We start from the raw sequence: 138,428 nt of genomic DNA on the forward strand, positions 1-138,428 counted from the left end.
TCCCTCCTGCCTTTGCTTCCTCATCCGTCACCCTCCGGTGGCATGGTAATAAGGAATGCATTAGAGACTGGGATACGTTCACAAGCTAACAAGATGTAGGAGGAGGCTGGTGCAGGCATTTCAGCCAGCAGGGAAAGAATAGCCTTGAGAACAGCTTGGGGCTGTGTGCTTCCAGACCAACAAGGGCATGTGCTACATTATTCACCCATCTTCGATATTCCATTTCCATCACCACCACAAAGAAGTGATCGATTAAAAATTAATACCCCAGATCTCAGGTAACAGTATTATTTCCTAATCAGTTTCTTGCCAGCCACTGCAAGGCAGTAAATCTGATGTGACATGGTCAGAAGAGGAAAACTATTGAATTTCACCCATTTTTTTTTTAATGTCTATTCAAAATTCACCCCCGTGCTTGCAGAAGTTTCCAGGTGTATGCAACCTTGCCCTCCCTTTTAAAGCAATGTAAGGAGCAGCAGTGAAAAACGGCTAATTGTAATACTTGCCTTGATGAAGCCTTTTGCAGTCTGTGGTGACACCCTCATTAAAGACCCCTCTTTCCTCTAGGGTGCTTAAGCCTGTTCATCACATCACCATCTATCCATTATGTGACAATTACTTTTGTGTTAACTCCTGGCAGCCTTACAAGGCTAAAAGTGAAGTGAGAAAGGTCTCATACCTCAAGTTCCTAATAAGACCTCCATTCTACCACTCTTAAATTTTAAAAATTCTTGCCCTGAACATTCATAACCTGTAACATAGAATTTCATCCCTTTATTTCTCCTCCCTAAGGTCCCATCCTTCACAGAGCAAAAGGATGCTTGGAGTTGATACATTCTTGCCCCAAATCCCAGAGTTAACAACTAGAGCAGGATGTTTATCTCCTAACCCTGTACCTCCTCAAATGCAGCCTCTGCAGTGCTCAGACTGAGTTACTTACCTGCAGTGGCCCCAGTGACTCAATGCTCAGCATCAATAGGCCATTTGCTAGCTGGAAGCAGACTGTTAAAAGACTCTGTTCATTTCTAGGCAGAGAGGGGATTTAATAACTGAAGGAGGAAACAGCAGCAGTCAAAAGAAAAAAGTTATTGACTTGTCTATTGTGAACTGAAAAGTCTAATAATAACCAATAAAGTCCCTCTACTTCCGAGCCTAAAAATCTCTGCTTTCCAGATTAACTCATAGCCACACAGGCTCCTTGCCTTCATCTCTTTAATGTTTAACACAAAATATTAAAGCAGAAAACAATGCCCTTGGCTCTTTTTCAGGAAGCACTATGAAGTAAAGTATATCATAATCTGCCTCTATCTTTTCTCCAAGGGGAACTTTGCTCTCCTTCCCTCATAAAACTTCCTGGTAAACTGGTACTGTTTATTCTCTCCTGCTCTCTGTTGGATCGCCTTTGCCATTTGCTTCCATTTAATTCTTTTTTTGCCATAGCCTTTTTGCTCTGAGGTTCAATCCCCAAACCCCCAACAACCAACAAAATAGCTGCAGAGTTTTGGACTGGGCACACTGTGCAGTCTCTTTCTGAAGAAAAGTGCTAAAGACCTTCATTCACCTTCGTTCTGGACAGAGAGTGAGAAGGGAGAGGAGAAACCGTACACAGGGAGAAATCTGACTCTTGCACAAGTGTGTGCACCCATGTGATGAAGTCCTTCATCCAACAGCATGGACTCCTCCAGCTGTTGCTGATCTCTGACAGTATGTGAGAGCCATAGAAGAAACTGGTTGGTTTACACGCAAAAGTGGCAAAGCTGAAAGCAGAGACAACCAAGGGCAGAGAGAGCATCCAGCCTCCCAAGCGACAGTCAGGCTGCAGCACAGCAGCAAGCAGAGCCCAGACCCCCTGTCTCTCAGCCCTCTGTCTAAACCACAAGGCTATTAAGCTAATAGGCATTAGTGTATGATTTTTCCCACAGGAGCATTTATTTCCTTGTGTGGTTAACAGCTCTGTCTTGTATTTCTCACTGCCATTGCTGTGTTGGCATTCTGCAAACCTCCTTATTTGCTGTTCCTTGCCCTTCTCTCTTGGGTTTCTGTCTGCACTGGGATTGAGGTAGACTGAAGTGTATTTCATCTTGCCTGCTCTAGTAATAATGTTTGCTGTGAAAGAAAGGGTTTGATCAGGAAGGAGGAGGGGGAGGATATAGAAGCAGAAAAGTTGTGAAAGAAACATGAAGGAAAAGCAACTCAGAGAGAAAAGATTGAAAATGTTTATTTGACATCTGATGCTTCAGAAAAATTCTTGGCCATGTCTACTAAATAGAAGCCTTTGTGCTCCCTTTCTAGCAGCAGCAGGAGCAGCACGGCAGCAGAGACTCGTGCTGCAGACAGTCAGCAGAACTTCTTATCCTCCAAAAAGCAACTGCTGTCCCTAGTCTGAGGGATAAAATGTCATTGCCTGGATTTTGTGGCTTTTGCAAATCCTAGAAAACTATGGTTTTTACACCTTGCTAGTTCGCCTGTTCTTTGAGCTTTACCTTTATTTAGGCAATACTTGCCTTTCTCTAGTTAAAAAAACAAAACAAACAAAAACAATCTTTTACCTTTTCTTGTTCAAGTCAAAGAGTATCCAAAGCCTTGGCAAAATAACCCTGCTGTTTTATGCTTAGGAGAAGTGAAAGAACAGAAAGTAAATCTCACTGATGAAGCCATTTCCCCTTGGGCAACACCAAGTTTGACTCTGTATAGCCATAGCATTGCAGAAAACAGATCTGGAAACAAGAGGAGATAGTCGTCCACCACCACAACCTGCTCTGCTTAAGCGTTGCTGATATTCTGCTTATGGCTCACGGTTATTACTTTACTGCATAAAGAGCAGATCCAAAGCACAGCAAGGGAAAAGGAGCTGACAAGAGAAGCATCTGGCTGCAGGCATGATTCAAAAGCTAACTAACTGCCCTAGGTATTGCCAAAGGTCAGGGGCAGCCCTGATGCTGCCTAGAACACATAGAAATGCTTTTCTTCCCAAATCAACAACGCTTCAAGGTATTTCAGGCCAAAAATCTGCTCCTGCACCAGGATGGGATGTCACCTCTGAGGCTGGAATAATCCTAAATGATGCATTACAGAGAGGAAGCACACAGCTGTATGTGTGTAGTCAATTATACACTGTGCCAAGCAGCAGAGTGCCTGGGGCATGACACCTTCCTACCAGGGCTCCTGAAACTCTGCACCACAAAACTGACAGCAAGCCACTGTAAATGGAAAGCTGTTCGGATTTATGATTTTAAAGATATGTAAATGTATTTCTATATCTCTTTATATAGCCTGAGGGCTGCCTTATTTCCGTCTGAGAGCCCATGGACAAATATACCTGTGTCCCATGTTCTTAAAAGCACAAACCACACAGAAAGCACAGAGCATCCGCACAGCAGATCTGCTCTTCAAGGGCAAGACAACTGCACAGCACAGGTACCTTGAGTCAGGCTACACTGGAAAGCCAAGAAAAATAAGGGAAAGTCTTAAAAATCAGCTGGACAATGATTTTTGGGGGATAAAGCACATATACCTAGCAAATAATGTGATATCCCATTGCCTTCATCTTTCTTGATACAACTGTATCTAATTGGATAGGTAGGTGGATTATATTAAATAAATAGATAATAAATTACACAGAAAAATAAATGAAACCTATTTATTAGGGCAGATTTTGCATCCATGTATCAGCTGCTTGAAATTTTTCAAACACATGAAATGCCTTCGATTGTCCCCGGGAGACAGGTCAGTGCTGAGAGCACAAATGAAATCGCAAGCAGTACACCACAAGGCTGTGTCTTTACAAGATACATGCGCCACTTCTACCTCCCAACGAGATGAAGCTACTCGAGACAAAGTGCTGTCCTTCAAAGGCTACACTTGCCTTTGGGACTAGTCAGTGCTAACAATCAATGGCATTTTACATTGCTCCTTTCTGATGTTTCCTACAGAGGTTATACTTTTTGTTTCCCTACCAGTTGTAGCAGAAATGTGTGTTTGGCATATGTAGTCACTTGAAACACAGAAAATAGAAATAACCTTCTCTTCCTACAGGGCAGTGATTTAATATTACCAGATGTGAGCCCAAACTCAGTCTTGCCATAAAGCCACTCGAATTCCAACACAGTCTGACGGCAGAGAGATGTTACCAAACAGGGACTTTTTCAGCGTGCCCTTAATTAAACCAGCATGGTGGCACACAGATTTCTGCAGTTTACGTCTGTATTTTTTTCATATGAAATCGCTGATGTTCACTCGGGGAATAAAACTCCCCTCGTGTCAGCAAGATACCAACCGAGTGAACGGTCCAAACCACAAGGCAGCACTGCCACCCTGAGCTGTTCCTGCGGATGTGCAGACCAGGAAAGCAGAGCTAGAGGTTTAGCTGCATAAGGCATCAGAATCTTTGTGTTGCCTGCCTGTTTAGGCAGCAGCTAACTTCTGGGTTCAGCAAATTTCTTTCCTCTCTGCATTGCCTTAGGGTTACACCACAGAAGCCACAGATGGTGTGGGAGCCTGGGAGTGACACTGCAGTCCCTGTGTACTTGCAGCAGCATGAGTACATTCAATGCTCCCAGCTTAGCCACTCACATTTTGTACACTCCCAGCCATTTGAGTTTGCAAACTGGGTTGTTCTGAACAGGGATGATGCCCCACTATGTATATTGCACTCAGTCATCCCAACACTACACATCCTGCACCATGTGGCTGATCTTCTGCCCTCTGACAGTACTTGTGTCTGGTTGATCAATCTGTGTAGGGACTTACATGAGATTTCAGCTCAGTATCAGCAAATGTTGGTCTTAGGTGGCTGAACTGCAGTGTAAACTGGAGTATTAGGAGTCACCTTTCTCCAAGGTCACCTTTCTCCCACAGAGCTAAAGGGAGAACAGTTCTATATTGGTTTAGATCTGGATAGACCTGACATGCCTAATCTGTGCTTCGGTCATGTGCCCACAAAGGTAATATGACTGCTCTCCTGCTCTGTGTGAGTGCATGTATTTTAAGAGAGTGTGAAGATATCATCTGAACATGGGAAACTTCAATCCTCCTTTAGGCTCATAGGTAAACTCAAACCATTTCTGTCCATGTATGGTGCAATTCAGCTCCCCACACCTAACACAGCCCACCTTGCTGGTCCTGCCTATACCTGAGCTAGCTGGCTCAGTTTCTCTTCAGTCAACAGGGACAACTTTGGTCTATGTTAGGCATCTACCACAAGATAAAATGTATTGTGCTTTTCCTCTCCCCTCCTGGGCTTGGACTGGTAGCTTAGCTGTAGATACTTTTATAATAAGTTATCAAAGTGAAATAGGTGTAATCCAATTCCTAAAGCCCAAATAAGATGTCAACCAGACATTGCACCCATATCTGTACTGTATAGACAAAAGCCTGTCATGTGTCAGTTGTTAACAGCAGTCCATCAATCCAGATTACCTGGTTGTTCTGTAATGAAGAGGAAATTTGACAGAGGCGTTGCTGAACCTCCCAACCTTCCTCAAGCGGAGAAATTCTGCTATTCCAAAAAAAAGAAACTATACAAAGTGTTCAAAGAAAAGAGACTTTGCTTGACACCATGACAGAAAGGTCCTTACCCATACCTGGACGTTTATCTATAAACTGCAGCTGTGTCTCAGCCTTGACTCCTCCTCTCCCACCCCTCAGGGTGTCATTTCTCTTCTGCCAAGACCAGTCTTCATGCATCCTTCCCTGCTAACAACCTGTCTCTTGCTTCTTCCCCATGGCTGAGAAACCACACTCCTTCAAGGGGACCTGACCACCTCACAGGCACTGTTTTGCTTCCTCACAGGGGCTAAGCCATTTCAAACAAAGAAATATACCCTTGCGCAAGCACGTCAGTAACACATACAAGTTCCCTCAAAGCTTCGTGAAGACACCCTGTCTGCGATGCCCTGTGAAACACTCAGAACGCTGGCTCTTTAACATTAGGCTGAATTCAGTACCAAAAAAGAATGATATTTTTTATAAGTCACAGTTCAGTACTATAAATCTGTCCTTTTATAAGTGCCTAGTGTGATCAGCTCTTTCGCTACCTTTCAGCATGGCTATAACCAGCCCTGTGGCTTTCACTTCACCATGGGGTGTTGAAAATGGACTACTTTGGTCCAGCAGCCCAGGCACTTTTACACCAGCAAAATTTGTTTTGTCATAGAATCCATTAAGGGGAAACAGTGCTGCGCTGCAAAACAACTCTTTTGTACCCCCATAAACTCATATAAATCTACCAGCCTCATTGCCAAGAGCGACTGCAAACAGGCTGAGGGAGTTCGGCGGAAAGCCAGGACTATTAAGCGCCACCAACTGGACCTTAAAACACAGGGCGCTGCCAGCTCTTTTAAACTGTGCTAATAACTGCAACACACTCCCCAGCTCCTCATCCACCTCCTTTTCTTTGGAAAAGGTGCCTTGTCTTCTATTTTTTTATTTTATTTTTTTTTTTTTTGCTGAAAAACCTGCCCAGCTGTCATTTTCCTGTGCCCTTCTCCATCTGACGGCCAGACCTCACTCCTGGGCGCAATGCAGCCTCAGACAACAAAACTTCTATTCTCTAAGGAGCAGGCAACACAATTCCCTTCCCCATTGTAAGCAAGCAGAAAAGAAATTACAAAGCTGGCAGCTGTAGGGCTTCATCCTAATTACAGAGCTCTCTTCCCAGCTGAGATAAGGCCTGTTAGCTTTCCTCCATCCCATACCATGGACCAGTGACACCAGCAAGACAATTTCCAGCGACAGCATGAGGCTGGATGTGGGGAGTTTGTCTCTTGCTGGGGCTCCACATCCTCCCTCCTGCTCCAGTCTTTTCCCTCCCAAATGCAGACCTAGGCTGAGACACGGCAGAGCAGAGATGTACATGAGATGTTTCTGCCAAAGGAAGGCAAGCGCAATACGGCTGCTGCTGCAAGAACATAGCAAAAGCCCTGAATGCCATAGCCGCAAGTCCTACAACAGCTGTAAAGGAACTGTTTGCAAGTAAGGATTCACCCCTGTCAAAGCCCAGCTCCCAAGCCAGTCATAACCCTGGCTGTAGCAAGAGAGCAATATCTGAATGTCATAAGGAAGAATTAAGTCTGAAAGAAACCAGAAGAGAAGGGCATCACTTGTTCTATATCTGACAGCTGAAGATGGCCTCCTGCCCTATAACTCATATCTGAAGAAGCAAAGTGATATGGTGCTGTCTCTGGTAACACTGATAGACTTTTATCCCTTCTGCAATGGCATTTACAAGAGGCATGTTTCTTGCAGCTTGTCCCAGAAGGAAGATGAACCCCCAGGTGACACACGTCAGCCTAGCATGGTACTGGGCTCTTTGTGACAGATTTCCTGCTGAGAAAACATTAACAATATTATTTCTGGAGATGTGAAGAAGCCCATCTTGTCCAACAGGAATCCCCTGGCTACTGCCCAACACCAGTCAGCAGAGAGAGAATAACTGTCATCCTCAGCCCACAACAGGCACCCACAGCAGAAGATGCCAGCATAGGAAATACCATGTTCACACTGATGTGAAATCCCTGAATGCACTGGTGAGAGATGCCACACATTACCAGTGTTTCTTCTTAAAAACAGGACTTTCCAGAAGCATCTCAGCAGCTCTGTCACCAAATGCCCACAATTTCAGTCACATTCAGGTACAGACTCTTCTTGGGCATTTTCAGTCCCCATGGGCTTTCATCTGAATCTTCCAACACCTAAACACCTTTGAAAACCCAGCCCAAACAATGCACTGTACCTTTCCACTAGGATGTCTGAGTCATTTCATAATTGGCACAAAACCCCAGCAGCCTCTGTGCAATTATCCAGCTGACAGCTGCTTCCACTACAGCAGTGCTAACATTTATGTGACTGAGTGTCAAAGTGGGACAGCTTTTATACATCAGCACAGGAATATTTGACCAGAAGATGACTAAGCAGCCTATCAAAGCTGATGCATGTAACAACACAGATGACAGAAGATGGTTTCCAAGAACAACACAATGTATTCATTCAGCCTTTTTTCTCCTGATTCTCTGCTATTTCTTCTTTTCTTTACTAAAGCAACTGCTTAGTGACTATGTCACACCTGAAACCAGGCAAAGCAGAGGTGCTTTAGGACTGCCATCGTTGTGAGACACCCCATGGCTGTCAGCAGCAGTGGTGGGTCAGAAAGGCTTGCCCCGGCTATATGTCCTACAGAAAAATAGAATCATAGAATAGTTAGGGTTGGAAAGGACCTTAAGATCACATAGGTCCAATTGCCCTGCCATGGGCAGGGACACCTCACATTAAACCATATAACCCGAGGCTCTGTCCAACACAGCCTTGGACACTGCCAGGGATGGAGCACTCACAAGCTCCCTGGGCAACCCATTCCAGTGTCTCACCACCCTAACAGGAAAGAATTTCCTCCTTATATCCAATCCAAACTTCCCCTGTTTAAGTTTGAACCCGTTACCCCTTGTCCTGTCACTACAGTCCCTGACAAAGAGTCCCTCCCCCAGCATCCTTATAGGCCCCCTTCAGATACTGGAAGGCTGCTATGAGGTCTCCACGCAGCCTTCTCTTCTCCAGGCTGAATGGCCCGAACTTTCTCAGCCCATCTTCATACAGAAGGTGCTCCAATCCCCTGATCATCCTCGTGGCCCTCCTCTGGACTTGCTCCAACTGCCCTTGTCCTTCTGTCCCAGGTTCAGCAGTAGCAGTCATTTTTCTCCTTCTTAGTAAGTGGTGCAGTGCTGTGTTTTTGACTTTCAGCCTGGGAACAGCGCTGATAACACCGATGTTTTTAGTTGCTGCTTAGAAATGTTTACTCTGACCAAAGAGTTTCTGAGTCTCATGCTCTGCCAGGGAGGAGGGGAAGCCAGGAGGAAGCAGAAACAGGACACCTGACCCAAACTGACAAAAGAGGTATTCCATACCACAGCACGTCATGCCCACTATGTAAGCTGCAGGCAGTTACCCAGTAGGGTTAGATCACTGTTCAGGTTGGGCTGGGTATGGGTGGGTGGGTGGTAAGCGGTTGTATTTCTCTTCCCTTGTTATTCCCCATATCATTATTATCATTGGTGGTAGCAGTAGTGGTTTGTTTTATACCTCAGCTACTGGACTGTTCTTGTCTCAACCCATGGGAGTTACATTCTTTCGATTCTCCTCCCCATCCCTCTAGGAGCTTGGGGAGGAAGTGGAGGGGGGAGTGAGTGAGCGTCTGTGTGGTTCTGAGTTACCAGCCAGGCTTAAACCACAACACCTGATGTTGAGGACACCAGAACTGCACACAGTGCTCCAGGTGAGGTCTCACAAGAGCAGAGTAGAGGGGCAGGATCACCTCCTTCGACCTGCTGGTCACGCTCCTTTTGATGCAGCCCAGGATACAGTTGGCTTTCTGGGCTGCAAGCGCACACTGCCGGCTCATGTTCATTTTCTCATCGACCAGCACCCCCAAGTCCTTCTCTGCAGGGCCGCTCTGAATCTTTGCTCTCTTTGCTACTGTTGTGCCAATGTGCCCCTTTGCCTTTAGCCATGGAGAGCATAATTTTGTTTTCTGCAGCTCAAGATTTTTTCTGCTCAGCGAGATGGTTGGCACAAGCCCTGACCATACATCCAAGTTTTAAAAACTAGGCTGAGTCCAATCCTTCCTCCAAGGCCAGCAATGGCTTGTTGAAGCATCCGTGTCCCTGGTCATACAGACTGTTTGCATGTAAAACAGACAGTACTATGCACAAACCTAGGGATGGCAAAAGCAGGAATGACTTTAGTGCTGTACGTGCACATTGTGTATTACACACACAAGCGCAGGAAGCGTTGCAGTTGCTACAGGCTCCACATACAGAATGATGCAGCAGTGATAGCTAATACCTTAGGAGGCTGTGTCTTCTCCAGGCTCAATCCCTTCAGTTGCAGCATCATGTTTATACATCCACACATTAATAAAAAGTGGACGTTGGAAGAACCATTCCTCTCCTTGTGCAAGTGATTTGACAGAGCCTAAATGTGGCCTTGCAAGAGTTAATCAGCACCAGAACAGCAGACAGTTCAAGTGGGAATGAAGAAAAGTCATTACAGATTTAACCAACTGTGTAAAACCCCCAAAGCTTAGAATTAAAAGCTTTTAAAAAGCCTTGGCGGGACTCACTGAGTCATCAAAATTTAAAGGCAGAATTATTCCAAAGGAGATGTTAACCAGACCTTTAACTCAATGATGGAGAAGGAAGTGGGGCAAGGGAGGATTTTAAAAAGAAAAAAGTCCCTTCAAAGCCACTGATATACTTGGGCTGGCCAAGCTACCGATGGCAGCACTTCTGAGTGGCTGTAAATCCCACATTTAATCTGCAGTGTGCAGTATGAGGCAAATACACAGCTGGAAATTGTAGGGAATTTGCTGCAAAAGGTGCTTGGTCACTCACACAGTCCCGTTCCCAGCAGCTCACCTCTCAAGGGCTTGTATCTACCATGCCTGAGGGTGGTCCTGTGAGGTCTTTAATCCAAAGACCAATGGCAGCAGCAGACATTCAAAGTCTGTCTGGGATTCGTGTTTCCTATGTTGTGTCCACAGCTGCATCCAGAAATCACAGCAACCAGCAGGAGTCATTCTGACAGCAACTCTGAATACTGGCTTTCATCAGTTCCTGACCCCTTTCCTCCCCCTGCCCCTTCGTACTCTTCAGCTTAACAAATGTAAAGACTAGTGCATTTTAGGGCTGGAGACATCCTCCTTGAGATTCAGAAACACAGTTTAGTGAGAAACAGAGATACAGACACCCCCATTTTTATCACATGAAAAGACTCCATAAGAAAGTGGTTTGGGCATCCTGATTCATACTGAAAAACTGGGGTCTAGTCCTTTGTTTTTCTAGCTGTTTTAATATGATCACATATAATTGAGCAGAAAATTGCACTTTCTTTCACCTTAGGTTTCTTAATGCACACTAAGCCCTACAGGTTTCCCTTCTGGTGATGGAGGTGAAAACGGTGCAAGCCTGGGGCTCTTCTCCTGGGGTCTGCTCCTTTTATAAGCCAAACAAAGCTGGTCAGCACTCCTTCCAGCTGCATCACCTTATGGCAAAAAATGTTGATTTAACAGAATCATAAAGTTTTGTAGAGCTTCACTAACTTTGCTGAGAATATTTGTAATAAAAATGTTATGGTCTAGTGTTTCGGGTTTGATAGTACAGTTTTCACTCCACAATAGCATCATGTAATTAAAAGCAGGAAACAGATGTTTATAATAAAGAGGAAAAGTTAAAACAGGAAAATACAGAAAATAGAAGCTCTGTGTTTGGCAGAATAATAGTTTGCATCAGCTCATTGAGACTGAATTTTAACTTTTCATCTCAATTTGCTTTTAAAGCAAGTTTTGAAGTCTCAGGCTAGCCGCACAGGCAGCAAATCAAACTTTTGTGTCAACTTCAATCCACATTTATCCCTGTATTACATTCATCATCCAAAATTTATTTGATCATGACAATAATGACAGAGGAAAACACTATTTTTTACTTTTGCCCAGACCTCCAGAATTAACAGGCAATTCCTGTGGATTGAGAAATCTACAATGCCTGCAAAGGTACTTGGAAAATACACACAGAGGTCTCCAAGTCTGCTGCTATGGCCTCTTCATACAGTTCAAGTTCTCTGGATTGCAAGTAACACAGCTGTAGATCCCATGAAAAGCACACATAAGATAATATTGTTTATAAAGAGTTTAAGCATCAAAATTAATCACTATCAAGTAACAGACCACAGGAAGGGCCCTGAAGAGAGGAAGTCCACAGTACAGTGCAGTTTCAGGCAGAGATCACCTTTCCGGCTGTCTCACACACACACGAGGAAACCATTTGTTTATACATTATTATTATTTATGATAAATGGAGTGTGCTGTAAACCCAAGGCCGGAAGAAGCTGTGCAGCTGGAATAAGATGCTCCTCAGATGGCTGCTCTGGGGCGACTGAAATGTTTTTGCACAGCTAATTGCCTCATAAATTGGTTTTATTCTCCTGGCTGAGGCTAATGTCTTCTTTTAAAGTTAATAAAAAGAACTCAATTTGCTGATTGTTCTGGACTGGTACTAGCAAAAAGAGTTGCTCAGGGACTCTGGAGGGGCCCAGACAATTCCTCAAAGCCTTTGCAGCTTGGATGCTAAGTGGTGACAGGCAAGGTGTTCCCTGCCTGGTATTTAATCTACTTTCCAGTGATGCTGTCACATTAGGTGTCTTGGGTAACACCATAAATGTCTGAGGGAGAGAGATTACAATTGACAGCCTCCTGTAGCAGACCCCAGGGCTTGGGGATTGAGAGAACACAGTACACATTTATGCCAAAAGAACATGTTATCAGCAGGCATGATATAAGCTACAATGTCACAATGGCACTCAAAACCCAGCCAGCCTAGCACAGCTTGGTGCATAGTATCATGGCCTCCTCGTACCCACCCATTTCATGGGTGGTTACCATCAGTTAACTAGCACATCAGTTGGAAGTGCATCCCTCTGGTGAGCAAAGCCTGGGCAACTCTGCAAAGGTTTGCAAATGGGACCCACAGAGTTACATATAAAACTGATGCTCTTTGACAAAACCCATGCACAGGCAGGTATTATGTTCTGTCTCACCAGCCCCAGCTCTCTCACATGTCTAGAGCCTGGGAGCAAGTGGAAGAGCATTAGCATGCACTTTCCTTTTCTGGTCAGGTACGATACGAGCTTTTCCCAGCTGCTGATCCTTACCACAGTCTTTTCACTCCAGAGTGAAGAGTGAGCCTCTTAACACAAACTCCTTGACTCTCTAGAAAGAAAATCAACCCTTTACCCAACACATACCTGAATGAAAATCCCAGTGGGATAACATGATCTGGATTTAAAAATCTCTGAACCTCCTTTTGATTTGTTTTCAGCACTTCTTCTTTTCCTGGTGAAAAAACGTGTCTTCTCTGAAGGGAAAAAAGTGCCAAAACCCTCTGTCACATTGGTGCTCTAGTCAATAGCATGAACTATTCAGGGTTCAGGGTGAGGTCGTCTTCTGAGGGGACAACAGGTCAATCACCAGCATTGCTGTGTGTTCACAAAGATGTCACTCAAATGCCAGTGGGGATAGTAAGGAACAGTGGATAACTGTTATCTTAACTGGTTAAGATTAACAGCAGGTTAGATTGGTTCAGTGATAGGACTGAAGAGCATTTTACAGGCATCCATCAGGCTCCCAGCACTGCAAACTCTCAGCATCTTTTACCCAGGGATGCCATACAGAGTCATTTGCATGACACTAAATTTGCCAGTGATCTGTTAGCAGCCATCCATGGGGCCAGAAAAAAAGGGGGCAAAGGCAAGAGCAGCAAACCCAGCATGTCCTCTTGCTGGAGCAGTGACTGCATGCTTCACACAATCATTGCAGCACCCTTGCACTAACTACAGCCACCATGCATAAGGGAGCTCTTATCTGAGACAACTGCGAAAGTGTCAAACCTACAGCTTCTTACATAGACGCGAATTTCTCTAGGCACAAGCAGGGACTGACGCAAGGAAGAAAACCCTGGCAGATAGCCAGAGACTGCTTAAAACTTGAGGCCTTTGGCCCCTCCTTGGCATTGAAAGAATCAAGTCCTCTCCTAATGCTGAGCACAGGGAATTCAGCTTTGATGCTGAGCTTAATTAAATAGAAATATGAAGTAAGAAAGAAAGGCTAATTAGATAGAAACGCAGAGTTACAGGATGTGAATACTGATTAACCTAATAATAGACAATAATGCTGTTAAGGGGAGTTAAATGGTTTGTTTAATGGATGGAATGATCTATAGTGCATAATATATAAAGTACTTAACATATACTTTATAATATATAAAGTACTTAACAGTAAACATTTAATTACCAACTTCAGCCACATTTTTCTTCACTGTGCAGAAGAAAAGTGTTTCATAAAAGAGTTACTGGATAGGAGTAATTTACGCTCCCCTCAAAAACATCTGTATTGCGTGGGAAAGAGCAACAACGCCTCACAAACATAGCAGAAGGCCTGAGACACAGTGAGCAAAATGCTGGGAGCTGCCAGATAGGAAAGGGAAAAGCAAAGTAAAATACCTGTCCTCCTGATGTAGTACATCACTACCTCTGCGGGGCAAGATGTACAACCTTCCCTGACATGCCTGCCCATGGGAAAGAGGGCTTGGGAGGCAGATGAGCATGATTCTTCACAAGACAACTCCAGGAATAGCTTGTTCACCTCCATCACCACCTCAGCATTTGTCACAGAGGAGCAAACCCAACCTCTGCTGCGGGTAATGGGGAAAGCTGAAAGAAAACTGAATGCATCTGCGGCTAACGTGATGCTTTATGTGATCAGCAAGGGCAAAGCTACAGCCCAGCCACTAAAAAAGCCTGCCTGCTCCCAGCACAGATGTCCTTAGTATGAATTTTCCTCAGATTTCCTTAGAGGGACCAGAAGCCTGGCATATGAAGGTGTTCATCACACATTCAGGATGTTTTGTACTGCGATGAGGTACTCACAGATTTCACGAGTGCCTCCATGTGGCTGGATTGCTGCTGTGGTTAGGCGTGCATCACCTTCAGCAGCAAATACGGCACATTCTGCAAAATCAATAGTCAGGTCTCTCCTGGAAGCCTCTAATAGAGACGTACAGTGACAATCCTGGACATTAGAGAGGGGAAGTCACTCCAGGAGGCTCTCACAGGTCTCTGAATTGGAAAAATTACAGTCTGCAGCACAGGGGTTTCCAAGCACACTGGACTTCTGCCATAACAGCAAACATCGTGGCAGTCACAGATTGTGCCCTTGATGGGAACACATCCCCTTTAGGGTACAGGACAGGAGGCTTGCACTGCTCCTCTTATTGGCGCAGCAGCAGCTCCGGTCCCATCACATTCACTTCACACCTTGAACTGTGTTGGGCTGACCAAACAACGTGAATGTGTGCAATTTAATTGTAATACCTTGCACTCCAGCTTTCTCCTGCCATATGTAAATGCAAAGCAGCTGGGATGGAGGCAATGACCTGCACTCAGTGGATCTCAGCCCCTGGGAGGGTCACCTATGGAGAAGATCATTTCATCCCACTTAGATTTTAAAAAACAGCCCTGTTTGCAGATCCTCATTACTGCATGGCTCTGCCACCACCCCCTCCGTGCCAGCTGTAGCATAGGTGGTACCTGTATTTCTATATATTCATTCATGAGAAAATGCTGAGACAAGCAGAATACATGTGAAGAAGACATGTGAAGAGACAGCCTCAGTAAAAGGGAGTGCTCCCAAATACAGGCAAAACATGGGACAATGCCACTGCTAGGAAAAGAAAAGCTAATATTAGAGTGGGCCCCTGCCAGAGAGTTGGGTACCTGGCTCCGATAACAAGGAAGTCCCCTCACAGATCTATGCCCCTCAACATTAGAAACAACGATCTCACCAAACGCCTGCAACAGCTTGCAAATTCTGCCCATCGCTCCCAGCAGAGGGCTGCGCCTTACCCGGTGAGAAGTGATGCCTACTGCATTAGTTACACCGCAGGGCCAAAGAGAGCGGGCTGGCCATTAACTGTCCATGATGAGCTAATTAATCACAGGCACTTGCTGAACTCCTGCTCTCACACTGTTATTAATGGCTCTGTGAATTGGGCCATGCAGCAGATGGGCAGAAGAGGCTCCTCCACCTGCTGAAGCAGGAATCCAGCTCTGCAAAGAGCACTGGCTACCCAGCCAGCAAATAGGAGAAACTGCCAAGAGCTGCCCAAAACTCCCATCCGCTCCTCCTCAGGGTTGCAGAGTGACTCCCAGCTCCACACTAGGGCTCAAACTCCCTGCCACAGGGTCTTCCCAGGCAATGCGGGCTTCCACTGATGGTCAGCCGTCGGACTAACTTCTCCCTTCATGTGGGGATGCCATGGAGCAACTGCCACCAGCCAGTGCCAGGCTCCTGCAGCGTGTAACACCCTCCCCGCTCCCATGCACTCCAGTCTCACCTAGTGCAGCATGTGCTTCCTTCATCTGCAGAGGCTTCCTTCTCCAGCTGTGCTCCCAGAGCAAAGCCCAGCTATCCCTGCAGTGTGATGAGGGCTCTCAAGGCCAGGCCAAAGGGCCACTGAGCCTGCTCCAAACACACTGCCAGCACTCACATGGCCACGGCCTGCACATGGCCAATGTACCCAAGTGCTTCTTGTTTGGAGCAAGAGAACATCACTAGGAATGAATTATGCAGCTGAGCACAGGCAGCTGACAGTGAATTATACACACTGCTGTCCCTCAGTTGCCTCCTCCCCTCCTGTTTTCTTTATATTTCTGGGTGATGGGAATGAAGCTGCACAAGGGAGGGCAAACAGAAGGCGTGCACAGAACCTCTGCGGCTCAGGGTTTGCTCCTGCCCTGCAAGCTCCAAGCCCAGCAGAGCTGGCCTGGCTCAGCCTCACAGGAACCATTATTGTCAAGCTAAGGCAGAGCCCAAGTCAGCTACTGCAGTTTCAGGGGCACACCCTGCCTCTTACCCTCTCTTATCCATGAGAGTTGATTCAGGTCCATCCCAGTGCCACAGAGGTGAGAGGCTAAAAGATACCAAACCCTCTGGGTCACCTGGAACAAAGGAAGCATGCAAGCACAGTCTGGCCAGCACCTCATGCTGGCTCCAAGGCTCGCACGCCTGCATGCTAAAGTGGAGAACTCTGGCAATCTATTCATCAAAGCACTAACTGGCACCAATTTGCATCTGACCACATTCCAACCTTTGGCCAGCGCTTGACTATTTAAACACCATGTGCAGCTACACTGAGCCTGTTTGGAATGTGGCATCCAAGGGAGTGGACCCAAAATATCCAGCTATGAACTGTGAATCCTTCTAATCCTGTCCCTTGTGGGTCCCAACATCACTCTGGTTGAAGGGCAGAAAAGGGCATTTTCATCACCTTTTGATAGGTGAAGAAAATGTCTCATAAAGACCAGACTTCAAAGCCAGCCTGGAAACTAAGAGCTCACCCAGGCATGCCAACAGGCCAAAGGGAGCTGGGAGATGTTTGGCCAGATGGGGTAGGATGCCCACGCAGTGTCATACTCCCATCAACAAATTTGCCTTAGAGGATGAAGATCACAGCACTTTGGGGTTAACAGCTATTAAAAAGCAAAGGTCTCACATCCTTCCATACATTGCATTTGTTTGGTGTTAAGTCCTCACAACAGACTAGAACGGAGACAGCTGCTAGTTTATTCTGCTGTTGTATTTGTTTAGGGAAGGACCAGCATCACCCTCTCCACTCCATGTGCTTGTAAGAACTCCCAGTCTTAATGGTGCCTGGACAAACCAAGCCTCTTTGAAGCTACTCACCTCTTCGAGGAGAAACAAGTCCTGAATTGTTCCAGCTTAATATAAAGGCAGGAAAAAAATGGGAGGGAGAGAGAAAACAACTGACGCAGGACTTAAGATGACACAAATTATATTTCTGAACATCACCAAGAAACAAAATGGGACAAATCCATCTACTACTTGTTACTGGAACTGGGCGTCACAGCTCTGAATACAGTGGGAACTGTTCAGCTTCATTTAAACAAAACAAAATTAAAATAATTAAAAAAACACTCAAACCCCAAATGTTTTCAGGTCATTGTGGTTAAACTCAAGAGACTGATTTAACACAAGGAAAAGAGACTGCCAATACATTGCCAAAGTCGCTGCCATTTGATTCAGTTAAAGAGAAGCAATAAGCCCAGGACTGCATGTGGCAAGTTTTAAGTAGGCACCATCTACATGAAATGCAGACTAGGGTCAGGATTAGCAGAGTACACTGTAAAACCAGGTGAAGGAATTATGGACACAAGATACACCAAGGTACAAGTTCATACAGACCAGTCTTTGCAGCTGTAGCTTCTCCATTCAGTTTCATAAACAAACTTTCTGAAATAACTAATTCCCATGTGCCAGCTACAGACCCCAAGCTCCACAAGCACTGGGCACCACACAGGACACCTTTCAGTCAGGAGTTTGCTACTCAGAAACGTCTAAAACAGAGCATGCAAGCAGAGAGGTGTCTGCACCAGTGCTGGTGTGATTGTACTTGTGTGACAAGGAACAGCTTCCCTTTGGCAGCCTAGAGAAGAAAAGCTGTTGCTTGTTTTCCCTATATTAGCATTATCAAGCTGCACTGTGCAGGATTTACCAATGGACATGTTTGTGCATCTTCTAGCTTTGCACTTTAGGCTGCTTGGAAGTACCCTATGCCTCCTTCATCCCAAAAGAGCATAGGAAAGGCTGGGAAGGAGGAGGTTCTGGAGAGTGGGTCCAGATGCTGAAAGTCACTGAGGCTACTGAAATCAGAGGCTACTATGTTAGAAACACACAGTCTTTGTGGAAGATAAGTAGCTCTTCTTTGGAACGGCTAAGAGAGGCACCTCTGTATCCTCCAGCAAATGACATTCACTGTTTTGGGGTATGGACTGCACATCATCCAAACATCTACAATAGTAGCAGAAAGCATTCAATCTGGCACAGAGCAGGACAGAGGAAACTAAGCTTGGTATCATCTGCAGGAGAGACAGTTGTTATTTCATTGACCATGCACACCTTGACTGCTCACATTTTGTTCTCAGCATTAAAGGTGCTGGAGCTCCGTGGAACCAACAACTGAGGCAGTCAGGCCATCAACCCAAAATTACAAGGATAATGTATCAGCCCTCCATCCTCCCTCAGTATCTCCATAGCCTTGGCCCTTTTCCCTTCAAAGGGCTGCTGCAGAATTTAACTGATCTGTCATCCCAGTTCCAGGTAGAATATGGAGCCTTCACACCAGGTCATTAAAGAGAGACCCCTTTGACTTGGGGGTGTTTGCCTTGGCCGTGGTCTTTGGATAGCGGGACGGGACAGCTTTCTGCAACTCTGAACAAAGCTTCAAGGACTAGCTCTGAGCATCTGGAATGAAGCCAGCACAATCCCTTTTACTGCATCACCACAGCCAAAAAACACAAAGATGGTAAAAGCAGACAGCTGAGGAATGCTCATGGAAAGTAGCACAGAGCATGTAGGAGTCTCACCTGGAACACAACACATTCATCTTTACCCTGGGACCCTTCTCTAATGCTAATAAAGATATATTACTGACATTGCTAAGATAGAGAAAGGGGAAAAAAAGCAGTGCCTTTTTTCTTTCTTATCAGTTGGGTAAACAATAATCGCACTGCGCAATGAGATTCGGCTCAAATTGGAGTAGCATCATAAACCTATAGTCATAAATCTGTGACCAAACAGAGACTGATAAAGCAAGAATATCTTTCTAAACCAGGCTACAAAACCAGTCAATGGCACAGGGTAAGAGATGCTTTTATTGTTCACCCAGTAAAACAATAAAATGGAAGATTATTAGATGGGGAACCAGCAGCTTTGCTGGGCCAAATACCAGTAAACCCAGAAATGTGTCCAGTGTACCTGGCAGTAGAGACAAACTGGGCAACAGGCTTCTTTGGGTTCTCTTCAATGGGTAATGTATTTACCAAAAATGCCATTTAGAGTTAAATGAAATCAGTCATCAGATTAAATAAAAGGAGGCAAAAGCACTATTAACATGAAAACGTTTTCTTTCAGCATTTTCAGAAAAGAGGGTTTCACATTTTTGCTTCAAAGCAACTTGTTATAGCCTAAGTCATAATGGTTTTTTAGAAGTGAAAAAGCAACCCTACAAATGAATGCTTCGGTTTGGTTAAAAACTTTTTTTAATGATTTGGTTTTTCCCTTTTTTATTCCACTGAGGAAAAAAAAAAAAAGGTCCTAGGTCACCCTTACAACTTTTTTCCCCAGATTTTTCAGTTCAGCCTGCAAACTGAAAAATCACTGTGGGCACAGCCTACTTGGGAGTTTACTGTCCCTCTTTGTATTTGAATCAGTCCTAAACCAAAGAAAATGGGAAGTTCATTTCACCAGGTAATACCAACTACAATAAAGCTGTTTAAGCACACAAAAATGCTGACAATAGGAGGAGTTGTGGCTGTTTGCAATGGGCTGAACATGACCCAGGAGACAGACAAGAGTTCTCCTGGTTCCAAAAATCATTGCCATCTACAAGCTTCCGGCTATATCACCCTGCTCTCATATAAGGCAATTTATAAACCGTGGGTCCCATCCTGCATTTTCAGAGTCTGACTGAGACATGCTGACACCACTTATTTGCAAGCAATTCAAGATCCAGGGAACCCATCCTACCTGTTCTGCAAAGGGTTCTGGCAGTTGGGATTTTTGGGCTGGGGGGACACAAATGGAGAGACACGCAGCATCCTCCCCACTAGCAATAGTTGAGCATCACTCACGTGACCTGAAAACAACATCCCTTTTTTTGCAGAGTGTTACGATGTCTGCAGGGACAATACAGTACTGGATAGTTGCTTTGCAAGCTCAATAAAATGAAAAGGCCTTACAAGGATCCTTGTTGGGACAGTCATCTGGTTCAAACACAGAAGACAATAAAATCAGGGAAAAAAGCCCACAATAAATTAGGTATCAGCACAGCTTTCTAGATGGTCTACAACAACTACTTGCAAGACAAAAAAAAAAAAATAAAAAAAAGAAAATCACAGCTCTAGTACTTAGAATCTTGTCTTTGTTTTTTAAAAAACAATAATCCACAGGCTTTGCATAAAAATAAACATTTTAAACTGACAGCACTATGTTAATTGGATCAACCCGCTTTTTAATATATATATTTCTATGTATATTTAAATGTATATTTTTTTCTATGAATAGTTTTTAAAGGATTAATGGGAGTCAAATGCATAAAAATAGATATTCTGGGGGAAAAAAAAAAGAGTAATAATAAAGACAACCCCAGTGAAAAAGAAAAAAAAAACCAAACAAGGCAGTATTCTAACACAACAACTCAGCCTACTACTATAACTTGTGGAGTCCAGTCCTTCTGTACTGTGAGCAGCTACTCCTAAATACTATTGGGTTTTGTAACAGTGATGTAAAAACATACATTCCTGCATGTTTGGGGTTTTTTTTTAATTAAAAAAAAAAAGTTGGGGGATTGGGTATATAGGACAGATCTTGATGCCTGTTACATTGCTGTAAATGACTAACACACACAGATCATCTCCCCAAGCTGAAAGCAGGAGGAACTCCAGCAATTCTTCCATTTATAAGAATATATTTTCTAATCAAAATCTAATCTTTCCCTCTGAACTAAATTTATAAAAAAAAAAATAAAATTAAATCACAAACCCAAAACAAAGCCCTCCATTTCTACTCTACAATGTTTGTCTGTTGTCTTACAAACAGTCAAAACAGGTTGGAAAAGTGGGATTTTCAGTAGTGTGTGTCAGCATTCCGCGCATCAGTTCCTAACAGTTAGGAAGATTATTTCAGAGAGTGATTCTGTCCCTTTACAGCAGGAAGTATCCTCACTGTTAAAAATCCATTCAAGGCAAAAAGATCAGGGGGGAGTGGGGCACATAAGAAATGGTAATAGCCTGACCTGTTTGCCATCTGTGTCAGTATTCAAGTAAAGTTTAAAGTACCTTTGTGGACTTTAGAGTCTTGGAGGGTCAGACCAGCTTATTTTAACAAGTGTAATACACAGTCTGAAACAGCCTTGTCATCTGTTTGCTTAAACTAAAAGAACTCAAAAACAAATAGAAGCAAAGGAAAAGTACAGGAAAGGTCTCAGCATCAGGATTAGACTGCAGAGTGTCTTCTTGACACTGCCACTTTGATATTCTTGCCTCCCTTTTTAATGCATTAAAATATTACGAAGTCATGCAGCCACTTTAAATGAGTACTTCAAGAGTCCAGTTTTCATAGAGGTTAATTTGATCACCAGCACAGCACTGGAGAAAGCTGATCTAACAATATTTTGCTTACAGAATTCTTCAAAGGAAAATAAGAAATACAATTCCACAAATAACAATGCCAATTTAAAACACAGAAAGCATATTGTTTTTTCCTCAGTGTTTTTTCTCAGACATTCTTTCATGAAAAAAAAATTATTTAAGAACAAGTCTTCCCTTATCTCTTTCTTTAAAAGCAATTTTACTAACCAGATTTTAGAGCTTTCATCTACATGAATCTAAGCTTTTCTGAAACTGCCTGCAGGGTCTGGGGGGCAGAGAATCCCTTCTCCTACATTTCAGAGCCATCTAAATGGCATCTGCTTGTTTTGTCTTGTATCTTCTCTTGACCTTGCCCATTCCTCTTAGCATTTCACAGGCCAATACTACTGTGAGAATTCAGGTGTCTGCATTTGAAAGACCTTTGGACTGAGCACAGCTTCACACATTTCATCTTCTCCATGCCCTTTCCATGTAGTTTCTTCTGTCTTTACATATACAAAATCATAGTTTGTGTAATATTGTTTTTAAAGGAAGAAAATAAAATACACACACACACACATACATTGTATTGGTGAACACTATACACTGAATATTTTTTTAACAGCATAACAGAAAGTTTGGCCTACTGTAGGTTGAATACGTAGGAAAGGCTGAATTTTTACGGTTGCCATGCAAGCCACCTTCAAGACAAAACAGATGGATCAAACCAAGAGCAAACGCGGCTTCTACTCTCAAGCCATCAGACAAATACTGCCTTTCCAGGGATCAGACTGACATCTCACCAATTCAGTCAATGTAGTATTCAGAAAACCACTGAGTTGCTTCTGCATCAGTCCTCTGAATCCAAATGCTGTTAAAACCAAAGGGGGAAGAGGGTATTTGACTTGCCCTATTATTATTAATATGTATATATTTTGGTAACACTTTGAATTTCAATTTACTTCTGAAACCTTGACCTTTGAGAAGAACACACCCTTTAAGCTGACTTTTTCCCAGGCTTCTGTTCCTTTAGAATTCTCTCTTCATTTCACTGTTCTTTTTTTCAATTATCTACCAGAAAACTTGCTTTCTTCCAGCAGAAATGCATCTGGTGGGCTTCGGCTTTCACTGCACCCGCTCTGTGAAATTTTCTGGGAAAACCCCTCGGCACTGGTCAAGTTCTTTGCGCTGGATCCAGTCAGACTCCTTCACACCCATCAGCCATCCTTCGTCCTGGAGGGGAAGACAGAGATCAGATGCTGAGGGATAGATGTGAGCAGGGATTTTTCTTACAAAGTGCAGGCCAATGAGGTGTCAAGGCATTACGAAAGCCATGCTAATATTTGGCTTGGAGACAATTCAGGAAGAGAATGGGGGAAAAGCAAAAAATGTTTTCATTCCTTTTAAACAGGGAAAAAAGCTACATCCCACCAGAGTTGGTACCAAAGCTCCTATCTGACTGAGACTGCCTAGAAACAGTGAAATTGTAAACAATTAGCAATGCCATAATTTACACTCACGGAAGAAGGAGAGATTCTGTCAAAGAAAGACACTACAGCTACAGGATGCAAATCACCTATCTTACCTTTCACAATCTACACATGAGGAGTGTGGCATCCTCCATACTCATAAAAGAGATGGGCACCTCCACAGTGCAACCCACCCCATTCACCTTGAGCACAGGTCTTCGGAAAGGCTGAATCACTCCCTGGAGGTGCTCATTCCCTGCTCTAGTAAGGGCTCCTGGACGGTTAGCATTTCTGAGAGGCGGTACAGGCAAAATGAGTCTTGTTTGCTATGCTGAAATTCTGGTCTGTGAGAATGAGAAGCAAAACCCATCTTCCCAAAACCCAGCGGTCTGTTGGACCTGATGCAAGGCAAAACTCCCAAACTTCCAAAACAAACCAAACATCTGTAAATAGGGCTGAAGAATTTTCAGTGAGGCACATGAAGTCCTGCTTGGTAGAACCTGCTCAGGCGAGAACCAGCCTTCCCACCCTCTGCCTGCAGGGGGTCTAGCATTGAGATTTCTATTCCATTGAAAGCACGTGAGGGAGACAAGATACTCAAGGTGAGAAGGCTGCACTGCTTGCAGCTCATGTGTGCAACCACCCTATTCTCTGCATGCCTTGGAGCTGCCACCATGAAAGTTTCCCTTCAGCACGCAAATATACCAACTGGTGAGTGATTTGCAGTGGGGTAGCCTACGGGTTAAGACTGCAGCATGAGGTAAGAGAGCTGCATGGGGGACCACTGCCTTCAAACTCAGCCAGCTGCTGTGCATCCACTCCCCTAGGCAAAGTATGCACCACGTTTATTTAAAGGTATGTTATTACATTCAACTACATAACTTGCCAGGACAGAAAAGCTCAGACAACCAGACAGTCTAAGCAGTGGGGAAATGGGGCATGTATGCATGTGGCTAACACAGTTTTTTTGATACTTCCACTCTCCTGTAACAATTAAAGAGTTACCTGGGCATTCACTCATGGCCAAGCAACACCTCTCTTAAAACATGTTTTTAAAAACATACCTGCAAGTGCAGTAGCAATGCAGCCCTCACCAGCAGTGATCCATGGGGCACATATTTCCTTCCACTGCCATTTTACAGATTTTGCCCTCTTGTTCTGTTTTCTGCACATTTCATGTGGCAGCAGCTCAGACCAGCCATGGTATCTAAGTTCCCTGCTCCTTGCAGGCTGTATTGGATGTCTGCAGGCTCAGTTAGCCCTTGTGGCTACCTCAGATTTTCATGGCATTCAGGGGATGCCATGGGAATGGCCTGAGATGGGAGCGCATCTGCAGCAGCAAGCTGCAGGGGCTGCAGAATGACTGACATGCCGTAAATCAGGAAGACAAACAACTAAGCGGAACGCACTGGGCCCAAGTGTCTGGAAGGCAGCTTCCAGTTCACAGCACAGGGAGCACAAAAGCTCATCCATTTGCACAAAGCATCTGTGCCATACAGCATGCATCATTCCTACTGCATCCTGCTAGAAGGGTCTCTTCAGCTGTAGGAATTAGACACAAAGACACAGACTGATCCTTTCAATTTTGAAACATGTCACATGAAGTGCCAACTTAGAAGCAGTGCTGCCCTCAACTTATCTTCAGTCAAGAGAGATGAATCCAGGCCTGGCTGATGTACCTACAAACTGACACCTAAGCTGCAAGACTGGGACATGGCTCACAATCTATTATCCTAAGCTTCCCCCACTCACGTGCACAGTTCATGCACATGTTAACAGCTATCATTTTCTGGCTGGGTATGGTTAAGGTTAGGGAAATGAGCTGTAGGACAGGATACACTGTAGGAAGGTTAGAGGGCTTCCGTGCAGCTACAGCATCATGTTAGCAACACTCAGAGCTCACCCTCTGCAGCTTGGAGAGTCTCGAGTTCATGGCTGTTGCACCCACATCCAGCTAGAGTGCAAACATAGGGCATTGAAAACCTCTGCTCCACAAATGCCATCTCCTACCACAGAAACTAGGGGAGTTGCCATTCATTTCCAATCCAGAAAGCTCTCTGAGAAAGGAATGCTCACAAATGCTTGGGCTGGGCAGACCTACTCAGTGAAGAGTTTTGTCTCCAGAAGAAATCACTGTCTCTCCCCCATAAAACCCTTCCCCCAGAGCACTTAGCTCTGTGGGAACTGCTGGCACATTATAGCTCCCATTTCACAAGCAGCAGCAAGATCTGCCTTCATAATTCAAAGCCAGTAGCTGAACCACAAAGAGGATCTCCTGTGACCAGTACACTACATCACTTTCCCTCTACACCTTGTAGAATCTAGATGTTGTCGGGGCTTGGCCAAACCCAAAGAGCTGGTGACTACTGAATCAATTTGGAGCATTCACTTCCTTTTCTGAACAAAAAGCTAGAGACATGAGCGTGAATTTTACAAAATCACCACCTCCCTTAGCCAAAGTGGTAAAACTGCTGCAGACTTTATCAGCTGGAAGCCCTCAAACACAGCAAGTGAGAAGGATTTACTCAAAGCATCTAGAAACAGCTTAAAGAAAAACATCACCATTTAAATTCAGGCCAGAGATGGACCATGAGACTGTACTCTGGCGCTAAGCAACCTGCTCCAGCGCTTGATTCTGCTGCCACCTCCTGACCAAATACTCTGTTTCTGAAACAGCCGTTGTTATGCTGAAGTTATGAGGCACCATCCTCAGCAAGCTGCTTTCTCAGAGCCCCAGCATTTCTCAAAAGGGGAGAAAATATCATCATAAGCTGTGGGTCACTCCTGCCAATACCACAGTCTGCACTGCAGTAGTCACAGGGAATGCATCAAGTTTAGGAGCAGTGAGGAGGCAAAACATGAGCTCTGTTGGGCTCCCTGATCAAGAAAGCCATTCTATTGGCTCTAATGCCTGACAAGGACAGGAAGCCATGGCTATTTTACATGCTTTATGCAGGATAATGTCTCAACTTTCCAATAACAAGCAGAGTTCTCCCTTCCGTAGCAGGAAGCCAGTCTCAAGCTCAAGGACAACCGGCCCTCACGCCAGCTCCCAGCCACAAACTGATGGCTCTGCATCCAGCCAGACGACTGTTAGTGGAGTAAGAAGCAGCTTTGGAAATCCCCCTGGCTCCTCCCGGCCCAGGCTCACAGCCTGTCTTCCCCACTCACCTGTTCCTCAGGGTTCTCAAAAGGAATCACAAGCACCACATCCCCCGCCTTCAGCTGCAGCTCATCACTGTCAGTGGCTGTGTAATCATGCATGGCCTGGACCTATGAGGAGAGGAGAGAAAAGCCTGGGTGAGGGCCAGCCTTCTCTCACCCAGCTCTGTAATGGGTGACAGGCTTTCCACTTCATTGTATAATTCAGGTTGGAAGGCACGTTTGGAGGCTAACAACATGCTGCTCAAGGCAGGTCAAGCCTGGATCACAAATGCCACAGCTATGGGAATAACCACTTCCTTAACCTGATGGCTACATGCTCGTTCATACAGCCTGGCATGCAGCTCACCTTCGCCACAAGGGCACCCTGGTGTGTCTCATCAACATGCTATGCATCAGCACTTCCCCATCCTTCCTTAGGAGGGATGAATTCCCACGGTAATGGCCTAAAAACCTCACAGGGAAGAAAACCTGCATTCACTTGAATGGTGCCCTCTTTTGTTTTTAACAGCTGCGCTGCAAGAGTATTATTATAGCCTCTCATGTGTCAGAGCAAGCAGAGAGAGGAAAAATAGGGAACAGTATCAGTCTGGATCTTCACCACCAGAGATAGAAATAACTGTGGCAGAGAGAAGGAGGGAGTTTGTTACACAGTACAGCCAGATGTTTAGACACCAGTGCTCTTACTACAGTCCTTTGAAGCACCTGGAACTGCACAAAGCTGGGTTGCTGGAGAGGAAGGTTATCTCTCCTTCAGCTTCCTTCCTCCCTTTTAACGTGGCACGGTCCATGGCCATGTTGAGTGAAAGTACTTGATTCATTACAGGGAAAAAAAAAAAAAATCACTAGGAACTCTGTGCCGCACCACCACGTACTCACCTTGAATAGAAAACCTGGGGGCATGTCAGCTCTTTCAGATGAAGCTCCTTCCACAGTGCCATTGATGGTAGCAGGGAAAGTTTCCACAACGACAGCAGGCAGAGAGCTCTGGCAGGCAGCAACAGCCAAGGAAGGGGAAAAAAAGCCATTGAGAAAAGAGAATCCATCCAAACCTGCAGCACCAAGTCCACCCTGGCAGATCCACACCCCAAATCCACCCATGGCTTCAGGGGGGGTTCCCAGCACATCAGTCAGTGACAAAACACTCCAAAGGATGGCAGAGGCAGCAGTGAGAAAACAGGAGAGAGGAGCATGTTTTCCTTCGCCTAAGGCAGCAGAAGGGCAGAGCGGATGTAAAAGTTTTTTTCTGGGACTATAATCCCCAGCAATCCCCATTTGCTGCAGTCACAACACCATTCTTGTAAAGTCCTCATGAAATAGACAACTCAAACATGACAGCCAGTAGGAACCAAGTGGCCATGAGATGGGACCTACTAAAGTAGCCTAAAAAAGTGGAAGTGTCAGGAAAAAAAAAAAAAAGGAGCCCTGGATATTCAGGAAACATGGGCAGAGCCCAGAGGATGGAGTAGGTAAAGTCAGTGGCAAGCAAAGAGGATTCCACAAGACAGTGCATGCATAGGACAGCTTGGGCTGTGGGCTGGCTTCACAACATGGGTGAAGGGACAGTTCTTTTTATGCATCTTCCAGCATAGCATTTCACAGATAAAATGCAAAGGCGAAGTCTGGGTTCTGAACAACAGCATTGGAACTGCTGGGCTGGGAGGGATGTGTTTTTCCAAGCAGCCACACGTCTCTTCGCGGCTCAGCCTCATGAATCTGCTATATGACAAAGGGATGTGATGGAGAAAAGGAATTGCTGTCCCTTGAGATGCTTACCGATCCCGAATCAGCTTCGGTTTTAGATGGTTCAGCTCCAGCTGCTGTTTCTGATCCAGCTGCTTCAGCTCCGGCATGGGCTGCTTCTGCAGGCTGCAATACAAAAGTCATCCACGTGGAAAGTTACGCTCATTACAACTACGAGTGTGTACAGAAAAGTGTAGCTCAGGCTGTCCAAGTGCTCTATGCTGTTGACTGCTGCCATCTGCTGACAAATAGGTGAGAAACCTCAGGGTCTTGCTAGGCATCTGACTCCCTATTGCTCGGCCACCCAGTGAAATCGCAGTAAAGCCCGCATTCCCTCACTTCAGCCATGCAGCAGGCAGTACTCCAGAAGAAATCAAGGAAACACGAAAAATCCTGTGCCCATTTTTCTTCTCACCATCTAAATTGCAGACCTACCTTACACAGTAACAGTATCTATTATTATATATACACTGCCCATTTGTATGCGAATACAAGTCCACTTGCATGCCAAGGGACAAGGCTTTCTCAATAGCCCACTTCAAGGATCAACAATCAAGGAACATTTAAACCTTTGCATACTCTTAGAAACAAAAGAACACAGAAATTTCCACATATGGAAATTAGTCTGGACCCAGCATGGACATTAGCACTGAATCAAACTGAAATGAAAACTGTTTTTCCCAATTTTATTTTAGATAGACCCAAACAGTCATGAGTTTAGATTCTGTTGTGAATATGCTATTACTAAGAATTTGCTGTGAATATTCCACATGGCATGTGTATGCATTTGTGTTGGCGGAGAGAGGTGCATTTTTCTAATGCAAAAAAAGCTGCCACCACCAGGAAGAAATATCCAGTATCACCTACAAATCACAGACTGGCACAGACCATTCTAGGACGCCCAGGGACAGAAGATTCTGTATACAAAAATCCAACCAAACACCTCTGATACACTACCAGTGGTTCAAGTCTTTATTTTCCTTGACTGAAGTCAGGCTAACTCCGTTTTAACACAAAACTATTCATTTGCCCCTTCCAGGAACTGCAGCAACACAGAAAATAACTTGGATCTAGTAGCATCAGTGCTGCAGATCAGCCCCTTGGGAGACTGGCCAAGAAGCACCTGGGAAGACTCCCAACAAGAATCTCAGGGATCTAATATGCAGCCCATCATGGCCAGTCTATATCCATTTGCTCTCTACACCTGATAGCACACATGCCTCTTCGCAAAATCTAACCAGATACCCACTTCATACTTGCATAATAGATCACTATAGAGAGATTTACCATTTTTAATACGTGTGAATAAACCAGCTTTAGCATGCCTTCATGCTTCATACATTTGGTAAACACATGTTGATCTGGTTTCAGCTGGGATAAGAGTTAATTTTCGTCCTAGTATCTGGTATAGCACTGTGTTTTGGATTTAGGAAGAGAGTAATGTTGATGACACACTGGTGTTGCTAAGCAGTGTTTGTACAGAGTCAAGGCCTTTTCTGCCTCTCACACCACCCCACCAGTGAGCAGGCTGGGGGTGCACAAGAAACTGGGAGGCAACACAGCCGGGACAGCTGACCCCAAATGACCCAAGGGATATTCCATACCATTATATTCCATGTAACATATAAACTTTGGGGAAAGCTGGCTGGCAGTCCTACTCAGGAAAAGGCTGGACATCAGTCAGTTGGTGGTAAGCAATAGTTTTTCATTTGCATCACTTGTTTCTCTTGGGTTTCATTGCTCTTTACGTTATTTTACTTTTCATTACAATTTTAAAATTATTATTCTCGTTATTATTTTAATCATTAAACTGTTCTTATCTCAACCCAGGAATTTTCTTACTTTTACCCTTCTGGGTCTCTCCCCCATCCCACCAGGGCAGGGTAAAGGGGTGAGAGGACAGCTATGTGGTGCTTAGTGGCTGGGGTTAAACCACAACACACATACCCTTGAATACAACCACGTGAAAATCTAAGCATTGTCCAGATCTCTTAATGTTGCAATTCTCATAGTTCTGACCCTACAAAAGCCCAGTGAAAAGCAACAACCATGGTAACCCTTAACTCTGTATCTATCTGGCTACTAGCCATGCACTGGCTCAATGCTCTAAGTATTCTTCTAATAACAGCAGTAATACAGACAAAATAAATTATTGATTTAACATAAGCCATTCTTTTACCTTTAGCTGTTCCAGTGGTGCCATTTAACACATGCTTCCTTCTCCTATCACACCCTTCCTTATGTCTCCCCATTGCCATGTCCACAGGCCTATATTGCCAGAGAATATTATGAACAGCAGAGCTATTCCCATCCTGCAGGGGATTCCCACAGCAGCTTTGGTACTGCTAAGGCAAATGTATGCATATGAAATGCTATAAAGGCTTCTCCTGTTTAATTGCATTCATTCCTAAACTGCTTTTTATTTGGACTCCAGGAGAACTGGAACTGGGACAGATGCCAGCCCAACTCTATCTGGCCCAACATGGCTTTTATGTGGACAAGTAAAAACGAGATCAATGTGAGCTTCCTTTTTAAAATCAGCTAATTTGCAAGAATGATATTCAACAACCAGAGGAACTGAACCTAAATTAAAACCCTGGATTGCAATAAAGGGTGTTTTCATGTCAGCTACTTATTTTTCTATTTTGTGTACCTGTGGGCATCTCAAGGCCTACAAAAGCATTCAGAGTCTTGGAAAGATGCTACAGGGACAAGAGGAAGAATAGCTCACTGATGTTGCCAGGTTTGAAAGCTTTGCTTATTCCAACAGCAGCATCGTACACATCAAATGCAACTTTTCCTTAGCAGAACTAAGCAAGTTCTGCTGCATCCAAGATTCTATGCAGTTATTAACCTCACAGCATATGGGACTATGTAACCATGCAACAAGCCTCCTCTCATCAACAGCTAAGAACAGCATTACAGCAAAACCACTTCAGTAGACTTGAAGAGCAAGAGGATTCACCGGCTATAAGGAGCTCTGCTCTTTAGCCAGGTATAGTATGACAAGGTGATAACTGGCACAATGGGAATATGTTGTCGGGTAACATTCCCTAGTTGATTAAATTGTTCTTTGAGTGAAATCAGTTTCCAGGGTGGAAAAAAAATAATAAGCCAGAACACTTTTGATGCCCAAACTGTAAGCACAGCTTAACCAGCTGCAGTCATACCTCACCCCTGCCCATCCACTTGAAAGGCATAAGATGCTTCCTTTCAAAAACATAGACTTCTTTTCATTCTTACTAAGACAGACTGACGATGCACATACAGGGGAATGACAGATGTTAAACACTGATGGCTGATAAAACAGACAAAGGAAACCTCTTTCTTGACATGACCCAAACTCATATGAAGGAGAGCACACTGGCCACAGAGAATCTTCAGGTCAGGCTCTCAGCTAGGGTTAACTCATCTTTTCCCAGGTACAGACTCTAGGTGATGATCTGGCCCTTAAGAATGAAAAGGTTGGCAGGACTTGCTGATTGGCAAGATTCCCCAGCATAAGCCAAGGACAATTGCCTACATCTACACCATGGTGTTGCCAGCTCAAGTAGCAGGTCTGAATACCCAAGAGTTGTCTGTCCACACAGCTGGCTGTTTGGCCAGAAGGGCTCAGAAGTTGTGCTTGAAATATCTCCCAATGGGCTAATCTACAGCAATCTGAGACCTTCCCAGGCCTGATATATCTAGAGGGTATAAATGAGAGTTTGGCTGTGGTACAGATGCAAAGCATATGTAGGGTCTCTCTTGTCAGCAAGCTCCAAAGCTGAGGTTGAGGCAGATGCCAGGTAAGTCTTGGGCCTGTACTTAACTTTCAGTGTAGACACAGGCTGAGCTGATTCACATCAGCCTTTACGGCAATGACGGTCAATAAGTAGCGAACACCACAGATAATTCAAAATGTGTATGTATACCCAATGGTACAGGCAGTAAGGATGAGGGGCAGCTGAGGCATTTATGCATTGCACGAGACCAACAGGTAACACTGGGGAGTGGAGGGTGAAGATGATTCCACAGTGGGATTAAGTTTGAGAACATCATAGCATCATGCTAAAGGAAAGATGAGTGAGTTAGCAGGGAAAAGCAATGGATTTGTGTGCTGGTGGAAACTTAAGTTTCAGAGTGTCAGACCTGACTTGCGAATATGTGGCTGCCCTTGAGGCTTCATGGAAAGTGCAAAAGTGGTTTCAGCAGCACATAGAGCAACTTCAGTTTGGGGTGTGCAGAAAGGAAAAGCAGCAAGGGAAAGGAGACAGGTATGATGTCTGGCACACAGCACATGCACAGTAAATGATGAGATGAAAGCCATATGAAGTTCTTACCTCCCATAAATCCCAAGGTAAAGACTAAGCATGTCAAAGAGCAACAAAAATAAAACATGTTTATATGTGATTATTTCAGTGAATACAAACATTACAGATGCTGATCAGACTGAAGCAGACATACACATTCAACAGCACTCATCCCTGCATGTTTTAGAAATATTATTTTAGTACCTGAATTTATACACCCTTCTGCACTGCGTATTCAAATGTAAGTACCAACGCATTTGAGTAAGGGTGGTTTTCTCCCTCTGGTATCAAGTGAGACAAGTCAAGCCACATTCAGTTATCAGTGGCAGACCACATAGCTAGAAGAGAAACAAACCCAAGCATCTCGTGAGTTTGTGGTCTATCAGGGTTAAATATGCTCCCGTATATCCACACCCAATAGCATCAGTGTGATTTCAGAACAATTTCAACTAGTGTCTTTGGACAGTAGTGAAATATCTTAACCCCTTTTGCCACAGTGCCCACCCTATAGAAAACTGATGTGCTTTCAAGACAAGGTGGCTTTTGCTAGGTTTTCTGCTGTAGTTAGCACTAGAAAGTATTGATTTAAGACTTTCTTTTAATGACTTCTGAAGCTAAAAATACATACATTAAAACTCCAAATATGTTATTGCAGAGCAGTTTTGAAAAACCTACTCAGTGTCTAATATTTGTTTCTTCCTGGAAGAGTAAGAAATAATTCTATTATAAGTTAAATTTATACTGACTTCCTGCATCAGTTTACCCAGTTATCAAAAAAAAAAAACAAACAAAAACAAAAATAAAACAAAAACCAAACAACCCAATAAATATTTTAAAAGAAAAAGGAAGCTTATCCTGGCATGCAGCTGGTTCTGTCAGACAAGGAGGCACAAAAATCTGCCCACTTAAAGTTCCAGAAAGTGGTAGTTTGCCATACTGGTATATATCAAACTAAGATACTAACTTGCAGATGCACTATTTTAATTTAGAAGAATCAAATGCTTAATGTTTGATCTCTCTAATAAGAGAGGTCTTATTGCTACAAAAATCTGTGTCATACAGGCCTATCTGACATGATGATACTGCAGAAATACTGTAAACATCCCAATTATGTTTATTACAAATTTTAATGGCAACCACAGGCAAAAAATTACCATTGAATACATATGAAATGGAAAGTCTCAGTGAGGACAACAGCCAAATTCAGGATGCACTTCAAAGCCTCCAGCTGTTTAGACATAAAATGTAGCACAGTCCACCTGCCTCTGAGAGTGGATAGGACGAGGTAGAGGCAAGACCAGAATTAGGCATCTTCCTTTTTGATACTGCACTGCACAGCACTATGGTCAGGGAAGAAGCTGATATGTTATATCCAGAAAAAGAAAGGCTTCACATCATTTGAATATCCATCTACAGCTTTATTCACCTTAAGTAACTGCAGATTATCAGAGTGTCCATTTATTAAAAATCCCTTTGAGAGCAATTCATAGCAGGAGCACAGAACAGAGGCTGAATTCCCATCCACAGAGTAACAGTTTAAATCCATACAGCATACAGAGGATGCTAATTCAGGGAGGGACATACATTGGTTTCAAAATGTTGTCAATCAATAGATCATCAGAGCAAAGGACAAGCATCCCACAAACACCTAGTGCTAGACTTTGGCCAGGATAATAGCCACTTGATTCTCTCTGGACTTACACATCCAGCACAGAAGACCAAGGTACCCATGTGCAAGGCACAGGTCTGGGCACGCAGCCCAGCCACCCACAGCTCAGGTCCACATTATTGTTCACAGAAGTGCAGGTCATGCCACACTTGGCAACAAGTCAGTTATGAAGAGATAATGAATGGTGATATGAACCAACCTGGGAGGCAGGTGTGGGGGTCTTCCCCACAGTGGCATCTGGTTTAATGGGATCAAAATCCAGATCCAACAGGCTGGCTCCCTCCTGGAAGGGCCCAGGGGCATCAAACTTGGCAGCAGTGAGGAAGAAAAGCAGTATGAGCATTAGACATGCACACACACAGAATAGAGGGAGGGTATGTGATATCCAGGAGCTAAGGCTGCAAGCGCAGAAGACATGGTGGCACTGCAAACACCTGATGTGACTCCTGTCTGCTTGGTGCCTATAATCACAGGCAGTTCACATGGGTGCTACTGGAAACCAAGCTTGAGTCTTTTCCACATGACTCATTCACCTTCTACTTGGCCAAATGAGCTGACATGGTATAAGCACCCGACCTGCTGTCATCAAAAGGATCATTGCCACTGATGACTCAGAATGACTTCTCTTCTATTTTATATCTATTCCCTATAGCTCATTCAGCTGCCTTTGTACTGAAGGCCCAGGACAGACTCCCTCAGCCACATACAGAACAGCTGCCATCCATACAACTTATCTCAGGAACATGGATCCAGGCAGAAAACCACTCAAACTGCTGGAAAGCCAGTCTGAGGCCCCAGAGCTAACTCTCGAAGCTCCTAACTCCCTCCTGCCTTCCAAAACAGAGATACAGAATATGGCAACTCATTCAAGCTAAGGTATTTGAACCACTCCCCAATCCAAAAATGTTTTCAATGGTTCCCATTTCTGGACATCCCAGAAACATGCACACAAGTTTTCTAGCAAAGCATAATTTGAGAAGCTTTGCTCATCTCTTCAAAGTCAGCAGAAAAACTGTGACTAACACTCTAGCTAAAGACAGCACATTCACTGATTACCATTAATAAAGCAGTCACTAGAAAAGACAAGTCACTAGTATTCAAAAATAAACTATCACTTTTGGGAGTTAGATTTAACCTAACCACTACAAGACACTCTTTTCTACCCAGTGTCAAAGGAAGCTACTCTGTCCAGGAAGTCCAGGAAGATTTGCCCCTGTTTCCACTGACCTCCCAGCTCACTGGCCGTACTGCTTCAGCTACCTTTCCAACATCACACAGAGTGTGGCAGGTTGCTCTCCAGTTATATCACAGTCCTACAATGGAAATTAACTACTAGAAAGTAGCAAGAGACACCATTTAAGAGAAATTCCTCTGAATACAAACCATGCCACCATAATTTTCACCTCCTCTGGTTTCTTACTCCAATTCTCTTCTGTATTTTCCCCTCCCTTACGAACACCTCTTTTTGAGGTCCATAGGAATGAGGACAGGGAACCAATCTCTCCCATCTTACAATAATAAACCCTGACCATATGCAAAACCAACTGGCATTCTAGTCCACTCCTCCAGCACATCCAGGCCACCCATCAGAGAGGCTCCAACACCAATCTTCAGTTTTGTTTAGTAGTGAGATGTCAAGGGCTCCAATTATGGAACATTTCTACCTGCCAATCAAGACTTACATACAAGGGCTAGCACACTTTACCCAGACCTCCAGAACTCACTGGAGCTAAAACATCCAATAGGCATGGCCCTGGGCCACATACTTAACACTAGTGCCTGTTGGGTGCTTCAGTGAATATTGTTCTGGCAACCAGAGTCTTCCCTCAGACCCCCATCTGACTGAAAGTCGTAGCAGTTAGCATCCGCGGTCAGAGCACTGACCAGGTGCAGAACAGTATGTCTGAGAAAAGGCTGGCATTCACATGGAAATACATGATACAAAACATGGGGCAGACAGAGCTGTCTGTTATGATACAGGATATAAGGAAACACAGAAAAGATAGAGTTGCTCAACTGCCTGTGGTCCCCAACTTCCAACACTGCTGTCAAATCATCTTTCTGCTCTGCAAGCTTTATTTATCGCAATGCAAAATCTGACAGAGTTCCTTCCCTCCCCCTCTACCTCTGCTCCTCAGCAGCTGGGTGGAAGGTGACAAGCCAGAGGCAACGGAGCAGCATGATGCAAGGAAGAGTTACAGAATGAGTCACAGATGAGCATCTATAGAAACATTACTTGGGTTTTAACAAGCATTTAGGAAAAAAAAATATATATATATATACACATGTGCTTATATATATTAAAAAAAAAAAAGAAAGAAAGAAAGAAAAATAGTAGATGCAGGTATTTCATGATACAGCCAGAAATCTGGTCAGGCTCCTATATATGTAAGGACTTCCATTTTCCTAGATCCAACATAGAATTCCCTAACTGGGCATCGTCTCTTGCAGTGATGAAAACCAGAAGGAAAATAAAGAGGAAAATATATAATTTGAAAATGGTTTTCCTTTTTGTGGGCTTCAAAAGGTGCCACAAGAGAAGAATATTCTGATGGGAACCACTGGGTGGGGAAGAGTGACAGACTGTATCAGCAGTCCTAAATTCACAGTGGGCACAGTCCTGCTCATCTAAACTGGAGGTACCTATCCTCTGCAATGAATTTCATGCAATTCATGTTGGCCTTCCCTATGCAGGTGAAGGCTTTAAACCACAAAACCCATGTATGAAGGCATAGAGAGCACAAAACTGCCTTCTCTCAGAACTAGCAGATGCCAGGGTCAGCACTTGGGGATTTAAAAGAGCAGAAAACACATGCTTCATCCACACACAGGATCAGTGGGTCTGGACAAAGCATAATGTGGGATATGAGAAGAGCCACACTCCATGTCATTGCTACTGAACAAATGCAGCTGTTACTTTCTAGCATCTTCACCAGTTTCATTTCTCTTGTTTCTTCAATGAACAAAAGCTCTCAAAGGACAACGTGTTAGCCAAAGCTGCCCTACAGCCACCCTCCCCTCTAAGTTAGCCTCCCTTTCTCTTTGAGGTCCAATGTTGATAATGCCTTCCTCCTTCACCTGACCAGGTTTCGTGGCTTGACACCTCCAAAGAGAAGAAAGATTGAAAGGAAAAGTTCAGAGGCAGAGAAATATAAGGCAGGGCATAGCAGCTAACCTGCGAAGGGGTTGTCACACTTATCTCAGGGACAAAATTGTCATCAAACAGACTGATGATGTTCTCCTGCTTGATCTCCTTGGAGGGGGTGACTTTTGGAGGCGGAGGCACCGGAGGCCCTTTCCTCAACTGCATGCAAGTGAGCACACGGCCACAGCACAGATGGCGACACCCAAAAAAACGAGAGACAGGAACCAGGTTAGCCACAAAAACTGAAGGTGGGGGAAATCACAACCACAGGCACAGAGCAGGGTCCAATCAACTCCATCTGAAGAGAGAGGGAGGGAGGGAGGGTGAAGGGCTTAACTGAAACAAAACAAAAAAAAACAAACAACCACACGCCTCCAGAGAAGGTTTGGCATCATTAGTTACACTTCAGCTGTGGGCTGAAGTTTCCCTCTGCAGAGGAGAAGCGTAACACAATTAATATGCATTGGCAGTACATGCATACATAATTAAAGCATGTGCAACCTTCAAAAGAACCACTGGGAAGGGAGCAAATCAATTATTGAGAACACAATTCAATAGACCAGGCCATCACTGCCTCCCTTTACCATACTTACCATACCTAAGGGAATGAGAGATCAGACTCAATTTGTCCTGTTTTCTGTAGGTGACCATGAGGACAGACTCTGATCTGCCCAGTACTGGTTCTCTGGTGCACTTGTTACCAGCGTACCTTAAGGTCCGAAGGAGCTCTTGATAGCTTCTTAGCACTTCTTAGCTTTAGGCAATAACAATTCAGACTCCTGAGAAGCCATAACTGCTGGAGGCTCAACTCTGCTCTCAGTTTCACCAATGAGCATTGACACTAATGAAGTCAGGTTTCCCAAATGGAGATCCCAGAGAAACCATAACAAAGTCTGACCCTGCAACTCTAACACATCCTAATACCCACTCAGACTCAGCCTGACACTGCATTCTGCATCCATAGCCCTATGGGAGGCCACAGTAGACCCTCCCTACACGAACCCATCCCTATCCTTTTCACATTTTCTTGTGCGCAAGCCTTCAGTGATCATTTCTAGAGCAAATCAAACTTTGAGAGGCTGCTGCTGTGTTGGAACAAATCAGACATACAAGTTTCCAGCACCACAGCAATGCTCAGCAACAACAGTGCTTTCCGTTTACAGTGATACTTCACAGTTACTTGATCTTCCCATCATACCCAGGATCCCAAGGCAGCAAGACTCTGCCAGTAAGCACTCAGTATATCAGTGTGTGGCCCAGATCTGAAACACGAGAATCCCCAACTCCTAGTCCCATGTTTGCATTCTTCCAGAATAAAACTGAGTTCTACAAGACATTTATTCAGATTGCTGAGGATATGCCTAGTTTTCTACTGGGTTCATCTACTTTACAGAGCATGAGTATGCAAACACACATTTTCCACTAAATAGATGGCATGGGGAAATAATGAAAGTAGTGTTTTCACTTCCAACTTCTCACTGTTTGCAGAAGGTGGCGTGTCCATATTCCCCAAGAACAACCACTGCCTGAAAATCCCCTGCTTGACAGTTGCAAGGGACCAGAAATCTCAAGGAAAAGCTATTCTCAGAACAGAGCCACCATCTGCAGAAATGGGAAGCTCCTGTTACAAACTCTACAAAAAGGTCCTGACACTTCTGCTATTTATTTCTAAAAAATAGTCAGTCTCCTTCCTTCCAATGCACTAGCATCTTGAAGACCACCACTTCCACAGCATCCAGCATTACCTCCAACAGCAGTCTAAAACCATATTTCAAAGACAACAGGACTGCATATTGATGTTGGGTTGCACCTGGAAATTCATCAAGCACAAACAACTTTGCCACCTTGAAGAAAAGAAACCCTCTAAATTTTTTCTGCTGACTTGGATCCCAAAAAGCTTCACCTTTGTAAATTCAACTTAGTTGCACTGGTTTCAAAGTGTCATTGCAGCATTTCAGTGGTGTAACTGAGAGCAGAACTCTGACCTTTCAAATTTCGCAGACCCCTGAAGTCTGTGTCATCATCAAATTACTCAGCGTAGAGACCTGATAGCAGTCGCTTCTTCCAAAAGACAGAAATAAGCTGGCTTTGAGAATTAAAGAACAGTAAGAGTGGATATGGTTTTGGCATAGGGAACGATTTGATTTCTCTTGTTTTGCTGTCTTTCTCTCCACAGCTTTTGCATTAGTATTTCAGACTGTGGAGGCCAGAGAACTGTACTTGCTTGTTGCTTTTTGCTCCATCCTCCCTCAGAGGATGAGGCCCCTAGTTTCTCTAGGAGGACCCTTGAACAAATCACTTACCCATTGACCAAAAGTAATAACACCTGTGAAGATTTTGAGTATTAGACTGAAGATTTCAGTCAGATCCGTTGAGAGAGTGGACACTTGTGCTTTCCAACTGGCTGGCAAGCTGACACACACTTTGTTTCTAGACTTTATCCGTACATGTACCAAGCTTAGGTCTTGGTATGAAACCCTTGTCCTTGTCTTCCCTCCCTCTAGAGCCAGCTCCATCTCTTAGCACCTAGTACGAATACGGAGTGGAGTTCTTGCTCTTCACCGTAGTGAGGCTTGGAAGAATGAATTAAATACAGGTTGGGAAACAGCTGCCAGGCGGTGGCAGCATAAACTGCAAATACCGTTTCAGACTTGCCTCTAGCCCATCTAAGGTTCCAGCCAGAGCTACACCGGAATATCCTGCTTGCTCGACATAGGGTGCCTCCAGCCCCATTCCTGTGGGCAGGAAGGCAGCAAGTGAATGAGCAGGTACTTGTAGGCTGGCAAAAACAAGGCCTATGTGTACTATTTATAGCAAAGGGAAGAAGCCAAACTCAGCAAGACAAGTCCACAGGCAGGGCAAGTGAAGCCTGCAGTGAACAGCTCAATTAAACTGTAGATTTCTTATTCCAAATTTCAGTCAAGTTATGCCAATCTCTGAAAAAAACAGGAAGGCAATTCTGGATGCAATATCCTCTCTCTCACACACATACCCTACTCCAAGGTCCTAGCCAGGGTGGTGGCAAAGCTGCTCAAGGCGGTGCAATGCTGAGCAGCACAGAGACCCTGGATGCCAGACATCCACATATTTCACAGGGCTGGAAAAGACCTTTTTGCCAATGTAGAAACATCCCCTTTTTGTCCCTAGATAATCCTGAAAATCAAAAATGCAGTGGAGAGAAAAATGTCATGAGGGGCTATCCAAAAACAGGAGACAGCCTGCACCCCAGGCCTGGATTTGGAATCAACTGCTACATATGACAACAGCAAGGAAGTTCTGGATTGCACCTGTCTCTTTTCAGAAGCAATGGGTTTTCTCTCACCAGCTTGGCCAGAATCCTCTCAGCTTTAATTCTTCCTGGAAGACTATTCCCTTGTGTCCCACTTACTGAAACGCAAGGATTGGCACCAGACATAAATTTGGCATAGTCACTACTTTTCCCTGCTGAGCTTTTTCCCCACTTAGCAATGGAGGAATACAGAGGAGTGGAAAGAGGAAGCAAATGTTTTTTATACGCTGAGCAGCAGGAACTACATCTGCTATTTTAAACACACCGCTGGGTATCTCCCATGTAAGGAGAGGACTAACAAAGGCCACATGGAAGGTATCGCTCCATATAATGGACAGCTTTCTTCCTGGTACCCACCTAATCTGTAGCATAATATAATTCCTTTATTTTTAGCATAATACTTTATCTTGGGATTAAAATAAAACACCATGTAAAGTACAGATGTTCTCCTTATCAATATTAATTCTTCTTCTTTGAACATTCCTCAGTAATGGAAGTTCTTCAGAAGAAACTGGACTATTGAATTCCACGGGTCAATTAAAATGTAAAGAACAAACTTCCTTGCCTAGCTACAACTCTGTCCTCCTTGGATCTTCTTGACCATTCTGCCAGACAGCAAAATGTGTTACTAGCCTTTCCCCTGTAGAGGTATTCAAAGACAGATTAGTTCTTCCCTATATGAATTAGAGATGGCCAATAAGCAACTTGTAATCTCAGGAACCTCTCAGGAACCAGTGAAGGAGAACAACAGTCAATCATATTCTCTGTGCTCAGTAGCAGGAAGAGGTCCAAAAAGGCAACTGATGGATGTCTTTGACTCACGGAGCTTGTGCCAACAGCGGTCATACTGCAGAGACACGGTCAATGTCATGGAGACACTACCTGAGATGGTGACTTGGGGATGCTTGCCCCAGGTGCTTCCAAAGTGGACGGTTCCAGATCATGGTTGACAGTCTTGGTCTCAGGGCTGGTGATGGGAGATCCATCTGGTGGAGGCGAGGGGCTTTTATTTGCTTTCGCTGGGGTGCTGTCACTGAAGGAATTGAAGGGAGAAAGGGAGATAGAGGGGGTGGGGAGAGAGAGAGAGAGAGAGAGATGTCTGAGCCAAGCCTAGGAGGAGTTGTGCACAGATCAGTGGCCTCCATTATCTCTTTGCTTCACTGCCCAGACATGTGATGAAGACATTTGAAGCCTCTATAAGCATCTTTGCTGAGTCACTTGCAGTCCAATGAACTGCAGCAGCATTACCAGCAGCAGCAGGCTACTCCCTAAATTCCTACTGCATGGGTATACTTTGCCTCAGACACAGAAAACCAAACAAAAGAAAAACTAACCAAGCATCTTTAATTCTGCTAGATTCTAATGTAAGTGCCTGACATTAAGTAGTAGTCTTTCAATACTGGGGAAGCAGATGGTGGAAGGAATTCTGTGCAGCTCATTTAGTTTTAAATTCTACAGATAAGATTTTTTTTCGGCATGGTGGTATACCCACAGGTGACACCTGTGTGGGTTATGATTAATAGATTTGCAACACCTGAACTAAGGCTGTAATCATAGAATATCATAATCTTCTACATGATACAAACTAGCCAAGCTGGAAGAGGGGCAGAGTAGCCAGAAGTTTCACAGATCACTCCAGACAGCAAAGAAACATCTATTAATAAAGATTTCCCTATTACGGAAAGTCTCCCCAGCCTTGTTTTCAGTTATGAACCCCCTCTGCCCTTGTCTTTCCAGCTGGTCCTTATTCCAGGACTTGACTGTGTGTTTCTGACACACAGTCAAGAAGGATTTTTCAGGGAATTAAGATGCAAGGAGCATATGCCACAGCGCTTGTTGGTTCATAATTTGGCCAGATTTGGAGAGAGTTTTCAAAGGAATGGGAAGAGGCACACACCTTTCCCTAAGGGCTTGCCCTGGCCAAGTGTCAAGTCTTCATAGTATAGAATCATGAGAGATTTATAAAAAGCTGGTTACTAGAGAATTTCAACAGAGACAAAGGTAAAGCCATTTCTCAGCCTAATTCTCAGGAGCAGCTGAATCATCGTGGCTGAAATTCAGCTCCCCAGAAAGCAACTACTCAATTTATATCAAGTCATACAGAAGCACAGAGACTGGTAGGGGATATTTAGCAGAGATGGTTACAGTTTGGCAAAACTATACACAGCTGAAAACAGAATATAACAGAATATTGCAACAGGGCTGCGCAACCTCATCTACAGTGGGTGATATTGTTTGCTTCCACTTTTAAAACTGCAGTTCTTGTGAAGTTAAAGGCCTTGGGAGAAGGCTGAAAGGAACAGATCCTTTCCTACAACTTGAGATATTAAATGCTGGCATAGAGCCATGACTAGAGACAGCAATGCAGGGCTGACTCTGCGGCAACATCAAGTTGATTATTACTTTGCTCTGTCCCAAGCAAGCCCAGAGCTCAAGAGGTACACCCGCTCACATTTTGGTGCCCAAGGTGGGGTCACTGGCTAACATGCATCATAGCCTCATTGCTTAACACTCACGACTAGGGGAACAACAAGAGGAGGAAGGGACAGCAAGGCGTTTCAACAAACCTACCCTTCCAAGCAAGCATCCGAAGCAGGGGGAGTTCAGCATTCCAGCTTTCAAGCTTCCCATCCCATTCCCTCTTCATTCACTTCATCCTCATCTATTTCCCACCTCCCACTTTCTCCCCATATCCACACCCCACACACACAATTCTCCCCAAAAGCGCCTGTTCTCAGGTCCACATGCAGGTCAGATGTTCCTGGCAACACTGATGCCAGCAGCACACCAACATGATGCAACAAACCCAAACACATTCTGTGCCAGCAGCTCTCAGAGGCACACACGCCAAGGGAAAAAGAGGGAAAAGAAGAGGAAAAGGGGTTAAAGAATATGTACGCCAACCCCTGCAGCTTTTCAGTTCTACTGGATATGCCTACAGTGTCCTTCCTCGGAAGACCCTAGAAATAACTTCAAAACAGTGGGTTTTGTGAAGGATTCTGCGAAATTGGCAAGGCCGCGCTGCAGAGTAAAATAAGTAACAGTTGGAAGGTGAAGGTAAGGAAGTCCTGCTCTAAATGGGAGTCACCAGGGAGCAGCAGGAAATGTCCTCTGATGCTAGAGTTGGGGAAAGAAAAGTACGTGTTACCTTTCCTACAGTTGAAAGCACTTTGGGAAAGATGGAGGACACAGTGAACTATTGCCAGACTGCCAAAACTCCTCAAATGCCCAGACTACACTGGGAATATTGGGACTATTGGCTATCGGCTGGCCTACCGACACAAGGTTAGGATTTTTCTTCAAGGGGCCTGAAGAGCCCACTTCTCCAAAGAGAAAGGAGTTCAGGATTCTTCTCTAAAGACCATGAAGCAGCTTTTTTAGTGCCTCATATCTGATGCCTGGCAGTGACTTAATTTGGAGATATACCGGTAAAAGGCTCCCATATGAGAGTCCGGTTTCTTCCCATCACCCTACAAGGGCTGAGAGAGCCTCCCACTAAATCTGTCATTAGGTCACCACTATTTACAGCTTATTTGATGTGTTGGCTGATCCTCCTAGGAAAATGCCAGTGCTAATTTTGGCTGAGCCTTTCCAACCCCACTCCCCAAGTGGCACCTTCATTCCTGCACTTGTTATTTTGCACGCGTTTAGTCAGGGCAACCAGCGTCAAGAGAGCTTGTCACCAGGATCCTCTGTCCTCCACAGATCCCCAGGGAGCACACACTGCCCACTCAAATTCCTGGCTCAAAACTGACTGCTTGCTACAGGAAACACAGGAAAAAGAAAAAGAGTGTAGGGGAATGTCCCCACTGACCAAACCTGAGTATCACAGTAAAAGCAAGTCAGAGCAGAAAGGTCATTACTCTCTCTTTTTCCTTCCCATGAGCAGTTGGGAAGTGATGCCAAATCTAGGAATATCAGGCAGGGAAGGGAAGAGGGTGTCAACTTTCTTCTCCAAATAGAGAGCTGGGAGCAGGGTCAAATGCAGTTGATGTAGCTGAATGGGAAGCCAAAATCCTTCAGCCCCTATAAAGCTGTTGAGCTCCCAGACTTCTCATGGGGCTGCCTCATCTGTTCTGGAAGAGCAGAGTAACATCTGCAGATGGGGTTCCCATGCACTTGTAACAATCCTACATTAGAGTATGAAAACCCACTTTCCAATATAGTAATAACAGACCAGTCATCTCCTGCCAAGTTATCAAGTTAAAAAGTAAAAAAAGTTGGCATCTCAGCTAAGTCTTAAACACGGCTTTTCAGCCAAAATTAATTTTTTTAGCACCAAAGGAGGCTGGAAAATTATTTAAAAAAGAGGGAGTGGGATAAAGGAGGAAAAGGCACCTACATGCCCAAAGAGTGCCACAAATGCACATTCTTGGTACAGACCAAAGAGTGACTGAGTCCCATACCCTTCTTCGCTGCACCAGTGGTTGCACATTCCTCTGTGACCCCAGCAGCTGCTCTAAAAGCAGAAACCTCAAGCACAGCCCCAGTCAGGCACCTTAACTGCTGGGCCATCTGAACTTCATGAGGGCAGAACAGGAGGACATTGTGTCTAGAACTCATCAAGATGAGATTTACTAGCTATCCCTCTGTTGTAGCATCTGTCCGTTCATAGTGACTGGAAATACTAGACCTCCTGCCTGATGCAGGTATAACACTGGTCCAACCAAAAACCAGAGACAGACAGACAGAGAAGTACTCCTGTAAATCATCATTTTCCTGCAGTAGAAAACCTCAGAAAAGTAACACAAGACATTCCTTTATTCATTTGAGGATATTAAAATCAAGATTTGCCCACCAGCTTTCCCTGTGAAATTGCAATTCTCCACCTTCCAACCCCCTGCTTTACAAAGGATGCACAGCAGAGACAAAGAGGACTGTATGACTTGCCCTAGTCAGTGTGAAGCCAGGATCAGAAAACCAAAGATTTCAATCCACCAGCACTTGCTTTTATTGCTGGCACAACATCATCTTGAGAATCATAATCTTTTTTCTTCTTATAGGGAACCCATGGAGAAAATACCCACACAAAGACTAAGAGAAATAATTAGGGGGCATTTCCATGCCATAATGTGGCAATTCCCACTTTGCTCCAGAGCATGCTCTTGGCCTATAGTAACTCTAGGCACCATAGCAATCCAGTTATTCAACGCCACCACTGCCTTGAAAGGAAAGACTCTGACATTAGTCTTTATGTAAGACAATGGGCCTCCTTTCTCTTCAGCCCTGAACAAATTTTTCAACGGATGAAGCAAAACATCAAGTATCCTCAAGAACAGAGCAAGTAAGGACCAAAGCCAGAAGTGTCCTTCTCCCATCTCAACATCCTTCCAACTGCAACAGGTAGATAAGACTGGACTTCTGAAAGACCTGCTTTTGTTGTCCTCCCTGGCCAGACATGGAATGAGATTGCAGCATTTCAGATCTGTTCAAAAGGGCAAGCCCCACTAGGTAAAACTAGAAGTTGTTAATCGCCAAAATTGCCCATATTTCCCATGGAAAACCCAGCACCACACTTTTAGTCACACAAGAACAACTGAACAGACAATGCCTGAGCTTTCAAACTGCCTTCTTAGACAGGAAAAGAAGCAAGGATTCAAACCAGGCACACAAGCAGTTAATGGGATTATCCAGACACAGACTGATCTCACAGGACCCAGCAGGCCATGAACATATCATATCATGCAAAAGACCCCTCTCCCATCACAGGGTTAACACGTGCCAGGCTGTTAAGAGTCCAGCAACAGCCTTTCCAGTTTTAGGAACTAAATTAAACACATATCGAAATGCTGCTCTCCATACCAGTACCTGCTCATCTTTTTCCTCAGCCTGGCGAACAGTTTAGTTTTCTTTCTGTTGAGGATGGCACGCAAATCATTTCCGTTACAGGGTGGCACAGTCAAACCAGGGAGGAAAAGTTAAGCTTTCAAGCACACATTCACTTGGTGACACAGATCTCACTGCAATCAAGATGATGAGATCACCATTCTCTCTCTATCACACACACACAGGGACACACACAGAAACATGTACACACTTCCTTTGGTTCATGGAAAGCTATGGCCTGGTTTGGAGAGGGTAGGAGAGGGCTTTTTGTGCCTTTCAAAGATCTACATATATGTGAGCAAACTAGTGCTTTCCCTGCTCTTTGGAATATGGGGCCGGGGTGCACATGGAGAAGAAAAACGGAAGTGTATAGACACCGGTAGAGAATTGTAAATGTCTTTTTTTCACAGGTAATCACAGCTCTACACTCTATCCTGTAAATGTTACACAAGAAACAAGCTCCCCAGATTCTCCTTTACTTACCAATCTGCGTACAGTCTTACATGTGGAACCTAATTAGTAGCTTTCCTATGTCTTTTTTTCAGTCTGTCCAATCATACTAGGATAATACTAGAGATCTCCTAGGTCTTCCAGGCATCTGCACCCGAATGTTTAAACTCCTTCAGAAACAAATCCCAAACATATGTCTGAGGTTTCCACTAATTCATCAGCTGCTCTGTGCTACTGTGCTACACAGCCAGCATAAGATTCATCAGCTACAGTAATGTCTCTGTAGGGCTTCACATGAATGCCATAATGATGTGCATGGATAACTGCCTCTCTTCTCACACCTCCTCATTCATTTCCTGCTATTGTATCAATCTCCAATCCTCTTCCCAGTAGAAAAGGGTTAGGGAAGCATCTGCTCTTACTGCAGACCACAATAAGCAATCGGATCAGTGAAGGCTACTTCCTCCTGCACACTCTTGCTCCAGCCCTGCACTACAGTGAGAGGCCAGACATGCAGGAGAGACAGAAATGCCTCTTAGAATTTCCTGGTCACTGCAAAACATATTTACTATGCTGGCAAACCTACATCCTCCTGTAACAACCTGCTGCACTGTGCTCATGAGGAAGACAGTTGCTCTGGGGCAGGTCTGGCATCTCAGCCAAGATGCAGGGGTGAGTGATGAAGGAGCAGCACTCAGATTGCTGCCCACACAGGGATCTCTGTGTGTGCACTCATTTTCTGTTTTTAGGGCCCTGTGGTCTTATAGACAGACAAAGAGCACAGAACTGCAGCTATCTATTACAGCCTCAGATGAACTAGCAGTTTATGGGGGCAGGAATCATTATGACAGGCAATTTATTCATTGGAAACATTATCAGGCCAGAAACTTCATTCAACAACAATGAAAATTCCTATACCCTACAATCACTTCCAGGAGGAAGAGAAGAAAGAGCTGGACAAAACAATAGCTACAGCCTTCCTCTGTCCTGTTACCTCATCCTCTTCCAACAGACCCTGGAGGATGCTGCTGTCAGAGACAATGTACATGGCAGCAAGAGGATGGGCATCACTGCCTCCCCACAAGCCTTCAGTCTTGTTGGTTTGTGACTATCAGAGACCACAAGCTAACTTGGGAAGAAGATATTATTTTCATAAGAAGCATTTCTACTAGGATCTTGGAAATTTGGCATTAGCAATCCAAAATCCAGGAGCCAAAGTCAACTCAAACATCCTCTTCCTTTAGAGCTGGCAAACACCATATACACTGCTGGAATAAGACATGTAAGCCATCTATGCATGAATGCAATAGGAGGTTCAACTGGGAGGAGAGAAAAGGGACAACAGAGGTCTCAACAACTGATCTAGCCCTTCCAAATCAATGCACTCATACCACAGCCTGCCCTTACTTCATGCTGACTTCACCTTCTCCCTCTGTCAATACACCAGTTGAGGACTTGGGCTGTGCTCCTGCTCACCCGGCATGTGGGATTAGCAGCAGCTGGAAGCCAGAGCCCAGCACTGTTTCATCACTCATGCATCCTGGATAGAAGCCAGACAGCCTCATCCAGAGCCTGACCTCTCCCTCCGCTCTCAGTGCTAGAGAATGTGCAGACTTGCACTTAACCATACAAGAATGAACCCAGCTGAGGAAAGAAAACTTGAGGTCTAGAGCACACTCACTCCTTGCATACCTGCAGATTGGAAGTGCTCTGAGATCAACAGGACTCATGTTAGTGAGGCTGCAACTAATTCCACAACACACACAGAGGAAATGCACCTCAGCTGGGTACACAAGGGGCTTGGCATTAACGTAGTTCCAGGTTTGGAGGTCCAAAGAGGAGGCTAGGGAAACAAATGGGCCCTTGGTGCTCAAGCTCACAAGCTGCAGGTACATGGTAGAAGCTTTTGAGGGACAGGTGCTGTGCGCAACTGGACCCAGAAGGAAGGACAGCTCAGTATTACATGTCAGTGCATGGAATTCAACTTTAGAAAAGCAGAGCTGAGTGTCATTTGTCTAAATATCAGCACCTAGTGAAAGTTTAGGCCTCCAGATGCTATTCTAGAAAAGCAAGAGGTATCGAATTGTCACTCAGTCGCAAGTACAATCTTGGACATGCTCTAGGGAGTCTTAAGAGGGCACTGGCTGGCTATATGCAGGTAGTCAAATCATTCCACAGCTGACAACATGGAGGCTTCAATACCCATGGTAGCGAATTCCCTGTCCCTCCACCCTTGCTGAAGGAAAGATACTAATCCCACAGTTACTGACCTGGGCTGTGCTTTAACAGGGAAGGCATTGCCCGAGTACTGCTTGTCTAGACCCAACAGGACATCATGGAGGTTTTGGTTCAACTGAAAATACAAAAACAGAAGAAAAAAAAAGCAATGAGAAAAGAGCCCAAGTGCCAGAAGAGAGTCCAGGCAGGACTGCACAGGCTGACCAAACTCAAGCTTCTGCCTGTACATGTGCACATACTCAGCTATCCCAAGAGAGGACAGCCCTACATCTGTTTTCACTGCTCCCAATGTGGTTCAAAACACTAGAGCACTCAAACTGTTGAGGAGCTGCTGGCAACTCGTGCAAATGCTTCATCTCCTTTACACATCACTCTCTTTGCTTCTGCATCATCTTCTCCCACTGGTGTGCTGCCAGATACCATTGCAGAACCAGGCAGAGTGTTTAACCTATGGGTCTGTGTAGTAGAACTGAAGCTTCACTCTGGAGTTGTGGCCAAAGCTGTTTCTCAGATTTGCATGTCAAAGCTTGGGATATGGTAATTTCAACTTTGGAGCCAAAGGCAGCTGGATTTCCAGGCAACAAAAAGCCTTGACTTCACAGGCTGCCTGGGCCATTTAAGTTTGGCCAGGACCTGGGTATCTTTGCAGAAATGCAATAATAGGAGTTAAACTCTCTGGCACCAAAGACTGCAACATTCCCTCCAGACACTCCTATTCTGAAACAGACAATTCATAAACAAGATGACATGCCAGATTTATCACTGGTAGGAGGGATCCAATGCAATCAATGTTGGATACATCATGCCAGCAACACCAGCAGTTAATTGGATGCTATAGCAGTAATAAGAAACAGATGCCTCTTATGGAACAAAGCAAAAGCCCTGCTCTCATACAAAACTCGTCAGGAAAGAAAAATCCAAGACATGATACAAGAAGAGAATTCCTGTCTAACAAGCACCTTTCACATGTTTTGCTGAATACAAGTCAACAGCAACAATTATAACAATCCTCCCTTTTCTGAATCAGTTCATCCCTAAGTGGGGAAGAGCAGGCTATTTACTAGAAAGGTCTCCATGAAATGTCAGCAGGGCTCAAAATTAACACACTACACCAAGGCAGAGGGCCCCTGACTGCTGGAAATTGAGGGACTATAACGTTCCTTGTTGCTTAGCAGCTGTCTTGTTGTCAGGATGACACTGGGGAGGGGAGGGAATATAAGAGTTTTCCAGCTGGGCTCTCAGCCACTAATTAAGATCAGTGCAACGTTTACAGGGGGTGTGCAATTCTTAGGAGCAGTGTACAGACCTAAGGAATTCAAGACTTCTCTAGCTTTCAATTGAAGGAGCAAGAACATATTTGTAAATGAAAGTGGCAATGGGGAGCCTTCCCACAGACTGTTTCTGAGGTCTCTGATGGGTTCTGGCACACAGCACCAGGATCCAGACTGCCACTACCAGGCAGAGGACTGCTTAGTGCTGTGATTCCCAACTCATGGTCAACTGGTAGTCCACGCAAGGGTCATGCTAAACACTCAAATGTCTTCTTTTTGGTCACAGGGAAGGAAGGAAGCCAAAGCACAAAGGTACTGCTGGAAAGTGCCTTCTTGAGGGATCAGGGTGAGGCACGTCTCAATCTGCACTCAGTCTTCAGCTGACTTGCAGTTTGGCAGATTTACTGCTGTTGTCATCCCCACAGCTAGATGAGGATTCATAGCAACTTGCTGCCAGGCAGCAGAGGAGGTAGCAAATAGATACCAGGCTGAGAATGCCCAGGTTATATGTTACAAATCCATAACGTAGATGAACTAAAATAAGGGAGCAAGGGATAGGCCAGAAAATGGCTTCTCTTCCCTCTGTGGATCTGCAAATGAGCCTTCTAAAGTGACACAAAATCTCCACTGCTACATGGCCCTGTGATCTCTTCCCTGTGCTCCATCCTTTTACATTAGTATGTCAGACAGCCTTTCTTCCAAGTGGCTCAGAAAAAAAGTAAGGGTTAATATTTTCCTCTGACATAGGGCAAAATATTCTGTTTTCTCCAGCTTTTTTTTTTTTTTTTCCAGGTATGTTTGGGATTTTTGGTGGGGGGGGGGGGGGGGGTGTTGGTTTTGGTTGGTTGGTTGGTTGGTGGGTTTTTTTGGTTGGGTTTTTTGGGGGTTTTTTTGATTGTGGATTTTATTTTTTTTTTCTGTTGTTTTGTTTGTTTCTTTTGGGGGGGTTGTTTTGGGGTTTTAAATAATAGCAAAGAGAGGGTGTATTTGTAGGAGAATCTGTTAGTTGCCTTACCTTGCTCATTTCCTTATGGAAGTTCTCTTCTAGGCCTGCTATACTCTGGAATGTGTTGACATAGAAACCAACACGGCTGCCAAATGAAAAATGAGACAGAAAACTTAATGGACACAATGCTCTCCCCAAAACTTTCAATTCTCCCTCTTCTGTTGCCTCTCACCCATCACTCCCATTCAAACTCAACTCTGTCAAGTCTGGTACATGCTGGAATAGAAGGGCAGCAGAGAAGCATGAAGGGGATGATGGAGCAAAGGCCAGATATGGGGCAAACATGTCCAGGGTAAGAAAGAGGCCAGCTGGGACAGAAATTTGATTTGTGCTGGCTGGTGGGGGTAGAAGCAAGGGGGGAGTGGGAAGAGAGAGGCAGTGGTAAGGTGAGGTAAAGGAAAAGGATGCAGACTGTGACTCAGATGGAGTGTGGGGAGAGCTGGGGGAATTGGCAGGAGGACAGATAATAATTCACTCCAAAGTCCCTCAGCACCAGAGGAAGAAAAAAGCATTAACTGTTTGCTTCAGGGGCAGAAGAGTAAGAAAGCACAGGATAGGCACAGAGAGCAACACAAAAGCAGAAGGATCAGCTGCATAGCAGGAGACTGAACAATCTGTGGCACCTTAAAATCTCAGCAGCTGCCTGCCACCCTGCTTCTTCTAGCCATCCTGCCAGCTGCCAACAGTGCCGTACCAGCACACAGCTGGAGAAGCAACAGCACGAGGGAGATGCTCTCTAAGGCCAGAGGCATCACTGTTCTGCACATGGAATAGGTGCCTGTATCCCTCCCAGGTTCATGTGTCCCTCCCAGCTCCTTCCTCAGCCAGGCCTGCACACTGCTTTGAGCAAAGAGTCCTGACCCAGGCTGGGAGGAAAGGGGAGTAAAGGCAGACACCTGCACTTTGCTTTCCTGTCCTGCTGCCACCCTCTCTCTTCCCATTCCCCACAGAGCAGCAATGCTAACCCAGGTGTTATCACTCCATTTAAAAATAAGAAACCCAGACAGTCCTAGGAGGATTTTGCCTGCTTTCTAATGTGCCCTTCCTATCAGCTTCTGCTGCCCTCCACTTCATCCTCCAAGCTGAATGTTGGTCTGTTTCCTTTTCCTCCCTTTTCATCACCATAATCACTGGTATGGCAAATCTCTAGTCCCTCGAGTCTTTCCGTTCTCTCAGATCACTTTCCTCTGCCCAGGCTATGTTTTGTTAAATAGAGCACAACAGGACATTTATAACCACTAGTTCCTCACTGGGTCATGTGTCACATAGCCAGCAGCACATATAGCAGCAACAGAAGGTAGCCACGCCAGGATCCTTCCCTCACCTTTGTTCACCCAACTGCCCAAATCCAAAAGTGGCATCCAATGCAGAACAACCTGCCCTATCATCCTCCCTCTTGTGTTAAACCTGCTGCTTCACTGGGTGCTCATGAGCTTGCATGGTGAGACACCGTGACAAAAGCATCACCTCTTGGCTCTCTCCAAACCCAGTTACAGTATAGACCCCCCTGACATCTCATCTTCCCTAAATCAGTCAGCTGACATACATACCCAACTCAGCTGCAGATGCACCTTCCAACCAGCCAGTTTCACCACCAAAATCTTAGTGACCCAGCCTGCTCTGCCTGTTGTCCACAGCAGAAGCTGAGCCACTGCCCAGGAAAGTTGGACAGAGTTGGTGGGGCAAAGGTATGAATCAGACAAAACATAGAAACAGCTTCGCTTTGTGGTAAAGTTAAGATTTTCATGAGGATCATGAGGCACAGAAAGCCCAGAGTGAATCTGGCTGCAGGAAATCCTAGGACAGACTCTCCAAGATGATCAAGAAAACAAGAGCAGACACCCAGCCCAAGCTAAGGAGGACAGTAACACAAGAGCTTGGATATTCGCTACCTTCCTACCAGCCCATAGGAAAACCTTCAGGACTCACCTATTCCATAGTGAAGGCAGCTCCTCCTGCAGATCAACGTTCATCTCTTCAAATACCTTCTGAGCCTTTACTAACTCTTCTTCAGCCTTGATAACGAGAAGGGAGATTGTTAGCTCCAAGGCAAACAAGTAGCCGGCAGGGCTGGGACAACTGTGACTCTCTTTGACTTCTTCAGGAGACCAGGCAAAATTCTGGCATGGGGTAATCCCCATCCTAAATTAATCTCCCAGGAGCCAGGGTTGCATCACAGATTATTTGATGCCCCTTCAGCTTGCATGTGTTAACTCTCAGGCTTTTTCCTCAACAGATTTCCCTGTTTGGACACTCAGAAAGTAATTCAAACATCCACTAATGTGTTTTAAGCTTTATAAATTTCCCTGGCTTCAAAAACTGAATGGAGCTGGTCAGGCATTCCAGACGGCAGATTGGTTACAGATGAAGATAATAGTGGCCCTTGCCCCTTGCCAGGTCTCTGAAAAGAGTTGAAATCCATCCCAAATGATGTTGAAGAAGGATCCCCCCTCAAGGGGATGCCCTTTGTTCAGGAAAGGTCATGCCAAAGCTCTATCTCTTCTGAGGAAGGGAGGAGGTTTGCATCCTTGGCTGATACAGCTCTCTCACAAAGCTGATTGGAGAAGCAAGAAAGGATATGCAAAGCATGAGTTGTGCCAGCAGGAGGCCAGCCTGGTGTGCTTGAGCAGTAGGTCTTGGTTTCAGTGGTCCTGCACAAGAGCCACCCCAGGCTGGCTGTTGGTCACCAGCGCCAAAGGAAATATGCCTTATACAGGACCTCTTTCCCCCATTTGACAGTTTAAATTGCAGCTGTTCATTTCACCTAAACAGCGAGAGACTCCAACAATGATGACAGAATTCTGTTGGGTTTCAGTCACAAACAAGGATAATCCGGGTTTCTGTTGCTGGCAGCAGAAAACAGCAACGAGCACGTTCCCCTTCCCATATTTGTCCTAGGTGACCTCTTCCTCTTTTCGGTGCCCTGACTTACAACTTAAAGCTTGCTAATTAAAATGTTTATATTCTGTGATTTGCAACAAGACTGGATTCTTCCATAACCCTATGCAGCATGGAAAATACCTACATGAACAACATGCTGACACATCTTTACATGAAAGTCAGCACAAGGGCCTACTTACATGTGTGACAACAGCAGGAGTGCCACGGGGCGCTGCAAAGAGCCCACAAGCCACTGGGGAACTGCACCTCTCTACAAACCTGCAGTCTGATTCCCACCCCTTCTATGAAATAAAGTCTTACCTTCTTTGTGCCAGCTTAATTAAAGAAATCCAGCTCCTTAGTGACAGGTATATGCAAAGATAGGATTGATAGGAGAAAGGACTTAAAACCATTTTGCAGTTCAGAGTCCTGTTCCTCCATGTTGCATATGATCCTTACACTCCCCATTTATCTCATGGTTTATGAGCAAGTTGCAGAAGCTCCTACTCTCCAGCTAGCTCCACTTTTCAGAGGGTTGCTCACTGCTGACAAAGGCAAGGCTAAGACTTTGTATTCAAGATCGGAAGAGAATGTTTCCCCCAGAAAGAGACACAACTGAGAAGTATTCAAGTTAAGCTGACCTTGGGAGGAACAGGAAGGGGGAGAAAGGGCCATAATGCTTCTACCCAGAAAAACCCTGTATTTTGCTGCTACATTCACTGAAAAACCCAGCATTTCAAGAGAGTTTGCACAAAACAAAACCCCCTTTTAAACTGAGATACCATTTATACTGGATCAGAGACAATGATCACAAAGGCTCGATTCTGTCTTAAAATCCCTCTACAAATGAATGTTTCTAATGTAACTATTTAAAGGGAGAAAAAAACATGACAGTCCATTCTTTGGCTTTATCTTACTCTAATTTCCAACATAGCAGGGAAATGAGGCACCGTTAACTACTGTTAGTTTTTCAGGTATTAATAACAGTCTTTCCCTCTCTCATTTACCTGTTCAGAAGGTCAAAGAACCTAGAAAGGAACATGTGAATATTGTGACAACCCAAGGCAACAGCGAAATCAGCAACAAGCAACGTTCACTCTAGAGTAGTAGTAGGAATTAGGTTTCACCTAGTGCTCCCATTCCTAGGTAAAGCACTGAAATAATTCTTCACTTCTTTGTCAGCCCAGGGATCTTCTCATCAGTGGAATTTATTTTGCTTGGAAGTACGGGTCCTGATACTGGATAAACCTGACTGCTTCCAGCTGGAGCTGGAAGACAGACATCAATTTGGTCATGAGCCCTGCTAGAGGAAAAGCCAGTTCATGGGGAAAGATGAAGGTTTCAGGGCAGAGCCCATTGCTACCATAATATGTGCTCTTCCCATTTGAGGGGTCATCCTGAGGGAGAACTGAGGCAGAAGGACGTAATGCCCAGGTCCATGAAATGTGATCTCAGAAAATTCCTCCTCTCCTCTCCCTGCCTGAAAGGGAGAAAGTTTCATCAGGAGCTGGACAACATAAACGCTTTCCTGACCTTCCATCTAGCCAAGGCTGAGTGCCAAGTGCAACCAGTCCAGCTGTGATAGGGCAGGGTGCAATTATTCCACATTGTGTTTCCTACCATTGTGCATCCCAACGCTCATGAGTGTCTGGCAAGCTCCAGCCTGGTGCTTTCAGGCAATCTAGTGAACATTTCTTTTCACATACTATGCTGTGAACTGTAGTAAGTATGCACAGTTCAGCAAAAAGTTTAGTATCTATGAGGCAGGGGTAAGGAGAAGAGGCAGGTGCTCCACCCCAGGGCCAAGCCCCCACCAGTCCCTGCCAAATGTGCCTTTCAGAAAGTTGTCACGGCCCAGGACTCAACTTGCTGACTTCTTCCTACAGAGATACTGTTCTATTATCACTGCAGCACCAAAGATGTTGGTTTTTAGTCTGCATTCAGCATTTCAGGGAAGCTTAGCAAAAAGGCAAGAATTTGATGTTCTAAGCCATTTTCCCCTTTGTTTCAAAAAGCACAGTCACTAAAATTTGTAATCCAGAGCATGCAATAGCAAACTGCCCCAGGAGACTTTACAGAAAACTTCCACTGTACTGTTTTCGTTAGTATCTCCTAAAGGCCTAAAATGCCAGTGGTTTGCATGCTGGAGGGAGGGACTTGGCTTTATAGTAGAAATAACAGGTCTCATTGACCCCATTTTTGCTTGGAGGTTGTAAAATTTTCAGGCGAGACAGCAACACAGCTGCTAGTAAGAAGGACTGGTTCTTTTAGGCTTAACATTCTGAAGCTCCTGGATAAATGCAGTGTCATCAGCTCTCCAGCTTAATGAGATTTAGGGTTGTCATTAACACCTGCAGTCTTGAAGTCATGCAAATATAAAACCTGAAGTCTTTTTTTTTTCCCGCCAGCTTACGTTTGTGGAGAAAAGCTGGAAAACCTACAGGTTCAGGAATCAAACTAATCTTCCTTAGTGAGATTTGGTTGGTTGGGTTTTTTTTTGTTACCAACCAAAATAAAAATAATCACAAAAAAATGCAGTGAGAAAAAAGACCCATACAATTAAAAACAAATAATTAAGGATGGCAATAGTACTATTTAGCTCAAGAATGAAGGAGGAAAAGCTTAAACGAGGACTTAAACTTGATTTGAAAATATCTGGGGTGACTGAAGATATTAAAGCCATGCAGCAGGAGGTTAACACCCCTGCAACACAGCAGGTCAAAAGATTATATACCCCCTTGCTCTAGGGCAAAGTCAGCCAGTACAGTGAAATTATCAAATGACTCTGTAGCCTGTCAAAGATCAGAGCATAATGGACGAGGGAGCACTCGTGGGTACTGTTTCTCCAAGCAATCTGTGAGCACTGGTTTTCCTCCCAGTCACCCCAACCAGTCTGAGAAGAGGAAAAATGCACCCATGAGCTGATTTATTTATCTGAGGCTTGAGAAACTTCCCATGCCTGCTTCCTAGTTCTCCAGAAATATCACCAGGCAAACAGAGCTGTCAAGAACAACAGCCACACAGGTTGCTCCCAGCACTCCAGCTGAGGCACAGGAAAACCCCGAGGCAGCCTGCCAAATGTCATCCTCCCTTCAATCAAGAATGAATACATACTTCCTCCCTTTGCTATGCGTCTTAAACAGGACTGTTAACAGGTGTTCTTTCCCCAGGCTTTATTGATGTGGTAATCTAGTCTTTTCCCTGATTATAAACTGACTGTGAAAAGTCCAGGTGCTTTGTAAGGTGAGAGTGATTTAGTGTTTCTAAACCACAAATCATTCACTGACTAGGAATGTGAAAATTCAGGAGCATTTGAATAAGAACAGATGAGCACACCAGGAACTTGTGAGCAGGTAACTGGCACTCTCCCAGTCTGGGTAATGATTTACTTTCCCTTGCCCATTGAAAGCATTTCTTTCTGACTGTTGTATGTCAGCTCCTTCTTATCCCTTAAAGAGTTCCAAGGTAAATACCAAGGGAGATTTCATCAGGAAGCTTCTCCTGTGCTAGCAGGACTGAAATTCTTAGCCCCTGTAGTCTCTCTGGGCTGCCCTCATGTCCCTCAAGATGCTAGAATCTAAACATTCAGCCAAGTTCTGCATTTCTCCTATGCAGGTTGAAATTATTCTGCATGTGTGGAAATGGCTCTTTTAGACTATGAAAGCCAGGATTGTGCACATTTTAGAAACTTTGATTTTACCACAGGATAAAGTTGCAATACAGTCAGAAAACTATGCAGCAGCCATAGAAATTGCTTTAAAGCAATGGATTGTTGTTGTTGTTTTTTTCTGGGTTTACTCAACAGCACAAATGCAGAAGCCAATCTCAGGATTAACACACCTGATTAGATATCAATAGAGCAGGCACAAATTTACTTATGTGGTCAGCAACTTCCACGTGACCACTGTGGCTCAGGAGTATCAAGGACACACTCAGACAGGACTAGAGTGAACGTTGCCTAGAGATTAGTTGCATGGTATATTCTAGAGCCCAAAATAGCACATGCAGGGTTACAGCCAGGTAGATCAGCAGTCACCTGATTTCGGAGCAGATTAGTTTGCGCAACGAGGTGAGCTTGTAGCTTCCCTTGGCACCACTGAGGGGCAGCTTTCTCAAGCAGCGAAACAGGCTGGGGAAGGGAGCATGTTTGAATGAAAAGAAAAAATAAACAGAGAACAAGAGAGAGACAAACATGTATCTTTTAGGCTGAAAAAAATTAAAGTCACAACAAAGAGTGTATTTAGAGGCTGGGTCAAATCAGTATCACCAAGGCAAGAACAAAAACAAACATCCCAGGACCGATTGGTTACGAATCCTTTGAAGCATGCCAAGTTTAGCAGTAATTAATGCTCCAGTGTGGGCTGGGATATGGAAGACCAGCCAGACAGCTGCAAAGAGCAACAGATACAGTTGTTAGTGTCCTAGCACACAGACAACCCTACTCCAAGTCATGGCTGTGAAGTGGGAGCTCCTTGAAGAGAGGTCAGGATTAATTAACCATTGTAATTATTTGCATGCAACAGCTGAAAGTCCACAGTGCTTTATTTTAATGGCAGGTTGTGAGTTTAGCAAAAAGTGGCAGGAGTCCTGGGTGGGAAAAGAACATCCATATATCAGAGAAAAAAAAAAAAAAAAAGAGACCATATAGCTCCAAAAGGTATTAGCATTACTGTTTCTGTTACTATACTATGAAACATTAATCAGGTCAGTTCCCGCTTGTATGCTGTGTCATAAACATGATTTCTTTTTCCCAGAAACCTTTCATCATATACCAAAGTGCCTTACACTGGAACAACTCTACTTCAAAGGTCACAAAAGCAAAATCACAGTCACGGAACGGAGAGATAAGCTTCCCCACAAGTGTGAGATCTCAGGCTGGGCTGTGAAACCTGGGAAGAACATACATACGTAACTTTCAGACACTCACTGCTCCTATCTTTACAGGATCAGGACAGTGCAATGTATCACATAGTATTCCATACATGAGCTTATGGCTTGAAGCACAGAGGTGGAAAGATCTGATTCAGTGCACATTTTGGCTAACAAGAAGACTCCGATCAAGTACTGAGGCTGAATCAGGAACAGAGGACCAACTCTTAAATATCAACATTTCAAACTGCAGTTCTTCATACTTTACCAAAAGAGCAACAAACAATCCCTTGTTAATAACATCTTATGTGAGCATCTGGGGCAATGCGAGCAAATGCAGCAATTACGAAGTTGGCCAGCCTCTTGCATTGCAGATCACCAGGTACCAACCTGAGTAGCTTAATTCCTACAAAAAACATTTCCACTGCAGTAAAGATCCCACAGGCACAGACCAATAACAATACCACACCCTGGGGGAATTCTGCTCTTATCCCCAGACACAGTGAAGTGCTTTGAACAGAAGGCACAACCAGCTGGGCCTCATGCCTTGCATACAGAACCAAGACTTGCTTTGCCACATAAATGATACAATGACAACTGAGCCATCAATCTCTTTCCCCTTTGTCTGTCAAGGTTTATCACAGAGCATGCAGTGAGTGAGTGGATGACTGATAACTTGCAGCTTAAAAATAAAAGTACTGTGGCCATTAGATGTATGTTTTTTGCTCAAGGGAGAGATCCACCTTTACTTCTTATGCAAGAGAAGCACAAGTGTCTCTCACATAGCACATATTTCCTCCTACCAGAAATAACTCTAAGCAAAAAGTTGGCACTTTTTCTCAGCCTATTCAGAAGATACAGATCCAGGCTCGCTCTTTCTTGCACTGGTTCTAGCCTGAACAGTATTGATAAGCCATGGCCCTCATCCAAGAGAATTAAAGATGTCTCTCCAGCCTTGGACTGTTCTGCTGTGTCAAGACCTGTCCTGTGGAACAGAGCACAGTGGGCTCAGATCCATGCAGGATATATGAATAATCCACAGCTGATTTTCTGGTCAGGTATTTGAACCACGCATCTCCTCTAGAACAAAGTTAACACTATTTATTCAGCAACATTTAAAATAAAAATATAGATTTTCTTTTTAATGAACTTATTTTAATTAAAAATAAAATATTTCACTTGCATGTTGGGCACGCTCTGTGATTAACCCTGGATCAAGCTCTTCAGACATGAAAGAAATCACACCCTGACAAGAGAAATCTCTTGTTTTTCTGCTTTTAGACATATTTGTTATCCAGAAATTGTGACCATTGGACAAAAGAGCAAGCCATCAAGTGTGCATAGGGTGCATTTCCACCTATGAACTTGTAACTCGCACTGTCCCAGTATATTAGAGGACTTCACAAACACAACCAACCTCAAGCAACCAAACACTCTCACCACTGCTCTTAGATGAGGAGACAGATCCCCAGGAAGCAGACAAACCAGAAAATTTCTCAGGGACATTGCAAGGTTTTGCTTCCTCCAGAGGCACACAGGCTTTTCTGACAGAAGTTACTGGTCCTGCAACATCTGACCAAGCATGCCTAGGCCTTGGCCACCGAGAGATGCAGACTGATGATGGTGGGTCTGAACCAGTACAACAGAGACCATCCTGACTTCTGGTAGAACTAAACACATGAGAAGGAAATACCTAGCAAAATGTCACCAATTCATGACACTTCAGTGATCTTAGAAGTCCTTTTGAACCTAAATGATTCTATAAAAACAGTCAAGAGGTACAGGTGCACTTAAAACCTGGTCAGTAGGCAAATTCAGACCTCCCAAGGGGAAAGGACGGCTCCACATCCTTCTGCTTGCTTTACCTTTGCAATTTTGGTTTCATCCTTCTTCTTTGCAGTTTGCAGGGCTTCAAAGTGGTGTCTAGCACTGTCATAATCCACCAGCTTCCGCCCTCGCTTCGCTATACGAGACTAAAAAGGATAGAGAAAAGAATTGTGACAATCTTCCCCAGCAGCGAAAAACACAAAGCTTCTCAGGAAAATATCTTTTCCCTTCATCCAACTTCCAGAGAACCCCATGCTCTTACCCATGCAAGGATACTTGCTGGATACTCCACACAGGCTGCACAGAGAGGTGGCCCTGGGGGCCACTGTGGCAGCCACTATCCTAGAGGGAGCTCCTCAGGAGGAGAGCAGACCCAGCCACTGAAAGCAATAGGATCCAACCAACAGCAGGCCACTTTTCTGAGTGCAAGTAATGTTTTCAGGACTGTAGCTCCACTGCTTCCTAAGCCTCCCCATGTGCCTGCATCCTGCGGGCACCTGCTTCATCATTTTCAGGGCCTCATGAGGACTGCAGACAGACTCTAACTAACCAACTCACAGCCCTGGTTCAAATGGGCGCTCAAAAGGTTAAGTTCAACAAAAGAAGAAATTTCTTCTGCCAGCATAGCAAAGGCACTCATCGATGTGCTTAGTATACACCCAGGACAGCATTTTGGATCCTGCAACAGGAGGTCCAGACGTAAGTGACCGCAGCCATGGGCAGTGGTCCACTGTAACTTAGCTGTTAAGCAAGAGAAGTGCAAGGGGAAATCTGTAGCGCTGTGTCACTAATAGGCAAGACACAATGAAACCTTAACAAACACAAGGTAGGAGCCGACTGTGTACCAGGCTCGTGCTCACGAATGGAGTTCTGACAAGTCCACGGGTGAGAATCCAAAATAGACAGTTAGGCCTGTGGCCAGATCCTTCATTAGCCTTCATCTGAGATGCCTCTGGCTCTCTTCCCCAGCAGTTTCATCTTGGCGAGGCTCAGGCCCACTGGGCTGCCCTGTTTTAAGATCTACCCATTCCCCTTAGACCCTTGCCACCCCGACTTCCTACAAACACCCCTGACTATCTGAGTTGGAGCACAGGTCTTCCCAGCCTGACCCTAGCACATCCCAGCTCGAAGAGCCCTGTCCAGCATCAGCGATCAGCAGTCTAGAGACAGGCTGGAGAACTGGAGTGACATCAAATGGCAAGGAGCCAGGAGGGGTTTTAATTAACCACAGCACCCAGAGAAATTGAAAGTGCAAGATGAAGAATCAGCATTGGGATTTACTTGCAAAAGCAAAATCCTTTCTCCCTCCACTGCACTTGGCAGGGAGATGCGGTTTCTCTCCCTAGGCTTCTGCAGATAAGCTGCAAAACCACACTCAGAGCTGATCTCTGCCAGACCAGCTGGGACCAGTTTGCACGTCTCCCACACATGCTCCTCTGCACTTACAGCAAGCGCTGGTGCAGCTCTGTGTGAGTCACAGCAGATCTGCAGGATCTCAGCCACACGCACACCCAAACTGACTTCAAAGCGTTCAGCTCACTCTGAGAGAGGAATCACAAAGAAGCTGAGCCACTCCGCAATCAAGGTCCCTAGAAGACACCTCTCAGACATCATGCTGCCAGTCTGGCACTGAGACAGGATGTCAGAGAGGGACAGTCTCTGAGATGGCAGTTGGTGCATTTTACACTCACGTTAGATAAAACACATGGTCAGATCTGGGATTCAGGAGCTGGAATTTTTCCCTTAGATCAGACTGGTAGAGACAGATGGAGTTTTGCCCACCTCTGACACAGCAAACCTCCAGTTTCAGGTTTTCCTGCCACCCCACCAGGGAGTTGATTGAATGTCAGCCATCTCTCAAATAAGGTCACTCCTGCCCTTTTTTGCAGCCCCTAATCTTCTACGCCTCACCCTCGTATTCCTACTAGAGTACGTGGAAATGCTGCATGCAAGTCCTCCTGGAGTAACTGACCACACTGCCTGTGATGGCACGAATGGGACAGCCCGGTCCAGGAAGGCTGCAGGGTAGTTTCCATGTATGACTCAAGGATAGCTGCAGCCACCTACCACCATCTGATGGTAAAACCTGAACAACAGAGTTTGCTGCTTTGCAACAAATTCATCTTAACTGGAGCTTCCTTTAAATAAACAAACCAACCAACCACCCACCCACCCACCAGAAAGCACTTCTCCGCCCTCCCTTATATCTAAACCTACTGAAACAGGGTACCAGTTTCATTGCAAGAGAGAAAATAGCCAGTCCACAGCTATTCAGAACTTGGATTATGGTTTATCTTCTCTGGGCTTGCTACAGAGACCTGTATTCTTACTGTGTACTCTGCAACCTCAACCAAAAACTTACTCAAAAATATTACAGATGATGCAAGAGTCCTGCTCTAAGAAATTACAGATACTGACTTGCAAAGAAAGGATAAAATACTCTTTGCATTCCCATTTTTCAATAAAGATACTCTTTGTTGACCCCTCCTCACCCAACATTTAAAAATTATTTCCTTTAACTTATAGAAATTCCTTATTAAAGGAATGCTATGTTTTCACATTCCTGCTGTGAATCCCATTGCAATTATAAAAAAATTCAAAGTAATGTTTCCAGACACTCAAGTGAAGAAGAATTCAGACTATGTTTGAATTTAACAAAAAATACACACATGATCTAACTCATCACAGATTTGAATTATTCAGCCATTAACAAAAAACAGGCATTCGCAGAACTAAATCAAAATCATCTTTTCTCCATAAATCCTCTTTCAGTATCACAGAATTACAGGAAAAGCAGGAAATTTGCTTCTGTGGAAAAAAACAAACAAGTAAACAAACTACAAACTATTACCACAACAACAGAAAAACTCTTCAAATATTCTGTTAATCACATAAGAATGGGGTTTCCAACCTCAGGAACTCTAATTCCTCACATGAAGCCAAACTACACTTTTATACGACTGTGGCAACTTTCAACAACAGCACTTAAAAAGAGTTTCTACCAATTGAAGAAAATCTAAGCCACCTCTTGGTTTGAGTACTTCTGACTGCTCTGGGGTAAGGAGGATGATGGATCCAGCTGAATTAGCAATAAAAACATACTGACCTTTTTTAAGTCCTACCACTGAAAGTCCATTTTAAACAAATAGGCAACTGTCGTGAAATACACCTATATCTTATTGTAGGAACCGAGAGAAAGTCAAATTCTCAATTATTTTAGGAAGTGAAGGAGAAGTGAGTAGTGTTCTCTTTAAAACATGACTTAAAACTGTGCATAAAACTGCTTTAACTTCCCATTTTCTAGAGCATTATCTGAAGACTAAGAACATTAGTCATAATACGTTAGTGGCCCATTCAGAAGTCAGAAAGGATCCACAGGAGCTCAGTATTTAACACCTCAAGTTCTGGTGGAATTTGAGTTGTCCCAGCCTTGCACTCCTTTTAAAATATCACCATAAAGCCTCAGTGGGACCCAAGCAGAAATCATAAAGATATAGAATCATAGAATCATAGAATAGTTAGGGTTGGAAAGGACCTCAAGATCATCTAGTTCCAACCCCCCTGCCATGGACAGGGACATCTCACACTAAACCATCCCACACAAGGCTTCATCCAACCTGGCCTTGAACACCGCCAGGGATGGAGCACTCACAACCTCCCTGGGCAACCGATTCCAGTGTCTCACCACCCTAACAGGAAAGAATTTCCTCCTTATATCCAATTTAAACTTCCCCTGTTTAAGTTTTAACCCATTACCCCTTGTCCTGTCACTACAGTCCCTGACGAAGAGTTCCTCCCCAGCATCCCCATAGGCCCCCTTCAGATACTGGAAGGCTGTTATGAGGTCTCCACGCAGCCTTCTCTTCTCCAGGCTCAACAGCCCCAACTTCCTCAGCCTATCTTCATATGGGAGGTGCTCCACTGCCCTGATCATCCTCGTGGCCCTCCTCTAGACTTGTTCCAGCAATTCCATGTCCTTTTTATGTTGAGGACACCAGAACTGCACACAATACTCCAGGTGAGGTCTCACGGTTGGCTTTCTGGGCTGCGAGCGCACACTGAAGCCGGCTCATGTTCATTTTCTCATCGACCAGCACCCCCAAGTCCTTCTCCGCAGGGCCGCTCTGAATCTCATCTTTGCCCAACCTTTAGCTGTGCCTGGGATTGCTCTGACCCAGCTGTACGACCTTGCACTTGTCGTGGTTGAACTTCATAAGGTTGGCATCAGCCCACCTCACAAGCGTGTCAAGGTCCCTCTGGATGGCATCCCTTCCCTCCAGCGTATCAACCGGACCACACAGCTTGGTGTCATCGGCAAACTTGCGGAGGGCACACTCAATCCCACTGTCCATGTCAGCGATGAAGATGTTAAACAAGACTGGCCCCAACACCCATCCCTAAGGGACACCACTCGTTACTGGTCTCCAGCCGGACATCGAGCCATTGACCACAACTCTTTGTGTGCGGCCATCCAGCCAGTTCTTTATCCACCGAGTGGTCCATCCATCAAATTGATGTCTCTCCAATTTAGAGAGGATGTCGTGTGGGACAGTGTCAAACGCTTTGCACAAGTCCAGGTAGATGACATCAACTGCTTTACTCTTATCCACCAATTCTGTAGCCCCATCATAGAAGGCCACCAAATTGGTCAGGCAGGATTTCCCCTTAGTGAAGCCATGCTGGCTGTCACCAAGCACCTTGTTGTTTTTCATGTGCCTTAGCATGACTTCCAGGAGAATCCACTCCAAGATTTTGCCAGGCACAGAGGTGAGACTGACTGGTCTGTAATTCCCCGGGTCTTCCATTTTCCCCTTCTTGAAAATGGGGGTTATATTTCCCTTTTTCCAGTTGTCGGGAAGTTCACCTGACTGCCATGATTTTTCAAATACGATGGCCAGTGGCTTAGCAACTTCATTCGCCAGCTCCTTCAGGACCCGCGGATGGATTCCATCAGGTCCCACGGACTTGTGCGCGTTCAGATTTTTAAGATGGTCTCGAACCAGATCCTCTCCTACAGTGGGCCCAAGGTCTTCATTCTCACAGGCCCTGCAACTACTTTCTAAGACCTGGGTGGTGCAGTCAGAGCCTTTGCCAGTGAAGACCGAGGCAAAGAAGTCATTCAGAACCTCAGCCTTCTCCAAATCCTGTGTAGCCAGTTCTCCCAAAAGCTTCCTCAGGGGGCCTATTTTGTCCCTAGTCTGTTTTTTGTTTGCTACATACCTGTAGAATCCCTTCCTATTATCCTTAACATCCCTGGCTAAGTTAAATTCTAACTGGGCCTTAGCCTTCCTAACCTGGTCCCTAGCTTCCCAGACAACATCCTTGTATTTTTTCCAGGCCGCCTGTCCTTGCTTCCACCTTTTATAAGCCTCTTTTTTCCTTTGAATTTTCCTCAGCAGCTCCTTATCCATCCAAGGAGGTCTCCTGGCCCTCCTGCTGCACTTCCTTCTAGTTGGGATGCAGCACTCCTGAGCTTGTAGCAGGTGATCCTTGAATATCAACCAACAGTCTTGGGCCCCCCTGCCCTCCGGGGCTATATCCCATGGAACCTTACTAAGCAGGCTCCTGAAGAGGCCAAAGTCTGCTCTTTTGAAGTCCAGGGCAGTGAGCTTGCTACACGCTCTTCTCACTGTCCTGGGGATCTCAAATTCGACCATCTCGTGATCGCTGCACCCAAGGCTGCCCTGGAGTACCACATTCTCAACAAGCCCTTCCCTGTTGGTGAGCCCAAGGTCAAGCATGGCACCTCTCCTTGTCGGCTCCTCTATTACTTGCAGAAGGAAGTTGTCTTCCACACAATCGAGGAACCTCCTGGATTGCTTGTGCTGTGCAGTGCCATCGTTCCAACAGATGTCAGGGTGGTTGAAATCCCCCATGAGAACAAGGGCCATGAGAACATATTCAGCATGGAAAAAAGTGACACTCTGAGGTGACCCCATGCACAGCTGACAAGGCTGGTAAAATGTGATATGGACTTGAAGCAGTGCAGAAGTCCGAGTTTACAGCAAGCCTAAAAAGTGCATGAGCCTCTGCACTGCTAATTGAGGAACATGGCATCACACTAGAGGGAGCGATCAGCTTTACAGTCGTGAGCGGGTGGAAAGCAACAGCAAGCCTCTTTGCCCTTTCCCACTTCAGACTTCCAGGGGCAGAAGAGGCCGAAAAAATGAAGCATGAACAAGGAGTCCCAGAAGGCCGGAACACTGCTGTTCAGGGCTCATTTTACAAGCCTGTGACCTGCCCCGCTTTGATACAGCACAGGCCTCCTGAAGCAACAAATATTGACGAACGTTTTAAGAGACATGTGGTGGGGAAAGGGTTGTTTTCACTGGGATGTAGCCAAGCTGATACTTTCCATATGGTGATATCATTACTAGTGTTTCCATATGGTGAAGACATTTCCTGCATAACCTTCTCAAAATGAATGGAGAGAAGATAACTGTGGGTGAAGGGAAGCTCATAGGACATCACTCAAACCCAGGTCAAAAAGATGTCTATCCAGCATTCCCCCCTCCCTGTAAAAAGCTAGTTATATGCACAGCAAGACTTCAGGGAACACACAGAAATCTGCCTTCCACACCAGCCTCTACTTATAAAGCACACTTGTCACTAATTGCTTACTCCATGCTTTGTGCTTACAAGGAAACTAAAAAAAGACAAAGCATCAAAAAGAGAGACTGAGCTTTTGAGTTATTGCTGACACTGCCTTCCAGCACTCTGATACAATAGGGAATTTTACGAATCCTCCTGTTCGGCACTTTCGTTTTCTTTTCAGCATCCTTCCCCTGGATTCTTCGCACTCATTTTATGCCCAAAATGAAAACATAACATATTCATTCACATGACCCAGTGCCATGGAGATCTTGGCTGCTCTAAAAGGAGAGCTTGCAGCAGCACAGCACAAACATCCACCTAAAGAAGATGGGGACGCAAGAAATTCTAATGAGGTTTCACCTGCTGTGACTCTCTAGATCAAAACATTTAAAGATAAACTTACTTTAATATCAGGAAATTGGCCAAGGTACGTATCCATAGTCAGGAGCGCCTGATCCACCAGCTTCTGATGGAAATCTGTCCAGAGGAGATCATTGTTCTGAAAAACAAAAGTAGTAAAATAGTTATTAAGAAAACAACATTTCTATTTTAATTCTTGAGTGCTACAGTCAACAATTTCAGTCCCCCAGAGCTCTTAAGAAATAGCCATTTAAAAAACCAAGGACCAGAGAAGTTGGTTGAAAACAGAGGTCATGCCAGAAATGTAAAAACAGAGAAAAAAGCCTGATGATGCTAATTCAGGTGACCTCTCCTAAGGACACAGCATCCTCCATGAACCTTCCTTTTGAAGACCTGTCTTTTCACCCTAGTGCTAGCTCAAGCCCATACAATGGAAGGCACCATTTTGCTTTTCAATACAACAGAGTTTTTTGGAGGATAATGAACAATTAACAGAGAGCTAATCTAGCAGTCTTCAACCCTCACACCACTTCCTCCACAGCCCAATGGAGGTCACGTTCAAGGCTTGCACCCTAAACTGTGCAGCTTTATCCTTCATTTTATCTCAGGCACAGTAACTTCCCATCAACACCTCGTAGTAGCTGGAAATTTCCCCCCCTTCCGTTTTTTCACTGGAACAAAGGTTTGTGGCTAAACCATTTAGGAAAAATCCCCATCTTATAAGGGATTTTGTTGTTGTTGTTTGGTTGGGATCTTTTGGTAGGGTGGGTTGTTTGTTGGGTTTTTGTTTTGGTTTGGTTTTTTGGTGTGAGGGTTGGGTTTTTTTGTCATAATAACACTTTTCTCCTGCCTGTCTTTACCTGAAAGAGAGAAAAACAACCAGTGTGTGCATGGGATGGAGGGGATGTGAGGGATGCAGACCCTCAGAGCAGCTCCATTCTCAGGACTCATGCTCCCTTTGACGTCTCTGACTCAAATTCTCTGAAGGGACAGTCTCTCATGAGGCAACGCAGTGGCTCCGGAAGAAACAAGGCCAACAGAGAATGTGAAGCCAAACCAGCTGAATTACAACTCTATTATTTATTGTAACAGCACTTCCTAATGGAAAGTTTCCCTGTTAATGCAAGAATTGACCTGGAAACATTCAGGTTTCGTTTGATTTATCTGCTTTGAAGTCAGTATTTCCTGAGCAAGATGCAGATGTTATTTCAGGTGATATTTTCTGCAGGGTAAAGCAGGGGAAGGAGAGAATCTTTCTCCTGCTCTCCTCACTATTCCTTCCCCACTGCTCCAATGCCATAGACAGCTGCAGATGAACCCAGTCCTGCAGCCTCATGGCAGATGGATCCACAGAGTTGAACTGCCACAGCTGCTGCTCAGCAGAACAGCTGAGCAAGAGCAGGGGGTGCCTGCCTCCTGATGCACCCACCACACACACATGCCAAAGGGGATCCAAGCTGTCACATGACAGCCTGTCCCCTAAGCACCACAGAAAATACCTGGGCAAGTTGGACAGGCATCACCTCACCAGGGGATGAGAACAGCAAGGTGGGGTGACATGAGGCTCAGCCAAACAAGGTGGCAACTAAAATATGGCAGCTGGTGGTACTGCTGTGAGAGGGAAATTGTTGCAGCTACACAATGGCTGTTCTGACCAGGCTTTGGCCATAGATTTAGCTTTCCCCTTCTCCTGCACAGAGCATAAACAATACATCCAGTTGACCCTACTGACTCTCTCTTGGCATCCTGTATCCCTGTCCATCCACTCTAAGGGGAACAAATTGCTAATGGGTGTGAGCATACAGCTCTGCGTAGCATTCAAGCATCTGGGAACAGGGTCTTACACAGACAAAAATATAGGCCACATCCCTTCAGCTTTCCCTTCTTCCCAATGCTGAGCTTATCTTTCCAGTTCTTTTCAAAGTCGAATGCCTGAAAAAATGTGGTGCACAGGCACATCTTCCATAACTCATCTCCACTGACAGACCAAGCCTGGTAATTCCACATCCTGGACACAGTCTTACCTCTGCTATTTTATTCGTGTCATCTCTCCCAGGCCAATCTGGTTCATAAACTTCCTGCAGACACTCTGTCAGCTTCTTGGAGGCCTCATGCATAGCTAGAGAAGAAGAGGGAACTGCTTCAGAAACAAGGAAATAATGTGCTCCACAGTGTGTTTAACCATCACCCTGAGGAACTGGGACACAAGAGATTATAACAAATGTTAAGCTCTTCCTTACAGAGTGTCTGACCCTTGACAACACAGAGATGGAAGGTAACGAGAGAGAGAAAGGAACCAAGGATGCAGTCACATCAAATCCTTTGTGTTCATCCTCCCCTAGCAGAAGAGATATCACAGTCTATCTGGTAAGACAGCACCACATGTTTGGCATCAAAGCACAACCCCATTCCACCCATTCCATCCCAGGAGGCCCTTAAGGATTCTGAAAGATCACCCACCCTGACAAGGCTGACCTTTCCTACAACTTACACCCGAGGAAACACCAGGAAGGGGACAGCTGCAGAAACCTCACTGCATAGATAAGCACTAGAGCAGAAACAATCCTCTGCTACACAGACCTTACCTTTCACGGAAGCCAAGTAAGTTCGGAGGTCCTTCTGCAGCCTCGTGCCTTCAGACTGTGAATATAAGGAGAAGACCATCAGTTATTCTCTCAGATAAAGACAGTGTAAGAAGGAGTCAAGCATTAATAAATTAATTGCAGATGGGCCACATATGAGCCCTAAGACCACATGAACACAAATGTTAACAGGGAGACCCACACAGCCATCTGACTTGGTAAGCCTATAGTAAGTGACCTGCAGGCCTGTTTGACCAACAATAAAGCTGTGATTTGCAATTCCCAGCAGAGCCACCTTCAGTGTTTTGATTTCAAACACGCAACTTGAGACAGTCCTAAGGGCAACACTTAGTTTATAAGCAAAGGGCCAGTGGGTCTATGCAACAAATGTAACTGAAGGGAGTCTGCAGGATATAGAAGATACAATTGATTTATTTTGTACTGGTTTGGGAGCAGTTTAGCTCACCACTGTTTCCTGCCAGACTGCAATCCAAAATCCCAGTGCAAAGTGGGTACAAGGGACCTGTGACCTGCCCAAACATCCCATCTAAACTGTCCTGTACAACAAGGCTTGCAAATACAGAGTTAATAATCTTTTTCTTTAGTTTCGCTGTGGAGGTGGCCTCCCGGCAGCAGATCCCACTCACTAGTAAACAAAGGATTAAAACCAGAAGCTGGGCTGAGTTTTGCCACCTTCAGACGACAGCCAAATACAGTACAAGAGCCCAGATTAGTAAAGGTCATGGAGATCTTACTTAGCAAAGTTGGTTCAGGCATGCACGTGTATATGCCCTCCCCGTATGATTCCTCTCCTGCACTAGGATAAGCATTCTCAGGCTCAACTCCCCTCTACCTTGCCATATGTCATTGACAGTGGTGCAAAGGAGGCAGGGAAATACTCCCAAATCCAGACAGTGACATCATACAAACAGAAATGAAAGGAAGAGAAAAGCAAGGCTTCAGAAGTTGACCAACACTACCACAGAGCATATCAAAGCAACATAAGGAGCAAATATTGAGGACAACTTCTGGAGTATGCAAGAAGTACAGAAAAAAAATTTGAGGGACAAAGACCGCTTATAAAAAGGTTTCTCTAACCCTGCGGGATCTTACTATATCCTCACTATCCCCCAAATTAGCTGTAAAAACAAGAATGCAGAAAAACGACAACTATACCTTACACCTTCCTCACAGCCTTCTGTCATTCCTCCTCCTCTTTCCCGGTTTGTGTCCCACTGGGAAGGGGGAAGGGGGCAGTATAATGAATTTTGACAGCTAAAGATAACTCCAGAGACAGAGAGCTCACAGGATGCCTCTGACAGCTGCCTCAGAGTTAACTAGCTTCAAAAGCAGATGTTTCCTATCAGCCCTCCCCAACACTCAGGCACCTCTTGCCTCAACTGAGCTCATGTTGTTATCCCTTGTGCTGTCAGTGCAGCTGTGCTCTCTAAGCAGAGGCTAAATCTGACCAGCTGTTGAAGTGGCAGTGCTACCATAGCTTTGTGGAAAAATCCATCTGCTTTCAATGCTATGGTTCAATTTGTTTTCCTTGCCTCGAAAGCTCTGGATGAGTTCACATTTGTTCTTTTCCTATTGCCCTGAACAAAGCAAACAAGGGACGGGAAAGAGCTGGCCATTTTTGTAAAAGAAAACCAAACTTCTAGTCTGGAGGCGCATTGGGAATTGATCCAGAAAGAGTACAAGAGGAAAGGAATAATGGCCACATCTGCTGTGAAAAACCTAGGAGTTCTTAAAACACAGAGGAAACAAAAAAAAAAGGGAAATAGGGAAATATAACCCCCATTTTCAAAGGGAAAATGGAAGACCCTGAGAACTACAGACCAGTCAGTCTCACCTCCATGCCTGGCAAAATCTTGGAGCAGGTTCTCCTGGATAGCATGCTAAGGCACATGAAAAACAACGAGGTGCTTGGGGACAGCCAGCATGGCTTCACTAAGGGGAAATCCTGCTTGACCAATTTGGTGGCCTTCTATGATGGGGCTACAGAATTGATGGATAAGGGTAAAGCAGTTGATGTCATCTACCTGGACTTGTGCAAAGCGTTTGACACTGTCCCACACGACATCCTTCTCTCTAAATTGGAGAGATATCACTTTGATGGATGGACCACTCGGTGGATAAAGAACTGGCTGGATGGCCAAAAGCAAAGAGTTGTGGTCAATGGCTCGATGTCCGGCTGGAGACCGGTAACGAGTGGTGTCCCTCAGGGATGGGTGTTGGGACCAGTCTTGTTCAACATCTTCGTTGCTGACATGGACAGTGGGATTGAGTGCGCCCTCAGCAAGTTTGCCGATGACACCAAGCTGTGTGGTCCGGTTGATACGCTGGAGGGAAGGGATGCCATCCAGAGGGACCTTGACACACTTGTGAGGTGGGCTGATGCCAACCTCATGAAGTTCAACCATGACAAATGCAAGGTCGTACAGCTGGGTCAGAGCAATCCCAGGCACAGCTAAAGGTTGGGCAGAGAAGAGATTCAGAGCAGCCCTGTGGAGAAGGACTTGGGGGTGCTGGTCAATGAGAAAATGAACATGAGCCGGCAGTGTGTGCTCGCAGCCCAGAAAACCAACCGTATCCTGGGCTGCACCAAAAGGAGTGTGACCAGCAGGTCCAAGGACGTGATCCTGCCCCTCTACTCTGCTCTCGTGAGACTTCACTTGGAGTATTGTGTGCAGTTCTGGTGTCCTCAACAGAAAAAGGACATGGGACTGTTGGAACAAGTCCAAAGGAGGACCACGAGGATGATCAGGGGACTGGAGCACCTCCCGTATGAAGACAGGCTGAGGAAGTTGGGGCTGTTGAGCCTGGAGAAGAGAAGGCTGCGTGGAGACCTCATAACAGCCTTCCAGTATCTGAAGGGGGCCTATGGGGATGCTGGGGAGGGACTCTTTGTCAGGGACTGTAGTGACAGGACAAGGGGTAACGGGTTAAAACTTAAACAGGGGAAGTTTAGATTGGATATAAGGAGGAAATTCTTTCCTGTTAGGGTGGTGAGGCACCAGAAGGCACCAGAGGTTGCCGGGGGGAGTTGTGAATGCTCCATCCCTGGAAGTGCTCAAGGCCAGGTTGGACAAAGCCTTGTGTGGGATGGTTTAGTGTGAGGTGTCCCTGTCCATGGCAGGGGGGTTGAAACTAGATGATCTTAAGGTCCTTTCCAACCCTAACTATTCTATGATTCTAAATGGCTTAAGTTGAATGTGGACACCTGGGCAGATGAGACTTTCCTAACAGTTCAGTCAGAAACCAGCAGGGAAGAGACACTGGAGTAATCAAAGAGCACACACACAAGGGACCATCAGGGAGGTTGAGCTTACAAGCAGCAGTTCAATCAAGCTGTAGTATGTGTTTGCTTGTGCCCAACGCAGGAAGTAAGAAAATCTTAGAGGAAAGCAGTGCTGTGTGCCTAGAATTGATCCATGGTAGAAACCACAGACTGGAACTGGCAAGAAATGTCAGAACACAACAGAAAATGGCAACTGCTTTCTCTCTGTGCATGCAGCACCTGCTTTCTTCAAGCAGACTCTAGCAAGCTGTCAAGGACAGCCACAGTTCTGCATAACCACCTCTCACAGTGCAGTTAGATTCAGTCAATGTATAGTAGGACAGCTTTCAACACCCTTGGGTACACATTTAAGTGATGCTTCCTAAACTCAAAGGTAAAAAGTAGAAAGTTGAATTGGAATCTGCATAATTAAACCACTTCCTAGTTATTGAAGAGTTTAAGAGTGTGAAGAAGGAAGTTACAGAGGTATGGTTAAGTGTAAAGATCTAATAGCACAGAAACTTTTAAACTGCAAGAACATAAAGAAGAAATCGTGTATGTGTGTGTTTGTATCAAAGTAACAAAACTCCATAAAAAGAAAGTAAAAACAGGACAAAAAAGTAAGATCAGTGACGATTCTGAACCCCAGATTAATTTCTCATTCCTGCACTAATAAACTGACTTAAAACTTTCACACAGGAACAATCATATTGTGTCTTGATGTAAAAATGACCACAATAAGTTAATTAAACACACAAGTGTCATCTTGTTTGAGCAGATATTGCTATGCTTGCAATCACAGTGTAATTCAACCCTGTGAGCCTATAACACAACCAGGTATAATATGAAGGTCAATATGTACACGAAGATGCATATTTAAAAATAGAAGTGCCATGCTTGGGAGGCTGGAAGAGCTCTCTCTAAAGACCTAATGAACCAGCTATTACTTATAGCTCTATGAAAGAAAAATACAAAAGTGGTTTGGTATCTTTTTGTGCTTTCTTGTTTTGTTGGAGGGTTGTTTTTTAAAATACCTTTCAGGTAGCCCTATCTAAGTATGTGATTCTTCTGTAGAGCTGTTTTTTGATAGTAGATGGGTTTCCTAAAACCCATTTTCCTCCCAGTCTTCAAAAGAAATTCTTTCATCCTAATATTAGACTGCAACCCCTTCTTTACACAACCTCCCTGGTTTTGTAGTCCTTTGTAGAAGGATTTTTATCATCAGGAGGGATGTTTTACACCTGAGAGGGGCAGAAACAGGTAAGTCTCCAGTCAGCACAATGTCAAAGTTATTAAGACACAAAGTGTGAACAACTGGTGAGAAGTTCCCATCCTGGAGTACCAGGCAAACTATTAAACCTGTTTTGCTATATAGGGCTGCAATGGAAACTGCTAGGGGTAAGGGTTCTTGTCTACAAAGAAAGTCACTCTGAGTTACTGACTGTAACTCTCCATGGCCAAACCTACACTGCAAGAGCAAAGATTAAGTTCACATTACTTGCCCTGCAGGCTAAGACTGTGCTGAACACTGTGGGGTAGAGGCAGAGATGGGTCCAGCCCATGCCAGCAGCAGCTTGCATCTCATGCATCTCATGTGAAACACTGTAAACTAAGCCAGAACTTCCACACATAAGCATGACAGCTCATGAACGGTATCAGAACCCAGCTGCTCTGTCAGGCTGAAACTCAACACAGTGCCAGGTGTAAGGGCTGCCACCACCCTCCCACTCCCTGTCTCTCCAGTGAGTATTTCAAATGCAGGGGAAGAGAAGCCCAAGCCTAGCACACCTCATGCAAGGGGCTGTGTTGCAGCTGTGCAGCAGGCCTCTTGCTCCCAGGTCTACAAGGACAACTTCCAGGAAAAGTTTTTGCGCAGATGCCTGAACACAAGTGACACTGGGAAAGGGAAGGAGGGGGGAAGCCTTCACATGAACTTTTTGGGAGGTTAATTGTGAAAGAGAATCAATCCGTCATGAGGGAGTAATATGGGGCCCAGTTGTGCTGTTTGTCAAGCCTTCAAGAGACATGGGTGAGCCCTATAGCCCTGCAGAAGCATGGTTATGTCCAGCTCATTTGCCACACAAGAAATTCATCTGTCTGAGCTAAAAACCTCCTACCATTCAGGGCCATCAGAGTGGTGCTCTTACATGAACCTGAATGGATAGAGGTGGGAAGCGCAATGCTCTCCCTTACGTCAACTCAAACACCAGGGAGGAGAACCACACGGTGTCTTGTTTGAAAACAAATAAGTGATTTTTAGACCTACTCTCCATTCATTGACAGCCCACACATGGGAACATGTATTGAAGTGGTCCCAGCATAGCCATTAGTCAGAGAAGCCTCTAATCAGACACTGAACAAGGCCACTGCCTGGTCACACCACAGCCAGTTCCACAGGAGAGCTGCTCTGTCTGAAGGCTGCAGCAACAGATCAGCTTTCCTCCAGGCTTACATTTCCCACAGGAGCAGACTATACGAGGAAAGGCCATAGAAATTTCACACAAAGCTGTACTACACACACACAAAAACAAGTGTATATATATGGGCGTACAGCTGATATTTTTGTGTGTGTGTGTGTGTCCAGTCTGCTTGGCATCATAACAAATCCTCACCCCTGGATATCCTAATGATCCAGCTAACTCACATTTATGATTTGCCCTGTAGAACAGGTATTGTTCACATTAATATTAGGAACAGGGAAACTGAGGGCCAAAGCAAAACCAACAGACCCCAAGCAGCAAATGCAGAGCAGCCTCCAGCTCCTTTGATAAATTATATGGAGAATTTAATTCATGACCTGCCCCTGCAAGATGGGAGAAGAAATTAAGCTGCAAGGGTAGTGCTTCTTTCACAGGCTTCTTGGTGCACCACTAGAACTCACGGCTTTGGAAACTGAAAAGCTATCCCAGACAGCCAGATCAAGAAGTTTGGATTTTTAGCTTTTCAGTGTCTTTCCCTTAAAAAAGTCATTTCCCTATTGTCAACACTTAAAAATTATATGGAAAAGTCACACCTGGTAATGTCATGTCATCAGAAACGAGCCAAACTGTATTCCTCTGTGTACAAGACAGTATCACTGGTGGACGTGCTATAGAGATGTTGCATGAACTTCTGGAGGAACAGCTATTATTGCTGCCAAGAGAACGAGCACTAGTCTCCAGGAATCTGCAGTCAGCTCTGGTTAGACGTAAGTCAGACTGAAAGATTTTCATTATATTCAGCTGTGGCAAATCCCTTCTCAGCTGGTTTTGTGACACATAACCACATCTGCTGAGTCTTAACAGACATGGTGCAGCTGCTGCTAACAGCTCAGAAAGAGGTCCTAAATATGCGAAGGGGCATAAAGGAGCTAAAAGATTTCTTCAGCACCAACAGGGTTTTGGTGTGGCACACATTTCCTGCCATAAAACAGAAGCAACACTTCCCCTAACACCAAGCACAAAGGTGCAAATCCCTTGAGGTAACTGATGTTCCCCCCTCCTCTGGGGGGCTGAAAGCTCCAGATTAAAAATAAATAAATAATTAAAAAAAACAACAAAAGACACACAGTTCAAGATACAAACCTACTGCTGTTTCTGTAGGAGGGTGGGGGGAAATTGCTACACTGTTAAAGTATTTTTGTATGCTAAATACAGGGTCGAAGCAGACATGCCAAGAATAATGACTCAGGCCTGACAGTGATTGTGCAAGGATGGTGGGGAAGTCAGATTTAGATCTTAGCCACGGAAGGATGTCCCTTTTCACCATTTACTTACTTTGCCTCTTTTGCCCTCCATTGCACCTAGGAAACCAAAACTGCCTTGTTCCATTTTAATTTTTATGTCTAATCTCTTTCCCATCCTATCTATCCTTCAGAGACGCAATGTTGCTCTTATATCTCACTTCCAGCCCAGCGGGAAAAATTACATTACAAAGCATCTGCTGACTGAAGGAAGTGTTCCAGTTGAGCTATTTCTTTTCCTAAACTTGAGTCTAGAGCAAGTATTCAGCATACAGTCTCACTGACTCCATGACAGGAACACTGGAAGACACAGTGTAACTCCTCATAAGTGAACAACTATGAGCTGTGGGTCACTTCAGCAGGCCTAAGGCATCATTTAATTTAATGGCCTTTAATTGCATATTGCAGCAGATGACTGGAAGCTAATACTGAAGCCCAGGGTGTAATTACATATAGCTAATTATCTTACCAGCTGTTTATTGAAGTTCTGCACGCACTGTTCAAACTGTTCATCTTTTGTTTCATCTGCTTTCCCAAGCTTCTGAAGGACCTGCAGAAGAGAGGAGAAAGGAGACTTCAAACACAGATCTAGCAAAGCAGAGATAAACAAAACCCTTTGCAAGCTTCTGCTCACCAGGCTGGAAGAAGTTAAGAAGTATCCCTTATTCCACACTCAGAATTTCTGAAATATTTCTCCACACAGTCATAGCTGGGAAAAGGACATACAGGCGAATCAGGATGGACTCAGATCTCTTCTTCTTTGCTGTACCAAAGAGCATGACTGATGTTTGTCCTTCACTGGTCTAATGCTTTTTGCAGAGAAGGCAATAGCAACCCAAGTTGTTCATCTCCTGGACCAGCAAGAAACAAACCACATCACAACGCCTTTTGTTGTGAAGCTACACTTATCCTGATTTAACACTAGTTTCTGGTCCAGATAGGGTGGGGTTTTTTACTCCCAGAACAGCTGAACTGTCCTCAAAACCAGAAAGCCAGGCAGAGACCTCCTTAGATAAAGAAGGTGGCTGGAGCAGTGCAAGCCCAACCTTCTTTTCACCTTTTCTCACTATGCTCATGGTTGGCAGGAGCTGGCTGTTGAGAGCAACAAAGGACCTTACACCATGAATATACATGACAGAGTCTAAGCGTCATGCTTGAGAGTGTCAGCAGCCAGTCCTGTTTCTCTCACCACCTCCCTGCACAGCACAGCTCCCCACAGACTGCAAAAAAGTCCTTATCAGACTACTTCCCTTATCACCCTCCTCTCTTAATGACCTCTTCATGCAGTTAAGTGGATTGCTCCCAGGCTTTGAACAAAGACGCATTTCATTTTCTGGGAAGCAAAATTAAATGTGTCCCATCACCAGAAGGCTGGGCAAACTGCAGCTGTGGAGGGGGGCTGCAGTTATTTGTCAAGTCCCAAGCAAATCCAGCAGCAGGAAGACAAGGATGTAAACTATAGCTGGTTATGCTCGATTACAACATCTTTGTTATTCAAAAATAAAACCTGACCACACCAAAGAAATAATTGGAACTATTATATGTATTGGAACTAAGCCAATCATTTAGTCCAACTGCCAATGCATCTACTGGTCCACTTTCACCTTTTTACACTGCCAAGGCGGAGGACATTTGTATTATGTCTGTTTGGCTAATCTTGGTTCCCTTCTCCACTACTAAGCACAGATATTCCCAGCTCATGCATGACCACAATAACTGACTCTAGTGCTAGGCACTATAAATCAGTACAGTCATTCAGCACCCAACTCACAAGTCCCCTTATTTAGGCTGGGATTTAATGTCGAGGAGGAAACAACCGTTTTTCATTCTCCTTCTGGTCAACAGCCTCTCTTCACCTACAGGAATCACTAAGGTATTCAAAATGTTAGTAAAAGGAGGGAAAAGGACACATGCAGATGCAGACTGCACTCTGCCACCAAGGGCTGTACCAAAAACCTCCAGAGTTAGAAGCACAAATTCCTACAGCTGAAGTGACAGCAACAAATACTGCAGCTACAGGCACCTAACTTGGTTGTCTACACAGCCGGGCATAGACAGCATGAATATTCCCTTCTTCCTCTCAAACCCTTGGCACATAAGAGCTTGTTGGAGAGCAGAAGAAGCAACACTGTTTGGACACGTAGAGTCCTGTACACCAGCCACTGGTACCTCATTTGCTCCTCTGCTTCAGTGAAGGAGAATGCATGCCACAGCAACAGTGCTGCTAAGGTTACACATGGCATGCCAGCAGGAGAGAAGCATTCAGTATGGCCTCATCTTTCTCATCTGATGGTGAACCTCTTTCAGAAAGGACACTGCTAAAAGGCCCTGTGTTCAGCTGTACTCCCGTAACCTACCAGATCTATTGAGCATGGGTTTCCCACCTGCTGGGTGACTTCCTAGATGTCCAAAGAGCCATCACTGATAACAGTAAAGTATGCAAGCTGCAAATTCCAAAGAAGAGATATGTTCCCAGTGTGCAGATCAACAGAATTATTAGGGATATAAAGGAGCTTTTTATGGGGCAAGGCATCTGTCTGTCTAGCCAAGAGACTGATGCTTTCAGGCCTGGAGGGGAGGGAAGGAGACCGGTTAACTGTGAGTAATCTGGAGTATGTCGCTGAGGACAAAGGTTTAGAACAGCCCCAGTGCTTCCTGGTATAAAACACTGAGCAGCACCCATAAACTATTCATTGTGGCAGCTACATGCCTGCTTTCCACATGTCCAAGAAGCTATCTGCAGTTCCACTGCTCCTTGGAGGGGTACGCACACTGAGTTTGGGGTCACCCAGCCAGCTGGGAAGATCTTGTTCCACTATGCCAAGGTGCTACAACACAGCAGAGAGACATCAGCCCTAGGCTGCAGCAGGGCAGGGGTCATCTCATACCGCTCTCCCTCAAAACCAGATCTGCCCCATACAAACAGCCCGGGGTCAAACCCTAAGCCATTTGAGCAGCATAAAACAATGGCTCCACAAGACTGGCCCTCAAGCCTGCCCTCAGCTCTCCCATCAAAGACCCACCAGGCAAACTGTACTAACAAATCCCTCTGGACCCCCCTAAATCAGCCACGGTTGGAGCAGATGGCCCTGGGTGTGCTGCTGACTGTGGACATGTCTGTGCTCACTGCTAATAACTGGTGAGCTCACAGGACAACTCCCCTCCCCAGGCTGGTAAGTGCCGTCATAGGTCAGGCTATTCCGAGTGAGCCAAGGCTGCTCCCTCCCTCCCCCTGTGACAGCCTTTAATCCTCCAACTCACTGCAAAGCCAGATCAAGTTCAGATGGAAACTTCAGGCTCTTTGATAGCTATTAATGGAGCAGATTTACCAGGGTAGGAGTCAGGAACCAGCCACAGCTCCCAAATCTCAGGGCGGATCAGAGATGGTGTGACCTGTCAGCTGCTGTCTGGATGCAAACCACACCAGGCAGCAGACATGGATCTGGCATTTAAAAGATTAAGAAGCAACCATGGCTAGGCTCCTTGGTCTGCCCTTGACCTGAGAAGTCCTGGCCCTGCATAAGGATAGCAACCATTTCAAGATGGTGCAAGCTAGGATGAAGGAGAGAATACTTTGCATGATTCCCACAAAACATCCTGTGGGGATGCACTGCTGTGGGTTCCAGTCTTGGTTCACTACAGATTCACTATGACAGGATGGGGTTATCACACCAACCAATGTTTTTGGCTTCAGTCACTGGACACCATTTTCCAGTGTTGCTCAGAAACCAGATCACTCCCAACAGTCAGCTGGATCTGCAGGTGTTCCTTATTTCTCATAAACTAGAGCCACAGGCAACTGATCAGCTACTGCAGCATCTCCAAACAGACCCAAATTCCACCCATGGAGCCTCAGTTTTCCCTGCATTTGAATAAAAGCAAGAAGAAATAAAGAGTTTCAGGTTTGACTGAAGTTTTAAAAGCACTTTAAAGATCCTAGGAGGCAAGATGCTATTAACAAGTAAATTATCACATTCTTTCTCATATCACCTGTGTATCTGTAATCTGCTCTGGCAGGCAGAACTATCTGCAGTAAACTTTTAACTACCGTACCTGGAGAATTGAGATAACAGAAGTGACAAAGAAATCTGGAAATCTTCTGTATGAAGATCTGGCAATCTGCTAGCAACAGTCAGAGAAGTAAAGACATGCAATAGCCTTTAAAACCAGCAACTTTTCCTAGTAGCATGGAAAGTTTGCTTATCAAAATTGAAGCTGCATTTTTTTCTCAAAGACAAGACCATAACATTCACAGGATGACTGAGCATTACTTAAATACCACGGCTTCATAGGACTCAAAAGGGAGCATCTTATCTGGATGCAGTTTGTCTGCATCTGGAAGCATTTTATCTGGCTCTTTTTCCAGGTGTACAGGACGAAGCATTCCTGAAGGGCAAACCCCTCTACTGCTTAACATAGGGCCTCTGGTGCTCTGCTTTAAACACTAGGAATGAAGGAAACCAAGATCTGGGTATCAGCCTTGTGACCACCAAACCCTCTGGTGCAGAGCAGCAGTCACCATGAACGACACTTACTAGCTATGCAGCAGCAGCTAGCACCAAGAAGCATTATCAGACTAAGTAGAATGCAGTTCTGCTTTGCTTTAAAAAGCAACTGTAACAGATTCACATTTATACTTTCTAACAGAGAAATATACACCAGCTGTTTAATGCATCCACAGTTCTTATGCAGCACTTTCCCTCATGCTCTTTGAAAATGTCAGTGCCACAACAGAAGCCATGAAAACCCAAATATTCTCTCTCAGCACACCCCATGTGTGACCCATTACGTGAACCATTATGTGAACCAATAACCTAATAAAACATTGTTTTTCATGGCATATGGGTCACCCATGCCAAAGACCAGTTTAGAGAATGCAAGTGATGAGTAGAAAGGCAAAAATAAATGTAGTTTTAGGATCCCAAACAGAACAAAGTCTGCATCTGAAATACCTGAATTCAGGGTGGTCCAGCCCCAATGAAGAAGCAGGCATTAAGCCCACAGCCAAAGAGCCTGCAGCCCTACAGGTCCACACTCCCCACTCTATCAGAGAAGGGGTTGCAGTTACATCTTTACCAGTATGGGCTCAATGGTTCTAAATCATTCCATCCCCTGACATCTCCACCCCTCATAAATGACACCTCTGACTTCTGCTGTATCTGCCAACTCCAGTGCATAATCTCCAACTACCAACTGGGCACAGAGCCAGTAAGTGCTGTGACTAATTTTGAACTGCAACAAATTGGCATGTGCCAATGGGTCAATTAGCAACAGAACAAATAAACCTTTAATCTCAGGCGGCTGCCTGTTCTTCCATGAAAGACATTGTACTTGGAAGAGGGGGAGAAGAAAACAGTGTCCAAGTCAGACAGAAAGCACAAAGCCACATAACTTAAGGTACAAACAAAGGGAGTTTCATAAGCTTTTTTCAGCCCTGTTACCTCTCCAACCAAATTAAATGTGATTTGCTCAGTGAAGTAGATTTGTGCTCATGAAATAATTTGGGTCTTGCACTCAGAATCAGGGAGAAAAGCAAGAGCAGCAGTGGGAGTCCTGCACCCTTTCCACCCTCCCTGGGACGAGGGCACGTCCTCCTGCCCTTCGTGCCTGCCTCTAGGCTGGCTTTGGGTACAGCCTGGCTTTCCTTGTGCAAGCCTCGCACAATTAAGTCTTTCTTTGAAACAATTGGACAAAGAAGGACGGGGGTGGAGAAGAAACTCCAAACATATTAACACTTCATTTTAAATTGAGAAAGTTATTCCCATGGCTGAGCAATCAGGAAGACCCTCAGATCACTGGAAGATGGGAAAGGGCAATGCCACTCTTGGCGCAGACAGAGGCATTCTTGTTCGCTTCTTACTTGCTAACAAGGTTCAATAGTCCTGCAAAGACAGGATGTTGCCTCTGTCACTGGGCTGAGTTGGGAAATCAGGGTTCAATGCAGCATCTTGTTAGGGACTTCCTGAATGACCTGGAAAAGATATATCCCATGTCCCATCCACCCAGCTGTAAAGAGGAGAGTTTGTTTGGCATGTCACAGAGTGACCAGATTTATCCCTGGCATCTCCAGCTGGCAAATGGGAAAGAGAAGTACAGAGAGATGAGATAACCAGTTTGAGCACTCAGCTGAAGACACACTGAGATTGATTTTTATGGATGTCCCTCTAATTAAAATATGTAAGAATTTGCAAGCTTAGCCATATTCTAAAACCCAACCTAACTAGGGGAAAAACAAACAAACAAAAAAAAAAAACAACTAAAATACAATTTTCTGGTCACATTGTGATGTTGGAAGTCTCAGAACATTCCCCCAAAATATACTAAGAGTGCAGAATTTAAATCATTAGAATAGATCACATAGAGATCTTTGCTAATGAAAGACTTCAAGACAAGCATCTCAGCTGTGATTTAAGCCTTACTGATCCCACCCCACATAGGGGATGAGCCTTGTAAGGCCCTTCCAAAGCTAGTCTTTCTGGATCCTGAAGATGACAGCAACAGAATGCCACTTTTTCTCCAAACAAAGAGCCTCTGCAAAAGGACCTCACTTCTTCCTCAATATCACAGTGGGAAGTGCAACACACATCTAAGCATGACTAGATAATAATGGCATGTATAGCCTGTTGTCAAAGACATGCAGGTAACTGCTGCCTTCCCTAAACAGCACTATATTGCAACATTTCTGTAAGAGCAAGAGTCATGCTGCATTGCCTTGAAGGCTCAACTCAAATATCTGCCTCTGACAGATACCAAAGAGCAGTCTCACTGTGACCTGTACCTTCAAGACACACCTCTCAACTTTAATGTGACTCAGTGTGGTCACACTGGGTTGCCTTACAAGGCTCGTCCTTCTCCTTCACTGTAGTCAAGTGAAGGGGGGAAAGAACCTCCAGTTTCCCATTCTGAATTATTTCCTGGAGAAACTTACTTCCCCATAAGGGGGCTCAAAGAGCTCATGGCAACAAACATTTCACCAGGCTGAAGTCAGCATCTTAAGAATATATCCTTTTCATATCATGCCTGGTGTAAGACAAAATGCAGAAATAAGCACAGCCAGCGGAGGACTTCTTTGAAATCTGAAGGCTTCGAATGATGGTCATCTTATCTTTAAGGCCAAGTCATAAGTAATGAGTAATATCCCAAAGAAAGTGGTACACAGAAGACCTGTCCCACTTTTGCAGCTGCATGTTGCACCATGCTCATCTAAGAATGCCTGCTTTATTTCAGCATTTTACGTTCAATACACTGCTGAAAACTCCCCTTTTTCTATGAAGCATTTTCCTATACCTCAGTTGCCATCCTCATTCCAAACTCGGAGGTCTTCCCTGAAGCAACTACAGAGTACAAGCCTGCAGTGATGGACCTATGGGGGACAAGCTTATTCCTAACCACACCATGTGCTTCACCCAAAACTTCAAACAAATCAAAGTAACTGTGCCCAGTTTCTCCCCATAGGGCAAGGCAGATAGTATCCACCATAAATGCAAAGACTCAGCTAGCTGCTGCACTGAAACATCTCAAAAACAAAAACACGTAGAAACATGTTAACCAAGGGAGGATATCACTTTTGCATTTGCATTGTTCTGCAAAGGTATTGCTTCATGGTACTCACTCTGAAGACTAGTTGAAGTGATTATGAAATCTTTTGCTCTCAAGATGCTTCCATTTGTGCTTGGGTCCCTCTGGGGAGTTACAGGCTATCAAGCAAGGGAGTCACATCACTCATATTACTCGTTATCAAACATTTCCTCATTATACATAGTACATCATTAGCAAGTGTCCTAAGACAATACGGAAACACAATCAGAAGAACTGGGCCTAACTCTTAGACTTGGTCAGCCAGCAAAGGGAAAGAAAAGGCTCTGGGTACTTTAGCTTTCCACATTGGTTGGTCTCTTGTGTCCACTCCACAGCCTAAAGATAAGGAACAGCGTTGTGACATGACACAGGGGCAGCAGAATTGCAAAGAGTGCCCACGGTCCAGAGAATCACCTTCCTCCCACACTGCCTACATAAGCCTGTCAAATCTCAGGCTGTTCCTGCACCTGGAGCTCAAGAAGCTGGCTCCCATGCTGTTGTTGAAGAACTGCTGTCTTGTTTTGCAGAATCACTATGCCCATGGGTAAGCCCTTTGCCTAGGATAAAAAGCCCTCTCGCACATGGGGCCAGAATCCCAGTTAATCTTTGCACTAGAAAAAAGGCCAGGATGATTTTCATTACCCTGGTTACATCTTCCTCTATTTCTATTGCTCTCAGTATCTGCAGTAATACCTGCTGACCCCACTCCGTATCTCAGCAAGACCAACATCTGCCAACCAGCACAAACAGCTTTTTTGTTTCTGGAGCAGAATCCACAGCATGTTCCCCTCAGACCATTCCTACCCTAGTGACAGTACTCAGTTCTTTCTGGGGGGTGGCACTAAGAGCTTTGCTTTCAATTTCCATCCTTAGGTGGATCACTTTTCTAAATTGGGCTTTGACATTTTCCTGCCTTAATGTCACTCACTCTGGGACACCTTCATTACCAAGATCTGTTCACACTGTCTTTAACTATAGTATATTGTCAACAAGTAAACTAAAGGAAGAAAGTAAGGAAAGAGGTGGAGCAGCACAACAGAAGAGGCTAGAAGCTCCATACCTTAGAAAATACAATGTATTAGAAAATACAATACAGAGATCTGTAGTAACTCAACTCATGCACATACTATCAAAAGAGTTCAGGCTGTACCAGCTGCATTGAAGTCTTGTCAGCATTTATTAACATGGATGAACCCATGAAAGGTTATGCAAACTGTTATGGAAGGCAAAGTCATAATATTCCAGCACATTATAAAAAATAATACCAACAACATCCAAAGTGTTTCTATTTGTTTCTATTTGATACATATATTCTATATGTATCCAGCCAGCCTTCTGAACTTATCCTGCCAGGTTTCAAAGACAAATCCACCAAAAGAAGGCAGAACCAAGCAAATACTCATCATATAGAGAAAAAGCAATCATATCTTGAAAACAGTGAATTAAAAACCCACTGAGAACACTGCAATCTCCCATCTCCAAGTGTCTTCATTTTTTATTTCCTCCTCTTTTTACATGTAACTTTGGACTACTTCTTACAGGAAGCATGGGAGCCCACCCGCCTAAAGGTCTATGCACTAGGAAACAACTGTCCAAGGCTCGTGCATTTAAAAATGAAAACAAGACATGGCTGCAACTCGCATTTTAGCAAAACAAACTACGGGGTTTGTCAGAAATGAGGGTGGTTCTGAAACAGCTGTGTGCTGACTGATTTTCATGATCCTCTTCTCTCCTAGGTGTAGGCTAGAATACTCCATTGCCTCTTCAATCTATCACACTGCCTGGAGTCCTCCGGGAGCAACAAGCTAATAGGGTCCATCTCAACTTTCTCCAACACCTTCATCCTTACAGCAGGAGTATCTCTCAGGCTACTACAAGTGAGTTCTATTCATCCTCCCATTTCTGACCATACAGGTACCTCATATCCAATGCTACTTTAGCAAGCATTAGACAAGTAGGCAGGACACCAAGGTTAAACCTATCACCTACCCATCCTGCCTCCAGTGGCCAACTACTCCCCACAACACCCCTGCGGCTTCCTGCTACAACTCTATGAACAGTTCTGCATTATACATTAGAAGCATTTAATTTGTGAAAATATGCACAATGCAGCAACTTCTGAAATTTGCCCTTATTCCAATAAATATGGGTTAAAGAAACGGTGTAGTGTTCAGTATATTAGGAGTAATTTTTTTTTTCTTTAATGCAGAAAGGTCATTTACTGATCTAGTCCTCTTCAGTACTTTCTCCAAATTCCCAGCATATAATCAGGAACTAATAGACAAGTTTATTCTATACCTCTTGTATAGGATTCACAGCCTTGTGGCATCCAGATAGTTTAATGAGTGCAGTACAGATACCCAGGCAATACAGAGATGCTTTTAAAAATATTCATAGTCCTTTATTTCAAAGGCTCACTGCTACTTCCCACATAACTGGGCTACAATACCTAAACCTCAGCAAGTCTGATGGGTTGATTCTTGGCTTTCCACAAAACAGCAGTGAGACTTGCTCTGCAAATCAGAGCTCTGCAACCAAAAGGCACAGGAAGTACTATGCAACTAATCTGTGCTAATTTCAGCCTCATATACACTCATTAAGGAAAGGGATAAAGATGACATTCAAGCGTACACAAAGGCCAGGGGCTCAGATTTGTTGTGGCACCAGCTTTGGCAGAAAGCCTATAAATAACAAGGTCTTTGAAGAAACAGGCAAGCTCTATATGGATTTCCTTGCTTCTACTTCAAATAGCAGTTTCAGTGAAAAAAATTGTTCATAGAACTTTTGATTAGATCTGAGCCAGGTTTCAAGAGAAAAAAAAAAAAATCAAAAAAATCAAGCTAACTGAAAAACAATACAAAACCAAAACCCCAAAACTGGATCTTCCAAATATCCATGGGATATATTTAAAATCAACACCACAAGCAATTGTTCCACTTAACCTCGCAAGCTGAACTAAGTGACTTGAATTTAAACTGCATGGAATTAACTCTTTTAAGTGCGCATACTGGGTCTCAGGAATTGAACCTCACCGGAGACAGGGGGACTTTCTCCCTCACTTTCAGATAGTTCTGCAGCAAACTGATCATCTGGTCTCTGCACAGAAATATCTGCTAAGAAAACACAAGAGGCCTGCCTCCTTGTTTGCTTTCCAAACAGTCTGTGTTCAGAATTACACAAAGTAATAAAGAAAAAAGAAAGAAAAGAGTCACAAATAGAACTGCTCCATGACAGTAGTCCAGTATTCTTTATTTTTTCATTAGTCTTAGGAAAAGTCAAAAATATGATTTCAAGTACTGCTGCAACTGGCAGTGTGGAAGCCTTCTTTAATGAGAGACCCTACAGTAACACCCTCTCAGTGGTCAACAGAGAAAAGACAACTTTGAACAAGTCAGCAGGTTTTTTAAGCCGTATGACCAGTCCCCAAATTTTTTTCAGAGTTTAAGAACAGGTTGCCAAACATAAGCCCTCTCCTTCCAACAACAACTATTGTGAATACGTCTACATGAGGTAGGTTTGCTCTATTAGCTACCAGCAAGATGGAGAGTAAACCTGGAGATCTTCAGAGGCAAGATACTATGGGAAGACTAAGCCACGACCACCTGGTTGGCCTGGCAGGAAATGCTCCACCAGATCCAGAATGCTCCACTCTCTTCTCCCAAAAGCACAAATCAAAGGTGGCATGTACAACGACACCAGACATACCTGTATCAGGTACACTACTAATGACACACTGCTTGATATCACCATATGAGGAGAACGGGGCTCTTCCGCACTTCACCATCCTGCCTATATAGGAGGCACAAATTTACTGGCCATGTGAAAGCGGGTGCTATACCCATGTTATCACTCACATACAGACTTCTCAAGTGTCTTTTTCTTTTCTTATGTGGCAGAAGACGTAGAGGCCAGCCAAGAGACCCCAGCTCAGAGGACATTACCACAGGGCAGAAAGGGTGCTGTGCATGCTTGCACCAGCAACAGGGATTGCGTATCAGAGTTTGGCATATGAAGCCAGAGAATGGAAAAGGCACCTCAGGGTGCTTTTCTTTATTTCAAAAAGGCAGGGGGGGGAAAGAAGAGAGAGGGCTCCTTCATCTGCTAAAGCAATGGGATTGCTTGCTAAAGCCTTAAACAGGATACAGGGTGCAGCAATTCAAAGAAAATAGTTTTTTATGCTTATCCTGTCCTCTCAAACTTTCACATCAAGATCTTCCAGCCAAGCAAAGCATCAAGTGCTGCTAATTAGCAACTCGGTCACTTCTGTCCTTCATGCAGTTTTGAGTCCTCAGATAACCAGATCAGATTCAAGCTCAGCAGCTTTTATTTTTGACAGCAGTCTTAGAGCTCAATTACAGCTTTGGACAAGATGGCCCTCTGCTCAGCTCCAGGCTGGAAGGGTGTTGACAGATGCTGAATATATTATAAACAAGTGGACATGAACTATCACTCCCAAAGGAGAAGGAAAAGGCACACTGCGAAGACTTTGTTACTACAGATTAATTGGAGGGGGATCTGTTAAAAGATCTTTAGGCTGCTGTCATTCCTGCTATGCACCATATATTCATGAGCATTAAAAAAAGGTCCATGAAACAATACAGGGGTGATCATTTAAAACTGCTGCGAAAGATTTCAAAGAGAGCATTAGGGAGGTACAAACCTACTGTGAAATAGCCCAAACATCTATTTCATTTAATGGGGGGGGGGGGGGTGGGGCAGAGGAGGAATAAAAGTTTCCCATTCCATTTTACACCAAGAAAGGCAGTACCAATCTACCATCAATATCTTTATAGATGTCACACGGAACACGTAGGGATTTTGGTACTGTCCCATACACAGCTAGTGAAATTAGATTCATCTGACTAGCTGAGTTCTGCATGTTTCATTCACAGGAGTGCTGATGGACCAACTCCACCCTCTCACTCACATCTGCACAACATACACCAGAAAACCCCAAATCCCAGCAATGAGATTGCTGGTTACAGCACCAGCACAGCTGCAAGCTGAGTCCACTTTGCATCATCACTCATTGTATGCAACCTGAAGCCAAGAGGCCTTTCTTGTTCTGGATGTGTTTGATTACAGTGGGAGCCCAACCCTGGGTTTTACCCTTCAGAATTGCTGCAGTACTAATGCAGTATCGCACTAACGAGAATGAAACTGGACCACGTGTCCAGCTTAGCAAAGGGCAGAAGGGTTGCAAGCCACATGGAACTGAAAATCCCCAAGTCTCCTGCAGACAAAAGATGCAGCTCACTAGACAAATATCAAATGACATTGTAAAATACTGCTAGCACTGCTTATGTAATCATAGTTTTGCAAAATTTAAAGAGTAGGGAAAGAGGAAAATGGAAACAGAGAGGAAAAGGAATCATAAAAGAAAACCCTTTCTGACAAATCTTTTCCCACCCATCACAGGTAGCCAATTGTTCACTCAGAAGTGAGGTGAACAGGCAGATGAAAAGACATGTAGACTGCTGACATGACAGAGCAGTTCTGAAGAGGTTGATGCAATAAAGTCCCTCTGCCCTGACAGTACCTTTGCACATTCATTTAGGTAAAAAAGGAGTCAATTATTGAATGGCTGAAACCATGTTTCTAACCACTAGTGTTCTGACATGGGTTCATCTGATTTACACACGCCGTTTCTCTGGACAGTACTTTGGCAGAAAGATCTGATGGCAGGTAACTCTTAGCACTATTGTAAGTCACATGTGAAGCCTCCAAAAACATGTGGCCAGTAAGCTGTTCATGATGTTCACAAAGGGTTGAGTTCCACCAGCTTTCATAGTCCATTTCTCATCGTAATGCCAGGGGTTTTTCTATTTGGGTTATATGACCTACCACCAGATCATGCCTTGGAGAAGACAGTATCAGTACAAAGTCATGTCCCTGAAAGAATGAAGGCTCACCAAAGGTCTGCAATGGGAGACAAAACCATTCCGCTTTAGGTCATTAACCTGAAATAGGCTTCTAAGATATAGTGACCAAAAGCTGTTCCCACTCAACCATCATTTAATGGCATAAAGTTATGCGTAAGTTCAGGACAACTCTAGCTAAGTCATCACTGGACTTCGGTCTGCTCTCTCACTCACATTGAGGATCAAATGGGGCAGGCTTCCCTGACAGTGCTCATCCTTCAAGAAGCACATTGCCAGCTCTATTCTCCTTGGCTCATTCGCAGTGGGAGGGAGGAGGTTCTTTCTCTTGCAAGGGAGTCCATTAACAGGAGAAGCTTTTGAAAGAGAAACATAGATACATGGCAAGAAATCTTAGCAGTCAGCTGAGATCACATGCTATTTCCAGATGGCTTATGGACATACACCCATAACACATGTCATTAGCTGTGCACAGGTGGGGCTAAGGCTACCAGTCAATTCCACAAACAGCTTGCCCTCCCCTCAAAAAATACACCCTTTCAAACAGACAGCCCCATAGTTATTAATATTTAACAGGTATTTCAAGAGAACAAACCAAAAATGCCAAACTAGCTAATAACCCTTCAACACTCAGGTGTCTTGAACGAGGATTCATAGCAACTAGTCCATGAAAATCCATGCAGGTTTAATCCTTCCTCTTTCACATTCTGCCATGGTTTGAAATTCCCATTCTATTTTTATTTTCAGAAGCCTTTGCCTGCTTTTTTCTCTTATTAAGCACACACATACAGACAAACACAAAATCATCATCTAAACTTAGGCTGGAGAAGTTAGCTCTGCTGTAAATGTCACCTGGTTTAAGCCATAGCTTGGAGGAGTGTGGCTGACTGTTACTGTCAGTCAAAAGTAAGGCAGAGACATATTGCTGTATCAAACACCATTGTCAGCTGTCTCCTCTAAAACAAACACAAAGTCTATTCTCAGAACCTGTGAGCCTTTGCTGTGGCCATTAATAACCAGGGGAACTGTCAGCAACCTGCAGCTCTCCCAGGGCCCTGCTCCGCATACCACCACTTTATGTTACAACCTCACTAGGAAGGGCTTGAAATTGTAAGTGAACTTGCATCACTTGTGGAAAACAAAAAATGTTTTATCTATGAATTGATGCCTCTGGTCTGCAGAACTGCGTACACAAATGGACCAAGCTGAGCCTCTGCTCAGCTCGCCTGCATCTTGCTCAGGTGTGTGCCACAAGGAGCCAGCATTTATTTTTCACACCATCCTGTTCCCCCAGTCATATACAAGTATGGAGTGAGAGGAAGGCAGCCTTGCACCTGCAGTCTTTCTTCTCCCAAAAGGGCTCTTTAAGAACATAAGATTCTTTGTGAAACAAGTGGATTCCCTTGCCCATCACATTACTAATCATCTTTCTGTTTATCCAGTATATGAAGCTCTTCCACTAAAAAGCATCTGCATGCCTACAGACATCATAGTTATTCTTTCAATCCTTCCCTGTCATCATAAGACTGATACAAATATCAGCCACAATTATAAAGGTTTCAAAAAAATCCACGTGCTCAAGTGATGAGGCCACCCAGCTACTCTTTCCTGGCCTCCCTCTTGCTCTGTGAAGTTCTGTTTACTATCCTCACATGCTTTTATTATACATCTTGTACAGAGAAGTACTTCTACACTTATGAGCAGTCCCATCTCCTGCAAAAAGTGAAACACACAGCTCTCACCCTTCCTGCACAGCTGACTTTACCCTTAGCACATTTTCAGAAGTGGTTCAAGGGGCCTCTTTGAAATTTAGGTATCAGAGTCTGGCTTTCTCTGTTCCCTCCTGCAGAAGTGGAAATCAAAGTCCTTTTTAAACCTCTTGAGCTGTTACAATACAGAACCATAAACTTATCTTGGCCAGATAATAAACAAGAGGGGAGAGATGTAAAATTACAAGGAGGATAAGTTACCTTGAGAGAAATTATTAACTCCAGTCACATTTTCATTTACAAGCCAAGATCTCCACTTTTAAAATACAGCCCCCTTTCCCATCCCATTAAGCTACTTGATAAACTAACCCACATGGTATTTACACAGGTTAATGTTTCTTTTAAAAAGTGGGATTAGCTTCACTTCAATGTAAGGAAAATTCCAGAACATTTTTAAGATAACATATAAACTGATCCTTGCAGGGTAGCTCTGATTTTATTCCTTTGACTGTGCCACTTGTGTTGTTTACAGGAAGCTTGAAATGAACACGAAATAAAGGTATTCTAGTCTGAACCTTAGCCCACTCCTACAAGGGGAGCAAATTCTGCTGTCCCTACCTACTTGTGGCATGAAGGGCAGCCGTAATCACAGAAGCAGCTAAGAGAAAGGGGAGTGTCTGTATTGCAACATACACTCTTTATGTGGCATAGATTTTATTTATTAGGGAGATTCAGTTCCTTATTAGTATTGTGAACACTGAGTCCTCATGTTGGAGCAATCCTTAGCAACTTGCAACCTGCAAGTACACAACTGAAAGCAGTCCAGGAGTCAGAAAGAAACTTGCCCTCCAGAAGGAAGTCTGGTGTAACTAGTAGCTTCAGCTGCAAAGGAAGTTCAGGACCACCTATGGGTTCACCACAGAACTAAGAAGAAAGATTTGCTCTCTCTTCCACCAAAAACTTCAACAACAAAATCCTTTTTGCGGGCTCTCTGGGGGAATTTTCAGCATTTTGTTAAAAACAAACAAAAATCCCAAACAAACAAAAAACCCAACAAACCACCCTGTCAATGTTTAGCTTTGATTAAAGTTGAGAGGTACTACAGAAAATACTTGTCACTGAAGACCTGATTTTGTCAATGTTTTCAGCCACATTCTGTCATGACAATGAAAATGCCTTCATACCAACCCAGTTACAGAAGGTTAAAGACCACCTGACTTACTCTGCAAGTCATTTGGTGCTAATCTTGTTATATAGGCTAACAATAAAATCAGATGTCTGCCCAGAGCCCACAGGCCTTGCTGACCTGTGATTAAAGCATGCTTATTCTAAAGCTAGCAGTACTCATAGGAAAAGGGAGGCCAGAACTGCACCTACTTGCTTTTATTTCCTCTTGCCCAAGAGCTTGTTTGCAAAGGGTTATCAGGAGGCAGCCAAAAGCAAGTCTGTGTAAAATTCAAGCTAAGTCTCTGGATCACACCAAGACTCCATCACATCACTGCTTTTTAGCAGAGGTAAGGCCCATTTGCTGTTGCCCACCCTTGATTTTATCACCATCTGCACAGCTGTGTTAAGTCCCCTCCGTTAGTCAACACAGGCTTTGAGCGCACCACCAGCAAGATATCTTTATCTTCAGTAACTAAATCTGTCTTTGACACCAATATCACTATACCTGATCTGGCCCACCAGCTGCTACAAAGCTGTCTCACTGCAGATGAACTGACTCGTCACACTACCTGAAAGCTGGTGTATGAGCATGCTTCCTGCCAAGGACATAGACCACAGGAGCTGCCAGCCCTAAGACACAGAATCATAAATTCAACTAGGTTGGAAAAGACCTTTAAAATCATAAAATCCAAGCACTACCCCAGGACTGCCAAGTGCACCACTAAAATATATCACTGAGGGCCTCATCTACAGAGTTTTTGAACCTTTCTTGATTCCACCCCTGCCCTGGGCAGCCTGTTCTAATACCTGATCACCCTGTCTGTGAAGAAATATTTCCTTATATCCAGTCTAAACCTCTCCTGGCACAGCTTGAGGCAGTTACCTCTTTTCCTATCATTTGTTATTTAGGAGAAGAGACTGACCCCATCTCACCACAACCTCCTTTCAGGTAGTTGTAGTGAGCAATAAGGCCTCCCTTTGAGCCTCCTTTTCTCCAGACTAAACAATCCCAGTTCCCTCAGCTGCTCCTCATCAGACATGTGCTCCAGACCCTTCACCAGCTTTGTTGTCCTTCCCTGGACACGTTCCAGCACCTCAATGTCTCTTGTAGTGAGAGGCCCAGAACTGAACACAGGATTCTAGGTGCAGCCTCACCAGTGCTGAGTACAGGGGTACGATCACCTCCCTGGCACTGCTGGGCACGTCATTTCTAATACAGACCAGGATGCTGTTGACTGCCTTAGCCACTTCGACACAAGCTGACTCATGTTGAGCAACCATCAAACAGCACCCCCAGGTACTTTTCCACTGAGCAGCTGTCCAGCCACTCTCCCCCAAGCCCATTGTGTTGCATGGGGTTGTTGTGACTCAAATGCAGGATCTGGCTCTTTGCCTTGTTGAACCTCATACCATCACTCAAAACTCTCAAGCACAGAAAGAGTGCTTGAATCAGAGAAGTCATCCTCATATCCAAGAGCATTCACAACCTCTTAGGTTTAAAATTTAAATGCAATAAACACCTTGCGCTACACTGGATGACATAGTACGTAAGGAAGTCAGACCAAGGAACATGCTAATACATCCCTAATCCCAGACTCTTTCTGCATCAGTATGGACATTCATGTCCCAGCCACTCACAGAGCCTTGCAGTGAGTTAGCCCGAAGAGGAAGGTGGCCAGACCCCTTTTCTGTTCAATGCTTGTTGTGCAATGCTGCTGCAAGACATGATGGCAATGTAGGGAAAACACAAAGACCTGACTGCATGCCTTGGAACAACAGCAAACTTAGCACAGTATACTTTTTATCTCGTATTTGATACATTACAACCATGCCCACTAAGCAGCCAGGCTGTGCTCTGAGACCAGCTTATCTTCTGCAGCCCAGAAGAAAAGCCAGTTCACCACCAGTGACAAAAGCACCAAGCTGTGACCTTGAGGTAGATTCACCAGAGAAGCACTTAAATGCCAGCACTCCATTCAACTCACTCTACTGCACAGTCACTGCCACAAAGTTTACAGTGAAAGCCAAATAGAAAGAAAGAACAGACAAGCTTTTGTGCTTTTATCCAACAGGATGCATTTAAACGCTTTGTTACAACTAATAGGGCAAGTTATCTATTTTAAAACTTGCCTCATTTAAACAACTGTCTCCAGACAGCCATGTACAACTTTGGGTAATAAATCAGTCTCCCAGACAGCTTTCTGAAAAGCTTCTGCCTCTGGAACAAGGAGTACCAGGTTTGAATCTTTACTATAAACTCAGCATTCTAAGCATTTTTATTCCCAATAATTATGTGGAAGCAGTTTGTCATCCCTTGTCCCACACATGAAACACAGCAAAGACCTCTTCCACTTGCTCAATTGCTTGCAGTCAATTTGCTCCATTGCTAACTTGAGACCCTCCAGAATTTCCCTGTACATAGAAATTTGAAAAGCATAGAAAAGCAAGTTCACTTGAGTGACACACATCACTGTGAGCTTTACGCCTTCACCAAGGAGGCCATACCAAATGGCAAAGTTTAAGGAGGCCAAGAGCAGACCTGCTCTCCCATGCATCCTCCTCATGCCTCCCTATGTCTGCCTTCACTCTGATCCCTGGCCAGCTCAACACCCATCAGGATAGCACCTCTGAGGCACTTTTGGCTGTGGATCAGGCTATTCTGCAGAGCTACTGTTGCCAAGAGTTCAAGACATGCCCAGCTCTATATCCCAAAACCTCCTGCCAATGAGAAGACAGCAAAGCCAACACTTCCATTGTTCTCTCCTTCCTTTTTAGCTGAACTGGGAGAGTAGTATTTAGGGAAAAGGAGGGGAGAAATATCTTCGAGAAAAAAAACACTGTCAGTGGAAGCAGGAATGGAAAGAAAGGCTGCCTGAGATCCTCCTGCACAATGAGTAACCAGATATCGTATGTGCTACAGAACCCTCAAGTGCTGTTGCTCCCAGCCTGGTAACATTCCAAGAGTTGCCTGTAACCTTAATGAAAGGGAGGTAAGCACTGCTTCCACTGAGTCACTGAGAGACAGGCCACCTGGAACAAAGGGAAGTGAGAGATTAGGAGGGTGAAGGGAAGGCAAAACTCATACCTACCAGCCAACCTATGTGAATTAGTTTTGTGCACAGAGAGCTGATTTCAAGATCCAGCCTGGAAGTAGAGGGGGAAGAGAGCTAAAGTGCAGACACACACAGTCAGCACCACACAGACTTCAGCTTTTAAATTAAATTCCATTTCAAAAGGGGGAAGCTGAAAACTCTTTGCTCAGAGAAGCAGGCTGAGGACAACTGAAGGAAACATGGAAGGACTACAGGTGCCTGCCTACACATTACTGTTTGCTTAGGATCTCAAAATGTAAACAGCACAAGGAGTTAAACAGACAGCAAGACCAGAAGATACTCCGTTGAATTTACGGATCTGGTAATAAACACGAGAGAACGTTCCATGATTTTCAGCATGTGTTCTGTAGACTTCAAGGCTCTCGAAGAACAACTGAGGAAAGCAAGCTGTATATTTGGCATTTACAGAGAATGCCAAAACCCTGGAAAAGAAAATCAAGACCCCATGGCTCAAGAAAAGATTTGAAGCCCTGCTCTAATTGGTCACCGTTGCAAAGCAGGTGAAGACGTACCTCCCTGCTCGGTACAGAGGGTGTCAGTGTGACGTGCTAAACCACACAGATGTCTTCCCAGTACAGTCACATCAGCCTCCTGTGCAGCAACTACATGCTAATTTTGGCTTGGCATGATTTTAATAAAAATGAGTCATGACAGCAACCAGCAAGTGTTCCATGGCTGCTGCTATCCACACTAATAGCTCAGGAAAATGAACATGGCACATGCACATTGCTCTGTGCCTTTATTCCCATGAGGCAAGTACCATCACCTAATACTTCTATCACCTATGAGAAAGGGGTGTAGGCATTAAGGCTGCCATCAACAGTTGCTGCAGCAGCCATCTAATTCCCCACCAGGCTGGATGATGCTGCAGATAGCTGCTGGGTATGGAAGACAGTGTTTCCAAGATTAAGCATGAGCTTTTCAAATCTCGTTGGCAGGAAACATGTTCTGCCTCCCCCACCAGTCATGGAAACATAATAATAGCTTCCTGCTGGAACCTATCCTTCCACAGGTTTTGTTTCCCCCTCCTTAAACAGCTCTGTGACCATAGCCAAGCAAAGACAGGAACTGGAGTGCTCCCACCATGGGAACAGAAATCTGAGAAGGGAGAATTTCTTGTACCAGGTGGGTGTCCCCATCCTGGTCTGCTCTTCCAAGTCCTCTTCCCAGTAACCACTGCACTTAAGTATTTGTGATGTGCAGCTTGCAGACCTTCAAAAGTATTAAATGCTAGTACTGCCTGAACAATGGGAAGAAAAAGTAAACAAACAAAAACACAAACCACACAACTGAGATTCTGATGCATCAAGTATTTTTAAGAGTGAAGACAGAAGAGAACAGGGAACAAGGTCTAGTTGTTCCTATTGATTTACTGTTTGTTATCTGCACGTGGTTATAAAGGGTCACGTTCATCTAATATTTAGCTTCCTCTTGTGCAAACCTCAACTATCACTTTATTTATGCCTTCTTTCTCCTTCCTTTCCCAGAATATGACAATGGGAAATGCTCCCTGGTCAGTGCAGCAGCACTAAGCTGAGGGGGACACATCCCAGGAGGCAGCAAAATCACTACGTGATACCCTAGCAGGAGCCAAGTGCTAAGCAGCACGTCCATGCGCCTGGCTGCAGCTCCAAACAAAAGGAGCCTTTGTCCCCAGGTGGCTTTCAGCACGGGTGCAACAGAATCAACAGCGATCCATTCCAGCAGTGCTAGGAAACAGGATGGGGCAGGAATCACAGAATCACACACAGAATCCCAAGGGTTGGAAGGGACCTCAAAAGATCATCTAGTCCAACCCCCCCGCAAGAGCAGGGTAACCTACAGTACATCACACAGGAACTTGTCCAGGCGGGCCTTGAATATCTCCAGTGTAGGAGACTCCACAACCCCCCTGGGCAACCTGTTCCAGTGCTCTGTCACTCTTACAGTAAAGAAGTTCTTCCTGATGTTAACGTGGAACTTCCTATGTTCCAGTTTACACCCATTGCCCCTTGTCCTATCACTGGATATCACTGAAAAAAGCCTAGCTCCATCATCCTGACACCTACCCTTCACATATTTGTAAACATTGATGAGGTCACCCCTCAGTCTCCTCTTTTGCAAGCTAAAGAGACCCAGCTCCCTCAGCCTCTCCTCATAAGGGAGATGTTCCACTCCCTTAATCATCTTTGTGGCTCTGCGCTGGACTCCTTCAAGCAATTCCCTGGCTGCTCCTACCTTCTGTGCACCTCTGGCTTGCGCTGAGGGGCGTTCCATGTCAAACAGATGTGGGTCCTTAAGAGGGGTACCATCCTAAAAATCATCAGGCACTAGCTAGGAGATGTAAAAGCAGTCTTCTGTAAACAGCTTACATATGCAAAGCATTTAAAGTACAGCCACCTAATCACTTCCAAGTGAGAGATGTGATGGTCAGAGTTTCCAAGGTGAAAGTTCTGCTCTAATTCATCTCTTGCAAAACAACAGGACCTTCCTTCAAAGTACATTCTCCAGCACAGATGGATAGAGCATTTCCTCCACTTTCATTTCCAGAACAGAACTATCCTGCTTGGGGATGAAAAGAAACTTTGCCCTGGACTGGTGAATTCCTCAAAGCACAGAGCAGTCTTTGGAAAGGCCACAGTTTCATGAATACCTAAAAGCTTTCCCATCAAGGCGACTAAAAAAAGTCTCATTTCCCACTCTCTCTCCTGCCTCTACATCACTGTCTGCCCCTGTGCTAACCTAAGAACTTGAGTGGCCATATGCTGATCAGGATCGAGAAATGAACCTCAATTAAAAATAGCAATACAGATCAGGTTAAAAGTAACCAATGGCTTCTAAAGTCCTAGCCTGGCTCACAACGGGTGGAACTGATTTTCTCAGCAGAAGTGCCTCCTTATGCCCTCTTACAAAGTACTGGACCATTGTTTTCACTAAGTCACAGGACCTACTGTGAGGGTGGATCTTTGTCCAAAGGACTAGATTCAGTGGCTGGGCAGGTTTGAACAGAATGTGTTCTGCCTCTATCTGTGAAGTCCCTGGAAAACACCAAGGTTTAGACTTGCCAAACTTGTATTTCAACAGAACTAAAAATTTGCTTCCATTTCTAAAGAGGGAGAATCACAGCCAAGCCTTTTTCTATTTCAAGATAAGCTGGTAGATTCCAGTCTTGGCATTTCAATATTTTTTAAAACTCTTCATTATACAAGGGAGGTGCCGATAAGTCAGCCATATTTTCACACAAACTTGTTCAAATTTCAGGAACTAATTTGTTTACTAAAAACTTTGGCTTCACTCACCAAGAGTCATTTCCAAACCTCAGGTTCTGCATACTTTCTATAATGCTTCAAAGTTTCACTGAGATTCAATTGTTAAAAAAAAGTGTGAATCTCCTGTTCAAAGCAACATACAGTATGACCCAAAACTGCAGAGATAAATCTGTAATGTCAAAACTCAAAAACACTTCTGGGTGCCCAGCTTACATCTAGCCACTCCACATAAATAACATCCACCCCTGGAGCAGCCAAACCTGGTTGGATCGTGTAGAAGAATGCATCAAATGTTCCCAGGAAAACTTATGGGAAAACAAAACTCTTGATTCTGAGATTTTATAGGTATCATGAACTCACTGACATATACACCACATGCCTTTCATTTAAGTATAGTAGCAAGAGTAACAGGTTTTATTGAGCAAGAAATGTACTCCTGAGTATCCAGGATCCCTAATTTCACACAACCACTCCAGAGCCAGACACTAATATATCTGCACATACAGACACCTAAAGAGATAAGAGAAGAGCCAGTGCACCTTGATACGTTATTTCCTCAGTAACAACCACAGTCTTATTGTTAAATGAAGGCTAGGATCAAAGAGGCAACTTCACTTGGATTCTGGTCTGATTGCACAGCTGCCACAGGCAAAGGTTAAAGATGATGGTAAGGGAAAGAAAAATTACAGCAAGAAGGATCTAGAACAACTGAAGAGCTTGCTGTGAAACACAACAGATTCTGACAAAGAACCCTTAGCTTGGAAGAGGAAGAGCTGCCTCTGTTTTGGATTGTCTAGAATTAGAGGACGGGAAATCTGAAGAGCGAGTTGTTTCATGTGACAGCTCAAGTTTTTCCAGAAGCAGGAAAATACAGACAAAGCAGGGACACCTTCTCCTACAACAAAACAGAGCTGAAAGCACAGTGACATGACCAGACTTCTAGGGCTTCCCCTGGATCTCACCGGGGAAAGCTCTTCTCAGTATCTGTCTGATGAGGGTATCCAGGCCATTAAGTTCTTGGCTTCCTGCCACCTACAGTGATGGCTAGAGATTACAGCATGGGATTGAAAGGAAAACGGGATTGAAGGGGGAACATCAATAATGTGCAGTTGATGCTGTCAGGAACTTAGGTGCTTTGATAAGTAGATGAAAGGAGAGAAACGTATGCAGAATTGGAGCTGATCACCAGTATCTCGTAAAGCACAAATATCCAGCTATAGTTATTTTCCACACGCACCAGCCAGTGTGCATGAAACACTAGGACGTCTTCTGAAGGAAACACAGAACCTTCTTCTGTATCAAAAGGAACAAGTGCACCACACAAAAGCACTGGTATTGCCTTAGTGCCCCGCAAACACAAAAAGAAACACTATCTCATCTCAGACTCCAGAGCAGGGACATAAATAAGCCAAAGACACTTGCTGAAAGCAGGCAGTCTGTCTCTGCCAATCTTCACCACCACAGACAACACAAGTCTAATAAATTTCTGCTACAGAGAACAGGGCAGTCTTATCCTTATTATAACAGCACTACCAGAAGGAGACGAGGGCATGTGTTATGGCTTGTTGCACGTATGCGTGTATTCAAAGATTTTTTTCACCACAACACAGAATCACTTCCTCTTTCTCATATGCAGATGTCAGAATGAGATCTTTAGAGAAAATGTAACTTGCCTATAGCTATAAAAGGAGTCTGCAGTAGTGGTATGAAGCAGTCCCAAATTACATGCTAATACAAAACATTAACCTTTATTACAGAAGGGATAGAAAAACTGTTGCAGTTCCCTTCAAAACCAGGGAAAGCTGCACTGAAAACTTGCCTTTCTCACAGAAGCCCTGTTTGGTTTTGTACAAATCATTATGCCTTTCTATATCATTACCTTTCATTTCTATTGTAGTGTGGCTGTTCTCACATAGCCCCTAAGGAGGCATGATAAAATCAAGTGCATGATTTCACAGCTCCTGAATACTGTTCTTTACCACTGCAGAAACTATTGTGCTATCAGTACACACGTGCAAGATAAGATTTCTGACACATAGGCAAGCCCAACTATTGCTGGAGGAGACAAAGATGTTGATTGTGTTCCTGGCTCTCTTTCAGCTTTCCAGGCTTCAACTGGGTGATAGTAACAACAGGATGAAAAACTGTTTTCTTCTGCAGCCCTGAGTCAGTTTTGCACAGGCTGAGTCTCAGCCACACAGGGTCTTTTCCTTCTAAAAAGCAAGGACACCAGCTACACAGCGAAAGCCAGTCTAAAGGTCAAAAAGAACATTCCCATGTGGTAATTCTCAGAGAGAGATTTACTGCTTGAGACAGGACTGAAGCATCCAGGACGCACAGATATTCATCCCAAGATATACTAACACAAGTAAATATACAACAGTTCTGCCAAACTTCTCTCTTGTTTTGTCATCCATGTGTTACTAGCTAAAACTAGTCCTGAAGGCCAAAGAAATTAGTTGCATTGGCCCAGCATGCCTCATGGACAAAGCACAAGGACAGGGGAACTGACTGACACCACATCACTTCCTCCTCCTCTTTTCCCTCCTTGCAAGACTCCCCAAAGCAGCCACAACTCACTTCAGCAGAAGATATCCCGACTTGCACCTTTTTTTCTTGACACAAATGGCAAAAAAAAATCAATCCAAGCTATGACTGACAGCTAGAAGAAAACCTAGAGACTGACAGCAACAAACAGAAAGCAGATCAATAGATTTTAGTAAGAAAGCATTTGAGCCAGACAGAAAAAGCACCAGAAAGCATTATACATGAATTTTCATTTCGCTGTCTGTCACCATGAAAACAGATTCTGTTTTCATACATCTTCCTCAAGTTTTCAGCTGCTTTTTTAACATCCCTGCTTATCCTGGTGACCGCTTCAAGATACTACACTAAAAATCTATCCAGGTTGGTATATGCGCATGGGGTTAGTAGAAGAGTCACCTTTACCACTGGGGACAATATTTTATGATTAAAAATATTGTCAGAAGGATACTGCAGTCAGAAAATTAAGGAAGGTGACATCAGGGGGGAAAAAGAAGGAAGAATTTGTTCTCTTGCCACACACATGCTTTTCCAATTTTTAATCTTCATCATGCAGAGACTCTCTATGGGTGAGTGCTTAAACATGCCATGCGAGTCTACACAACTTTCAGACCCCAGGTTTTCCCTCCCCATATCCTCCTTGGCTGCTTCACCACAGAAATGATCTTATCTGGGGGGGACAGGGTGGGAACAGGAAAGGCTCAGATAAATACCCTCAGCCCAACTCTGATAAGCAACCCTACAATAACAAACCAGAGCAACTGAACAATGCATTCAGCCTGAACAGGGCTTCCCCCACACACACACGCCAACTTTATTTTTTTCTTTTCTTTTTTTTTTTTTTTTAATAAGAGAAAGACACATTAGTCAAGTCTTAGATTTTACAATGTGCAAGGGAGCTGAGGTTTACATGAAAAGAGTCATGTCTTAGTGCCACAGACCCACTAAGAGCTCAGGGGGCAAACAGAGAAGGAAACGGAAGGCAGCAGACTCCGAGCATGACAAATTCACCCCCCAAAACCAGGTATTTGTTTCATCTGATGGGGTGAGGGAGGGCTCAGAAGAGGAAAATAAATAAATAAATAAATAAGGGCTTTGCTTTCTGTTCTGCACTCCGTGAAACAAGGAATTAGTCATCCCTTGAAGAGGACACCTGGTTCCTCAGCATCATGAGTCTGAAAAATAAGAATAGCTAATTTTTTTTCTGGCCCCTTCAACCCTTGCTCCTGTTTATTCTGACTAAAAATATCCATTGATGCTTTTAATGCCCTTTCACATCTACAGCATGACTGGCTTCAGACCCATGCCATTCCAGGCTTGAAGAATGTGCTGCAGAGTGCCTCCCTCAACAGAATCACCAGCTGTCCCTCTGCCTCCCACTGCCTGTCACCAGAGGCTGGCAGGCAGGTACTGCCCACTCTCAAGAAGGGCTTTATTTGCAAGCTTTCCACTCCACTGTCCCATGCTAGTTTTCATTCACAGCCCCATTCACTATGGTGAAACCTTAACTCACCCAGGAAACCAACTTGTGTTACTGTTACTTTGCTGGAGCAGGGGGCACCCATATCTGTGTCTCCTGGGCTTTGAGAACAGACATGGTTAGCACTGCACACACAGCCCTGCCAAGGTCCACAGTAGTGATAAGAGCCTGCTGAGGGCAGGACTCAGTCCATAAAAAACACATGCTCCAGAAAGACAAGGCAGACCATCACTCCCTAAGGATTTCTTTGGCAACTTCTTTCGTCCTTATTCTTCTTAAGCAGCACTTGTGAAGAACTGGCACTAGTGTCACTTCCCCGGCAGAAAGTTTCATTTCCTCCTCTGGAGACCCCACTCCAGCCCTTGCTCCTGTTCAGCTCCCTAAACCACATTTGTTCCTGCTACACAATCAGACCTTATCCTGCAACAAGGAGAACACTTCCATTCCCTTCCTCATCAGTTCCCAACACACTGCTGTTTTCAGCCACTGAACATCAAAAGGTTTCTAATGGCCAGATCATTCCTTCATTCCCCTCTACGACACAGCCTCCTCTGCTCACCACAGAGAGATACACAACTCTTCACCAAGCTGTCCACACACGCTTGGTACACAGATCAGACTGCTGTGCAACATGCAACTGCCTCCCATTTGTGATCACAGTGTCCCACTGGGTAGAACTCTGCTCTTCTTACACCATGGGAGAGGGATAGACCTAGAAAGCACAGAGGTTTTAGAACAATTCCAGTTTAGCTGCCAAGATCTGGAGGGACACAAGGACCTTTTATTTTTTCCACATTTAATTCTGTAAGACTTTACTGAGTACCTCAAACACCACCACAACTCACTAGTGACAATTTTAGTAACCAAACTTCCCATACAAGCACCTTGCTATTTGCCTCATCAAGCTCTTCAAGGCAGGACAGTTACTCCAAACCTGTTTCTTTGGCTTACTTTTTTTACAAGCAGACTGCACTGCTCTGTGTAACAAGTCTGCCAACTCCAATTCACCTCCTGAGCACCTCTCCCTTCCTCCAGCTATCCATCAACTCCCATTAATCTGCCCTCCTGGATAATCAAAGTAATGCTCTTAAGCATATAACTATGACAGGGCAAAGCCATTCTGGCTGCAAGCTGCAATAGAGGACACAGTGTCCCTGCAGGTAATGTAATTGGGAATATTACGCTCTAGAGCCTCCAAATAGTCCATTTATGGAGTCAGCTCCCCAGAACAGGACATGAGCACTGCAGAAAGGTCACTGTTAACTGAAAGAGCTTCCTGGCATACCCAGCAATACCTGGCTGGATAGCAACCACAGTCCTGAATCAAAGTGCTCCCTTCCCCAGCCACACTGGACATCTTCTCACCCAATTTAAGAGCGACCTTGGATGAATGATTTATCCCTGCATAGAAGATGATCATCCTGAGAAGTGCTAGCAGCATCATCTTCTCCTTCTTCACTGGTAAGTTGCTCAGGTCATTGGCATCCATACCGTACTGCAGTTGTCAAAGTCAATGCACTGGGATACTGAAGGAGAAGCCATTCAGATTCTACCATCACAACAGACAGCTTTTCTGAACATTAACCACTCTCTGGTAGCGCACACCTTTAAGCAGGAACTAGAAAAGAGGCTTTGACACTCATTGCAGGAGAAAGCACACTGGTGAAACATGTGAACCAGCAGAAAATGAAAGTTGCTGTTAGCACCTATCAAATACCATGACATTAAGGTGGCAAGAAACTGCAATATCAGTTTGCTTTCTCGTCTGTCCCAGAAAGAGAACCAGTTAGATTTCATTAATCTGTGCAGCTGTAGTCTCACTCCCCATTTCCCTTTACGTGCAGTAAGTCACAGTCAGCTTACCATGTGTGGGAACGGGCTGGGAGAGGGGCAGATTGCCAGCCCTTTGCCTTGCCATGCCTGCCAGCTCAAGCTCCAAGATTTACTGTGAATTCCACCAGGAGTCTGGTAGTCAAGAGCAAATACAAAGTGTTTTCATTTGACAGTAGCAACTGACTTTTGCTGCCATTTATGTTAAAAACAAAAACTACATGAAATATGGATGATGGGAGAGCCTGACGTGTTACATCACAGCACTAACATTAAGGATGTGGTTACATAAATACAGATAAAAATCCCCCAAGTGACTTTCACAAATGACCAAGATGTAGCATGAACCTCTCTGAAACTGCTCTCACAACAACAAAAAGGCCAGTACAAGTGTGAGACTGGCCCAACACCACAGCAACAAAATGCCAGCTGTGAATAGGTTAGTATTAGTTGTTTGATCTAAACTGAAATCTGAGTAGAAGATCCAGCTTAAAAATCTGTTGTCACTGCTACAAGAAAAAAATCAATGCACTTTCTGTGTTTCTAATATCAGCCTTCAGAAGTACTGCTGGACTTTTCCACAAGTAAACAGCCATCCTGGAAGTTTAGGAAAATACACAGTACATTGCCATGATGCAAGAGCTGTTCTCCTCAAGGTACTTCTGCAGTATGTTTACAAAAACGCACAAATAAATCTTCAGTTCTCCAGATGTTGTGCAAGCATTATCTCACACTACCTTTGCACGTGGCAAACCAGTCAAGCGGAAAGGTTCTCTTACAAATGTAACCAGGGGCTCAAACCAACTACTTCCTCTCCTACAGGAGGCTCTTAGAAGAGGAACAAGCCTTAAGCGGGTGAACCGGCTAGAGCCCCTGGAGTGCACACAGCACTGACCCAAATCCTGACATTCCAGGACTTTTTTATATTAAGCTTTTTGCCCCTTAACTGTTTTCAACATTTTAGGTTGTTTTCCCCTCCCCCTTCCCCCACGCTTTAGCTCCTAGCATCATGCAAGTCTAAATTAAGTCACAATATAGCAGGAGTAGTGCTGTGACAGATAGTATGGAAAAGCAATTTCCCTTCTTGCTGACCTGATGTCATAGCTTGGTCTCTGCAGTCACATCTTGCTATGCTCACACCCTTGCATGCATCAATGCCTATCTATCCTACAACCATCCAAAACCAGCTACATTAGCTGATTTAGTCTTGTTATGTTACTTTTATCTCCCTCTAATTTCTTTAGGTAATTTCACATTATGCCTGCCTTGCACAATAGGTACAGCCCATGTACTAAGCTTGTGCCTTAGCATAAATTCAAGGGCTGGTTCTCAGTTATAACTAACAGGGTACAAGAAACTGAACCAGTAACTATATCTTGCTTTTTTTCTTCCTTAAATATATCTGTGTCACATCCACTCACTGACCCACAAAATCATCTTCCCTCCAAGTCTAACTCACCGTGTTTTTTTTCCCCTCTTCTACAAATGCATGAGCTTGCCTTGCCTTATGAAAGATTACTAGGAAAAAATATGAGTTTTATTTATTGATCTTTTCCTTTGTTTCAAAGATTTTAGCAGTCAAAAAGAAAGCACAGGTATCTCCTCCTCCTACCCTTTACTCTTCAGCCCCTTATTTATCTTTAAGAAGAACACAGAAATGTCCTGCTTTTTTCACCACACAAGCTTCTGAGAATAAAAATAAACCACAGCAAATGTTATTCAGACTTCACTTTCAATTTTTTTCCTATTTTTCTATTTCATATCCTTCAGTCAGAGCTTTCAGAGTGTCAGAATAGAAGGGAAATTGAATGTAAAACTAAGAAGTCAGGTACTAGCTACTGTCTAGTCAAACTGAGCTAGGAAAGAGGCCAGTCACAGAATCCTTAGGATTGGAAGGGACCTCTGGAGGTCATCTAGCCCAAACCCCCTGCCATTGCAGGGCCACCTAGAGCAGGCTACACAGGAATGTGTCCAGGTAGGCTTTGAACGTCTCCAGAGAAGAAGACTCCAGTGGCCCAGATCAGACATGACCCCACTACCCCATGGTCCTGCTGACTCAGCCATACTTGCATCAGGTCAAAGAAAGGAAGAGAAAATAAGCAGCTGGAAATGACACATCTCAGTGGTAGATGTGGTTTAAGTGTGATGTGAAATTGCTGCTCCAGTGGGAGTAGCTGGGTCAGTTCAAACTGCTGGTGTGACAAAGACAAGATTTTATCTACAGGCGAGCAGATGGAGACTTGCACAAAGTGTTTGAGCTGCAGGTGCACAGAGCAGGGAACAGGGCAGTGGGATAACCATTCGGAAGCGGTGACTTCTTCCACCAGAATAAACCCAAAGCCAGAAGCAGACACCCACCTCAAGAAGTGTGGGAGATTAAGAATCTTAAGAGCTTAAGAAAGAGTTTTCAGCCTTTCAATGATTCAACCTTGACATCTTAGGCAGGTTGGCCAGATGCCAGAGGTGCTGAAAACTCACAGCTTCACCAGAAGACACATGGGTTGTATTAGGGTCATCTCCACCATTCAGCCTTGGTTTGTCAAGTCTGGGGTGCACAAGCTGCACATATACCACTGTATCACATAACTGTCCAAGAGACAGACCACAGAATGCACACTTGTTAGGTAAGCTTGTGCAACCAAGCCATCCTGGCCATATGCACTTGTATGTCTAATTCATCACTTCTTGGCATTTTTATTTTTTTACTGCTTTGATTTGCTCTTATTGAAAGCAGGCACCTAAAAACACTGAGCTCTCCAGAGTTCCTCCTTTTCAGCAAATCAGAGACTGGAGAGAATACATATCTACCAATACCCTGAAAACAAAAAAGCAGAAAATGTCAAGCTCCAAGAAAGCAGGTAAATTTCCAGATACTGAAACAGCAATCAGAGAAAGTGGGCACAAATGTGGAGCTGGATAGTAAGCTGCATCGTAGCTCTGTAGTTAATAAGGCCAAATGGCATCACTTCATTCAGCTGGCATCAATGTGACATTCCAGGCAACAGGACTTCAGCAACATCAATGTCTATTACTTGGGTAGGCATTTAACATAGATTAATTAAACCCTATCTATAGCCAACAGTAACACTAGTAAGAGGAATAGATAGCACAAGTAGTGCTGTTTGCACAAATCCCCCTTCTCAAGTCCTCTGCCACCTCCTCCTCTGCAACACTCATTTTAAATGCTGATGCATTTGCAGGAAGTATGCTTATTTTTATGCAACCCCTAATGCAAAATGAAGCAACCCAATCAGGACAAAACGTAAATGGCATATGGGGCCATGCCTGAGCTGGAGAAAGAGATAAAGGAACAGGTGTGTGCTAGGAGGGAGAGGGGCAGAGGAGTTCCTGTAAGGCAGAACAACATGAAAGAGACTCCAGAAGGGACAGGCTGGATGCAGAGCCCTTAAGAAGCTAGGAAAGCTCCTGTAGAGGTTCACAACCACCTTGGTGAACAAGGATGGGAGTTTCTCAAATGCAGGAGAGATCTGGAAACCATCATGCAAAGAGAAAAAAACAGGGACATTTGGATGAGCTGTTAGGAATCCCTGAGCCAGAGGTTGATAGGTACAAGGGATCAAACATGGGGGAAAGATTTGAAAACAGTGCCCTCCATGGCCAGGTTGGATTACACAGTGCCACTTGTCTTACTGAAGAGGGGACATTTAAAGCAACACAGATGATCAGCTCCTGTTGGTTCTTCCCATCTTCCCAAACAGCTTTTGAACAGCAATTCTTCCTTTCCACTGCTTCTACTTCAGGAGAGTTGAAGGATGAGTAACGGCAAATTTGAGAACTGGGCTTCACAGGCCAAGTTCTCATGCTGTGAATGAGCCCAGCGACTCTTGCCAGAGCACTTGATGGGAATCTGGGCCACACTGTCTTTGGAGAAGAAAAGCACCACAGTGTGCTTCCCAAAGAGCCTTCTCAAAAATTAAGGCCTCAACTGGAGACTTGGGACTGACAGCTTAAAAAAGAAAAAAACAACCACCCAGCTCAAAGTCATTCACTTCATCCAGCATGACAACACAGCTCTTTACACCTACTATACCCACAACCGCATGGTAAGGGCATCCAGCCCTGATAAATAATTCCAGGAGGAAGTGTGTGTTATGTTCACCATGGGTCAGGGAATAAGGAGAGCAAAAGCCTCCAGAAGGCTCTAGTCTAGCAACTGACTCTGACATCCATCCACAGAGAAGTCCCAGATCACAAGCAATTGGATGTAGCTTACCACTACAGAGCTCTACAGTCAACTGTTCACATCATCCCTCTGACTTTCCCTGACCTCACCACCACCACAGTCAGCCTCAAACTCTCCCAGCTCTGCACATATAACTGTTCTTCCTTTCCAAAGGAAGCCAACCTGGTTTTCCAATTTCTTCAGGTTATTTTCATAAAAATGTTGCTGTTCAAAACCAGCCCTGCACCCTTGTGTACAAAACCATCCTTACCAAACCTCTGCTGAAATATCTGAAAAACCTTATAAATCTTCTGGAATACAGAATTTTACTGAAACAAACCAGAAGTATTTTAGTTAACTGAGACTGCCCAATGTTTACATTGGAATTGTTTCAGGATAGGGAATGACCTTTCTTGGTAATATATAACACAATCAGACTGCAGATACTAACAAATAATCATACTGTCTGTATGCATGTCAGGGGAAACATTGAAAGAATGTACCCATTCTGATAACGGCTCAAGTTTATTAACAGACAGCTAGACTTGGCCTTTCACAATGGCTGTTCAGTCTGAACAGACAGGAAAGAGAAAAAAAACCTAGTATTCTCCCACTGTAGAAGTCAGTCAAATACACAGAAGAACTGCTATTTCACTCCTCACCTAATGAACCTATACCTTAAGGAGTGTTTCAATGCAGAACCCAAGTATATTTCTCTGTCTGAACACGTTTAAACTCTTCCTGAGCACTGTTTCTCCCACAGAGCCTGCCACCCTTCCCACCAGATTTTTTCTCCCAAGTATATTTTCAAACTAACCTTTGAAAAGTGCAGTCCCCTGCCACAATAAGTTAATCCCTTTTTTCATCTCGTGTAAGAATCAAGATTTCTATCAGAGGGGTCATGTTGTACCCACAGAGAGGGAGGAAAGTATTTCCCCAAGACACCACTTGACTGAAAATTCAAAATGAATGAGCTGAACATTTAAATTGCAGGAAAAATTCCCTGCATTTTTTAAATATATTATTTGGCCTCCCCCCCCACAAATGGCTGAGGAAGCAGGAATGGAAATAAGGTTGGCCCTTGCACACTCAGACTCACAGAGCTGGTAGGATTAAAAGACTTGCTATAACTTACAGGAATGGGTAACATTACCTACAAGGGTAGCTACAGGACCAGCACTCCTGATAAGAAAAAGGATGCAGAGATCTTCAATTTTCTTCAAATGTCAGTCTTTATACCTTATTTGGCATTGGAATGGAAGGTTACAGGCTCTTTAGAAAAGACAGGCCAGGCAGGCGGGGAGGGGGAGATGCCCTTTATGTTAGGGATAGGCTGGAGAGTATGGAACTGTCTGGGGACAGGTGAGCAGTTAACAAAAAGTTTGTGGGTCAGGGTCAGAGGGAGGGCAGCGATGGGAGACAGTACCGTGGGGACCTGTGAGATCTGTGAGAGACTTTGGCCTCTGCAGGAACCTGCTTAGTAAGGTTCCATGGGATATAGCCCCAGAGGGCAGGGGGGCCCAAGACTGTTGGTTGATAATCAAGGATCACCTGCTACAAGCTCAGGAGTGCTGCATCCCAACTAGAAGGAAGTGCAGCACGAGGGCCAGGAGACCTCCTTGGATGGATAAGGAGCTGCTGAGGAAAATTCAAAGGAAAAAAGAGGCTTATAAAAGGTGGAAGCAAGGACAGGCGGCCTGGAAAAAATACAAGGATGTTGTCTGGGAAGCTAGGGACCAGGTTAGGAAAGCTAAGGCCCAGTTAGAATTAAACTTGGCTAGGGATGTTAAGGATAACAGGAAGGGATTCTATAAGTACACTGCAAATAAAAGACAGACTAGAGACAACGTGGGCCCCCTCCGGAAGCTCTTGGGAGAACTGGCTACACAGGATTTGGAGAAGGCTGAGGTTCTGAATGACTTCTTTGCCTTGGTCTTCACTGGCAAATGCTCTGACACCACCACCCAAGTCTTGGAAGGCAGATGCAGGGACTGTGAGAATGAAGACCTTGGGCCCACTGTAGGAGAGGATCTGGTTCGAGATCATCTTAAAAACCTGAACGTACAGAAGTCCATGGGACCTGATGGAATCCATCCGCGGGTCCTGAAGGAGCTGGTGAATGAAGTTGCTAAGCCACTGGCCATCGTATTTGAAAAATCATGGCAGTCAGGTGAAGTTCCCGATGACTGGAAAAAGGGAAATATAACCCCCATTTTCAAGAAGGGGAAAATGGAAGACCCAGGGAATTACAGAGCAGTCAGTCTCAACTGGGTGCCTGGCAAAATCTTGGAGTGGATTCTCCTGGAAGTCATGCTAAGGCACATGAAAAACAACAAGGTGCTTGGTGACAGCCAGCATGGCTTCACTAAGGGGAAATCCTGCCTGACCAATTTGGTGGCTTTCTATGATGGGCCTACGGAACTGATCGACAGGGGTAGAGCAGCTGATGTCATCTACCTGGACTTGTGCAAAGTGTTTGACACTGTCCCACACAACATCCTTGTCTCTAAATTGGAGAGACATCAATTTGATAGGTGGACCACTCGGTGGATAAAGAACTGGCTACAGGTTGGGCAAAGAAGAGATTCAGAGCAGCCCTGCGGAGAAGGACTTGGGGGTGCTGGTCGATGAGAAATGAACATGAGCTGGCTTCAGTGTGCACTCGCAGAAAGCCAACTGTATCCTGGGCTGCATCAAAAGGAGGGTGACCAGCAGGTCAAAGGAGGTGATCCTGCCCCTCTACTCTGCTCTTGTGAGACCTCACTTGGAGTATTGTGTGCAGTTCTGGTGTCCTCAACATAATAAGGACATGGAACTGTTGGAACAAGTCCAGAGGAGGGCCATGAGGATGATCAGGGGACTGAAGCACCTCCCGTATGAAGACAGGCTGAGGAAGTTGGGGGAGCTAGGCTTTTTTCAGTGATATCCAGTGATAGGACAAGGGGCAATGGGTGTAAACTGGAGCATAGGAAGTTCCACGTTAACATCAGGAAGAACTTCTTTACTGTAAGAGTGACAGAGCACTGGAACAGGTTGCCCAGGGGGGTTGTGGAGTCTCCTACACTGGAGATATTCAAGGCCCGCCTGGACAAGTTCCTGTGTGATGTACTGTAGGTTACCCTGCTCTTGCAGGGGGGTTGGACTAGATGATCTTTTTAGGTCCCTTCCAACCCTTGGGATTCTGTGATTCTGTGATTCTGTTCAGCCTGGAGAAGAGAAGGCTGCGTGGGGACCTCATAGCAGCCTTCCAGTATCTGAAGGGGGCCTATAGGGATGCTGGGGATGGACTCTTCATTAGGGACTGTAGTGACAGGACAAGGGGTAACGAGTTAAAACTTAAACAGGGGAAGTTTATCTTGGATATAAGGAGGAAGTTCTTTACTGTAAGGGTGATGAGGCACTGGAATGGGTTGCCCAGGGAAGTTGTGAATGCTCCATCCCTGGCAGTGTTCAAGTCCAGGTTGGACGAAGCCTTGGGTGGGATGGTTTAGTGGGAGATGTCCCTTCCCATGGCAGGGGGGTTGGAACTAGATGATCTGGAGGTCCCTTCCAACCCTAACTATTCTATGATTCTATTATATGTTCGTATCTGTCACTGGCACCACTCCAAATAACTCCAATGGGACAGAATTGCTAATTCACTCTGCAAATACCTTCAAACTCAGCTCTGAGTTGGTCAAGCCAGGCATTATTGCTTCTCGCCTGACAAAATGTGCTGTCAAGCCTCTATGCAAGTAGCATAAAAGAAAAAACAAAACAAAACAAAACAAACCCAACAAAATTGTAAACACTTAGCTGTGTTTTCAAACACAATAGTTCCTGTACCACTGAAGTTCCCTCTCTGTCCCTGCTGGCAAACAAGCATTGCAGTTCTGTCTAATGCAGTTTCAAAGCAGAGTGTTAGCAATTACCCAGTGAAAAATGTTTCTACTTAAGCTATAATCTTTAATCTCCCTCCTGAAAAGATAACTTGGAAAAGAACTGAGAAAACAGTGTGTCCAGTTTAACAAAAAGTTCTAAAGCCACTTAAAGTAAACAAACCAAACATGATCAATACAAAAAATTAAATCATTTCGGAACAGGTTACCAGCTGTCTGAATCTGCATGTCAAATCTTCGCAGAGGGGGCAGTACTTCAGGCTTTGATATCTGTGTATCATGAAAAGACTAAATGCTGCCCTTGGCTTTCACAGATATTTGTTTCAATTGCTGTTTTCCTCAGTTTTGGTAAAGTCTGCACTTGCCATCCCGCCTGCCAGCCTATATTGAGAACAAACTGCCACCCAGACTTCTCCTTTCTTCTTACGAAAGAGACAAGGAGACACTGTCTGGCTTCTATGGCTCTCCTAACTGCACCCCTCTAGAAACAGATATTTTCAAAAACCAACCTGCCAGCCACAGGTCTGAGCTAAGTTTATTCCAGCACAGCTTAAGTAACAGGGCTGGGGGGAATAAAACTGTTATACGCGTGTACTCGCAGAGGTCTGCGCAAACACAGTACCTATTCCTCAATTCATAAAGCTTCTTCATTGTGATTCCGAGAGACCTCTTTACGTTGTGTAATGCCAAGCTCTGGCTTCCGAGCCTTCCTTAAAATGTAAATAGCATCCAGAACTCTTGCTGAATGCAAGCTCTTTACATAACCAATGAGAAACTTAGGAAAAGGCAGCAGGGGAAAATTAATTAAGCAACTGTGCAACTGTTTGCAGGCACTCACGCATTCAGTATTGAAGCTGTTGGAGAAAAGCAAATACACAGTCCTTCAAGAGAACGCTATAATACAAGCTGATGTCAAAATAGACCTTGATGCACTATTTCACCTGCCAGCAGCTCTCTTAAGGAAGCTTTATTTGTATTTTAATATTTGTTCCCATTTCACTGCTGTGGATTGGAGAATGCACAGCCTTCTGGTCAACATTAACACAGTCTTATCCCATAAAAGAAGCAGCTGGTCCATACACCCTAAATTAGCCAGCCCACTTAGGAACCTGAGTGAGGTCAGCTGAACAAAATGGGGCTACAGGTCTGTCCTGCTTGGGCAAATTGAGTTTATCTCATGACAACCTCAAGTTGCCAGTACAGCACTTCAGGGAAGACAGTCTGATCTCTTCATGTACAGGTAGACAGCCAGGACCGTAAGACGATCCCTGCAAAGCTACAGGACGTGCACACTGGGCAGCTCAGGTGTCTGGTCACCACCACAGCAATGCAAAAAACCCAGCTGCTCTAATATCTGTCAACCTAAGCTGCCTGTTATCACTCCAGAAGTTTTCAGAACCAGAGCTTTATGACACATCTGGTTCTAAGCAACAGGGTATTACCTCTCTGACCAAAGAGCCAGGAACAAAGGAAAACTTGCATTATTGCCGAAGACGCCAGATCAGCTAGACGCTGAACACCTCAGGCTGCACACAGCTTTCCTCAACAGCTTGGCTAGCCATGTCATTTGCTAGTCATGTACCAAAAGCATTTGCAATGTTGCAAAGAAACATTTGTGTCTGGAAACACAAAATCTTGCTTAACAATCAGCATGCATGATGAGGGGAGAAGACAGACAGCTCTGACATCTGTTGAGGCATGCTGACTTCTGTAACACTAATTCTATCCTGCCAGAAGTCTTAACTGAGATCTTCCAGATCCTACTTCATGAACCTTCTATTCACAAGAACTGCACTGAAAAGGGCTGGCTGTAAGACTAGATCTTACAGGGAAGATACAGTGACCAGGAATAGGGCTGGGCCTTTTCCAACCAGAAAATTCATGTATCCAAGAGATCTTGCTTCTCAGAAGAAATCTTTCGTCAACACCCAGACACAGGGGCTCCTTCAGCAGGGCACTGCGAGCACCATGCCAATCAAACCATCCATGGGCAAGGAAGCATGTGGAGCCCAGTTTCCTATTTCACCTCCTCCCTTCCCCATGCAGATTATCTGTTACCCAGTAGTACAGTCTGAGCTCATACCAGTATCATCTGTACATCAGGGGCATTAATTCAGATCTCTCTCTTCTATCCAGGGCCTGTTTTCCAGCAACCTTTGGACAGAAAGTACCTTCAAGACTCTACCTGTCACCTAAGCCATGCATTCCTAAGACAGCAAGCTAACAGATATAAAGTAAAAAGCCCTTTCCTTGTCACCTAGGGAGTCCTCCAGTAAAAACCAAAGAAAAGAAAGTTTCATGACAGATCAGCAAGAGAACAACTAACTTCTGTAGCTCTTCAGGCTATTTGTACTTCACTGGCACAAGGCAGACTGCCACCAATTTATCCTACCCTATGCAAAGCCAAGCAAAATCCATAGAAATATTAAAGAAACAGTAGGAAAACCAAAAGAGAACTTCTCCCAGGTAGGTTGATGTGATACTTTTCAATAAAAGAACTTTCTCCACATAGCATTTTTTTTTTGTAAGGCCTACCTCCCCATCTGCAGGAGTTCTACAGATCAGGCAGCCTCTGACAGCTGAATCCTGAAGACATCTGTATTTAAACTTGGCTTAAGGTTCCTGGGTTCTGGTCATTGTTATATATACTCCCACCTGCTTCAACAGGGCTGAGATTTCATTCTAGGTGTTCCTACCTGCCATGCTCCACCTATTGGAGTCTGTCTTACAGGGGAAAAAAAAAAGGTCTTATCAGGGCAAACACAAAATGCAAGCCATGCCCTCTGCAAACCCTACTCCACCCAAATCACAACATCCTCGTGTCCAGCAAGGGATTACAAGGGGAAAGAAACAAAGGTTGTGGGAAAGGAAAAGATCCTTTCTGGACAGCAGTCTGTGCTACTAGGATTGTTACATGAGACAAATTAACTGGAAAAAGCATTAGGAGATCAGGTTGCAGTGGCCTGCCAAAAGCAGTCCTCCACCTTCCTTTTCAGGGGCAGTGTCTTTGGTTATTTCTCCTTGCTGGGCTGCAAATTCTTTAGCAAAGCCTTTGGTTTACCTGCATATAAGTCTTGGGGTTTATGGAGGTTTTGCCCTGTAGGGGACACGAAATAAGCATCACAAAGCCTGGCTACCAATAACTATGGTCATACTAGTCCTTTGAGACAAAGGCTACAGCCCAGCCTCCTTGGAATGTGCAGCCATAAGGGAGCAGAACTTTGCTCTGATAGGTTTAATCAGGGAAACTTTGCAAACATAGATGGCTTATCCAGGTTTATCCCACCAATGTTTACACACAAGAAACAAAGCAGAGGCGATATTTCATGACAACACGGGAAGTCAGTGGCAGAATCTACAACCTAAATAATACTCCCTAATGTAAGGGAATTTGGATGTCCAAGCTAAAATTTTCCAGGTCCTGGCACCCTGGCATTCCCCTTTGGTTGAGGACAGAGAGGGAGAAAAGGGGATGCGTTGGTTTGTTTGTACATCAGAGTAAAAAACATGAAAAAAATATGACAGCCTATACCTGTCACAGAACACAGACTTCTCATTTTGCCCAGCTTTGTAATGAAAAGAACGGAAGACCACCACTCCTACTGGATACAAACTTCCCACATTTAAAGTCTAGAAAAGGAAAAAAAATCACAGAATCATGGATGGTTTGGGTTGGAAGGGACCTTAAAGATCATCTAGTTCCAGCCCCCTGCTACGGACAGGGACATCTTCCACTAGCCCAGGTTGCTCAAAAACCCCCTCCAACCAGGCCCAGTTCAAAGTAAAACTCCCCATACCATGTATTAATATACATAAGCCCACTCTCACTCAGAACTTTGGCACATTAAGAATGAGTTCATCCCCTTCTACACCTCTCCACACGCGCATACACAAAAAAACTCCTAAGGAAAAACCTCTCTTTTCAATGTCAACTTTGCAATTCACCTCCACAGATGTGCCTATTAATCTGTATGCTCCTTGTCAGTCAGTGCCTACACAGCCAATACCATCTTTCCACCCCAAATCTCTGCCTAATGTGCTGGAGGAAAGCAAAGATCTTGATCCTAATGAGGATGCTCACTGCCAGCCAAGCAACAAAACCCCAATCCATTTGCTCCCCAAGCTCAATCCCCTCCTGGAATCTCGCAGAGGAGTCGCCCTTGCACCAGGATTGCATTAAGTCACCAAGATGCTGTTTTAATTTGTTCAAAGCAGAAATGGTTGTGCACGTGCAGACTGACACATCCAGAAACAGGGCATTCTTCAAGAAAAAAAGGAAAATAAATAAATAAAAATGGGAACAGTGGAAACTGGGGAGATCCCTGAAAATTTCAAAAGCATAAGATAAAAATTGATCACGTAGAAGAAACAAACTTTAATCGAGATGATGGATTATAGACATAAAGGAAAAAAAAAAAAAACTTCGGGTCCTTAGTGGCAAAGTTTAAAAGACCTTGCAAACACTAGGCACTCTCCAAGACACCGTGATATTGGAGCCATTACGAGTTTACACCATTTTGGGAAGTTTAGAATTATGACAGGCTCAGGGCTCAACATCTCAGCCTGAAAACCCTTCAGCTAACTACCGGATGAACAAAGCATGACTCCCAGCATAAATCTCCCAATTGTGAGCTGCAAAAGATAACAGATGAGTTCAAAACTGTTGCACTGGTCCTTTCTGCTAGGTGGGCTCCTCTGGACAAAGGCATCAACTTACTTGATACATTTCACTGGTCAATGGGCAAATTATTGCCAAATATTCTACTTGAAGCTATCTTTGAATAGAAATTAAAGGATGCCAGCCCATTTGCAAACAGCGTAGTCAACCCTTCTGCCCCATATTTCCTGTGGAACTGAGAAAATGTCTTCCAAAAATAGCCAATAGTTTTGCTGAAAGGCTCAAAACAAACAGTACTTCTGAAGGAATATCTTACATACTTTACATAATAGCCATGTCAGAAGGGAAAAAAAAGGATGTATACAGTGATCCAGTGTGAAATCTGCATTGAACAAAAAGACACCATTCTTTGCTTAACACAAGGCTTAAATTCACTACGAAGGAAACTGCTGAAGTCAAAGCCTCAGGGTTCAAGTTGGGAGGAAGATATCACTCTGAAGGGAAGAATTTTTATCCTAGATTCAAACCGAAAAAAGACATGCAAAAGGAACACTGTCAGATTTTTTAAGCCTCAAAAAGGAAAGTTCAGTCCCAGCCAGCATCCCTCATACATTTTTAAGTGCTGCTGTGCACCCAGATCTACCTCTGCACACTTGTGCTTACCTTTTTTTTTTAAATTTTAATTATATAAACACCTGATCCTTACATTCAAACACATGGTTCAACCCTCCTGCTAAACACAGTATCACAGCCTAAATACCACAAGACTAATACCAGTATAGTGCGGTAACCCTTAGTGCCTTCCTTGTTACTTCTTATTCAGCTGTATCTTTCCTCGCAAGCTGAAAGTTAATATTCATGTGTTTGACTTGGCAAACCTGTCCCTGACAGACAAGGGTAAAATACCTAAGACTTCACTACAGAGGAATTGTTACAGATTAAGCTGTAGGTATATGAAGAAGCAAGTCAGAGGATGAAGCAAGCAATGCCATTTTTTTCTTTTCTGAGAATATTGTTTGCATTAGTATAACAATAGCAGAAGGGCCTAGAATTTGTGTTAACTTAATAAGCAAGTGCTTTGGGTTTCTTTTCCTTTTCTCCTTTGATGGAAATAAGGAGCACTTTTTCAACGTAAAGAGACACAGCCAATTTCATATCGCGCAAATCACCTGCAATACACGGCTAAACTCTTGATTACAACTGTCGTGGCGCACACATTCCCAGTCACCACCAGGGAATAAGCAAGGAAGTGAACTGGATCTCCAACTGAGAGGAATTTGTGGAAAATTCTCCCTATGAAAAGAACCTGCATGCACTGAGATAAGAAGGAAGGGAAGGGCCTGGCAGGCCACACTTGGCTCCAAGCTGCACCGATAAATACAATAACTTCATCACCAGGCCAAGAGCTCAGCCTTTACCATTGAACTTACTATTAACTAAAAATATGGTTACCATCTGGTGGCTAATACCAAATTAATTTAACACCTATGATGAGTTCAGGGTGGAACAGTCACCAACAGACAAATTTCCCATCCTGCCCCCTCTTGGAACCGCAGGAAGGAGAAAAGCCACAGACGCGGCCATGCTCATTCTAGTGTTTACAGCAAAGCCAGGACCTTGTTGCAGTCAGTTCCATACCAGATCTGCTCTTCACCTGGGGTTTTTACCAAGCAGTCAGGCAAGTTCAAATCACACTCCTAGTTTCAATAAATGAGCTTAAACTAGTGGAAGCAGCATGTCCAGTATTAGGCCTGGCAAGTTTAGGTTGCCATTCTGACACAGCAGCATTCTATAAGTGCCGGCGACGGGCACAAGGCTCATGCCAGCACTGCATCCAATCCCAAACCTCCAAGATTAAATCTAGCTGCTAAAGATAACTCACAGGGAACAAGAGCAGCAGTGGGGCAGATCTGTTTACCCTCTCTCCCTCAAAGATGCACCAGTCCTTATTCAGTCAATGTCATCGCACAGCAAATCACTGAAAGCCAAGACGAGCGTGCCAGAGATAAAAGCAGCTGATCAATGTCCCTGCGTAAAATGTCCGATAATCCCTACACAGAGCTGGCATCTGGCATCAGATGCAGCATGCCAGAGAGATGAACACGAAAAGTATCCATTGCATATTCCTGGCACCTTTTGCTGACACAGAGGTGGGCGGAGAGCAGCAAAAGGGCTGCTGGGATTCAAAAAACACCCCTCCCTCAGCAGACATCAGCAGAGTCTTTAAAGGCCGTATGGCTTTTACTTTACCACCATTCCAAAATCTGGAGCTCAAGGTCAGTAAAGCAAGTAGCGGTTATTATGCTATGTTGCTAGAAGATAAGGACGCAAGTGCCCATCTCCTCTTCCTCACCGTCTTTTAGCACTATCGCAAAACACAGCTTGACACTGCCGCATAAAGCACAACCTACATACGGTGCAAAGAAGGTCTCCTGCTGAAACAATAAGCACCTACATGTTCAAAACAAGCGTGCGGCGCTCCGTCCTCCCTCCCTTCTCCCAGCTGCACCCGATGCCATGTTTCTGCAGAGGGATGGCAAACCCCTGCAGCTCGAACAGCGCTATCCCGCATTCTCAAGATGCAAAGGGGCCCTAGATCGGTGGGGAAAGCAGCTGCCAGCTCCCGGGGGGGAGGTTTCATTCCCGGTACCCGCATCGCTCTCCGCATCCCAGGAAGCCGGCGGTACCCCCCTTCTCCCTTTACCTTTTCCTGTGCCCGGGTCAGCTTCTTCTGAACGTTGATGGCGATCTTCCCGGCGGTGACCCCCTTGCTGCCCAGCTCGGCCATCTTGCCTCCTCTTTTTAACAGGCGGACTAACGAACGGCAGAGCCGGCAAAAAGGTGGGGAAAACCCCGCGGGCAGAGCAATGGCCCCGGCCACCGCCACCGCCGCCTCCTGCCCGCCGCCTTTTAAAGGGACAGCGCGCCCCGCGCCGCCTTAAAGGGGCCGCGCGTCGCACCGGGAGGGGGCAGCAGCAGCACAGCTGGGGAGCAGAGGTGCGGGGCTGCTGCGGGCAGGCGGAAGTGCGAGCAGGTCTTTGAAAGATGTCCCCCTCCGTGCCTGCTGCTCCTGAGGGGTCTCCCGGTCGCAGCCAGTGTCAGAGGCAGCAGTCGGGGTCAGAAAAGCTGGGAAGCATGGCAAGGAAGGAGGTGGGATGGAGGGAAGGATGCAGAGGGTCCTGCCACAGCAGGATATTTACAAACACAAAGGGAGAAATTTAGGTTCCTGAGGGGACAGTATCTGTAAGTAAATCAAACCCTGCTTTTAAAAAGCAGGCTGAATTTTCAGACAATTCCATCCTTCAATGGAATTGTCTGAACCAGCCTATTATAGGATCCAGGTAAATGCCTGTATCAGAAATAGCGTGGCCAGCAGGGCGAGGGAAGTGATCATCCCCCTGTACTGGGCACTGGTGAGGCCGCACCTAGAATACTGTGTTCATTTCTGGGACCTTCACTAGAAGAAAGACATTGAGGTGCTGGAGTGGGTCCAGAAAACAGCAACAAAGCTGGTGAAGGGTCTGGAGCACAACTCTTATGAGGAAAGGCTGAGTGAACTGGAGTTGTTTAGGCTGGAAAAGAGAAGGCTCAGGGGGGACCTGATCACTCTCTACAACTACCCAAAAGGAGGTTGTAGTGAAGTGGGGGTTGGTTTCTTCTCCCAAGTAACAAGTGACAGGACAAGAGGTAATGGCCTCAAGCTGCACCAGGAGAGGCTTAGACTGGATATAAGGAAATATTTCTTCACAGAGAGGGTGGTCAGGTATTGGAACAGGCTGCCCCCAGAAGTGGCGGAATCACCGTCCTTGGAAGGGTTCAAAAACCATGTAGATGAGGCCCTCAGTGACGTGGTTTAGTGGTGGTCTTGGCAGTCCTGGGGTAACAGTTGGACTTCATGATCTTAAAGGTCTTTTCCAACCTAGTTGATTCTACGATTCTGTGATTCACCTCAGCCCCATATCTTTGAAAACTGGAATAATCAATTGACCAGCTTGTCTCACAGGAACATTAGGATGACTGATTAGTTACTGTTTGCACAGAACCTTGAATGTGCTGTGCTAGCAGCTTGGTATGTGGTTTTGGATTTGCACAAGAATTTGGATTCAGAATGGCTTCACATAATGGCTGTTTCACTTGGGGAATAATGGTGACAAGTAGAGTGAGATGCTTTCTTTGTGTGTCTCCACTGCAGAAGACATTAACAATAACTAAGGACATTTACCAGAAGAAAACCAACAATAGTGATTGCAGAGTGCTCGATATGCCTAACTTCCCCTGAATTCCTGCTGCCTCAGTCTATTATCCTTCAGCTGTGACTCATCTGCTCATCTGCTTTTCAGTGTTGTTGCTCCTGGTCCAAATATGCTACCTGCCCTTTGCTTGTCCTATCCCCCTTCTGTAATCCTGGACTTCCTGGCTGTGTACACTGCAGTTACACCACCACTTTCATCCCAAGAGAGCTTCAGCCATGCTTTGCTAGACCTACTGTAGAAATAGCTTTTGTGAAACTCTATTCCTCTACAAGATAGGAAAAAGTTCTGTTTCCTGGAATACAGGAAGCCACCTCAGCACTGTTATTCACATCCTAATACTCAGCTCCAAAGCTTCCATCACTTTCACACACTGGGGCACAGTCAAGTGGTGGGAAAGCTTCCTTCCTATCCTGCTTCTGTGCACTCATCTTTCTGTGTACATGCAGTACAGTAACAACCAGACCAGTGCTCTGCAGACAATTTAGGTATTTAAGGAACTTGCATTTGCTTTTGTTTAAGGTTGAGACTTGTGTGTCTTACACCTATTTTAATTGAAAGATGGTACCAAAACCTACCTCTGTTCCCAGATGATTTCACACTGTCTTTATTTTGCCAGACGAATATGTTATTTCCAGAGTTTCACACACACAGTCAGTAGTGTAGCACTGCTGCTATCTCAGCAACAGAAAAATGCTGATGAGCATTACTTGGGAGAGCTAGGCCAGATTTTTCATCATATATTTCATATGTTGTTTCCCATTTCTGCTTCACTACTATTTCTGTTTGTTCAGAACTTGGAATAAAAACCAGTTGTCTTGCCAGACCCCTTAGAAACTGTGGGCAGAGAACCTGTCTACACCTCTTTGTGAAGCTTTGTGAGATAGCGCTCTGCATTTCTTGCCTGTTATGACAATGGCTTTTTTTTTTCTTTTATAAATGATAAAAACCCTCATTCAGAGATCAGTTTAAACCAATGCTATACTTCAATTATGTTAGCAGACATACTGCTCCTATTTGATAAAGCATTTAGGCATGTGCTTCAGTCGTATACAAGAAAAGTGCAGTGATGTAAGACATTCACACTCAAGTGTGTGCGTACCTGTGATGCCACACTGCATTGCAAACTGCAATTTTATTCAGTTCCTTTCTGGCTTTACGTTTAGTATTCATATTTCTGGGTGTTTTCTGTAGGTACACAACTGTGTATTTGTCCCATATGCCAACTGTGTGTTTGTCCCATATGTCCCATTTTGCCTGTAGTTTCAGCCTTATTATGTATTTTCATATTACTTTTCTTGTCCAGTAACATCTATAATTTTGCAGCATCTCACTGCTCTGTATGATCTGAAAACATAATTATTATCCCATTGTCTTTGTTTCTTACTCCTTTAAAAGAGCAGATGTTTCAGGGTCAGAACACATTCCTCTCCATCTTACCTCATATATTTGTTTCTCCTGCTTAGGTCTCTTCTTCAGTGAAACTGGTTTTGAAGGGATTTTTGTATGATTACGTCCTTTCAAGTGAATGGCTGCAGCACATGGGCTGAAAAGAGAGTCCATGGCAAATACCGGACAATTGTGAAACAGAAGTGGCCAGATACACACATTCACCACAATGAAAAATGATGACAAACTGCACACATTTTAAAAGCTGGGATTAACAGTGAACATGAGTAATTTCCCAGTTATTTCTGTGCTTGACTGGATCAGCAGTAAAGCTGTAAAGCATGTGCAGGACTCCAGGTGTGTTGCAAAAGGTACTCCCCTAGCATGACCCAGTGAACACCACATATGTGAGTAACTGTACATTTGCATGAACATACAAGCCAGTTTAGCCAGCTGACAAATGCTGAAAGCTGTTGCTCGGTGGACAGGAGAGGTTTCAGTCTCACATGAACCCACCATTATTCTGATCTCAAGCTTACATTTTTTTATAATCATATAAATGTAAGTATATGTAAGTAAATTTGTATGCCAACAGGACTGCACATAGTAACAAACATGCAGGGTAGAAACCTAAAGCTTATATTCCTTTGTACTTTGTGTCATTGTGAGGCAGAGCTGTCTAACCTTTTAAGAGCTGTTGGCAACAGATTCTGCACAGCTGAAGTTAAAAGAAATATAACTTGATGCTTATATCGATCTCCTGCAATGAGATTCATTAAGTTCAGTATGCGCATAGTTGTCTCATTCTAACAATAGACCCTAGGATGTTTCATTGCACCTGGCTGTAACCAGCTATATTTATCTAGTTTCATTTGAGCTGAGTCACTTAGGCTCCTTTTATCGTAAAGAGATAAATCAGTACCTCAGAAGGATGATAAGAGGTAAAACAGAAACATCTCCCTTCCCCCTTAGCTACAGAGGGAGATCAGATGATGAGCTTAAATAGCTAAAGTTAAGGCAGGCAGGTGGATTATGAAACCTACCTGTAGTACATTTCCTTGGTGACAGTATGATTCGTTTACACAGTTCATAGGAAAGAATCAAATTTGTCAAAAGCAATAGCACAAACACACATATTTAAAAATGTACTTACCATCGATTTATTATTGCTTTCTTATTTGATTAATACTGTATCCAATAATATCTGTCTTAGGCCTCAGCCTCATAAGTGCATTTCACTTCTCAGTTGTCTTGTTAGAGATGAACTGCTCACCTGTTTACAATTAAGCATGTGTTTCAGTGCTTGCTGGGTTGGAGTCTATTATTTTCTAGTTTAGGTACAATTTATTCCTTTCATTGCACAAATTGTTGTATCTATTTTTTATTTTGTTTTATTATTATTCCTGCTTTGCCAAGCTTGGCCATCTGGGAGCAGGGAGCTTTCCTCATGATTCCTAATTTAAATTGGTCTAAAATTTTTTTTTTTAAAGAGTGATTTCAGCAATTCAGTCAATCTTTATTTTTTTACTTGAATGTTTTTATTGTAGCTTGTGTGTTTAGAGCTACAAGTTGTGATAATCAAAATGTATCTGCTTCCCAGCTACCAGTGGCAAAATCTTTCATGCATAATCCCATTCATTTAAATAAAATAATTTTTAAATTACAATAGTAGTGGTCTCTGCCATTCGTGGAACTAGCAGTATATATTCTCTGTTCTAGTTACAGAGAAAACTAGAACTCATTAAAATTGATTTTTGGGTTTTTTTTCAGCAAGGAGTTCTGATCTGAAGTTTATATAATTATTGTGAGTTTAAAACATTTACTAGGGCTTAGTTAATTAGAGATGTTTATGGTAAATATATTACTATTGAATTCTTTAATTTTTTCTATTCATACTAAATAACATTATTTGCTATAAATTATCCAAAGAACTCTAAGGCCCTCCTCCCTGACTACTAATATAAAGCACACAAAAAGCAAAAGAGTTGGATCATTTTGAAAATGGAACGAATCTGATGTGAAAGTGAGCTAACAGTAAATAAAGGTGAGATAGCTCTTGTAAATAATTTTTCAATTTCTATTGGATCTATTTCAATCAGGATTTCTTGTTTGTATTAAAAGCTGAGTTCACACTTTAAACAACCCCAGAGCCTTTTGTTTGGATCCATAGTCTTGTTCTGACTCTTGACTCTAGCCCTAATACCACAAGTCAGTTGGCCTCACTTATTGCCAGTACCACTCTCTTGTTACAGTGTTATCCGTTGAAAGATTAAGACAGTAAATCCAATATACTGAAAACAATAAATTACACAAAATCTATTATCTAATAGTTCTGATTTCAACCTCACTTGCCTTAAACAGCTTGCTTACTTTTTTCTTTCCATTGCAGACCATGCATTCTTCTGGGGTAACATTCAGGAAGAGCTTGCAAAGGTGACTGGTATCCTTCCTTTTAACCTGATAACATTATCAAGGGTAATTCAGACATCAGTTTCACCATTATCTAGTTTGCCTTAGCATTCCTGTCTGACTGACTATTCTTATGCAAACTCCCTTTTCTCTCCCACAGAAAAGTGTTGGGAAGATTTGGAAGCTTCTGCCATAAATATACTAGATAAAACCTTTCTGATTATATGTTCTGTTCCTTAAAACAAAAGCAAGATGAAGCAACTTTGATTTTAAAAAAGTGTCCAGAAGGTGTTCTCTTCCACATCTATCAAATCCACAACTTCTATTGAATCTCTTTACTACCTTGTTACAAGAAACAGCCCATGATACCTAAGTGACTCTTCTTGTGTTCCAAACACAAAAATATACTAATACACTAGCACAGGGAAGGCTCCAAATCTGAAAGCTTTGCTGGTGTAGTTCATAAAGACTCACTCAGAAAGGGGGAAGAGGCAAGATATAAAATTACTTTAAAACTTTGTTACCTACCTCACTGAGGACTGTCCCTTGACTGCAAGCTTGCTGGAATTCCTGAGAACTGTCGTGTTCATGATATATCTTACTGGGATTTCAAGACTTTGGCAGATTTTTCACTGAATTTCAAAATTCAGATAAAATTTCTTTTCCATCCCTGTAACATTTTGGATACTTGGTTCAGATGCATGTAGCTATTTTATGTTTTCTGCTTATGTGGATTTGTCAACCATAAATTCATCTTAGGCTCTGAATTTGTGACAGTTTAGTTACCATTCACTAATAAATGGAGTAATGAATGGGAATAGTCCATAAGCTTTACACAGTATACTTCCAAGGAACTTACCAAAATTTCTATGTGCCACATCATGAGAAAAAAAGGGACTTGGCACATACGAAACATCTTTTTTAGTTTTTCATTATCAGTCAAAAAGGGAGCAGGGTAGTGAATCATGTGCTTGCTTTGGAAATTATTGTGAAATTATTCTGAGGATTCCAGAAGCCTACTATTTATTAAAATATTTTAAAAACTGTAATTTATTATGTACTGTAATAGATGGGCCAGTTTATCCCTGTCTATAGCTGTGGTTGAACACATGGCCAATCTGGTGGAGTCACACAAAGGATATCACTTGATGAGAATACGACATTAACAGCACAAAGTATTAGTGAAACACAGAAAACATCTTCTATAAAGCATACCTCTGCAAGGTTTTACATTAGCAATAACCATACGAGGTAGGCTTATGTAATGGTAACAGCTACCCCAATTGCAATGTCTTCCTCCTCAGTTCCCTTTACCGATAGCCTCATTTCATTTCCTTGGTAACTAAATTGAGTGACTCATTCACTACAAATTATTTGCAAGAGCTCTCTCACCTTCATTTACTGTGAGCTTGCTACCACTTCAGATTTGTTCTGTTTATAGAATTATCCAACTCATTGCTTTTGGTGTTTTGGATTTGATTTTTCACAAACTGAGGAGGGTAACTTTCCAGTTTGGGAAAGTGCAGTTTTCTGCATGTATTGAATACATCATTACTACAATCTATTCTGATTAGTAATTGCTGATATTTATAATAGTCCTGTCCTGGACCAGGACTGAACTGCAGAAAATACAATACAGACAAATGCAAGAAAATGATTCTTACCTGTAACAACTCAGTCATTTCCACCAGCTGGCTTTATCAACTCTGCTAAGGACTTTCATAAAGATTCAGCAAAAAATAATAAAGACCTCAAAAGAGTTAAAGACCACAGTAAGTAATTTAAAAGTTAACTGTACATCTTTACAAAAACCACTCCGGAGTCATTAGTTTTTAGTAACAGTAAATCAATATGCATGTTTGCATTTGTAGTAAAAAAATAAATATTATATAGGAAAACAAAGCTTCTGGATATTATAGGGACTTTAAGGAACTTTTCAAACTATGCACGTGCTTTATTTTTTATATCACTATTTGGTGCACACCAAACAGTTAATTTCTACTTGAAAAAAAAGAGCAAGCTCAAGAGTACTAAAGTAGATATTTACTGTATGTAAGCCTTCATTCGTTGGAATCATATTATCTAAATGCCAGCTGCATCACTCAAATATTCCACCTGAAAAATAATGTGAGTCCATGCACAGAGATAGTACATGCTTAGAAAACAAAGCATAAAGCATAAGCCATTCTGAAAGAAAAGAGATGATCCCATCAAAATGTTTTTAATGTGAACTCTGCTATTCCAACTTGGATTCTTACAGAAATTCTACATACTGTACTCAGTTGTTGCAGATACTTAGCTGTTTCCAACTTTGGTAAATTACCAGTTGTCTTTGATTCATAGACAAATATTTGATCCATGGTTGACAACAGAATACTATAGAGACTTAGAATTGAAAGTTACAATTGGTATATTTCTCTTCACGGATTGTGTGACATTTTTACATGTCATTCAATGCTCTGACATCTTGAAATGTCCCTGCCCAATTTAGCAGAAAACAGAGTCTTAAAGTAAGCATCCTCTACAGTTTAATGAGTCACAGCCTTGCGTATGCAGATATCATGGTCATCAGCCTGCTAGAAGGAGTAAAGATAAACATCAAGACAACTCTACCAGATAAACCAACTAAATATCTTAAGCTGTGATTTTTTTTTTCTTAACATATCACTATTCAAGTGGCAGAAATGCATGCTATTTCTACTATTTTGAACGCAGAAGAACAGGTCTGGAAATGCTGCAGCATCTTAACATCTTTACTAGGAATTTTGCAATACAGCATGTTCTCTCAAAACTCCACTTTTTGGAATTACATTAAAATCTGAATCCCAAAAACTCAAAACCAAAGAAGGGCAGGGGGAATTAAGCCATTGCTTTATCATTTTCATTTGTTTTAAGGCATTCACGGTCATTACTTTCTCTGCATACTCTGATGATGATGACATTGAATCATAAGCTAAGGGAAGACATGAGATGTGAGACTTCTCTCTTGAATAAGGAGTTATAGATAAATTTAGTTTCTATATTGCAAAAATGCGCTCCTTGGAAAACAACCAGAGAACCTCCTACTCTTCTCCCCACTGCTCCTAATGTGTTGAATAGGAGCAAAAAGCTCTTTCCATGTGAGACATGGGGTCTTCACTGTACATAATCCTTCAATGTTTTGTTCTCCCCATTCATATCCCTTCATGCAGACTTCATACAGCCATTGCATACTGCAGGTACAACCCTGGCAGTTTAAGAGGAGTGAGGATGCCTTTCCTGCCTAAGAGTGACAAGGCAGGGAGATCACAGTCAGCATCACCTGGTTTGATATATGACAAAAACTTGACCAAAATACAGTACAGTTATGAGAAAGACAAGAAAGAGAAGCATAACATGGGGAGATAATCTCGTATCTCCACATCCAGGCAGATGTTTCATAGAATCGAAGTTACCTGGTCCAAAATGAGTGAGTGCATGGTGCTAGACTAACCTCATTTAATCAGCTAACTCAGAAACCAGGGCAAAACTTTTGTGCACAAAGCTGGGCTGAATGTGGGAACTAAACCTGGATGTGTCTGTGCTGGAAGCCTGAGCCTCCAACACTTTGGCAAATGGGACAGTTTGACTAGTTGGAAGTTTGCTAAGCTTCTCAAAGATCATTCCTTATAAAGGAATAAAGTTTCATGGGTTGAAATGCTCACATACCCATTGCAGCCTAAATAAAAAACTGAAAATATCCAGAAATATCCAAATAGAGGAACTCCACATTTCATGAAGGAAAGGCTTTGGTATTTCCATTCCCTGTCACCATCTCATACCTTATGTATGAGGAACCTGAAACTGTGAAAACAAGCTATAATTTCCAGCTAGGACTGCTAGTGTTACCCTTCACTTTCTCAAAAGGACATTTTTCCACCCATTAATTCCATTTTATATGCAAAGAGAAGCATGAAAGAGAAATTGCTTATTGCAGATATTTCATTTCAAATAAATATCAAAAATATGTTTATCATTTGAAAAAAAAAGGCAACATAAAACTCATTTAATTTCTCCTACTCTGTCTGCATGGATTTTGCATTTATACATTTTTTCCCCAGGTACCATTTAGACCAATGTTATGATTTTAGAAATGCTGACTGTTTTATTACAAAAAAAGAAAAAACCCCGTCATTTATGATCTGGTCTTTTCAAATCCAAAGGATGTAGTAGTTCTATATACTAGCTCTGGGGATTTGGAATAGACTGCTCCTCATCTACCCCTGCTTTACTGAGCTTGCTTATAGCTCTAATACTGTTGTCACACTACTGTGAGTAACAGTAGACTTCATACCCCCAAACAGATATGAGAAAATAAGCCACTGCATACTATAGCTGCTCATATTTAGCTTCCAGAAACTGGGAGCAAACAGAAACCCCAAAGGGAACTATTGTAAGAGAACAGTATTTTCGATCTACATAACACTAGTGAGCTCCATCACAGCAACAAAAGGCAAACTGCCTAGGTAAGAATAAACTTGCACAGCATTATCCTTTGGATGGATGGATGTTCATTGATCTTCTGATATCCTAGATTAAAAGAAAAAGAAAAAAAAATGCAAAAAACTAAGCAATATCCCTCCCTAACATGGTAAATATTTAGCAAGGCAAGCAATCCTACATTCCCCAAACAGAGCAACAAATAGGCACAAGTCAGTTGCAAGTTCAACCAATACTACATCTACTCCGAGTTTCATGGAGGTGTGATAATCCTAGAAACCACACAACTGCTTCCTACTGAAATTAGATACTCCCATTATATATTGGAAGCTTTTTTTCAAGGAGGGGAGAACAAGAAGGTTTGACTTTGCCATTAATGAAATGTTTCCTGGAGATATTTAATTAATTATCCTATCCACAAAACTCAGAGCAAACAAGTCTTCATCTTCTTAGGTAAATATGAGAAAATATAAACACACACAGTTTTTGGTTTTATACCATCTGGGGTGGAACTGTGCCCCAGACGTGTTTTGATAAAGCTGATAAGATCAGCTATGCTCTTTTTTAAAAATATATTTTACATGCTCCTGCTCACTGATACAGAAGGGTAGAGAATTGTTTGGATACTAGTACTAGTCCCCAATTTTCTTGCAGTTACAGCTTTCTATCCATCCTGTAGGAATCTCCAGCTGGCCATGAAGAATATACTGAACCATCGCTGTCTTTGACAGCTGTTTCTCCTGGCTTCTTGGTTACAAAACCACTAGTCACTCAAAGCACCAACAATAATCACAGGAAGCAACGAAGGAAAGCACCTTCTAGCCAGCAGTTCTTACCCTCTTCTGATTTGCCATCCCCTTAAAAAAATACTTCATTACAAATCCCTGAGAAATAAATAATGGATTCTCTTTTTTCCCTGGTCTTGAAGCTAAACATCACTTTTCCAGTCAAACCACTCAGCAGCAGACATCCAAACTTTAGAAGCAAGTACATATTGATAACCAATAAAGGACTAGAGGGTGCTTCCACTTGTTGCATTATCTTAAACACATCTAAAAAATAACAAACTTTTTTCTCCTCTAACTTTTTCCTAACACTATGCAGTTGAAGTACTAGTCGTAAAAGTGAAGCGAAGTCCTAGGAAAGATTTTCTCCACTTAAAAGCAGCCAGTGCAATAAAAAAAAGCCTTAAAGGCCTGACCTAACCCATCATTTGGGAAACCTAAGATTATTCCCCATCCATTATACATTTTTCTGTAATGGAATTAATTTAATTTTACCTGAATTAAAAATTGGTATCAGTTCTTGTGGCAGAAACTCATTAATAGACCACTATTTGCTGTGTCAGTAGAACGAGGAGAGTGTTCTATTTGTAATTTTTTTCTAGACAACTAATTGCATAAATTTCATTTGCTCTCTCCCTCTCCCAAACTATTAGATAGTAAAATGCCAACACTAAAACCAATTATAAATATACATAATATGTAATCGTACATCAATATAATTGCATTAATTATAAATACTACTCATGCATTCACATGTGGCCCAGTGTCATGACAGATTAAAACATTAATCTCTACTATACATTTGCCAATAATGCCTCATCAATCATGATGACCCAACAACAGAAGATGCAGAAAATGGCATTCAAGACACTGAAACTGTTCACTGTGGGCCTGAAAACTACAGACTTGCAAACACGCAAGCATTAGAGACACTTGCTTTGGTAGAGTAATATGGCTGAATTAAATCTTTCTTGCATTGACATAATCTCCCAGAGCCAATGAATGGGTAAATATAGCCATTCCCTGCAGTCTTACCTGGTGAGAAGGTGATCAATCAACTGTATCATTAAGCAGAAAGTTTTCCAGCTGAGACTAATGTCTTAAAAGTCTGCAAAGTTGGGATTTTTTGTAACCTGCTTTAAAATACTATGTAGGCTAGAAGTGAAACAAATAATTGCCCCCACTTTCTGGCACTGATAGCTATTTATACTGCAAAATTAAGATGACCAGGAACCAGTAAATGATGATTTCTTGGATGAGTTTGGTGCCTTACTTCTGTGTGAAAAGAATGGTATACTTTTTCATACAACTTCATCTGAAAATAACTGGTGTTTGATAGTTGTCATGATTACTATGCATTTATTATCTGTGAGATTGTGACAATAACACAAAAGAAGCATCTATGCTATAGTGAAATACTGATTGCCTTTTCAGTGTTATCTTACATGACAATTTTTAACCAGACCCTTACAGATATATGTAACTAATTCCCTACATACCTTTTCGATTCTCTAATCAAAAGTTAATGCTTCCTTTTTTCCATTTGGGATGAGACTATCTCTGCATATTTGGGAATCTTCAAGCAAATTGAAGTGATTACCCCTATCTGCATAAAGGAGACAAAGACCTTCAGAAGCTGAGCCATTGAGAGTAAAAGAGACTTTTCTAAATGTTTTTTCATCTTCTCTTTGTCTGCAACTGGAAATCAAAGTAAGCACTAATTCAGTTAGAAAAACAAACAGCAGACAAGCGATTGCCAAAAGGAACCTAGCTGCTAATGTAAACATGACTGAAATTTTATGCTATTACTTAATACCTTATTTGAGGGAAGTTCTTATCAGCTTCCGTTAGACCCAGGTGAAAGATTTCTCTTCTAGCATAAATTAGCATCTTTAATGTACATTCTAGGTGTTTTACTTAATTGCACACTCTAGATTTTCCATGTTACAATTTCTTTCATCCTAAATAAACTTTTTTTTTGTTTAAGACTAGATGGTAGTAATAGTGGATATGTCAATGCTGATGAATTACACATGCATCAACAGTTCCTTTAACATGTTAGTCATGTTCTCTGACTACAGTTCTTTGACATTTCCCATAAACACCTTGGGAAAAATAGTGTTCATATGTTGCCATGAATTCAAATTTTAAGAACAATATTTCCTATTGGGAAAGATACCATATGATACTATTTTTCAGACCACTTGCAAAGAATTACTTGCTTCTGGATGGGTTGAATTTTTTTTACGTATGATGTCGTATATGAAATACCCTCATATGGGCATCGCTTTATCTCATATTATTATACCTTTTCCACTTTGTGTCCCAGCATACACTTTCAACTCTACAAACCTTCCATGAAAGTTAATATTCAGAAAAATTATTAAGATAATGTTTATCAGGTCAGTTTGGTACTGCCTGTGTGCATACTCTTGGCTTGTGACAGTATAACTTCACTTAAATATTCTCTATTGCAGGTTCCTTGCATTATTTTGGACTTGTCAGGAGCTAAGAGCCCTTACAAACCTGCTGCAGTTCAGCTGTCAAGTGGCAACCTGAATGCAAATCCTTACTTGCATATTACAGACAAAGAAATTTAGCCTACTTTAAATGTTTCCCAAACAGTTACTATTGCTTACTGGTTTCTTGAAGCTGCCTGAGCAACTTGCTTTCTGAAAAAACAAAAACCAAATATGGTTAACTTGAGCTAAGTTGGGCAATTTCATAGCATATGCCCTGCACAGGGGAAAGCACATAACTTTTTGCCCCTAAGAAAAACATTTTGTTCATACTTCCAAATATTTTATTTTTTTACTCTCAGAAATATAGAAGCAATGAAATCTGGACAATATGCTCACACCTTTTAGCTTCTGGTTTAGACACCAGTTCTACATCTGCCTGATTTGAAACAATAGAATGGTAAAGGCAGACCTTATCCTGAAACTTAACTGCAGTGGTAAATACTCTCTTGCAGTTGTTTATCTCTTAGATACTTCCTTCCAAAATCCCTGACTCCGGCCTTCCTTTCATCTGAGTAAAGTGGGCTGCTTCAGCCAGTTTACTATTCAATTTAAATGTTTCCCAACTAGATAAACACTTGGCAGCAAACAGTATGTTTCAAACATTGCAAAGATTGGTACAATCCCCTTTAAATGGTGTCAAAAGACCTGCTGTTTTCTGCAATGCAAGACTGTAATTTACAATAGTGCCTGAAACACCCAAAATATCTCCCCCAATTATCTCCTGTCTTCTTTACTCTTATCTCACCCAGACCTTAATTTCTTCAGAGTAGGAACTCTCTTTATTTTGAATTTTGCATGATAACACGTAGGGTATCAAAGCTCAATGATTAAAAGTGTAAAATATAATTCTCAGTAGAAGGCACACAAAACTGAAAAGGCTGGACTTTCTCTAATGAGGCCTACAGGAAACTTTGGACATACTGGACTGTGAGTTAGGTACAAATTCCCATTTTAAGCAAGCATATACAAAACATGAACACAAAGTTGAGTACATTTACACATATGAGGGCTAAGATTCCTCGCCAAACAAGTATAACAAAGCTCCTCTATCTTTAAGAAGCTATAGTAAGTAGACTGCTTTTAGCTATGTGTATATTTTTTTCCGTAGATACATAATCACAGACTTTTATTAAGGAATACTATAATGGCAGCACCACCTAGTGGTACCAAACCACAGTACAGCATTTTCAGTGGTTTCCTTGAAGAAAACTACTGTGGAAATCATAGGGAAAACCCTCAGATGAAATTGCTTTTCAAATACGACATCTACATGTTTTGGGTGATTTTTAATTTGCAATGAACATGAATAAATAATATTTTCAAGCTCTGGGTATGCATTTACTTATGTTCTGTGTTTACCCTTTGAAAGGGAAAAAGGTATGTGTATTAAACACAGAGGATAGAATATGGGGGTAGGGGTTGTGCATAGGTATATACATATTTAAAAAATGTTCAGGTATTAGAATAGTTACTAATCACACCTTTCCATCTAACTTTACTATTTACTACTGCTGGTGCAAAATTTAGATGAAAACCTATATATGTATAAGACATACCCAGCTACTCTGGACCTCTTCCTTAGTATTTTCCAACAGATATTCCAGTGAACCATAGTTTATCTTGACTCAATACATACAAATCCATGACACTGATGATCAATCGCCTTGCAAAAATCAGAAGGGTCTAGGATGTAAGAACAGTTGGATTTGTCTTCTGCAGTGACTGTATAGCCATATGTATTTACTTCTGTCCTAAACAGATGTACAGCACAGTGACTATAACCTCGTAGCATTTTCAATCATCTTAGCATCTTCTTTTCACATGACCCTGTAAATCTCTACTGGCACTTCAGGAGATGAAAAACCCTCCAATGTACCTGCCTCCATGGGAGCCTGCCAGTGCAAACTAACACTGTCCTGGAACAATATGATTTTTTATAACCAGTCAGAGTCTTTCTGTAGGCACATACATGGGAAGTTTGGGACTACCAGATATGTAAATATTTAGTAATTATATGATAGCAATTATTAAAGTTATGAACATTACATGACAGCATAACATATAACTGCAGTTGATATTTATCTTAGTGACTGATAGGCTGGACAGTACGGAACTCTGTCCGGGGACAGGTGAGCAGTTAACAGAGAGTTTGTGGGTCAGGGTTAAAGGGAAAACAGCTATGGGGCACATTACTGTGGGGATCTGTTACGGACCACCTGATCAAGAGGACTGTGGATGGAGCACTTTACAGATAGGAACAGCCTCAAACTCGCAGGCCCTCGTCCTCATGGGGGACTTCAACCACCCTGATATCTGTTGGAGGGACAGTACGGCCCGGCACAAGCAATCCAGGAGGTTCCTCGATTGTGTGGAAGACAACTTCTTTCTGCAACTAATAGAGGAAACAACAAGGAGAGGTGCCATGCTCGACCTCGTGCTAACCAACAGGGAAGGGGTCGTTGGAAATGTGATGCTCCAGGGCAGCCTTGGGTGCAGCAATCACAAGATGGCCGAATTCGAGATCCCCAGGACAGTGAGAAGAGCGTGCAGCGAGCTCACTGCCCTGGACTTCAAGAGAGCAGACTTTGGCCTCTGCAGGAAGCTGCTTAGTAAGGTTCCATGGGATATAGCCCCGGAGGGAAGGCGGGCCAAAGACTGTTGGTTGATATTCGAGGATCACCTGCTACAAGCTCAGGAGTGCTGCATCCCAACTAGAAGAAAGTGCAGCAGGAGGGCCAGGAGACCTCCTTGGATGGATAAGGAGCTGCTGAGGAAAATTCAAAGGAAAAAAGAGGCTTATAAAAAATGGAAGCAAGGACAGGCGACCTGGGAAAAATACAGGGATGTTGTCTGGGAAGCTAGGGACCAGGTTAGGAAAGCTAAGGCCAAGTTAGAATTAAACTTAGCTAGAGATGTGAAAGATAACAGGAAGGGATTCTATAGGTACACTGCAAATAAAAGACAGACTAGAGACAACGTGGGCCCCCTCCGGAAGCTCTCAGGAGAACTGGCTACCCTGGATTTGGAGAAGGCTGAGGTTGTGAATTACTTCTTTGCCTTGGTCTTCACTGGCAAATGCTCTGACACCACCACCCAGGTCTTGGAAGGCAGCTGCAGGGACTGAGAATGATGACGCTAGGCCCACTGTAGGAGAGGATCTGGTTTGAGACCATCTTAAGAACCTGAATGTGCACAAGTCTATGGGACCTGATGAAATCCATGTGCAGGTCCTGAGGGAGATAGTGAATGAAGTTGCTAAGCCACTGGCCATCATATTTGAAAAATCATGGCAGTCAGGTGAAGTTCCCGACGACTGGAAAAAGGGAAATATAACCCCCATTTTCAAGAAGGGGGAAAATGGATGACCCAAGGAACTACAGACCAGTCAGTCTCACCTCTGTGCCTGGCAAAATCTTGGAGCAGATTCTCCTAGAAGTCATGCTAAGGCACATGAAAAACAACGAGGTGCTTGGTGACAGCCAGCATGGCTTCACTAAGGGGAAATCCTGCCTGACCAATTTGGTAGCCTTCTATGATGGGCCTACGGAACTGACCGACAGGGGTAGAGCAGTTGATGTCATCTACCTGGACTTGTGCGAAGTGTCTGACACTGTCCCACACAACATCCTTGTCTCTAAATTGGAGAGACATCAATTTGATAGGTGGACCACTCGGTGGATAAAGAACTGGCTACAGGTTGGGCAGAGAAGAGATTCAGAGCAGCCCTGCAGAGAAGGACTTGGGGGTGTTGGTTGATGGGAAAATGAACGAGTCGGCAGTGAGCGCTTGCAGGCCAGAAAGCCAACAGTATCCTGGGCTGCATCAAAAGGAGCATGACCAACAGGTCGAAGGAGGTGATCCTGCCCCTCTAATCTCGTGAGACCCCATTTGGAGTATTGTATACATTTCTGGTGTCCTCGACATAAGGACATGGAACTGCTGGAACAAGTTCAAAAGGGGCCACG

The 138,428-nt window shown here is 43.9% G+C and overlaps 1 protein-coding gene across 7 annotated transcripts; it reads right to left on the minus strand.

Moving 5' to 3' along the window:
• Positions 1-17,376: 17,376 nt before the first annotated feature.
• BIN1 (bridging integrator 1) lies at positions 17,377-121,537 on the minus strand. 7 transcript variants are annotated; one of them, XM_065671522.1, is made up of 18 exons: positions 121,355-121,537; positions 77,893-77,973; positions 70,423-70,477; positions 69,862-69,956; positions 67,881-67,976; positions 60,922-61,029; positions 58,224-58,316; positions 53,237-53,322; positions 51,317-51,392; positions 49,063-49,145; positions 41,399-41,549; positions 37,258-37,386; positions 34,282-34,389; positions 32,444-32,467; positions 28,155-28,247; positions 27,258-27,365; positions 26,388-26,489; positions 17,377-22,980 (listed from the first exon to the last, which is right to left on the minus strand). In XM_065671522.1, exons 1-18 carry the CDS (start codon positions 121,436-121,438, stop codon positions 22,873-22,875), a joined length of 1,680 nt encoding a protein of 559 aa, XP_065527594.1. In that variant the 5' UTR covers positions 121,439-121,537; the 3' UTR covers positions 17,377-22,872. The 7 variants fall into 7 exon arrangements, with proteins under 7 accessions (XP_065527594.1, XP_065527596.1, XP_065527595.1 ...); XM_065671524.1 differs by lacking the exon at positions 58,224-58,316; XM_065671523.1 differs by lacking the exon at positions 32,444-32,467.
• Positions 121,538-138,428: the final 16,891 nt, after the last annotated feature.

The sequence above is a fragment of the Lathamus discolor genome, chromosome 3, assembly GCF_037157495.1.
Source record: "Lathamus discolor isolate bLatDis1 chromosome 3, bLatDis1.hap1, whole genome shotgun sequence".
Lineage (NCBI taxonomy): Eukaryota > Metazoa > Chordata > Aves > Psittaciformes > Psittacidae > Lathamus > Lathamus discolor.

Excerpts from the sequence above, each read along its gene's own strand:
- BIN1 (XM_065671522.1), bottom strand. The coding sequence starts at position 121,438 with ATGGCCGAGCTGGGCAGCAAGGGGGTCACCGCCGGGAAGATCGCCATC. Across the intron at positions 67,977-69,861 it reads ACACGAATAAAATAGCAGAG|AACAATGATCTCCTCTGGAC; the intron begins GTAAGACTGTGT and ends TTTGTTTTTCAG. Across the intron at positions 26,490-27,257 it reads CCCCAGGTTTTCTATTCAAG|GTCCAGGCCATGCATGATTA; the intron begins GTGAGTACGTGG and ends CTCTCCTCATAG.